At 33.6% G+C, this 128,350-nt stretch overlaps 11 protein-coding genes across 13 annotated transcripts; 8 read left to right on the top strand and 3 right to left on the bottom strand.

Annotated features, from left to right (window-relative positions):
• Positions 1–18,174: 18,174 nt before the first annotated feature.
• Positions 18,175–19,836, top strand: LOC144561612 (uncharacterized). Its single transcript, XM_078310625.1, has 2 exons — positions 18,175–18,916; positions 19,398–19,836. Exons 1-2 carry the CDS (start codon positions 18,329–18,331, stop codon positions 19,644–19,646), a joined length of 837 nt encoding a protein of 278 aa, XP_078166751.1. The 5' UTR covers positions 18,175–18,328; the 3' UTR covers positions 19,647–19,836.
• Positions 19,837–30,641: 10,805 nt separating this feature from the next.
• Positions 30,642–32,687, bottom strand: LOC144561613 (uncharacterized). 2 transcript variants are annotated; one of them, XM_078310627.1, is made up of 3 exons: positions 32,616–32,687; positions 32,164–32,428; positions 30,642–31,409 (listed from the first exon to the last, which is right to left on the bottom strand). In XM_078310627.1, exons 2-3 carry the CDS (start codon positions 32,410–32,412, stop codon positions 30,828–30,830), a joined length of 831 nt encoding a protein of 276 aa, XP_078166753.1. In that variant the 5' UTR covers positions 32,413–32,428; positions 32,616–32,687; the 3' UTR covers positions 30,642–30,827. The 2 variants fall into 2 exon arrangements, with proteins under 2 accessions (XP_078166753.1, XP_078166752.1); XM_078310626.1 differs by lacking the exon at positions 32,616–32,687 and having other exon boundaries at positions 32,164–32,531.
• A 6,065-nt stretch (positions 32,688–38,752) lies between these two features.
• Positions 38,753–45,261, bottom strand: LOC144561499 (serine carboxypeptidase-like 35). Its single transcript, XM_078310463.1, has 8 exons — positions 44,911–45,261; positions 42,176–42,283; positions 41,745–41,933; positions 41,394–41,482; positions 40,541–40,846; positions 39,956–40,104; positions 39,415–39,507; positions 38,753–39,170 (listed from the first exon to the last, which is right to left on the bottom strand). Exons 1-8 carry the CDS (start codon positions 45,134–45,136, stop codon positions 38,882–38,884), a joined length of 1,449 nt encoding a protein of 482 aa, XP_078166589.1. The 5' UTR covers positions 45,137–45,261; the 3' UTR covers positions 38,753–38,881.
• A 3,622-nt stretch (positions 45,262–48,883) lies between these two features.
• Positions 48,884–51,231, top strand: LOC144562291 (C5orf35). The gene is made up of 4 exons (XM_078311490.1): positions 48,884–49,008; positions 49,249–49,343; positions 49,598–49,866; positions 50,371–51,231. The coding sequence occupies exons 1-4, from the start codon at positions 48,979–48,981 to the stop codon at positions 51,189–51,191; spliced, it is 1,215 nt and encodes a 404-aa protein (XP_078167616.1). The 5' UTR covers positions 48,884–48,978; the 3' UTR covers positions 51,192–51,231.
• Positions 51,232–55,956: 4,725 nt separating this feature from the next.
• LOC144562109 (serine carboxypeptidase-like 34) lies at positions 55,957–62,463 on the top strand. Its single transcript, XM_078311271.1, has 10 exons — positions 55,957–56,261; positions 60,008–60,115; positions 60,212–60,307; positions 60,423–60,515; positions 60,603–60,691; positions 61,096–61,389; positions 61,473–61,597; positions 61,686–61,781; positions 61,891–61,996; positions 62,092–62,463. The coding sequence occupies exons 1-10, from the start codon at positions 55,988–55,990 to the stop codon at positions 62,239–62,241; spliced, it is 1,431 nt and encodes a 476-aa protein (XP_078167397.1). The 5' UTR covers positions 55,957–55,987; the 3' UTR covers positions 62,242–62,463.
• Positions 62,464–71,558: 9,095 nt separating this feature from the next.
• Positions 71,559–74,926, top strand: LOC144561498 (proteasome subunit alpha type-2-like). The gene is made up of 11 exons (XM_078310462.1): positions 71,559–71,787; positions 71,922–71,998; positions 72,221–72,285; positions 72,490–72,536; positions 72,915–72,990; positions 73,116–73,183; positions 73,268–73,337; positions 73,494–73,579; positions 74,034–74,096; positions 74,202–74,267; positions 74,696–74,926. The coding sequence occupies exons 1-11, from the start codon at positions 71,747–71,749 to the stop codon at positions 74,742–74,744; spliced, it is 708 nt and encodes a 235-aa protein (XP_078166588.1). The 5' UTR covers positions 71,559–71,746; the 3' UTR covers positions 74,745–74,926.
• Positions 74,927–81,524: 6,598 nt separating this feature from the next.
• LOC144562160 (spliceosome-associated protein 130 A-like) lies at positions 81,525–87,459 on the top strand. The gene is made up of 4 exons (XM_078311323.1): positions 81,525–84,681; positions 85,590–85,832; positions 86,331–86,579; positions 87,085–87,459. The coding sequence occupies exons 1-4, from the start codon at positions 81,667–81,669 to the stop codon at positions 87,220–87,222; spliced, it is 3,645 nt and encodes a 1,214-aa protein (XP_078167449.1). The 5' UTR covers positions 81,525–81,666; the 3' UTR covers positions 87,223–87,459.
• An 838-nt stretch (positions 87,460–88,297) lies between these two features.
• On the bottom strand, positions 88,298–92,056 carry LOC144562159 (bifunctional nitrilase/nitrile hydratase NIT4-like). Its single transcript, XM_078311322.1, has 5 exons — positions 91,579–92,056; positions 91,046–91,225; positions 90,292–90,585; positions 89,414–89,695; positions 88,298–88,682 (listed from the first exon to the last, which is right to left on the bottom strand). The coding sequence occupies exons 1-5, from the start codon at positions 91,718–91,720 to the stop codon at positions 88,531–88,533; spliced, it is 1,050 nt and encodes a 349-aa protein (XP_078167448.1). The 5' UTR covers positions 91,721–92,056; the 3' UTR covers positions 88,298–88,530.
• A 751-nt stretch (positions 92,057–92,807) lies between these two features.
• Positions 92,808–95,523, top strand: LOC144562412 (Tetratricopeptide repeat (TPR)-like superfamily protein). Its single transcript, XM_078311630.1, has one exon. The coding sequence runs from the start codon at positions 92,881–92,883 to the stop codon at positions 95,338–95,340; it is 2,460 nt and encodes an 819-aa protein (XP_078167756.1). The 5' UTR covers positions 92,808–92,880; the 3' UTR covers positions 95,341–95,523.
• A 9,192-nt stretch (positions 95,524–104,715) lies between these two features.
• On the top strand, positions 104,716–112,427 carry LOC144561505 (Major facilitator superfamily protein). 2 transcript variants are annotated; one of them, XM_078310468.1, is made up of 17 exons: positions 104,716–104,732; positions 106,877–107,052; positions 107,520–107,651; positions 107,931–108,032; positions 108,630–108,734; positions 108,813–108,888; positions 109,290–109,364; positions 109,546–109,648; positions 109,749–109,802; positions 109,894–109,948; positions 110,037–110,134; positions 110,226–110,302; positions 110,449–110,562; positions 110,657–110,776; positions 110,964–111,092; positions 111,180–111,258; positions 112,033–112,427. In XM_078310468.1, exons 2-17 carry the CDS (start codon positions 106,967–106,969, stop codon positions 112,143–112,145), a joined length of 1,518 nt encoding a protein of 505 aa, XP_078166594.1. In that variant the 5' UTR covers positions 104,716–104,732; positions 106,877–106,966; the 3' UTR covers positions 112,146–112,427. The 2 variants fall into 2 exon arrangements, with proteins under 2 accessions (XP_078166594.1, XP_078166595.1); XM_078310469.1 differs by lacking the exon at positions 104,716–104,732 and having other exon boundaries at positions 106,540–107,052.
• A 10,049-nt stretch (positions 112,428–122,476) lies between these two features.
• On the top strand, positions 122,477–124,629 carry LOC144562384 (E2F-associated phosphoprotein). The gene is made up of 3 exons (XM_078311604.1): positions 122,477–122,619; positions 122,943–123,108; positions 124,113–124,629. The coding sequence occupies exons 1-3, from the start codon at positions 122,550–122,552 to the stop codon at positions 124,384–124,386; spliced, it is 510 nt and encodes a 169-aa protein (XP_078167730.1). The 5' UTR covers positions 122,477–122,549; the 3' UTR covers positions 124,387–124,629.
• The last annotated feature ends 3,721 nt before the right edge of the window (positions 124,630–128,350 follow it).

Genomic DNA, 128,350 nt, shown 5'->3' with positions numbered 1-128,350 from the left:
ATATATGAAAAAGGTAAAAAAAAAAAATGTGATTAGTGTGTACGTATTGAACCTATAACCTTACTAATACTAAATAGATATGTATACCACCAAATTACAAGTAGACATTTATTATTTTATGAGGAGCTATACTATATAAAAGCTTAAAAAAATTAATTAAATTTTAATATAGATAATTAAAAAATTAAAATTATTGAGGTGGCTTCGCACTTCTGACATACATATAGACCCGCCTCTGAAGTCATTGAAATATAATGTATAAATGAATTTGAAATTCTAAAACTTTGTTCTTAATTAAATATTCTTTTACGTACTTACTTGAAAAGAAAAAAAAATCAATCTGCACAAAATTTTACTTGGAGATGCCTATCGTTGTACATTTTAGTTAGACTATAATTATGTCTTGATTAACACAATTAATATATAGCAACTCTAAAACAACAAGTTAAATTAATTTATTCCAAAAGAAATTTAATAATACACATTTAATTATATTCAACGGATCTTCACCAATCGACAGCTGTAAAACGACCATTATATAATGTACATGTGTACGGTGATTGCTTATATATAATGACTCGAACTAACAAATAATGACTAACAGAAAGCACCCCAGAAATTAAAAAATCAGTTAATCAACGCATGCGTGCAAGAAACTTCCTTGTAATTAATTTATGTTTTTGTTATTAGAAGTAAGACTTTTTATTAAGTAATAAAGTTTTTTTTTTTATATATATCAATTAAGTAATAAAGTTGGTGTACACTAAGTTGACTATCATCGATCGTTTGGTGGCAGATGACTCATTGACTCACATGGCCATTGCTTAGATTAAATTTTAGCAAGTTCATATGAGCAGTACAATAACGGATAGGATCAATCGATGTGGTAAAGTTTAATTTCTCCGCACAGTTTAGAGATAGATTTAATAATGCTTCAATTTATATGATTTAGTTGATAAGAGATCCACTTGCATTGTTTTTTTTTGACACATGATTACACTTTACAGTTTTTAAGTTTTTAAAGTTCAAACAGTCGATCCAAATTGATTAATATGATGGATATATTAAAATATGTCTGCAAATCAAATTTTACTCTTTTTTAAAATTTTTTTTTTACTATTTATTAAATATTTTACAATGAAAATCATTGTTTCAGACAATTAAATTTGTGTACTCATCTTAATAAATAGTAAAAAAATTCAAAAAAATGTAAAATTTGATCTGCAAGCACAGTTTAATATATCCATCATGTTAAACTTTGAAAATATAGAGTATAATCCGGTATCACCAAAAAATAGTATAAATGAATTCCTTCTTTTTTTAAGAATTAGTATTTAATCCAGTTTTTAAAAAGTAAATATTGTTCTTTGTGTGCTGTAGGTTCAAAATTCGACTGAGATTCTTTGTGAATCTTTGCGTGAGAACCGATGGTTGTCATGTGATATTCAAAATTTTAAAATTCATGCAGACTACTTCAAAATTTTGTGTAAATCAAATTTGTGCGAATCTTAAAGCAAATCAAGTGGCTCCGATCAGATATCAAATCAAATCTAGTCCGATACCCATAACACAACTCCTTTTTTAAGGTTTCTTTCTGTTTTTATTTCGAGAGAAAAATAAAAATTGATGTTTTTAAATTTCATTAATAATGACATCATCATCATCAGCCGCAGCCGCAGCAGCAGCAGTATAATTTTTTACGTGGAATTGCTTTGTTTGCTGGCGGCCCTTAAATGGATAATTGATAAAGTCTGTTAAGTGGTGTTAGGCCATTCGCCAATTTCACAAAAAAAATGAAGTTTCACGAGTTACATATGGATCTGTTAATTAGGCACCGATGACAAAAGGCAAAATCAGGTCCATTTTAGTTTTATGATTATTTGACAAAGGGATACCACAGTTCGCTAAAAAATAGTTCTAAAACTACTGTTGATAATTACTTGATAATCGAGAGTTCGATTTTCCTTACAACTTCATAGTCCTGTAAAGATTTAAAAAATAAAGTTTTATGATTATTTGATGAACAAATTAGTGATGAGTCTGGCTAGAATAACATTGGTGTCATATGACACTAACTTCAAAATCAATTAAATAGACTTCAAATTACTAATTTAAACCGTTCAAACCGATTTACTTTATGAGTTATGCGTTTACGTATAATTTTTTTATATTTTCGAGTTATTTTAGTATCAAATCAAGCGGTAAAAATGTTGAAAAAATGAATGTATTAAAATTAACTTAAAAACTCACACATTTTACCGCTTGACTTGATACTAAATAAATTCAAAAAATTATAAATTTTGATGTAAACGCACAACTAATGAAGTAGATTGGTTTGAACGGTTTGGATTCCTCGTTTAAAATCGATTCGATAGGTTTTGAAGTTGGTGTTATATATGCTGAAATAACACTGATGTTATACTAGCCATACTCATTAGTGATTATTGGGAGCATAGTGACAAACAAAAAGTTCGGGTTCGATTCAGCGGATCAAAATTTTGTGATTCGGGTATAATTTAGGAATGATTTGGTACAATAAAAAAAGCAAAAAAAAAAAAACCCAAAAAAAATTTCGCAGTTTTTTTTTTTTTTGAAATAAGGCATATAGCCCGTTTCATATAGAAACAAAGTAACTTACAACCTACTTAAGTGTTCAAAGTACCAAAGGCAACATAACAAAAGGAACTAGCATTCAACAAAACATCAAAAGAGTAAGGCTAAACAAGCCTATCTAAAAGAACTTCAGTAGAGGCCACACATGCCATTAACAAAAGCAAGGGATTTAATAGACACTTTAACTAATAGTCTCTTTCTCACTGTCCAAATCTATAATCTGGCCTCCCATCTCAGGGTCCCACTCCTGCAAGGGTATGTCATCCATTGTTGCTGGTAAGCAAGCAGCTCTCTCTTGTTGCTCAGCCTCTGGTAGGGTACCTGTTCAATAATCCAAGCAAAGTGAACAATATTAGAAACCAAAGATCTAATTGTTGCTATAGGGGTATGTTGAAAACACAGTATTTCTGGCATTCCAAATAATCTAAGCAAAGGCACTGAGAGTGATCAAGAAGTGTTTTTTTGTTGGAGCAAGTAATGCAAAACCAAAATCTAGTATATCCTGGAAAGTATCCCAGTCAGCCAAGAAATTAGTTAGATTACCTAATCAAAATAAAACTTGTCTAGATTTAACAAATTTGAAAAAAAGATGATCTATTGTTCCTCATCAAGGCAAAACTGACATAAAGACTTTAATTTTTGGTGGCACGGGCAGAGACCACCATACACGATAAGAAACTTGTAAAAATAAATGATACAATTAATTCTTAAATAGCAATCGCTAAATTTAAAAGGTACTGTTGAATTTGAATATGTGGAAATTATATAAATAGTAAAATATGCATGCTCTGTCTTGTTGAGAAACTTGTCCTGCTCTCCATACACGATAAGAAATGTTATAGGGTTAAAACTCGAATGGATAAAATTTCTTGTGAATATTAAATAGTTGAATGACTTGATTTTTGACCTTTACTTAAAAAATTATTAGATTAAACTGTTAAATCTATATTGGGAGAGGAGTGAAAAGTAAAATATAATGTATTGTAGTTAAAATTTGAAATTAAATTTAATAATCACAAAGTAAAATTGTAACTATTAAATTATAAGCACCCGTTAAGTATTTTATGAAGAGAATTCAACTATATAAAAACAAAAGAAAAATCAATATATAAAATATTTTTTTTAAAATTATAAAAATAATTAAGTATACCTGATTTGAATGTAGATCTATAAACTCAAAATTAAACTTAGAAAGAGACTCGGCACTTTGACCTAAACCACGCCGTGTAAAACAAAGCATCATTCATTATTCAAATCTCCGAATCCACTATTTGTGAACAAGTGTGAACAGATAGCAAATTTACTGATGTTTGACAATGTCATTAGGTGCATATTGTCACGCATTACAAATAGGCAAGTAATTAATTGGGGCCGAAGTGCCGAACTACCAAGGAGCAGCATAGTTTTGGATTCTAAATATGACTTTTAAGTGGAACCAAATCCTCTGCCCCTCTGGGAGGGCAGAAATTTTCTGATTCCAGAGTCACTGCTTGTGGGTCTAATATGGGTCCTCAATTAAAAAATTAAAAACGACCGGCCCCACACGTAGTGACTGAGGGGGCAGAGGATTTGGAGTCATTTTAAGTGACACAACTACAGTGGAAAAAACAGTACGGTGGAGAGCCGGTTCAATCACGGTTACGGCACGAAATGACACAGTACGCGTGTCGGTTACATGTTATGATTTGTGTGTTCCGTGTTGTAGCTATTTGTGTGTTGTAACTATCTTTTAAAAAATTGACATGGCCCAGTACACCACGTGAAAGATTTGGTTACGGTATGGCACATAGTCACGCGAGTCATGTATAATTAGAATTGTTAGATTTTGATCAAATGATCAAATGGTCACGATGACACGGCACGTTTAAGTACGGTGTGACTCATGTGGTGTGACTATTTACGTGCTGTAATCATCTCTCAATATTGTAATCACAATATAGTACGGTACATGAAAAATTGACTTAATCATAACATAACACGACATATAACTAAAATTACGACATGTTAATCAAAATACTTTTTTTTTTAACTCTAGACAACTATTTAATATTCAGAAGACTTTACACCTGTTATTATATAGATATGGATAATAATGAGTCGGATAGGGTCCGATTTGTGCTAAATTTCTAGACCCGGTTCTTCATCTCAAATTTTTGACACGGTTCGGAAAATCCATGTCACCGGGTCTAAATATTGATATCTTACCAGCTCTTTGGCATTCTCGAGATCAAGTAAGTTCCGACCGGTTCTGTTTGAAGTCATTCAAATATTTACAAATAAATAAAAAGTTACCTTAATAAAATTGAATTGTGAATTTTATAAAAAAAATTGCAAGTTTTTAATATTTAAATTTGCATTTAGCCATTTAATTTGAGCATTAACACATGTTATATTCATAAGTTGTATCATGTATGTAGGGCTGACAAAAAAATTCATAGTTCGTGATTCGATTCGGATTTGATTCGAGTTTAATTCAATTCGAAATGGGTTCGAATTAAAACAAACCAAATCAGGCTCGGTTCGAAATTAATTCAAACCAAACTCAAACCTAGTATAGTTCAAGACTTCCTCCCGAATTTGGTTGACTATTGTACATCCATCTCCTATCAGTGACGCCGAATAGATAATATGCGGAAATGTTGAGAAATAGGATCTAGGATCTCAGATTAATAATCATCATAGATCTAGAAATAGAAGGCTAGGATTAAATCAAGGAAGTAAAGGGGCCTCCTTGCATATATTCAACAAATAGGTATACTGTACATAGGTACAAGGTACAAACGGTAACAAAACAGTAGCTTAGATGTTTGTAATATATATAGGAATGGTAACAGTGTAAAGAAGAAGAATATAATGAAATAATTGTTTTCTCAAAATAATCTCTCCTCAGAAATTGCATAAATTCAACATGGTATCAGAGCATCAGTCTCTGTGACCGAAAAAATCTCTTCCAAATTCTTACCAGCAAAACTGGTATATACACAAGCAAAATCAAAACCCATAAACAGAAGTCTAGCACGTCAAAGAGATGGCTTCAGAGGGGCAGCATTCGAAAGAAGCCACCAATACCTCAAAACTCACAAACTCATTGCTCAACGGCCAAAACTATCTCTCATGGGCAAGTGCCGCAAGATTATCTCTCAGTGGAAGAGAGGTTTTAGAATTCATCACAGGAGAGTCTGTAAAGCCGGTTCCAAAAAAGAAAGATGAGGCAACTGAGGCCGAAAAAAAGGCAAGAAAACAGTGGCAATCTAAGAATGACAGAGTCATGACATGGATCATGCAATCCATGGAGCCGAGTGTTTCAGAAATATTCCTTGGCCATGAAACAGCTTTCTCACTGTGGGAAGGCATAAAAACGATGTATGGCCGACAAAACAACAATTCCCACATTTATCGATTAAAACTAGAAATCCAGCAAGAACAACAAGGGTCAAGGAGTAATATAGAGTACCTGGGTGCTCTTCAAAAGAAATGGCATGAACTTCGAGTTTATCGGCCACCCATACCAGATCCAATAGCCATTCAGAGAGAAGAAGAAGATAAAATCTTCCAATATCTCGCGGGTCTCAATCCAAGCTATGAAGCCGTGAAATCACAACTTCTTTTAACAACTTCCCTTCCCTCCTTTGCTCAAATTACCACCATGGTGGAGCAAGAAGAAAGCCGACGACTTGCTATGAGTGGTCCACAAGTCGGTGGCAGCGAGGGACACGAGACTCATAGCTTTGCCACAAAAAACCCCAATTTCGGAAAAAACCCTAACTTCCCAAATTACTCAAACCGATCAAGTATCAAGGGAGATAGATGCTCTCACTGCAAAAAGGAGGGTCACCAAGCCGAAAAATGCTATTTTCTTCACCCACATCTCAGGCCGAAGTGGTGGGATTCAAAGAGGGGAGGGGGAGACGTGAAAATGGCGGACTGGAATGAAGGGAAGAAGAGAAAGAAAGGGACTGAGTCGCGGACTGAGTCGCGTGGGGGTTTTTCTGCTCAAACTGAACCCAACCGGCCAATAAAAATGATTGGTTCAAGTGAACCAGGGTCTAACCCAGATGGCGCTGGCGGGTCAAGCGGGTCAGATCCGATGCAGCAGTTTTTTGAGCAGTTCTCTGTGTGGTTCTCCAAGAAAAATTCAAACAACACTTGTGGTATTGTCTCTAACTCAAATTATTTAAATTTGTATAATCAAATAATTATAGATAGCGGTGCCACTGACCATATGTTTGGAAATAAAGACCCTCTTACAAATTTAGACATGGCAAAAAATAATCAATTTGTATTTGTGACCAACGGTATGAAAGCACAAATTAATGGTGTAGGAGAAATTGATATTTTTAACAAAAAAGTTCATAATGTTCTATATCTTGATACATTCCCTATAAATCTAATTTCCGTAAAAAAACTAACATATGAGTTTAATTGTGACGTAATTTTCTCATATAAAAATGTTATCTTTCAGGACCGGGAAACCGGGAGGAAGATTGGGGAAGGTTTTCTTGAAAATGGACACTATCTCTTGAATTTACAAGAATTAAACGTTTGTGCTTCCGCTAAATCTATTAACCAAGACATTTGGCATAAGAGGCTTGGGCATCCTTCCAACAAGATTTTAAATAGTGCACTAGATTTTTCATTTTCAAATTGTATCAATTGTGATATATGCAAGTTGGCAAAACAAACAAAGCTTCCTTTTTTCCAATCAAATAGCAAAAGTGAAGCATTGTTTGATTTAGTTCACTCCGATGTATGGGGTCCGGCCCAATTAACTCTTATAATGGATTCAAATATTTTGTTATATTTATTGATGATTTTTCTAGAACTACTTGGTTGTATTTATTAAAATCAAAAGATGAGGTTTTCAATTGCTTTCAAGAATTTCTATGTCTCATAAAAAATCAATTTGATGCAAAACTTAAAATTTTTAGATCGGATAATGGAACGGAATTTGTAAACAAAAATTTCACAACGTTTTTTAAAGAAAAAGGAATCATACATCAAACTACTTGCATTAACACTCCCGAGCAAAATGGAGTGTCGGAAAGAAAAAAATAGACATCTATTGGAAATGACACGTGCATTACTATTTCAAAATAATGTTCCAAAAAAATTTTGGTCGGATGCCATCCTTTGCGCCACTCATTTAATAAATAGATTACCAAGCGTTATTTTACAAAATAAAAGTCCAATGGAAATCCTTTACTAACAAAAAATTAATTTTGATTATCTAAGAGTATTTGGTTGCGTATGATTTGTAAAAATTAAAAGAAAAGATAAATTTGGCTATATGTCAACCAAAACCATTTTTTTGGGATATTCTTCATTTAAAAAGGGATATAAGTGTTATGATCCTATAACAAAAAAATTATTTATGTCTAGAGACGTTATATTTTGTGAAGATAAGCCATATTTCAAAACAATGGAAATGAGTGAGACACCACATGCAAGTGACAAAATAAATTTGGAACCAACGGTACTACCTCATGTAAATGACCAATTAGTTACACAAGATAATGACCAAGAGGTTGAGACAAGTGTTGTTGAAGAAACAATAGAAAATATTGAAACCAATGATAATGAGATAGAAGAAAATCAAGAAGTTAGACGGTCCATAAGAACACCAATACCGTCCACTAGACTTAGAGACTATGAGACCTATACGGTGCAATACCCTATACAAGAATTCATATCATATAAAAATATTTCTTCTTCTTATAATGCATTTCTCACCTCCATTGAGAGAACACTAGAACCAAATAACTACCAAGAAGCCATAATTGATCCGGTATGGTGTGGTGCCATGAAGGAAGAACTAAGAGCTCTTGAAAAAAATGGGACATGGGTAATTGTACAATTACCAAAAAACAAAAAACCCGTTGGTTGCAAATGGGTATACAAAACCAAATATAATAGTGATGGTATCATAGAACGGTACAAGGCTAGATTAGTTGCCAAAGGGTATACTCAAACATATGGAATATATTACAATGAAACCTTTGCCCCGGTAGCTAAAATGAATACCGTTAGAATTTTATTTTCTATTGCGATGAATAACAATTGGAATTTGTACCAAATGGATGTAAAAAACGCCTTTCTTCAAGGAACACTTGAAGAAGAGGTATATATGAACCTACCACCCGGCCATAAATTGGAAAACAATTCTAATTTAGTTTGTAGGTTAAATAAATCGATTTATGGATTGAAGCAATCTCCACGGGCATGGTATGGAAAACTTAGCTCTTATTTAATTTCTTGCAAGTTTAAAATTTGTAGTGCCGATCATTCATTATTTATTAAAAATGATGGAGAAAATATAACCCTTGTACTAGTATATGTAGATGATATTATAGTTACCGAAAATAATGTAGAAGAAATTAAAAGAGTTAAAAGCCAATTAAAGGAAAAATTTGACATCAAAGACCTTGGATATTTAAAATATTTTCTAGGAATAGAGGTAGCACATTCAAAATTGGGACTCTTCATCTCCCAAAGAAAGTATACTTTAGACCTCTTAAAGGAAACCGGTAAATTAGGATGCAAACCAATCTCTACCCCAATTGATAACCGGCATAAATTAAATGATGAGGATGGTGAACCAATTAAAGACATAAACCAATTTCAAAGGCTAGTTGGAAAGCTAATTTATCTAACGGTCACCCGTCCGGATATTTCTTTTTTCGTAAGCCAAATTAGTAGATTCATGCACTCACCAAGAACTCCACACCTAGAGGCAATAAATAGAATTTTAAGGTATTTAAAGAAAAATCCCGGCAAGGGAATTTGGATGAAAAACAATAATTCTAATATCATATGTGGCTATTCCGATGCAGATTGGGCTGGAAGTTTTGATAGAAAATCCACTACCGGCTTTTGCACATTTGTAGGCGGAAATTTAGTCACATGGAAAAGCAAGAAACAAAACGTTGTGGCACGATCTAGCGCGGAGGCGGAATATCGTGCCATGGCGTCAACCGCATGCGAATTAACTTGGATAAAACATCTACTCAAAGAAATAGGCATTGCTTGTGATCAACCAATGAAGATGTATTGTGATAATAACTCCGCAAGACATATCGCATCGAATCCGGTATTCCACGAGCGAACCAAACATATAGAAGTGGATTGTCACTTCATTAGAGAAAAAGTTCAAGCAAAGGAAATAGAAACACCATACGTTAAGAGTGAAGATCAACTAGCGGATATCCTCACCAAAGGCTTGGACCCGAGTTCATTTGAAAAAATTTCAAGCAAGCTAGGATTGTATGATATATACATTCCAAGCTTGAGGGGGAGTGTTGAGAAATAGGATCTAGGATCTCAGATTAATAATCATCATAGATCTAGAAATAGAAGGCTAGGATTAAATCAAGGAAGTAAAGGGGCCTCCTTGCATATATTCAACAAATAGGTATACTGTACATAGGTACAAGGTACAAACGGTAACAAAACAGTAGCTTAGATGTTTGTAATATATATAGGAATGGTAACAGTGTAAAGAAGAAGAACAAAATGAAATAATTGTTTTCTCAAAATAATCTCTCTTCAGAAATTGCATAAATTCAACATGAAAAAAAATATTTGGCCGAATATGCGGCCAAATATTCGAAACCGAATATTGAACTGAATACTCATTTCCTATTCGGTTTCCAACCGAATACGAATATTCGGCCGAATAGACCGAATATTAAAACACTGATATTAAGTATTACAAGTATTTATATCTATGTAAAAAATACTTGAATAATCACCTCGTATACGTTTATCGTGATAAATATTTTTTTTGTATGAATAAATAATTAGTGGGGACCATAGTACAACCTCTAATCTTAGAAGTGGACCCTCTAATTTTAGAAGTGTTTAAATAATTAGTGGAGACCATAGTACAACCTTTAAATAATTATCATCTTCATTATTTAACATGGACTCTAATTTTAGAAGTGTGTAAATACTTAGTGGGGATCATAATACAACCTTCCTAAATTATAGCTGTGGGGATGAATATAATTATTCAATAATTTTAAGACAGACATACAATAACTAATATTAAGCCAAAATTATAAGAACATAATAATACAAACAAAACAGGAGAAGACGTTTCTTTTGAAAGGGTCGCATTTAGGAGCGGACCCAGAATTTTCATCGAGGGGGCAAAAAAATATCAAATCGGATTTAAAACTATTAATTAATTGGGTACTCAATAAAAGAATAATGTTTTAACTTATATTTTCCAATGCTTTAACTTATAATTTCTTATGCTTTAACTTATAATTACCAATCATAATACAAGAAATTTATTTTGATTTTAACATTAAATTTAACCTGAATTACAAATCAAACATTCAGAGGGGGACAAAAAAAATTTCAGGAAGGAACAAAGTCGATCGGTACCAATAGATTACCACTAAAACTCGAAATCCAGTGGAGACAGTTGTCCCCCATTCTACTCTGAGTCCGCCTCTGGTCGCATTTTAGAAAGCAAATTTCTAACAAAAACTCAGGCAGCACAACCTTCTCTCTGTTTTCAATGAAGAAAATAACAGGTATCTAACAAACAAAAAAGTATTTATTTATTTCACATCCCAATTTCATAATCTTTAACAACTTCTACTCTCATATAGTACAGGCTTTATATCTACCGGAGCTCTCACATTTGGTATTGATACATACCAGTATGGTAAATTGGTGATCTTCTTATGTAAATATGAAAAGTTAGAGACATATATAATCAAGTTTAGAAAAGTAGTTAAGTCAGGCTACATATCAGTCAGTGTTTTTTCTGAATTTTTTTATTATTTTTTTATTTAATGAAAACACTGATTTTGAAAAATTCTAAATAAATGTTAAAAATTTTCCAAAAAAAAATATAAAATTTGGTCTCCAAGCACATTTCAATATGAAAAACATGTTGAGAAGTTCGGAATAACTATTTGAACTTTAAAACTAGAGATATGAGCGCAAATTAAAACGCTCACTTTAATTTGCAAAGTATGGTAGCTTTACTCATTTACAAATTATTATAGACATTTTCTCCTCTTATTGCTACTTGCAAGCACCAATTGGGTGGGGCATTACCAGTAAATACAAAAAAATTAATTTATAGCTTACTGTGTTCAAATACAAAACATAATAAAATGGAACAACTGTAAGGAAAAGTATAGACAAGGATATCATAATGCATGACAATTAATTATATCATTAGCATCTATACTTTTGGGCAGCTCGGCATGCTACAGGATTAGGTATATTTGTAATAGTTTTCCCTGTTTTCATCCTCTTTCTTGGACGAAGAAAAATTCTATTAAGAAGAAAAATAGTTTTCAGTGTAGGTCAGTCCAATGAATGTCCTTGAGATTTAAACGAAAAATAATAATTATTTTTAAGATCATTAGAAAATTGTCTTCATTTTTGTAGTCTTAGTGAAAAACACCAAGGTACCCATTGTTTAGCCGAGAACTGGTACAGTTATTATTATTTTTTTCTTTTCTTTGATTCCAAATTGAGAAGAGTTTTCCATTTTTTTTTTTTTAAATCTTCGCAAAAGCTGCAAAGTCGCGAGGGAGAATTGAACTCTCAACTTTTGAGTAAGCAACAATCTTAGAACTTTTCTCCTTTCTCGAGTTTTCCATCTTGTGAATTTGAACTCGAATACAAACTTTGCATAAAAATTAGGGGCTGTTAACTGATCATGTACAATTACAAATATGATACCGTTATTTTTCATATCCAGAGTTCAAACTTCAAACTAGATTTGTTACTGTAGTATATTTTGAACATTCAGCATAGTTATATTATTAAGTTTATTCTATTTTCTTTTTGGAAAATAAGCAGATTTGAAGTTTGCTAGGCTGAGTAATTCTATTTTCTTACTGATATGAGGTCGCTTGATCATGAGGCGAAGGGAAGGAATATTTGAGCTTGAATGTGCCTATTTGAGACGTGTCCGGATCCCCTAAAGTAACTTAAAATTTGAGTTTGGATTCGAACCAAATCAGAACTCTGGCGAACTCGACCCGAGGTGTTATGCACGAGCGGTCATTAATATTCGTGCCAAACCAGATCGGTCTGTCTGGATCCAATCACAAAATTTGAGTTACTTTAGGGGATACTAATTAAGAACCTGCGGCTTGAGTGCGTATCCTCTGAGATATCTCAACTTTTGTGTGACCGACGTGTCCGGTGCCTATTCGGAGGTGATGTAGGAGGTCAGTATTATGTGTGCTTTGAGATTCGTTCGGAGCATATTTAAACGGTTGGGATTTTTCATAAAGTCACGCAAAGTTTGAGATATCTCAGAGGATACGAATTCCTGCGGCTTTACCGCTTTAGCTTAAGTTCACACATTAAATTATAAACCAGTTCTAGTTAAAATCCATCATGAAATATCGCACAGCAAAAGCAGATGGTGTAATCGAATTGAGGGTGTTCGGCAAGTTGAGTAGGATTAAATTTTAAACTTTGTTAAGGAAGAGGTGTTTGGTAACAAAAAGTTAAGAAAGTAAAAGCTTAGTTTTCTTAAGAAGTTTCAAGTGCTTAAACCATATAGAATGACTCCTTAAAAATTTGGGCAAGCTTAAAAATATGGGCAAAAGAAGGCTTAAGAAAGTGGCTTTAAGGAAGCCTAAGCTACCCTTGCCGAACACTACCATTAAGCTTAAAAGGAAGGTTTCACACGTAAATTATCCCAATTCTCAATTAGTCAATTTCAATGAATGCCAATTAGTGTATTAATCTCGGACAGGGCACGGGCGGACCGAGTATACCCGGGCAGGGGCACGGGTAGAGATCGGGCACGGGTAAGGCGGGTATACGGGTATCTCGGACCGGATATCTCGGGTATTTTTTTCAAAAACCGTGCTCTGCCCGTCCTATACCCGTGCCCGTGGTCCGGGTAGGTCAGTTTTTTTTTCTTTTTTTTTCTGTTTTTTCCGTTTTTTCTTTTTTTTTCTGTTTTTTTTCCTGTTTTTTTTTTCTGTTTTTGTTATGTTTTTTTTACTTTAAAACAATAAAATATAAATAAAAAATATAAATAAAAAAACAAAAATTAAAAAACAAAAATTAAAACATAATTTTAAAAACAGAAATTACAAAACAGAAATTAAAAACAGAATTTTAAAAACAGAAATAAAAACAGAAATTCAAAAACAGAAATTCAAAAACAGAAATTAAAAAACAGAAATTAAAACAGAAATTAAAAAACAGAAATAAAAACAGAATTTTAAAAACATAAATTAAAAACATAAATTAAAAACATAAATTAAAAACATAAATTAAATACATAAATTAAAAAACAGAAATTAAAACAGAAATTAAAAAACAGAAATAAAAACTGTCACACCCCCGATCCGGAGGTGCGACAATTCCAGCCGCGCCTATTTACCATTCAATATATATAATACAAGGCACGGATCTTTTTATGCATTGCCAATAGCATCCATTATTTTTGCCACATCCCAATTTAGTTACAAAAATTATCTGACATTTATAGTGGATGATGCTAGAGAAATATTCTCTGCATCCTGTCAGATAAAATAATCCCAAATCTCAATCTTTAGGTGACCCTGCTGTCAATAATAACCCGAAAGCGTTTCTCTGACTTCGCATAATGAACCTGTAACCCACAAGGGGAAACGAGTGAGAAATAATAAATTATTTCTCAGTGCTGATTGCCACTCAGATTATTGGATTCGAAGAAAATCCATATTCAGAATGAAATCACCGCACGAGAAATAAACAGTTCATTTCATAATGACGAATACAAATGCTCAATAATAGAATCCAATTGAATAACAAAAATTACAGAAATAAATCAGAACTCTAAGGATCTTATCAGAATAAATGATTTGGGTCAAAATCTTTTAATCCTTTAAGTCTGGTAACGTTTGGGACCTAATCTTTACGACCACTAAGTCTGGTAACGTTTGATTTCTTAACTTTACAATTTACATTTCTGGTAACACTCATAGATACAATAACATATATCTGTCGTGTCAGGGATTATACCATTCTAACTATTTGTTAACAGTAACAGTACGAAATCAATATAACAATACTGTCATTATCGGAAAGAAAATCAATGATAAGACAGTAACCACAGTTCATTAGTCTCACAGTCACAATTCACAATTTATTCAATATCCCCTATCCAACCGGTACTGGATTCAGTTGGGGCCATTCACCATATGCGCATAAGGGTCCTGGAGTAAAGTCTAGTAGCTAGCTAGACTTTACGTATAATAATCATTTTTCTCCACTATATGGAGGTTCAAGGATTTTAGTATTCAATATTCATTCAATTCAATCACTGTGGTCTCAATCAATCATTTACAATAAGAATCAACCAATCGATAAATCATATCAATATGACAGTCAGACTTACCTGTAATTCAGTTTCAATTACATTGGGCTATGCATATGATGCAACAGATCAATCAATGCAGTCAATCAAATATTCAAAATGCACAGCGAGTTACGATTTAATTCCTAGTTATGAATCTCAGACTAATCCAATAACCTCGCACCTGATATCGTATGGCAACAGGTGAGGTCGCTAGCAGTCAAATCTTCATGAGCATTCCATCTCATCAAACTCTTTTGTATTTATGCCTACTTTAAGTTCCACAGTTCAATAACCTAATAAATCAAGATCCAAGTCTAAGTCCAACAGTCAAGTTCAATTTATTTTCATTCATTTTCGGGCAGAGTCCAGTTTTGACCAACTCAGTTTCTGCTTCCTTTATTTTTAATTTTCTGGATCAGGTCCGAAGGCTTAACTTGAGCCATACTTTATTTTTTTTTCCATTTCAAATTTATGAAACAAGTTCAAAAGAGCTCAAGCCCAATTTTCTATTTAATATACAATCAAGCCCCAAAGGCCCATAATTAAATTCCAAGTTACGTTTATAATTTCCAGCTAGTATATATATACATTTATATATATATGTAATTTTGCAAATTCAACCTTATACTTTATATTTCTTTAACAACAAGCCCTTGGTATTTTAAGTAGGTGTACCAGTAACCACAGTAAACCGGCACCGATATTGGTACCAATGTTCATATTGCATCACCAACCCTTATCCCCATACCAACCATGAATAATTTCAATCACCAAGAAAAATAATACAAATACCTGATATAATATATTTGAGCTTGGTACCGAAAGGTAGAGCTAAAATTGAGTTCTAAACTAAAAATTCAAGTATCCAATCACTATAGCAATTATTGGATTCATATCCAAGTGATGTACTTGTGGGTAACAGAGAAGCCTCAGACAAATCCATCATATATATTATTAATTTAGTTTTCAATAATTCCTCACAACTTTGACTTTTGTACTTTAATTCATTTAAATAAACTTCTCCCAAATCCAAATCATTTAATAAAAAATAAACATATGGAAATCAAGAAAACCACAACCAATAGACAGATTACCTACAATAGCACAGCTATCTGGACAGAGTATCGAGCTATTGATTCAATAACAAAAGTCAAGCCAACTAGAGATATTCATTAGTCTCCCTGTTATTTGCCGAATAGAGAAAACAACCAAAATAGGCAACCTAACCATAGAGAGAAGGAATAGTCGGTGGGGATTGGGAAAGAAGAAAATACAGAGGGATAAGAAGGGACGTGGGTCCCACTATCTTATTTAAATAACTTATTCGTCATTGTTAATCAGTTCAGAAAAAATGATATTTATTCTTTAAATATTACTTACTCACTAAAAATACATTCAGACAGTTCGTATATTATTTTAAGTTATCAATTTCATTATATATATTTTGCCTAGTGTTACAAAAACAGAATTTTAAAAACAGAAATTAAAAAACAGAAATTAAACAACAGAAATAATTAAACACAACATATAGAAGCTACTATAAATCTAACCTATTTAAAAATAAATCTAACATTTACAAAAATAAATCTAACCTATTCAAAATAAATCTAACATTTTTAAAAATAAATCTAATGTAACATTTTTAAAATAAAATCTAATGTAACATATTCACAAAAATAAATCCGAATTTTCAAAAATAAAATCTAACCTATTCAAAACAAATCTAATTACTTCACATATTTTCAAAAATAAATCTAACATCTTTTTTAAACCTATGAAAAATAAATCCGAATTTCAAAAATAAAATCTAACATCAAAACAAATCTAATTACTTTGGCAAAGGCTTCTATGGACATAAGGACCTATTTGTAAAATGAATATATTTTTATTTTCAAAGTTCAAACAGTCGATCCAAACCGTTCATCTTGTTCTCCATATTAATATGTGCTTGGAGACCAAATTTTATATTTTTGTGATTTGTTTTACTATTTATTAAGATGGGTACAAAATTCAATGGTCTAAATTTGATATTTTTTGTACCCATCTTAATAAATAGTAAAAAAATTCACAAAAATATAAAATTTGGTCTCCAAACACATATTAATATGGAGAATAAGATGAACGGTTTGGATCGACTGTTTGAACTTTGAAAATAAAAAGAGTGTTCATTTTACAAATAGGTCCTTATGTCCATAGAAGCATCACTCAATTACTTTACATCTAACAAATCTAACATAAACTAAATAAATCTAACATATTCAATAAATCTAACAAATTTAACAAATCTAACATAAAATAAATCTAATAAAATCTAATTACTTAACATCCAATAAATGTAGCATAAACTAAATTTACTCTACAAAAATAAATTAATCTAACATGAAATAAATGTAACCTTTAAATTTCGCATAAAAATCTTGCGGGAGGTGCCGAACTTCGTAATTCCGTTTGCGTATTTGTAGAAGGAATTAAATTTACAACTATTTTTTTTAAAACAATCAATTTAAAATTTGAGAATAATAAAAATTTAGATTGAGAGAATGAGTATTGAGATGAAGATGTGAAAATGAAAGTTGGAAGAGAGGTATTTAAAGAAATTTGATTGGAGTTGGAGGGATAAAATTTAAAATTTAAAAGAATAATAGAAAAAAAAATATTTATGTCCCATCCGGTCGGTCCGGTTCGGTCCGGGTGGATCCGGTCGGTCCGGGTCGGTCCGGGTGGATCCGGTCGGTCGGGTCCGGATGGGACATGAACCTGTTTTGGGGGGGGGGGGGGGGGGGAATTTGAATTATTGGGTCGGGTATAAGGGTACGGGTATGGGTAAGGGTAGACGGGTACCCGGGTAGGATAAAGTCGGGTACGGGTAAAGTCGGGTACGGGTATGGTCGGGTATTTGCCAAAAAAACAGAGTCCGGTCCGATTTTTTCCTGTATCCGCATACCCGCATACCCGCGTACCCGACCCATACCCGGGCTCGGGCACGGGTACCCCCAGACAGCGGACACGGACGGGCAGGGTAGGGTATACCCGACCCGGGTATTATTAATACACTATTGCCAATCCCCACTCCCCAGCCAAACGGAGCAAACCAGTTAAAGATTTTAACAGAGAAATTTTGGATTCATGCAGGACAAGTACCATACTCAGTACTGTTTTAATTTTGTAGTCCTTGCACTGTATATAGCTAAAATATCTCTGTTAAAATCTCTACGCACCAAACCGAAGTAAAATATCCAGTTTCCCCAACTGGTGAATCGACTTAACACGAAACAGCCTTATCCTCCTCCGCTCTCTTTATACAACTCTTATCTCTCAGTCTTCTCTCAACCAAAGTGCCAATCTTTTGCTCCAAGTCAAGCTCAGAACTCAGCATCTATGGCAGCGGCCTTCACCAACCTAGCCCCCTCCTCCTCTCCAATTGCCGCCTCCTCTCGCAAATCGCCTCATCACTTCCCCTCCCGAACCTCCCTCATTTTACCCAAATCGTCACCCAAAAGATCATCCCTGAGCCTCCGCCGCGCCATCACTTCCATGCTGGTTCCCATGGTCGTAGAACAAACCAACAGAGGTGAACGATCTTATGACATCTTCTCTCGCCTCTTGAAAGAGCGCATCGTCTGCATCAACGGTCCAATCGACGACAACACATCCTCAGTTGTTGTGGCACAGCTTCTATTTCTGGAATCAGAGAACCCAACAAAGCCGATCTACATGTACATTAACTCCCCAGGTGGTGTCGTGACAGCTGGATTGGCCATCTACGATGCGATGCAGCTTGTTAGAGCCCCGGTTACTACTCTCTGCCTCGGTCAGGCTGCTTCCATGGGATCGCTTTTGCTTGCGGCTGGTGCACCAGGTGAGAGACGGTGTTTGCCTAATGCACGGGTTATGATTCACCAGCCATCGGGGGGTGCCCAGGGGCAGGCTTCAGACATCGCCATCCAAGCTAAGGAGATCTTAAAGGTTTGTTAATTTGCTTTGATATACAGTTTTATTGACCTGTAATTAGTAGTTGGTTGTGTGATTGAATCCAATTGTTCCTTCTCTTGTTGGGTTTTTGTAACATCCAATAGAAGAATAAACTATCCTGAGTGCTAATTCAGGCTTAAAATTGCCTGATAAACAGAAATCAAACAAAAACATCTCTTATTGGTTGGTTAATCAGGAGAATTAAATTGCTGGGAGCTAATTCTATAATAGTGATTTTATTCAAAGGATGTCAGGAATGGTGCTCTTATTTCAAAACAGCAAATTAGTAAAATGATTTAAGGAGAATTAAATACAGAATTAGGAACCAAATAGATATTTGTAATTAGAGGGGATTTCTGGCAAGTTGTGGTACCAAAAGGTTGTGATGCTAGATACCATCCCATACATTAATGGATCATATAGTCTCAACTCTAATTGAAGTTCTGGGAACCTGAATTTTTTTAAACTATGGCAGGTAAGGGACAGGCTTAACAAGATCTACCAAAAGCACACAGGACAGCTGCTGGATAGGATTGAACTATGCATGGAGAGGGATTTGTTCATGTCTCCTGAGGAGGCCAAGGAATTCGGCCTCATCGATGATATTATTGAACACCGTCCTGCTTCCATGATCACTGAAGCTACTAAACCGTCAGATGTCAGCGGTCCAGGTAGCGACAACAACAAGGGCACTGAAGGCACTGAAGCGGCTGTTGCTGACTGATATATGCACATGGTTAGGTTGTTGAGGAATAGGTGATAGATGCTTAATCTTGTTTTCGGGAGTGTAATATCTTGGGTGCAATCTTGTGGGTGTATGCTGTTTGTATTCAAACATGATTAAACTGGATATCTGATCATAACAGAGGATCTAAGTTTCCTTTTTTTTAAAGAGAATTCAATTGATTTAAGTACTTCCGGTGTAGCTTGCATGAATGCTTTACCAATTCTGTAGTTCTATTATTTTCCTCAACTGTATTATTTTGGTCTTCCTGTTACTTGCATCCAAATTTGTCTGATAGACCTATTTTATCCCAATTTAAGGAGTTATTCATCCATTTTGGAAAGTTGATCTACAAAATCTCTAGAATGCTGTTGTAATGGTTTAAAAGAAGTTATTCATCCATTTTGGCTGACGGGTTGTATCAGCATTTCTTTGATTGCTAGCATATTCTCTTCCAGTATGTGCATGCAAATTATTTGGACTAGTAGAATGGAGGTTTTTATATCATTGAATTTTGACAACTAGTTAATAGTTGAATGCAACGATCAACAGGTTACTGGTTACTGGTATAAATGATCAATCAGAAACTAAAAGGGGCGCTGTAGGGGCTCTCTGATTGATATTTATATATGGTTAGGTTGTTGAGGATTAGGTGATAGATGCTACAGGCAAACAACATCTCTATTTTATAATTCTTACATAGTTGTATAATTTTCTTAGAATTTTCCATTTCATTCAAAAGTACTTTAATATATAAATTGTTTGATCAACAACAAATATATTTTGTCCACTTTTATTTTATATAAATCATATTTCAAACATTATTTAAACAATAATATTATACATAATGGCTCTATAATAACATGCAAAAGAAAAGAGTGATGTCAAAAAAAAATCTGAGAGTCAAAGGTGCTTAGTTTTAGCGTGGGATGTGTGCTTTCCTCTGCTATCACTCATCAACACTCGAGAGAAAAACGGGGAGGAAACACCCATGTTGAAAAAGAGACCCCAGATCCTATGTATTATCTCACTATTTGAGATTTAGTTCGGACCGTTTGATCTGAATTCAGATCAAAATTCATATAACGGACTGGATTGAAACTCAAAATAATGAAGTACCTTACTTGATATGAATTATGTTGAGAGAGAGTTCGAGAGCAGTGTGGGGTATTTCACATGGTAGATACTGAGGTAGCGTGTTCCATGAGATTATTAGAGTATATTGAGACTTGGGGAAGAATGTACAACTGTCTATTTCAAATTATCAATGACAAAATCCATTTTTCTTTGTTAAATTGGATTTTCTGCATTAAGATTTATACAAATATATTTAGAACTTAATAAATTTAAATAGTTCATGAATTTACAATGTTCACACAAATCAAACAATTTAGACTCAACGTTAAATAAGACTTTGTACAAAGTCCTTTCCACAAAAACCTGCCCTTCTCTTGAAAAAAACAATATATACATTGTTTCTGTTATAAGCACACTCACAATCAGTGTTGTAAATAATGGTATGCGGTTATCGGATGGACAGGGTACTGCCAAACAATTAATCGGAAATAATTTGTCATAATCAGCTAATTAGTCGAGAAAATCCGTGACAATTTAGTCGTCGTCAACGACTAATTGGCCGATTAATCAGCTTGAAAGGATGTTTTTTAAAACATTGCTCACAATATTTTCTCCCACAACTTATTTATAAAAAATAATTTTTTTGCACGCAACAACTAAAAATTAGTACAAGGATTTATGTTTCCTATATTTCTCCACAATTCAACAAATCCTACAAGTATCATCTAATAACTACTAAAAGGATCGTTTTAACAAAAGGATTGTTCTAATAATTGTCCGAGAAAATTTAATTATATTCTGAACTCGTCACTGATCATATTTCTCCGTGTCAGTTCACTTCAAAAGTATAAATTATATTTCTACATGCATTCCAAATAATATCTGCATTTGCATTATTTGCATGAACATTTCTTTTACAAATAATTAATTGTTATTGAAACTCTACTGCGCGTAAGGACAGCCACGTGATGTAGTGGATCACCACATATTTTCCTATATATTTTGTTCCGGTTTTTTATTTTTCTATTAAAAATAAATTCAGGCAGACTATCGACCAATCAAGAGTTACTGCAAAATCAAACAACCCTAATTTTATCCAGCTTAATCGTCTACTGAAAATATCACAATCAGACACAAGCGGACTCAGAATTTTCATCAGAAAGGCAAAAAAATATTAAATCATATTTAAATTCATTAACTAGTTAGGAACTTGATAAAAAATAATGTTTTAACTTATACTTTTCAATACTATGACTTGTAATTTCTTATTCTCTAACTTATAATTCTAATTACCAATTATAATTCAAAAAATTTATTTTAATTTTAACTCTAAATTTAATCCGAATTAAAAATCAAACATCGAGAGAAGTGCAAAAACAAAAATTTATAAGGAGAGAAACAAAGTCGATCGGAACATCCGAATCTCCACTAAAACTCAAAATCCAAAGAGAGCAGTTGTTCCCTTCTGGAACCATGTGGATCCGACCCTGTAATCAGATCCCGACATTGGCAACCTACTATTCTTAAATTTTTACTGATACAAAAATTGAAATGTCAAATGTATAATATGTGACCGTTAGAATTCAAACTCAAATATTGACGGTAAGCTCTAACAAATGAGCTGCAACCACAGATTTAGCATTTTGTAAGGGAGGTTGAACCGTATATATACTGGTAAAAATTATCGTTGGTTGAGTGGACGTCCGAGCAACACAGGAGTGCACACAAAGGCATAGTGCAAAGCATTTGTACGGCCAGAGACTGCCAATGCAACTATTATTAATACAATTATCAAAATACTACGCCGCCACACTCCGATGAGATCAGTGAAGCCGCATCGGTTTGATCTCCAACATGAACTGGATCTGGTACATGCATTTCTCCTACACCTATCAGTTCTTATTGGACAGGGTTGAGCTGATTCTTGCTGTGGTCGAAGTTTTGTGCCAGAATAGTGGGTTCTGATACTGTTCTGATATCTAGACAGTTTGTTGTATGTTTCTTGGGTCTTTCGGCCTTTCCCAAAATATTGGGCTTTTCTCTTTAAGGCCTACATAAACACAAAATTGTTACAAACTACATTAGATGGTTACTTTGAAACAAAATATGCTTAAGCCGCGTTCAGAAATTTCTGAAAGAATTAATAGATATTTTGGGAAAAAAAAACATTCAAGAATAAATCCAATAGAAAGAATTTTAGCTGTCTAAGTTTTCATGAAGTATTGAATCACTTATTTGAACCTCCTTAAATGCATTTGCCCAGATAATTTTTTTCTTTTGAAAAAAAGGCATAAAATATTAAAATGCCCATTTCAGTGATCATGAAACAAGTTAATTACATAAAATATTCCAACTATCAACTTCTAAATCCTATTGGTTTATAACCCAAGGGAAAATCAGATGGTCTCAGGCTCTCAGCACACACACCAGCCCGCTTCATAGTCAACATACTGACAACAACTGTACCAGAATACTGGTACAGCAGCTTAAAAGTCCCATTCTTGGTATACACTCTCTACTAAAAATTAAACATATAGTACCTCTCTTAGCTTTTTGAACATGATTCTGAGAAATGAATCTTTAGAAGAAACGGTTTTGCCTTCGCACTTAAACCGAGAGCAAACACTAGATCGTGGGGGGATACCATTCCGAGATAATAGATCTGATTCCTCCAAATCTCTCTGTTGTGTCCCGCAAAGGTGAGAAAGGCATTTCCAAAATCTTTCTCCATTTCTTCTTCTTCTATTTCCAGCTGCTCTTTTCTTAACAGAATACATTTTTTAAGTTGCAAGAGAAACAGCTACCAAGCAACGGGATTGGGGTCTATGTTATATAATGCGGGACCTGAGAACCGGGTAAAATATTGACAAAGCTATTTTGGCTTCACGCAGCGCACAACCAATATAAACAAAATGAACAAGTATATAAGCCAAGATATATATATATTTTTTAAATATATATATATATATATCCTGAGAAACAGTTGCCTTTTCTTTTTACCTGACAAAACAAATTTCTTTACCGTAAACCCAGGAATGAGGATTAGTTAATTACGGGCCATGCTTTAGTCAAGTATAATACCAATTTTGGTAACGGTTTTTGACTTAGTTTGTTCTTTCTATCTTTGGTGCATGAATACTAAACTCATGAGCTGTATTTGTATTCCCCTTCAATGAAGAACAGTTAAATTATAATAAGTTTAAGATATATTTTTCTTCTTTTTCCATCATCAACATCAAACATTATACTTTTGCACATGAAAATAAAGTTTCATAGACAATAAAATATCACAACGAGCTAACTAATTTATTATTTGTAGGAAAGAAAATGAACAACAAAACAGATCAATAATAGAAACAAGCAAAGGCTTTGCTAAATTTTCATTAACAAATAACAAATTGACAACTATACAAGCATCACAAAAGGAACTGTACAGAAGAAAAAGTAGACAAACCTATAATTAATTGAAAAGGAAAGAGCAAAGTTTCTTCAAAAGACAAGAAAAAAAAGGAGACTTTCAATTTACTTTCATTCTTTGTGCCCAAAAAAAGACCTTCAACATTTGCATTTTTTTTTTTGACAGCCACTGTCAAGGTTTCAAAAAAAAAAAAAACATTTGCATTTTTTTTTAATATATTCATAGATGCCAGTCTTTAACTAAAATTTCAATTGGGATCTCCAGCTTCTGATATTTTGTTAACTGATAAATTTAATTGATATATATATACTAATGCACATACATTGTTGGCCAATTTCATTGCCAAATACATTGCACCGATATGCAATAATAAAACAATTAATGACATAATTAACCAGTGCAATTCATCTTGATGGTCCAGTAACTTGCCTTGTTTTTGTAAAGAATAGAGATAGACACAAGCAAGCGTACTGCACGGCATTGGTACAACCGTAGAACATCAACACAACTATTGATGAAATGAAGATGAAGAGACCTTGGACCGGCCCCACCTGTCTGTTTTGAAGCCGATTGAGGTCAGGCTGATTTGCACGCCTTTGGGGACCTAGTCTGATCAATTCATTTCTCAGGCCATCAGATCTGTTTGATTCATTTCCGGAACCATGTCTGCTTGATCCACCTCTGCTGCTCCGAGCTCTGACAAACTGGCTTGGAGGAACTTGAACTTGAACTGAGCCTTGCTGTTGCGCATGGCACCGCGACATAACGACAAAATTGTTGTTGAACTTTTTGCTTGAAAACTGCATATCAAAAGAAATGACATAACAACTGAAACATAACCTGTAAATTGTTGCTTGGTGCAATAGAATTAAAAGTTTCATGTTTTTCTGCGCTATGTGAAATATATACCCTACATCAAATTTTTTTAAACTTGTTGATGCCAGAAACTTTTTCTGCAAGTACTTGCTTTGTCTGTACAATTCCAGATGCAGTGTAATAAAAAAAAGGTTCAAAATATACCATCATACTGATCTTAGTTTTGTGAAGAACCTCTTAATTTTTCGAAGGTAAGTGAATAATCTACACGAAGGATTTGAAGAAGGACCAGTCGACTGGTTGGTGATCGCATCATGGCATAGCAGATCCAATCTATCTGAATCATTTTTACCAGATAAAATGCAACAAGAAAGACAAACACATGATTTTGATTTTCTCTTCCTTGTGATTCTCGAACCGGTGGTGGTTCTGGTATCAGAGTTGATTTCATTCGAATACATCTCAGCACAATTCAGGATGAACATCTAAATTATTCTATTTTTTATATATGATTTGTAATCCTTATTGACAAGGATGTGAGAGAAGAATATATTACTCTTCATCACGTTTCTCCACAAAAAAAAAAAAAAAGTAGAAGAAGATATATTTATTTATTTTTTCCTTGAGAAGGCAAGCAATATTTGAGTCTAGAAAGTAGAAAGTAGAAACGATTGGATCTCACATTTTCTATGAACAATTGTTGCAGACACCCCTCAAATTTTTAATTACAATACTCAACTCTTCGCTTTTTTTTGTTGTCTTAAGCAACAAAAAAAAAAAAATCTAAATAACCTACTTCTACAATTGCATTGTTTAACCTATTAGCTTATATAGCTTGTTTCTTATATTTTTCGACTTGAAATGAGGGCAGATCAACGTTAATGGTAGTGTGCTTAGACACTCTCATAATTTTCCAAAAAAAATTTAGTTAGCATTCCAATAATTCGAAATTAAACAAACACTATTAAAAACTCCAAATTTCAAATTTACCACTCACGCTTTCTCAGGATGCGTGCCAAATTGATTTTCTTTTTTTTTTTTTTTTTTGGTGCGCACCCTTAGGAAATGCACCAATTTTTTTTTTAGTTATGTTTTGAATTGTTTGAAACTTTTGGACAAAATTTTTTTTCTATTCTGCGTATAATTTGTAGCAATTTGCGCACCAACTTAGTACAAAACGCTGCTTAGATTGTGCGTATAATTTGTTGTAGTAATTTTTAGGTCAAATTTAGTCCAAAATTTTATTTGTTAAACAAGTGTATTTTATTTTCTATTCAATTTCATCATCAAATTTTATGTGTACATATAATTCTAAATATCACTTAACAAAATAGAATAGAACAAAAAAAAAATTAGTCCAAATATTTCAAACAATCCAGAACAGAACTAAAAAAATATATATTTGGTGCACTTCCTGAGGGTGCGCACAAAAAAATAAAAAACAAAAAAAAAATCAATTTGGTGTGCGTCCTCAGGAAGTGTGGGTGGTAAAAATTGAAATTTGAAGGGATGAGTATTGTTTGTTTAATTTTGATTAATTGAGGTGCTAACTAAAAAAATTTCGGCATAATTTTGAACTGTTGCGAAATTATGTACAAGTTAAAGGAGGCTAGCTAGGCCACCTGTATGAATTGATTTTTTTTATTTTTGTCCTTCACAAATTTTAATTTTTACAAAAAATTATCACAGTTTTCATAAAATGAAATTACGTGACATCTATTCATCTAGTCCGGGCTATCTCAATTTTCTAGTTCCGCTTCTGATTTTCAAAGTTTAAATTTATGTATATTGATTTGTTTTTAAATTTATATGGTTTAGGCTCTCCCATCAAATCTCATCTATCATACATTATGTATTTTATATTTCGACCCTCTAATCTAAATTTTCTCCTTTGAACAATTATTTTCCTGCTGATTTCTTTTCAAGTAATTACGGTCAGGGGAATTCCCTTTTCCATCAGTAAAATTATATACCAAAGGGGCATAGATTTTTCACTGATAGTTGAAGAATAAACTCTCAAATATATATATGGGGCACGGCTAAATTGTTGCCGGCAGCATTTCAGCGGAGGTGCTGCCGGGGCAATATCGTAATTTGTGATGTTCAAACAACAAATTCAATCCGTTAGATGTTTAATCTATATTATAATCTACTTGGAGACCAAATTTTACATTTTTTGGAATTTTTTTACTATTTATTAAGCTGGTTTGAAAACTGCTGATTTTAATGCTGCAGAAATTTACTGAAATCAGCGGTTTTCAAACTAGCTTAATAAATAGTAAAAAAATTCCAAAAAATGTAAAATTTGGTCTCCAAGTAGATTATAATATAGATTAAACATCTAACGGTTTGGATTTGTTGTTTGGACATCAGAAAATAAAAAAAATGGGCAGCAGCACCTCCGGCTAAAATGTTGCCGACAGCAAATTAGCCGGACCCTATATATATATATATTCTATTTTCAACTATTGGCAAAAACTTTTCTACCTTACAAGAATCAATGACTATTATTCATAATGTAAATTAATATATTTGAAGTACAATTGAGACATACTTTAGAATTATTCTTTTTAAGTTGTCTATTTTAATATCATTATTTGTAAATATTGGACTCATGTTATTTATTTATTTATTTATTATTTTGCATGGTATTGGATGATAAAGTTGTAAGCTTGGACAATAAGTATCAAAACCAAAAACTTTGTTTTCTTCTATTGTTTTTTTTCCTTTGTCAAATAGTAGGTAAGCAAGGTTGTCCCACAATTACTTTTTTTTTTTTAAACATCAATTTATTAATTTATTATATATGAATGAACACTCACATAAGCCATAGCTATCTAAACATAAATAATTAGATATCTCTTTGACCTAAGAATATTGGAGAAAAAGGTTTTATTAAGAAGAAAACCATGATTCTGTAATTGAGAAAATCACACAAAAAAAATATTATTTGTATTGTTTATGGTCGTTTGGAATCTGTGCAGATCTCCAACTTATAAACAGAACCTAATTATCAATAATAATTTGCTCAAAGTCATTATCATTCTTGAACCTCTTTTATTCATACATAAGATTGAGATTACTTAAATAATTTACTCATGCACCACATTATTTATTTGAAACACTGAAATTTGTTTAGTAAGTTAATTTTTGTCCATATTCTTTATTTATTTATTTTTAGTAAAGGTTGGAGATCAACCTATTCAACTATTTAATATCCATAAAAAAATTGTTTTTTTTTAGATTTCGAACATGCGATCTCTCACACAGAGAGCATTGTTTTTGTCACTAGACCACAGACTGGTTCTCATGAATTGAAAGTTTAATTTATAAATATACACTAAGGCATTTTTTAACCACATTTATTATGTTCAAGGTTCTAAATAGCGATTATAGCGCTATAGCTTTTAAAATTCGAAAAAACTATAGCGCAACCAAGCTAGCTATTTAGAATCATTATAAAAAAAAAATTGTTAATAACGTTATAATTTTTTAGGTCCGAAAAAGCTATAATGCAACTATTGCATATTTATATCTAGCTATTTAGAATCCTGATTATGTTTGATAATGAGAAGGGGGGAGAATTAATTAGCAGCAGTTATCATAGGTACGTACTGTTTTGTAAATCTATCAAATATTTTTATAAAAATGAAGGGACAACAAATTGCCTACAAATAACAGGTCTATGTACAGTGGTCGAGTATATCTCACACAATAACACAACCAATAAAATATATTTGAGACGTTCTCTTTAAAATTAACAAACAAAACACAAATTGGAAATACTATATTTGATACGTAAAATTCAAAAGTGAAACTTAACAAAAATACGCTCATCTTTTATTCTTTTTCCCTTCTCGCGAAATTTGTATATTTTTCCAACCTATATTGCTTCTTTTCTTTCTAACAGCTATATATATACCTTGTGTATCCATTATATATGGATCTTATATGTATTATAAATTTATAATATATGAGTATAATAATCAATAATATTTCTTCTTCAAATTCCATCTCAAAATCTAATAGTTTTTGTCATTTTCCTCCAAATACAATAGGCTGGGGATTTTCTCTGTAGTCTTAAATATTTTCTATGATGCATATAAGCCCCTGAAAATTTAAAATAAACATTCCAGTATACATTTAAAAAACCTTGATAACATCTAACTTTTTGTGACATGATTGGAATAAGAGCATTTGCCTTGGAAATTCATTTTTATTTCTAAATGTACTATAATACTTCCTATTCTATTTTTTAGGATGTAGCGTAATTTCTAATTGTGGTTATTTTTTTTTAAAAAAATCGCTTTGTAAATGTTTCTATTGGCTTTTGTTCTCACCACTCTCTTCCGTTAGTAATAGGTAATGGCTCACGTGGCCGTCAAAGGCAATTAAAAGTCAATTGCACAAGAATAGAGATTTAAAAATTAAAATTAAAGTAATTTCTGTTTGGTGTTGATGCTGTAAAATCTATCTACCAATTCGGCAACTCCTCCTTAAAATTCCTTAGATTTTTTTAGACTACTTAGAAGCTTAATCCGTCCGAACAACCTCTCCTTAGTAAGGATTAAATTTTACTTTTTTTATTCAAATTCTTTAGCTTAAGCCTCTCTTGCTTCAATTCTTAAGGCATCATTTCTCTTGAATTAAGTCTCCTTAGCACCTTTTTCATAATCTTATTCTACTGAATGAGTACTCTTTTAACTCCACTTAAAATTTAATTCCTCCAATGGTGCCCGAATACCACTTAAAAATTTGTGGTGTTGTCGTAAAAGTTCCTACACATACAATATTCAAGCTTAGGCTAGGAATGCGTATCAAAAGTTCAGCTTTAAGGAATCAAGGATGTCATGGCACAGGTCATTTTAATTTTGTCTTATTCTTTAATTGCATCCTGTTTGCAAATCAGACGACATTGTACAACGGGTTTATGGGGATTCCCTTACAAGCGGTACCTATTAATTGTTTCACATTTTTGAATAATTAAATGATACAATTTGCTTTTATTTAACCAAGAAATGGAGCCAAGTTCATTCTTTTATTAATGTGGATTACGACTGGTATTAATTACTCTTCTCAGTCAAGACCAAGTCTCCCTGGATCTAAAGATAATTTAACGGCTGTGATTAATCTACAAATTTGCAAGAAAATGATGAAGAAACATACATTAAGAAGATAGAGAATGTCCAGAACATTACAAAAAAAAAGGTGACCAATATCTCATCATATCTTATACTTTATATCTTCATTTTCAAAATTCAAACTGTCGATCCAAACCACTCAACATGATATTCATATTAAAATATGCTTGGAGATAAAATTTTATAATTTTTAGATATTTTGTACTATTTTTTAGGATAGATACAAAATCATTGTTCCTAGACTATTAAAAAACAGTGATTTTCTACCCATTTGGAAAAAAAAAAGTAAAAAGTTTTCAAAAATTATAAAATTTCATCTCCAAATATATTTTAGTATAGATATCATGTTGAACGGTTCAGATCGATAATTCGAATTTTAAAAATAAAGATATAAATTATCAAGTATAATGAGGTATGAAAAGTACGAGGTATTGGAACCCTCCTTATAGTACAGATGTGCGTTTTATTGTATATTAATATTAATTAGAAATGAAAGCAGTTCAAAATTTTGAATAAAGACAAATTTTGAATTGAATTTTCCTCCTTTACTTATTAGCATGATACAATTGTCAGTTTCTACCACTTATCAGCATTGCTGAGAAAGCAATCAGTGTACATTAATTTTAATGTACCTAAGTTGTAATAACATAAAACAAGCAAATCACTCTAAGAGTCACAATACTGCTACCTAATATCCACATAATCCTTAATTATTCATATCATCTTCATTTATCTAGAAGGAGATCCCAAGTTACTAGCGGGTTTTTTCTTGTCCCGTTCGAGGAATCCACGTAGCACCACCATCTTTTTATGCATTTCTGAATTCAAATCAATCTCTTTACTTCCCTTCTTCATTTGATCCATCTTCTCTGTCTCCGACTTGAATCTTGAAACTATGTAAAAGTAAATGCACATGCAGAATACGGCAAAACCCCGACCGAACAGTAGCAGCAAGATAATTGCAACAGAAATTATAGGTACAATTTTAGACATGTCGGTTTTTCCTTTTCCTGTTTGTTCTCTGTCTGTATCCTCCTTTTCTCTTGGAGAAAATTCTGGCATGGAATGACGACTTAACTCAGGTGAGTTTTGGTTACTGGTAGAGAGCTGTGTTTGGATCTGAACTGGGTTGAGGGTCCTGCATAGAGGAGCCGATTTGGAAATGAAATTACTCCTTGAGGCAATGTGCTGTACTGGTAATTCTGCAGTGTCACTCATGGTGTTCTCTGCTGAGATTGATTTTTGTGGCTTTTGCTTTTTATTTTGGTCAGGGCATTCTGCAGGTTTGATCTGGCCTTTGCAGTTATTCTCCTGTTAAAAAAAAAAATGTAAATTTGGGTTATTCAAGGGATAAAATGTAAAATATTCTTGCTCATTTGAAAAATGATTCAAAAATAATTTTCTTGACAAACTTGAAAGAAATAGAAACTAAATAGAAAATTTTTCTTATTTAAAACCTGCCTTGATCTTACATAACTTTGAATTAATTTACAAAAACTAAGTAGATAAGATAGCCATGTACAAAATTAATGATATTATACCCTACACAATTAATATTGCTCTACTACATTTTTTTATGTACCACCTACAGGATTTCAACGACACAAAAATAAATTTCTGTTTATACAGTAACAAACTGAAAACCATAGTTATACTGGTAAGCCAACAAAGGGCATATATTTTATTTCACAAATTAGATAACAGAGAATTAAGACTCCTGATAATAATTATATTTCACAAATTAGATACAGAGAATTAAGACTCAATTATTGCGTGATTATGTATGGAAAATAAATGAATTAAGTAAATTCCCGCTGTCATGTATATAAATTAAAATACTGTTACCACTTACCAGAAAACACATTGCTATGCAAAACAAAAAAAAAAAGAACCAGAAACACCCTTTCCTCCCTCCAAAAACTCCAAATAATTACCTCGAAAAATTAGATTGGACCAGATCTATCTTGTATTTGTGTTTTGTCAATTAAACAATATAAGAACATTGATGATACATTAATTCACAATAAAGGCAATACAAAACAGTAAAGAAAAACAAACAACTAACCTTTTTTCTATCAGAATTGCGCCTTTTCATCTCACAGTCCATTGCATTTCCTGCAATCTCGATTGGTACTGTTTTCTTCTTCCTTGCAAATCTTGACCAAGCCCTCTTCCGTACCGGTTTCCTTTCGAATTCCTTATTAGCAACATCCAATTGATCATACACAGTTGAATCACCAAAGCATGAAAAAACACCTCCCCAACATAACTTCGTCTTCTTCTTCTTCCCATTATCCTTTTCAAGCACAGTCATATTTTCGTTGTCACCCCTTTTGGAGATTAATATGGATGGAAAGAGACGGAGACAAAGAAGGTCGTTTTTATAACAGTTAACGATGGAATAAATAAAAGAAGAAGAAAAAGTCGTCGGAAGAAGTTCAATTGGCAACATGCATGAAAGCAAAAGAAAAATCAAAAGAAAAGAAAATAGAGAGATTGGAGAAGTCAAAGAAGTACCTTCGGTGAAATTTCTCACGTGAGTATGTAATGGAGAGGTGCTAGTGAGCGTGATTGCAACACACTGGCGGTTAAAGCGACGTGGTAGTTATTTCGATATTATTTCCTTTTTTAGTTCATTTATTGTGAAATGTGAAGCGAGAGGATGGCGCGAGTTCTCTCCAATTATACGGATTCGATCCAGGCAGATCACAGCCGTTAAAACTTGGGATCAGATGGATCTGTGCTAATCGAGAGATCAGAAAGAATACAATCGTACGGTTAGAGATTGATGATCTAAATTTGGCACGACAGAATTGGAGAAGACCCGACGCCGTAGTTAATAAAACAGTCGCGTCTTCTGAGAGCGCGCATCCCCTGAGATATCTCTTATTTTGCGTGACCTACGTGTCCGGTGCCTATTCGGGGATAGGGCAGGGGCCAGTATTGTTTTAGCTTTGAGATTCGTGCGGAACGTTTTTGAACAGTTGAGATTTTCCAAGAAGTCACGCAAAATATGAGATATCTCAGAGAATGCGAATTCGTCTTGTGAAAGATAGCGATTTTTAAGGAGCTGAGATTCTCTGCTCTCTATTCAATGTAAAAAATAATGTAACAAGTCACTGAAACCACTGCCATGGTGGAAGTAATGTAACAGGTGTGGACAGTGGCGTAGCCGGGATTTTCATTAGAGGTAGGCAAAATAAATTATTATTATATTAATTATTATTATTTTATTTTATTTAAATTATTAAATTATAAAATATTATTAAATAATTTTTATTGGAAGCGAAATCGGTAATTAACCATGAATTAAAACCGAGAAAATCGGTAGAAATCGACCGAATTAGATCGAAAACTCGATTTTTTTTAAAGTTTACTTTGAAGCATAGTTCACAATACTCTTCTATTAAAATTTAGCTCATTTTGAATAGTTAAACATAATAAAAATAATTTAATGCATTACATTAAATTTCAGTATATTACTTTATAAAACATTTTAGTCTATTCCTTTCACAAAAAAATAACAAATTTATTGTAGTCCCACTATCATACCATTCTTATTAATTTTCTTCTTGTCGGAATATTTCAAAATAGATAGATGAAAAACTACCAAAATTGTAACGACTCGGCCAATTTCACTGATTGAGAACTTTGACTCAATCAGGAATAAACAAAACTCAAATCCAAACTAACTATATACAAATTTGATACCGTATTTCAAAATCTAGGGATAGGCGCCTACCCCCTGGATATAGGTGGCTCCGCCACTGCCGTGTGGATAGATATGAAGACTTGTTACAAGTCAATTTCCGAAATGGTGTCATCTCCTTCGTTCATTGGTCATTAGTCAGAGTTGAATCATGAATGGCGTATTTATGTTTACTGGCTTAGATAGTTAGTTGGATATCTCCGATAATTTTCTTCTCATTGCATCCATAATAATTGTGCAATTTATAGAACGGTCCTTTTATCAGTGGAAAGATCCGTTCTGGAATTTTTTTAGAAACCATAAATAAAAAATAAAAATTTATCAAATTAACTTGATTGTTTCAGTTTTTACAAAAATCATAAGAACTGAGATGTCATTTCGGTCTGATATTTTTTTTTCGGTCTGAGCCATTTTCACATATTTCAATAAAAAATAATGATAAAACTTAAGAAAACATCTCAAATCGAAATGGCACTTTGGTCCCGAAAAAACCAAAACAATCAAGTTGATTTGATAAAATCTATTTTTTTATTTATGGTTTCTGAAAAAAAATTCCAGGTGCTAGCTGCCCCCAGCGGCAAGAAAGATTTTATCATATTTTATTTAAATGGACTGGACTAAAAGTCCAGTAAAGATTGCATGATATTAACAAAAAAAATATTGATGACTTGCGACGCAAGCTAATATTTCTTGCTAGTCCAAACTGAGGAAAATTATTTAATAATCCAACATGCACGAGACTTATGTAGCAAGCAAGGTAATTGTAAATTACAAATATTTCATTGGATGATCTAATCTCATACTCTCGACTTAACCTTAATGAAAAATAAACTTTTCTTGACGTAATGCACTTGAATCTATTTTAATTTTGGACATCAATTACCAATTACATGGACAAATGGATTGCAATAATGTATTTTTTTTATAATAATATTCATTATTCAATGCGTCTAACAAATTGAAATTAGAATGAAATGCACATATCAAAATGATATAAAATTGATTGAAAGATAATTATTATAGGTGTTGTTGACTTCAAAGAAAAAGAATGTTTTTTGTAATTGTAAAACAATGACGGAATAAAAAAATATATCTGTAGTTTCAATTAAGAAAAACTTAAAAAAAAAAATTTAAGAAAATACCAAAATTTCAATAATTTTAAGAGTACTTTTAAAGGGAAATTTTTATTTATAGAAATTATTATTAAATAATAATGATAACAGAAAGGGCACCTTTATATTTTTTTATTATATAAATGGATCTGGAAAAAAAAATTTGGATCCAAAGTTTGAATCCGAAATTTTTTTTAGATCCTTATATGGCATCAGAAAATGAAGTACTCTTTATTTTATTTTTTATTTATGATTTAATAAAAAAATTCTATAAATAAAAAATTCTCACTTTTAAAAGTCCTGTACAGTAAATTAATTTATTGGGCTTCATTCGGCTTCGCCACTCCTTGACAGGTGCTACATCTTTACCTAAAGTCAAGCAATAATTGATGAAAGGACTAAAGTGAAAAAAGTGCTATAGTGAATCACAATGGCATTTGAGAACATAATTGAATTAAGTGCAAATTGAGCGGAAATATCTCAATTTAGATTATGATTCAATTAGACAACTAGCCCCTCTTTTTAAGTAAGCCGGTTTATTTGATGATATAAAGAACCCAAAAGCCATACACCTACAATTAATTGTTTAATCAGAAAGCTGGAAGCATTGCTTTTTTTTATCAATTTTAAATTAAGAACACTAAAATAATCTAAAAAAATGTAATATATGATGTCCAATTACACTTTGATATGAAAAAAATTATGTTTAATAGTTCGGATTAGTTGTTTGAATTTTAAAATAGAGATATAAATCCATATTACGCATTGATCTGTCATATGTATCAGTGTTGTAAAAAAGTCCGTTTATGCGGATTAATCGTTCGATTAGTCATTGGCGGTGATCAAAATCGTCATGGACTTTTCCGAATAATCGGTCGATTATTTCCGATTATGTCCGATTATTCTTAATTGTTCTCAAATAATTACTTGGCGATACTCTATTCGTCCGACAAACACATACAGTTATTTACAACAGTGAGATGTATGCTTGACTCCAATTAAATAATCTAAAAATATAAAGTAAAAGTAATGTGTTCCCTGATCTCTAGGCAACCAATGCTCCATTTCCCACTCGGCTCCATCCACTATGTCCATGATTACTCGTTAATCATTACAGGCTATTCTAAGCATTTCACTTTCGGATAATTTTAGAAGAATTCTGCTAATAGCTATTTTTACCGAGAAGGTTTCAATGCTTCATATCTTTCATGCATTATCATACCTCATATTTTATATTTTCGTTTTTAAAATCTAAATTGTTGATTTGAACCGTTCAATATAATATTCATACTAAAATATAGTTGAAGATAAAATTTTATAATTTTTTAAAAAAAAAAAATTACTATTTCTTAATATGGGTAGAAAATTATTATTTTTTGAACAGTCCAAAAACAGTAATTTTGTATCTATCTTAAAAAATAAAAATAAAAATTTCAAAAATTATAAAATTTCATCATCAAGCATATTTTAGTATAAATATTAAGTTGAACAGTTCAGATCAACAGTTTGGACTTTGAAAATTAAGATATAAAATATAAGGTATGATGAGATATGAAAAGTATGAAGTATTGGAACCCTTCTCATTTTTATCATGTAGCTAAATTTGTTAATTTAGAAATTTATATGACTTGATCTTCAACTTACTTCTCAAAAAAATATAAAAAATAAAGACATTTCCACCAGAAAATAAATATATGTTAATTAGAATCCAAGTCTGTGCTTTGCTGCGGACGTTGCTCTTTGTTGCTCACATCTGTGAGTAAAACTAAAAAAATTGAAAATTTTGAAAAAGATAAAAATTAATATCTTAATTCCTGGTTAAAATCATAATTTTTTTAAATAAATAATTAGATAAAAACTCATGGACATTAATTATTGTGAGTAGCAAGATGCATGTGTCTAATCATTTGTTTTCTTACCATGCTTCACTAATACTAATTGACTAATATTCTTTAAAATTATTTTAGGATTTACGAACAAAGGAATAAAGATAAGCCTGAAATTGTTCTCGAAATATAAGATCAAAATCACATTGCCAAGTATTTTCTTTCTTTCCTTATTTATCCTTTTAGTTCTTATTTTATTTTTGTTCTTTTAATTGTTTCTGATCATCAATCTATTTGTAAATTAAAATATTCATTGTATCTATTAAAAGATATGAATCAATAAAATCTGAATCTTGTAGAAGGAAACTACCAAGAGACAAACCAGTAGAAAAATCTTCTTTAATTCTTCTAATTGTATTAACTTATCTTTTACATCTATACCAAACGCTCTCATGTGACTTATATGACCATTTAATTATAATTTAAATTAGTTTATTTAACATTCATTATTTGATCAATATCTAATGGTCCTCACTACATATGACTCGTGTGACCTCGTGGTGTGATGTGTTGTGCCATGCCAAAGTTTTAAAATATGGTCACAGCACGTAAATGGTTATGGCCAGGAACACGCGAGATACAGCACGTAACTGACACAGGTGTTGGACTGTTTCGTACCGTAATCGTACTGTTACATAACGGAGTCGGCTATGCCGTACCATTTTTTTCCACTCTTTGTATGACAGGTTAAGTAATTGCAGTGGATAAAATATTGACAGAGATAATTTGTCTTTATGCAGCGCAACAATTATATTTTTTTTTTCTTCATTTTATCTCTATTGATTATGTGTTGCATTATGTCAAACTAACACTGACGATATCTTTATACATCCACTGAACTCTTATACGGAGAATAGTCACGGCCTGATGCCATGAGACTTTTTCACAAAATTCAAAATTTATCTGTATTAATTTTGCTATTAGTAAAGACATGATCTCTATCTCCCAATCAAAACGAAATGTTAAATAAATAAAATAGGTTGAAGTAATCAACACGCCATCTTCAATTCATTTGAATATATTGATAAAATTTTGTTTGAAAAAATGGAACTTCTATGTCTACTTCCATCTTGCCCACAAATTTGCACAATTATTATACAACATCAGTCACTCAAGAGAATGCTATAAAATAAGAAGAAGATTATGAATTAAAAAATAAATCTCTGTCTGGAAAATGAGGTAACCGTATAGATCATCAAGTTAGGTCAGGTGTGGCCATGGGCCGTGTAATTACAGCCCCTCAACCATAGTAACAATATACACAAATTATTCATGAATAATTCGCATTGAATTTGTTTTTTCTTTTTATGTTTCCGAATATAACTCCTAATAAAAGGCAAAATAACATATAATACGTTTTATTCGCGAATAAAATACAAGTAACGAATTATTCACAAAAAAAAGCCAAAAAAAATCCCTTTATTTTTTAGAATATTTTTTGGGGAGTTTTTTTTTTTTTATTTTTTTATTGTACCAAATTATATCCAAATTATAACTGAATTACAAATTTTTGACCCCGCTAAACCAAACCTGAATTATTCGTTTGTCACTATGCCCCCAACTGCCGGATTCTTATGGGCAAAGCCAGTAGTCCCTACTCTGGTCTACAAAAAAATTCAAAATATTTTTTTTTTCTGAAATTTTTTTTACCAAAATGTACTTGTATTTAAAATAATTACACAATTATACCCTATCTTGAAAATTTTGTGCCACTTTCTCCTATTTTAGTGAGAGACTAATAGAAATCAAATAACCTTTTTGAAATACACTGAGCCTCAGTTAGGTATATACTGTAAAACAAATTCAAATGATTTCAAGTATAGATTCTTAGCTCTTCCAGTAAGCATCCCATGAAGAAATAGAGAAAAATGAAATAGAGAGGCTAGTTAGGTGAGGTGAGAAATGCTGCACCGTGGCACTGAGTTCATACACTGTGGTACCGAGTTCATATTCAAGTAAGTTTTCATTACATAATTGACTCGGAAACAAGCAACTTTTTTCTTTTTGCAATTCTAATGTCTCCCAAAAGAAAAAGTCAAAATTTGAGTTAATGTTAATAAATAACATTATAAGGCTTCAACTGGACCGGCCAGACGGTAAAGGCTGGCCAGCGAGGAAATGTAAAACCAAGGACAGAGATCGATCAGGCGCAAATACCGGCACCTGGTGGCCGGCCCCACGAACAGTTACCAGTGTCAATCCTTCCTCATACTCCACAACCCATCCTGCCACTTGTTCCTTGTAATACCATGCTCTCCACCCGCCCCAGTCTCTAGCTTTCCCTCTCTTCTCTCTCGGTTTCAGTTTCATGGCATTGATGCTGTATCTAGTAGAGGTTACAGGCACACGACCATCTGTGTCCCCGCTACATTTTAAAAAATATTAATTTGTCAGAATTTAGCTGTGAATATGAAGCATTTGGACATTTGGTGTTCAATTTTCTAGGGGCAAGAATTGTTTTGGCCACTTGTTGGGCATCATGTCCAGTTATTTTTACAGTCTACCAAAATCTGTATTTTTTGGAAAAATTGTATGAATGTATAATTAAAAATTAAAGAATGTAATACTAAGAACCTCCTTTTTGTCATACCGAAAATGCAGGAGTTTACCTGTAGACCCAGATGCGTAAACCGGCATTCATGAGTTTCTTTAGTATTGGAAGTACACTCGGAGGGGAATCATTCCACTTGTGTATCACCTCACTGTACACAAAAAAAAAAATCTTTAGTTAAAATATTATTCTTCATAAGAATTCAGAAAACTTTTGTGAGAACAAATAATGCAACCATGTCTTCTTCTTTTTCTAAAAAAATTAATGCTAGCTAGTTGATGATATAGGTGCCTTCATGCTGATATTAATGTTTTGTGAGACAGCACTTCAGCAAAATTTGCATGTGGTAAATGATGACTTGTATTCAATTTCTAGCATGTTGATAGCAGACTAAGTTGCACAAAAAACAGAGTAAAATACAGAAGGGCACATTGCTGAACTTCATAACTCCACATAACACCAAGAGCATCTAACACAAATACATTTATGTCAAGGCAGATGGCCAGTGAAGAATAACCATCAGTGACAGGTGACAGAAATGGGTAACAGAAATTTACTGTATCAGAAAATTAAAGACTCATTTAATGCAAGAGAGGGACCTGCAGAGGGAATAAGGGTATGAGATGTGGGTCCCGTTTGCATGCAATGCTCGTTGCACATCAGGTCGGTTGAAGTAAATCGTAGCATATTCCTCTGTGCATGGGTCATATCCAGCAGGTTGACTCCGCATCTTCTGGTGCCAGAATCCCTGTTTCACAAAAAATATATACTTATTTATTGATTTTTGCTCAATTAAGTTAACTGTTTCTATGTAGTACAATCAATGTTTCAAAATTCTAATATTTCTAACAGGTACTTGGAGTATTTGAATGATCGGGTTTACAGGTTCTTACTTCTTAGGTAGCAGCAACACTGCACAAGTATAACTATTTGGAATATGGAGTTTTAACAACATTAATTACTGTCCAATATTTTACTCTTTTTATTGGTTTAATTAAACGGATAAAGTAGGGTTTAACCTACTTAGTACTTTCTAAAAAAATATATATATATCGTCTAATATCTTATCCTCTTTAACAACTGAGCAAAATTGTTTTAGCATGTTCCATTTTTAAAAAGAGAAAACAAACAAAGAAATCAAACCGTAAATATATGCATGAAGAAAATATGTTCAGTTTACATACATGCTGTGATAGCAACTGAGGAGCCCTGACAAGATGAGAAGAGCGATGGGACCCACGAGAAGAGAGAGAGGAGAGGCAGACGGGAGTATAGATGCTGTAGATGTCGATATCGTCGAAGGCTGAGAGAAATGCCTTGACAGCAGGGGAACATCCCTTGCTTGCCTTACCCCCTTCTTCTTGCTCCTTAAAGGAATCACATTCCTTTCGCACTGCCGAGTAAAGCTCATCAGAGATGATTGCGTGGCTCCATGCGTATTCAAGCATCCCCAGCTGGTCAGTCTGATCATTTAGTACTGCATTTCCTATCTACATAAATATGGATGTTTATGTAAAAAGGTGTTAATTTGTTGCACACTTATCCTTATATGAAAGGAAATTAGTAATATAAGAAACATATAAATAACTAGAAAGTTCTTTATGTATTTTTATGTAGGATGGTCTAAGCATGCATGCTTCTGTGTTGTTATACGAACACAATTGGTGACATGAGATGCCATGTTAGCAAGGACCAATTTTGTCTCACTAAAGAATTCATCTGCATCATTGGTACTAATAAAAGCAAAATTAGTTGGTTAAAGCAATAAATAGGTAAAGAATAAAAGGACACAAGGAATAATTAAAAGCGTACATTATCTCTGACACTCAACCATAATACCTCTGGAATCTTTTATCCAGTGCCTCCGTTAATTTATTTTTTTCCTTTTCCTTTCTGCGTTTTATCTCTCTACTTTCCATAATATGTAAAAAGCTTCAATTACCGTTAACAATGCAAGGTGCACCATGCATATGTCACAACAGGTTTCACATGATAGGTACTTAAAAGTAAATTAATAATTAGATTATGATAACATACCATGAAACCTTTGAAATTAATGTATGTCTCTTTGGTTGATCCCTTGTTTCTTTCATAGATAAGCTCTGAAAGCTGGGGCACATAGTGACCTATTATATTACATTTCAGAAAGTTGTTGTCAGTGCAAGTGCCTTCATACAATCATTAAAACATTTAATTATAATATATTTGTGGGCTATGGCGATCACATGATCTAGCAAAGAACATGTGGTCCTTCATTGAACAAAAAGAGAGAGAAAGAAAGGAATAAATAGAAACGAGATCTGGTCCACAAAAGAAATTATTCAAACCAAAGAAAAAGAGGAGAAAAGAAAAAGGAAGGCTTAAAAAGAAGGATGTAAGGGTCTGTACCAGCATAGCTTTCTCCTGTTATATAGAAGTCATGTGACTTGAACTGTGGGAATTTAGTAAACCAGTTTAGGAGAAAATTGTACGAATCATGCGCAGTTTGTTTGTCTCCGAGCTCGCTCAAATCATTTGTTTGGTTTGTATAAGAAAATCCCACTCCTACTGGAGCTTCCAGGAATAGCAGATTTGCCACTACAGTTGATCACAAAAATAATTAAGAGACTTTTAAGTATCAATCTTTCTTTGTGTGTGTGATTCTTGCGCACTTGATCCGCATGAATCTTAAAGTTATCAGTATGAATCGTGAAGTGTATCTGACGGCTCCGATCGGCCATCAGACCACCCCGATTCCTTCTTTATTTTTCTTAGTTTAAGTTTGTTTACACTTTACAGAATAATTAAGAATGTAAGAGAAAAAAAAAAAAAAAGCTTGCCTTTATTCCATGAGTAGGCGTTGTGTGAGAGATTGGGCCCACTACTCCGAACCAAAAATGGGCCCAACTCCTGAGCAGCCCCATAACCAATAGAAGAGCATCCTGGCCCTGAAAATATCATTAATTCCACCAAATTATGATTCCAATCTCAGCAAAACATGAACATGTAGGAAAATTTTAACAAAAATTCAACCATTTTTTTTAATTTTATCAAACTGCTGATATTACTGGCCCATCATTAGATCATAACACTCACAGTGCTGAATAATAAACATCCTCTCTCATAAATTAAGTTTTACATAGCAAATCACAATGGATGTTACTGTGTCTGTGGCATGGGCCCCAATCTGAATAATAAAAAGAACAAAATCTCGGTCGTCTGATTTTTAAATGAAGCCAATCCAACTATAACCTATAATTCAAAGACTCTTTAATATTAATGTGGATCTAGTACGCACGAATTTTAAAGCAGATCGGATGGTTAAGATGCATTAACTCAAAAAATTCTTTTTTGAGTTAATGCAGAGGATACGAATTCCAAATTCATTGCCTGGTTTCAGTAAACAAAGTGCGCCTTGTCATTTTTACTTAGTAGCCTACTAATAAACAAATAGTATACCCCAACATAGTGCAATGAGCCAATGATCCATAGGACAAAAGCATAAGACCTATGCAGGAATTAAAAATGTGCTTAGGTGCGCATTTCCAAATGATTAGATAAGAGATAAGCATTTTACGTCAACCTCATTGCCACAAATGACCCAAGGCCACGTGACAACTATAAAACAACAAAAAAGATGATCCAAGGCAGTGTGAACACGTACTGTGTCACGCTCTGCTGTCGGTAAGTTTTTAATATTTTGTAATTTTTCTTTTATAAATCCCTGAGTAGGATTTGGAGTCTATTAACTTGTCTGGAACAGAAACTGATTGGAATTCGTGCCCAAATCTTTTCCCTTCTATTATTTTCAATTTTAAATTTCTTATGTATGCTTTGCTGTTCTTAGATTCTACCTAGGTTATTTTAAAAATTCGCTAGGTATTTGGCTATGCCCCCTTAATTCAGGGGAGAATTTGGCATTACATACTTTTTTAATATGATGCTTTAATAGTATTATCCACTAATTATGAAAATAACTTTAAAATATATTGAACTGATTTTAAACAACAAATTAAATTATTAAAATAAATCTACTTTCCACTACCAGGTTCATAAAAAAAATTATATTTCACAATTAATATATTTGAATGCAAAATTTATAAATTTTCAAATTCATTTAATATATAACTGCTTTGACTATTAGTATCCTGAAATTACAAGTGTTTTTACACTAAAATCATAGTAACAATAATCCTACTCGCTCTATTGGAATATTAAATTAAGAGTGAGGCTATGGTATATTGCAATGTGCGAATCAGTCTGTATATTAAATTTGTAACTCTATTTTAAAGTCTAAATAATTAATCTGAACCGTTCAACATTGTTATTATATAAAAATATACTTGGAAATCAAATTTTATATTTTTGGAACTTTTTTACTATTATTTATGTAGGTAGAAAATACTACTCTCGAATGGTCTAGAATTTTTAGATCAAGTGATTTTCTAATTATCTAAAGAAATAATAAAAATATTTCAAAAAATATATAATTTGATTTCTAAATATATTTTCATATGATAATAATGTTGAAACGTTCGAACTGATTATTTAAATTTTAAAAACAGAGATATAAATTTAATGCACAGAGCAATTTGCGCATTGCAATGTAACATGACTTCACTCTTAAATTAATGCATGTCAAGCAAATTAGAAGTACAAATGCACGAGAATAATGACAAAAGAGTGATCATGTTACATAATACACGTAACAAAACCGTCGATTTCAGCTTACATCGTAACTTAAGGATGCATGTTTGAAATCACAAAAATTTTGAATCAGTACTATCATATATGTGTAATCAAAATTATATTGACTGATAGACTTGACTCCATGAAACACACGTGGTGGGGTTTTAACACTTTTGGAAGCAGAAGCTTCAAAATAGTGTTCCTGTCAGAACTCTCTGCTTTTTTTGTGACCTGCAACGTGGGATGTTACATCAATTTATTCAATTATATTTGTTTTCAAGTACACCAAGGACCTTCATATGTAATTTTGTAAAAAGATTTCACAAGAGGGTGAAGAATGTACAATGCGTATAAAATCGTAGTATCATATATACTGTTTGATAATTAATCTGGAAGATGCGCATTAAATATTCGCCAACAATGTATAGATTTTTTTTATATAAAACAATTATTACCAATGTATACTGTATAGATGTTTTTTCTTTGTTGAAATTCCTTTCCAAGTATATTCAAAAGTCAAAAGTCAGTAGCTTGGTTGTCTTGAACAGTGTGAGAAGCAAAAATAAAATAAATAAATAAATAAAAAGTTTGAAAAAGGAAAGAATTGTACAATTTAAAATTTGTATTTCAAAAATATATGTACTTGATAACTATGCATGACTCAAATGGCAAGTAACAACTCACTTAGTTTTAGCATAAAACAAAATTTGTTCCCTGTAGCTTCTGATCTTTTTGAAGCAATAATGGGGCATAATGACCTTCTCTCTCTCTCTCAGTGGTCCAAACAGATCCAGATTTTACCACATTTCTAAACTACATCAATTTCTCCTAATCATTGACAGATTTTAACTAGAAATTAACAATATGTAATTAATTATTCACTGACCTCCATTGAGCCAGAGCACCAGGGGCTTCTTCTCCGGTTCTCTCTCCGCCTCAAAGAACCAATAGAATAGCGCTCTCTGACTTGTGGGACCCACACTCACGTACCCGGCGTAATGCTTGAAACTGACATCTGGTTGCCCGGGCAGCCCTTTCACAAGATCCGCCACGGATCCTTCATGGACCCTCACCATGGCCAGGAGCACCATACACCAGAGCAATGGCGCCATTTCTGATCGCCTCCTGCTCTCTCTCTCTATCTCTCTCTCTGTCTCTGTGAACTTGTAGTTAGTATGAGTTGCCCTGTTTTATAAAAGAGGGGATGGGAACAGTCGAACAGAAAGAACGGATGCGAAAAGGGTTCCGGATACCCTACAGTAACTCAAAGTTCTAGTTTGGATCCGGACCAATCCGGTCCGAGGAAGAATTCATAGGATTACTTTAATATTCGTGCAGATTCTGATCGAACGGTTCTGACTTAAATTCAAAGTTTGAGTTACTTTAGGGATCCGAGTCTGGAAGAAGGGGGAGGGGTAATTATTTGAGAGGAGTGGCGGTTAAAGCTGGTTGCCTGGTTGGGTTTTTGATGGCGCGTGCGGGAGGAATGATCACGTGCTTGGTAAAAATGCCTTTTGACTGCGGGGAGTTTATCCCTGGTGAAGGCAAACTGCGCAACCTTTTGCCGGGATGCAAAAGGAACGAATCCAAATCTGTTATATTATTCGTAGTAATTATAAAAAGATATGTACAGAAACAGAGAGAATATCTTATTTTTAACTAATATAGTAAGATGATCAGCACCAATCATGTTAATATAGTAAGATAATCAGTTATTATAAAAAAGATATGTACAGAAACAGAGAGAATATCTTATTTTTAACTAACTAGGGTTTCAAATACCTTAATATTTTGTCTTTATCATGTTTTTATTTTTTAATAATAGAAATTTATATATCGAAATAAAATTATTTAATGTGATCTATATTATTTTCTCTATATATTTATAAAAAAATTATTATTTTATTATTTTGATTTTATATAAATTAAGAAGTCGAAAAATCAACATCCATAATGTATTCATATTTGTGTATTTTTGCAAGCTCTTGATATTAATAAAAACAAAATCAAAATATCGTGATCTTTTATATATATATAAAGAAAATAAATAAATATATATATATATATATATATAATATAATAATTTTATTTTGACATTTAAGTTTTAAATTTTAAGTTATTTTTGCTCTAAAAAATAAAGGCATGATAAAGAAAAAAAAAATTTATTTGAACCTTTCTAATCAGAATTAGGAGCGGCTTAATAGACATCAATGTCAAATCAGAATCGTCCGATCTATATTAAGATTCACACAAGTAATTTTTAGATCTGAACAGATGAATTGAGTACGAGTTTTGATTGCGGTATTTGAAAGTCCAATTGGCAGTCTTGATGCGGCTCTTCGCACTCTTGCACTGTTGTACACGTATCCGCTCGTGTCGGACACCGAATCCAAGAGTCAAAATAATATAAATTTATTGGATTAGCCATTAGCCATTAGCCATTAGCCACCTGCCGGCTGCCGTATCTCATACGTATCACATACGAATCATCGCTGAATTGCACTGAATACATCTCATACGTATCACAGTATCGGATGTGGATACGAAACCTTTGAAGATGTATCAGTGCAATTCCGTACGTATATTTACTCTTAGGTATTGCGGTATTGCAGAGGATTACCCTCACTTTACGGTTTGAGATTCGAATCACTATAAGGGCAATATTTTTGACTCTGAGATTCGTGCCAAGTAAAAAAGAACGGTCCAGATCTAATAATTGTAAAAGATTCCCTTATCAGGTATCGGAGAGGATGTGAATTCTTCTTTGGAGCCGCGTCATTGCAATATAGCAAAAGGTGTGTTGGTGATCATTGATCAACAATTGAATAATTCGGAAATAATTTAGGAATGATTGGGAATTATTTAGATTAGAGATCTTAGTTCCACGAATGAGCAAAAATAAATAAATAAAATATATATTATGGGAAAATTTTGGAAAAAGTTTAGGAATAATTTGTATTATTCAGAAAAAATCGTAAAATTCGTGTATTATTCGCGAATAATTTAGTCAAAGTTCGGTCAATCTAATAATTTAGCGTTCGGTTCGTTATCACCGAAAGAAAACAAATTTCGCGAATCTTGTGACTATGTCAGTGATGAGGATATCCACCTTTTAGGTTTAGTTCACTCATAAAGCTCATTGTTTCCGAATCCTGATGTGTTACTATTGATAAGAAATGAGATTAAAGGCATTTGGTGCTTCGGTTAATATAATATATCTATCTTCATGGATTTTTGTTGACATAATATTATATATTTTTTATTTTATTTTAAAGAACTGTCATTCAAATTTTGTGGATGTTAATCATGCTAATATCAGTGTGATGACATATTGTAATGTGTTTTATGAGAATCGAACAATCGATTTATTACTATCTTTTTAGTTGTTGAATTCTAGCAAGGGAAGTTTATTAGCGTAATGTGCCACTGGTTATAAACTAATTGAAAGAGTTATTTTAACTGTCAAGGCACTGTTTATTTGTTTTGATTTTGGCTTGAATACTTTGTGGTACCTTTTTAACTTCTACTGGTATCAGTCTACAAAAAAAAAAAAAAAATCCAACCCCCCCCTCTCCGCTGCTCTTTCCCCCAAGCCCTTTTAATATTAAATTTATAATAGCAAATAAATTGAGCGAAAAAAATACATAATTTTTATGTGAGAGATTATAAGATCGAAATGTTACAACAGAAGTTTTAAATATTTATTTGAAGTGACATTTCACATTTCCCAAGTTGCTTGTATCACATGTTAAACATTGGCGTGATCATTTTTTTCATGTGAACATTATAAATGTTAGATGAATATTTTTTTTTTGTTACGATAACAAAGATATTAAATAGTTGAATAACTTCTAACTTTTACTCAAAAAAATAGCAAAGCAATTGAACTGTGCTAGTAGAATATGTAAATATGTTATTAAAAGCATTTTAATTATCTACATTTTATAATTATTAAGAGTATTTTTAATAGTAAAATATTTTATTAAAAGGAATTGAACTGTGCTAGCTAGGAACCGGGAGTGTTACCCAGTGTTTTAACAATCAGTTCTTATGCGGTATTCAAAAAGTCACCTAGCTAGGAACCGGGAGTGTACCCAGTGTTTTAATAATCAGTTCTTATGCGGTATTCAAAAAGTCACCTAGCTAGGAACCGGGAGTGTACCCAGTGTTTTAATAATCAGTTCTTATGCAGTATTCAAAAAGTCACCGCATATCGCATATACAGTATGCGGCCGCATATACGAATTTTTATTCGAGATTTATATATGCGGATTTTAAAATAAAAATTAGTATTAATTTGTATACAAACAAAGTATTTATAATTGACTGTACATGTTAAACAGGTGACGAAATGTTAAAATATCGATCCTCATCTTATACTAAATGAAATACTGAAATATTTATATATTGATCTCAATTCGGCCGAATATGCGGCCGAATATTCAAAACCGTATATTGGACCGAATACTCATTTTCTATTCGTATTCCAACCGAATACGAATATTCGGCCTAATAGACCGATTTTTAAAACACTGAGTGTACCAATGACAATGAACATCGACATAGCCATTTGATTGCATTAATATTCGTGCTGACAATATATATTGAAGTGAATCTAAATAGCAAGTACAAATTTTGATGCAGATCAAACGGCTGAAACGCCTCTTTTCTCGTGAGAACTAACCCTAATATGATAAAATTGTTTTTAGGCTTGACTGCAGTACAATTGTTTTCCCTGGCTGGGAAGTTGGGCCCTATGTACCATTCAAATTAATATATAATTATGGCCCGTTAAAAAGCCCAATGAATAATGGGTCAGAATTGAGCGCAGGCTGCGCAGCCCACTTTTACTACGATCTCTCTTCCACTGAGTAGATCAAGCACTCGCCATTTTCGCCACCAAAGTAAAACCCTCGTTCATCCAAGGGGCAAGGGGAGCTAAGATTGCGCCACCATGGCTTTCCTCGTCCGGAAATTCCAGCAGGTATTTTTTGTTCTCTTTGTGTCTTGATTTTTGATTAAGCATTTGATCCGTTCTCAGATTATTGAATTATTTTTTTCAACTTATTGTTAATTGTAAGATAATTGATCGTGTGTGCATATTTCCATTAATTTATATCTAGTAAAAGTATATTTAACAGCTCTTTTTTTAAGCTTTGCTAATGAAATTCTAGATCAACAAGAAAAATATTTTAAAGCTGCATTTTTTGTTGAATTGTAATAGGCTTTCAAAGCAGTTGCAAAAAGTCCAATGCTTGGTAGAGATCCAAGAAGTCTTCAATTTGAGACTGATATCAATCGCCTATTTCTTTATACTAGGTTTGTTCCGCTTTACAATTGGATAAATTCCATTTCAGCATGGTTTTTACATCTTTTCTAAGCATGGAGCTTTAGAACAAGAGACATTTAGATTACATTATGCTGGTAATTGGTGGTGCATTGCAGTAATACTTGATCATTATCAGTAAGCTAGGTACACACAAAAAAAAAAAAATGTTTGTTACATTTATCCTCCATTTCATTTATAGAATTTTGGCCAAATATATTCAACATGCTTGTTATTTTGTATTCAGCTATAATAGGTTGGGAGAAAATGCAGAAGAGAAAGATGCAGAGGAATTAATAGACATGGCAACCAGAGCTTCTGTTTCAGATCAACGGAAACAGGTACATGAAAACGTGCATTTTCAAATCAAAAACATTTGCGAGGCAATGGATGAAGCGCTGCTTCCTGATGTGGGTCCCAATCAACCTGTTCCTGCTACAGGTATCCCAACACGTCCCCAGGGTAGTGGCCTCAGTTTTGTAGTTGGAAAAGGAACTGCATCTACTAATATTCCTGGTAAATAATTTGGTTTTCTTTTCTGTTTTTGAATTTTTTTAGTAGTAAACGGTTTGCGAGTATGGTCTCTATTTCAAAAAAAATTTAGATGCCAACTTAAATATATGCATTTTCCAAGTGACTAGAGTAATATTTCATTAATTGAAATGAAACACTTCAATTATCAGGGGAAAATATATGTCTTGTCATATTTTAGATGTCCTCAATTCGCCCCTACTACTGATGTGCATGTTTGTACTTGGCAAAATTAATCTGCACATAATTCCAAAAACTGATGTTATCATTATGAGTTTGTACAAATCTATATGTGATCCATAAATAATTTTAGCCCCATCTTTTATTTTCTTTTGGGACTTGACTCAACCTTGATTTTAATGGTTGGGATTTACGTTCAAATAGTGTTAGTTGTAAATTTAACAAAATTATTTTGTGTGAATCAAAATGTTGCAAATGTTGGGTATATTAACTGCAAAATAATTCTTGCACATTTGTGCTACAGTGCAGCTATTCCTGCTACTCGACCTTTGAACCGCTATGAATTGTCCCAAGCTCTAAAAGACCGAATTGGGTACACGCTTGATATTAAACCATCCCAAATTTCTCACAAGGATGCTGGTCACGGCTTATTTGTGTCGGGTCAGGCCCAAATTGGTTCTGTTCTTGCCTTCTATCCTGGTGTGATTTATTCCCCAGCTTATTATCGCTACATCCCTGGGTACCCTAGAATCGATGCCTCCAATTCCTACCTGATAACCCGATATGATGGCAATCTCATCAATGCACAGCCCTGGGGCATTGGTGGGTTTACCAGGGAGTATTGGGATGGTACAGATTGCGTCGATATCCGTGCAAGCAATGTATCTGAATCACCCCAAAGTGGTTCTGATCGTGTGTGGAGATTGTTGAATAATCCTTTGGATAGTACTAACAAAAAGTTTGGAGACCTGATTGAAAGAAGAAATCCTCTGGCATTTGCACATTTTGCAAATCATCCTCCAAAAGATACTGTGCCAAATGCAATGGTGTGTGCTTATGATTTTCCCTTGAGCGAGAAGGACATGAGGGTTCACATACCAAATGTCGTATTTGGGGGCAGTGAGACGGCAAATATGAAGAGATTTGGTTCATTTTGGTTCAAGTCATGGAGTGGGTCCCGTAAAACTGAGGAAAGTGAGAGTGCAGTTCTTAGAGCTCTAGTGTTGGTTGCAACTAGGATTGTATGTGATGAGGAGATTTATTTAAACTACAGGTTGAGTAATGCTAAGAGGTGGCCTGAATGGTATGTACCAGTGGATTCAGACGAGGATAAAAGGAGATGGGGTTAGTTTTACTTTGTTTTTCTGACAGTTTTCATTTTTGAAGGTCTGTTATTTCTTTATTTTATTTTTATTTTTTAACTTCCATCACATTTAAATTGAATTTGGGATGAGAAACCAGTAAGGAATGACCTGACCATGTTTACTTTGATGCTTCTATGTCAAAAGCATAGTTGTAATAAGGTTACTATTACCCTTAAACAATTTTTGCAAATTAAACCATATTTCTTGATTACAAGTTAGGCCTTAACTAGTGCCCGTTGCAGTTAATTGGATATATTTATTTCCATAAATTTAGTTGTGCCTTTTTCTCATGGAACATTAAATTATTATTTTTTGTAGAATAATTCTAGTTTACAATTTGGATTATTTGATTATTTTCTCATAAAAGAAACTTATCACGTGTATGGAGTCATTATCTGATCTTGATTGTTTTGACCAAAGAACATTCTTTTGTATTATTTGATTGTTTTATTCTTTTTTTAAAGAAGCACAAAAAACATTCAGCTGCTCATTGTGACATACAAAATAAGTAGAGGAAATGATGCAATCAAGCAACCTAATTTTGTGGATATAATAAAATGTGATTTGGAATTGCTGTGAATTGTGATAAGGTCGGTGACTGGATAACTATTTTTATTGGATTTGAGATCGGATGCTTAGAAGGAGAGCTTCATCAGAGGTTTTATAAATCTCTGATGAGATGCATGCGGAATTTTTTATTTTTAGAAATTATATAAAAAGAATATAGGGAATTAGATGGATTGCCCCATTTCGTTCTCATAGAAGAAACCATTTTTTTTCTGTTCCTTCTATGGGTTTCAAGTATGGATGCAATTCATCTAATATCTTATATTATTTTTATTTTATATAATTTCTATCAATAAAAATTATCAGATGCGTGTGTATCATAATAGGGGAAGGTTCAAATGCCTTCATTTTTAAGAATTTTAATAATTTAAAATTTAAAACTTAAAAAGTCAAAATAAAACCGTTAAATATGATCTACATCATTTGAACCCTCATCATAATATCATGGTACTCAATTATTCTGGAGATGGAAATAACAAGAAGTTGAAATCGTCATAAAGAAGATGGCATATACATTAAACAAGAAAATATTTATCGTCAAGGCATTAATAAATAGAAGAAACAATGCAGATAATATACAAAAGAAGGAAAATTTGAGTAAAAAAAAAATGAATTTAATCTTGGGTTTGAGATCAGAGGCAGATCTAAAAGCTTTATATTTTATAATTGTTATAAGTACTTAAACTTTTAGACCTCTTATAAAATAAAAGAGGAGGGATCCACTTACAACATCTTACAATAATTTGATTTTGTGATTTTCAAAATTTAAACAGTTGATTCAAACCGTTCAACATGATATCTATATTAAAATGTGCTTGGAGATTAACTTTTTACATTTTTTTTGATTTTTTTTTACTATTTTTTTGGAGATTAACTTCTTCCTATATACGACTCTGTAAGAGGAGTAGTAATTCCACTACTAACTACACTGGCACCTCCCTCTCGTATCCATATATTAAACAAATCCAGGTACCTTAAAGTGATACTACTGGAAGAAGTGTTATATGAGGACTTTGAGATCAAATAGAGAATCTTTCAGTGGTCCAAAATTGTCCAAAAACAACAATTTTATAAAATATTTAATAAAAAATAAAAAATTCAAATAAATATAAAATTTGATCTTAAAGCACATTTTAATATAGAGATCATGTTTAACGGTTTGGATCGACTATTTGAATGAGATGAACCGACAACAAAATAACCTTCCTCACTAGTCTTATCTCAGTTATTTGTACCAGTATTTCTAGTGGCTGTTGTTTGTCCTACTTTCCGGACATTTTTGTATGTACGCTGTAATAAATCCAATTTAAGTGCAATTGAAACTTTTGTAACCATTAATCAATTGTTATTTACATAACAAATTTTAAAATAAAAGGCATGATTGCTTAGACTGTGCTCCAGAACGCAGAAGGAAATTCCTTATTAAAAGGAAGAGAAGGAAAGGAACGGACGACGGAGGTAGCCAACCCTCCGCACATTGTTTTTACACCCTAAATCGAGGGGTACAGATTTGGCCAAAACAATGCACGACAGTCTCCTCTCTTCCTCTCCGCACAATACCGTGTATCCTCCGCTACCTCTTCAATTCTCTCCTTCTGGAGCAAGGGAGGACCATCGGTCAGATACAGTCTGACAATCTCTTTCCCTCTGCACAGTGTTTTCCTCCTCCCTTCTCTCCGCGTACCTTCAATTCAATTGGACCACGCCCTTACAGTATAGAAAGGGATTAATAAGCTAACTGACAAGCAGTTTCTTGGATTTGCTCTATTTCATACTTAAGTTTTGAGTTTAAAATTAATCTAAGAAAAGACAGGGACATATTCAATTCATTTTAGAAAGGACCCTTTCCTTCTTCTTTTTTCTTTCTGTTTTTTTTTTATTGGATTGAGATTTAGACAAAAAAAAAATATTTTAATTCAACCCATGTAATCAAAGGATTGAAAATAGTTTATCACATTATATATTTGGAGTTTTTTTTTATTTGAAAGTTTGGTAGCAACATATATATTTGGAGGTTCAACTACCAATGATGGAACCAAGATAATTGACAATTAATTTCCATTTATAAGATTCATAAAGATTTAGACATTTAGTATAACAATTCATTTGTTGGACCTCATGTATCCAGGTCACTTTTTTTTTTTTGAAAAAAGGAGAATTTCATGTATATCCCTCAAAAATCCTGAAATTACATGGAGAATTTCATATATACCACTCAAAAACTATGAAATTACATATTTATCATCCAAATTTCTATAATTACATATTTACACTAGTTCAAATTTTGAGGAGGGATCCATTTACACTATTTTTTTGTGATACCGGATTACACCTTACATTTTCGAAGTCCAAACAGTTGATCCAAACCGTTCAATATGATGGATATATTAAAATGTGCTTGCAGATCAAATTTTACATTTTTTTTGAATTTATTTACTATTTATTAAGATGGATACAAAAATTCAAGGTTTAAAAACAACAATTTTGTAAAATACTTAATAAACAGTAAAATATTTCAAAAAATGTAAAATTTGATCTATAAGCACGTTTTAATATATCCATCATGTTTTAATATATCCATCATGTTGAACGATTGAAAATGTAAGATGTAATCGTATATCACAAAAAACGGTGTAAGTGATCCCTCCACTTAGTTATATATTTATATTGGGTCAAACTATAAGATCCAATTGTTTGACATCTCAAATTTAAAAATCCCATGATAGCTGTTACTGTGACGAAGCGAATAGCTACCCAAAATTAGAATAAAGCAGAGGACATTTTTTTGTAATTTTTTTTTTTAAATTTCCAATTAGATTCTTCGAATTCGTATCCTCTGTATTAACTCAAATTTCCAATTAGATTCTTCAAATTCGTGCCTCCCATGCTGGGCAAAACCTTGTATTTTTAATTAATTTCCTTTTTTTAAAAGTAATTAAAAATTGACCCTTTTGTTTAGGCAAAGATATATTAAAGATCAATATTAATAATTCATTTCATCGTATAAGTAGCAATTAAAATCCCGTACAATGTTTTAGATAAATTAAGATATATTAAAATTCTTATTGATGAAGGAAATCTGTTTAAATTAGTCATGAAACAAAGATACTAATATAAATTAGTCAAGAAAATCTGTTTAAAATCCGGTCCAATTTCTTTCATACTTTATTATACCTCATTTTTTATATCTTTATTTTCAAAATTCAAACTATCGATCTGAACTGCACAACATGATATTAATAATGCTTGGAGATAAAATTTTATAATTTTGAAATTTTTTTTACTATTCTTTTACATATGTTGAAAATCAATGTTATCGAACGGTCCAAAAATAGTGATTTTGTACCTATCTTAAAAATATTAAAAAAAATTCAAAAATTATAAAATTTCATTTTTTTAGTATGGATATCAACGTAAATATATAGCACCTACTTTACAATCCTTTTTATTTTATTTTTTCTAACTTATGTTATCCCAACTAATTTGGCTCCCTCCTATATATATGAGTATGACTAAATTGCTACTGGTAGCACTTCGACTTAAGTGCTTACGGGGTCATATCTTAGTATTTGATGTTCAAACAACAAATCCAAACAGTTAGATGTTTAATCTATATTAAAATGTAATTGGAAACCAAATTTTACATTTCTTAGATTTTTTTACTATTTATTAAGATGGTTTGAAAATCGCTGTTTTTATTAAAATTCTGCACCATTAAAAAACGGCGATTTCAAACCATCTTAATAAATAGTAAAAAAATTCCAAAAAATGTAAAATTTGGTCTCCAAGCACATTTTAATATAGATTGAATATCTAACAGTTTGGATCTATTGTTTGAACATCAAATACAAAGATATGACCCCGTAAGCACTTAGGTCGAAGTGCTACCGGTAGTAATTTAGCCATACTCATATATATATTATCCTAACTTCTAGCTTAATATGACCCAACAAATATAAAATTGCTGTTTCTATTTTCAAATGATATAATTTAAAATCAAAGTAATTAATTTTGGCACAAAATTTATTTTAGCTGTGATAATTTTTTTATTATTTTAAATAGTATCAACATTTTCTATTTTTTTTAAAAAAATCAAAAAAAGCACCAATAAAATGCAATAATATTTGGCTGCGTAATTAAGATACATATTCTCTTATAAATAACAACAACACATACACATACACCAACAAGCAAACAGCATCCAATAACCAAAAATGGCAACCTTCTCCTATTCCATTCTCTCATTGTCTCTCTTCCTTCTCTTTAGCAACTTGGCATTAGCATTCTCCTCTGAGTTGCCCATTGAAATTCAGAAGCTACAAGATGCCGACCGAGTTGGGCAGCTGCCCGGCCAGCCACCGGTGGATTTCAAGCAATACGCTGGGTACGTAACGGTGAATGAAACGCATGGTCGCGCACTCTTCTATTGGTTCTTTGAGGCCATGAAAAACCCTGAGAAGAAACCAGTCTTGCTATGGCTTAATGGAGGTAACATATATATATATATATATATATATATATATTCCAACTATAATCTAGCAAAATTCAATTCCATTTAACTTCGTGTATATATATGCTGTTTTTTGTTTCTCTTTTTTTGAAGCAAAAAATATGTTCTTACTTTACACTATTAAAAGTTTGTTCTTACTATATATACACTATTTTTTATTATTATTACTATTATTATGATTATTATTGAGAGAGAAATTTAGAGTAGAGCTGAGCTCTATTTGAATTATTTTCAAGGAGAGAGAAATTAGACTACTGTTCCATCCCATTATTGGTTCTTTATATCCAAAAAAAGTGATAAATATATTGATAAAGCTATTTTGACATCAGGCATCGCATCGGTAATATACACTTAAGTAGAGTAAAGTCGTGCTTTACTCTATATATATATATATATAAATTTACTTTATCTTTATTGGTCGTGCGCTACGTAAACTCAAAATAATTCTGACAATATATGTAACCCTGGAAAACACCTAAAACAACTGCAAATGTAAAAGTTCATCTGGTAGCTAGTATCACCTAATTTCTCCATTTTAGTTGGAATGGATATATATATATATATATCCCTTCTTAATTACAATATCTTGCAAGTTATTTCTCCAATCCGTTGTAATTACTAATTGCTGAAAATGAAAGGCCACCTGATTGAGTGTATAAGGACAGTAAATTCCCCACGCTTTGTCTTCTTCAACAGAAAACGGAAAACTATAATTAATTATATAGAGACAAAATCATAATATCATAATACTGTAATCAATTAATTAATTAATATAATATGGTCTTGCTTGAATACAATTTCTTAAGATAGATAGGGCATCCTTGTGACGTCATCATATAATTATTGGCCAATTTTGGGTTTCTAATTTCTAATAGACATATATCATAATTATATTAGTTGAGAACCATGTAATTAATTTCAAACTTAGACATACATGTCTTTTATCAAATGTTCTTTTCATAACAGACAAACTGAAATTGATCACTTGAGATTTTTATATCAAGCATTCATATGATAAAGACAATTGACCATTCCATTACCATTAATTGTGCATCATTATGAATTATTGATTCTACCATAGAGGCATATCACTGTAAGAATAGGACAGTACCCGCAAGGATAAAGAAAATACTATTGCCGATGGTACACCGACAGAAACGTATTATTTTTAAGCGTATCAATATTACCGACAATGGTCCTATTCTTATAGTGCATGCATGTGAATATGTGATATGATAAAGACAACCATATATATATAGAGTTTATATGTATGTATGTGTGTATGTATGTATTATATCCAATTTAATGAAATAAAAGAAAAGCTTTTACTTTTTTTATTATTTATAAGTTGGTTTTGTTTCTTACAGTTGCACTTTGATTAAGGAGTAATAAAATATTAATTTTAAATCATTATAAATTAACAAAATAATTTTATTGACCTTATCCTTCTATCAAGTATCTAACCTAAAAAGATAGTTTATCAAATAATCACGACTCATTATGTCACCAAGGTGCTAGAATATATATCTAACTAAAGCACACCATGTTTCACACATATTTATTTATAAATTTTAATTGTAGATAAAAATATGGTTGCTGTTAAAAAATATATATTTTATAAAAAAAAAGTTGGTAAAATTAAGCACCTCGTATAAAGCACCTAAATATTTTTTTAGGTGGAATAAATTAAGATCGATACAATATTTTTATTTTTATTTTTATAAGAAATAGAAATTGCAGTCAACATTCTCTCATGCCCAGCATGAAAGCTCTGGAAAGAATAAAAGAAAAAGAAAAATGTATAAAACTAAGCCAAATAAGTAAGTTAAATAAAAAACAGTACATGAAAAAATAGATAGAATTTATTATTTAACACTACCTTAAATATCAATTATCCACTTTGACCTAATTTTGTGTTACCGGGTCAACAAAAATCTCTTGTTTCAAGGAAACTAAATTATTATTATATTTTGTTCCACCTAGGAAAAGATTCTTTCAATATGTACTTTGACAAAGTGATAATTTAATTCCTTTTTCAACCCTCAAAATCCTCTCCGGGATCTACAATTTTTAGTAACATCTCAAGCAAAGAAGAATGAACTTTTGGACCTTGACTCCCCTTGAAACAAAGCAACTATTGCTGTTATTTTTCTAGTTATTTAACTTTTTTTTGGTAATTATATTGTGTGTGTGCTGCACGAAGCCATAATTACGCTGTAAATATCTTTATCTCTATTTTTGTATGAAAAAAAATTGTCAATTAAACCTGCATGTCTGATGAGTGACCAGCCCATAAAATGACATAAATATTTATATATGTAAAGTCAAATATCACATACTGATACAAATTTGCTAATAAGTTTCATACTGATGTAATTGCCACTATAATTAGTAGAGGTTAAAATGACATAAATATTTATATATGTAAAGTCAAATGTCACATACTGATACAAATTTTGCTAATAAGCTTTCATGCTGATGTAATGGCCACTATAATTGGTAGGGGTGAAAACTATCGGTAATATCTGATCCGTATTCGAAAATTTAAATGCGGATATCTGAATATATGTGTGAATAAAGATACTGATATAGTTTTACGTTTCAATTATCCATAGCCGAATAGTAGATATATATCATATATTTGAATATATATTATGAAAATTTTATGTTATTTACCATTATAATTAGATAAATATTACCAACTTTAACATTTTATATATTATTTTCATAAATATCTGATCTAATCCGAATCCGTATCCGTCTTATATCCGCTCAAAAAAGACATGGATATGGTTTTACCACTAGCCGCTTCGTTTTCACCCCGATAATAATTGGTCAACCAGAAAAAAAGTTTTGATCTCATTAATTGATCATCAATTAATGAAATAAAAAGACAAGATACTTTTACTCCTTTACCAGATGACATCAGTAAAATATACAAAAGCCTAAATATTGCTTTCAAGCATTTAAATTCATTCTGGGACCATACAGATATTATATTTTTATAATAGTGAGCCCCCCCCCCCTCTCCCTCCTTTTGTTTGGTGATAAATTGCTCTTTTAATCCGTACTTAATTTTAAGCACTGAGATCATGTGGCAGCTAAAGAACGTACAGCAAATCAGGTTTTTTAGTTTTGTTTTTGTTCTGTAGTGTATGATCCAAGTCTAGTGGTATGAGTCAATACCATAGAAGTCACTCAAATGTCCTTTCTTTGAGCTTGCATGCATATCATGAGATGAGAAATGAGAAGCAAATAATTCTTTGACTTGTAATGGTAGTTGGATAAGGACTCGAGCAGTATACCTAACAAAATGGGCCTAATAATAATTCATGAGGAGACAATTTGGTTGCCTTTTATTTTATTATTTTGATATATTAAGAACATTTTCTTTACAAATAGGTCATGTAACCCATAACCTAATTAATGGTCCGCATCCCAACCTAACAGTGACCATATTTTATTTAAAAATTCTTTAACTATATTGGTTGTCATTTGTGGAAAAAATTCCACCACATGTTGAGAAATAATGAGATACAAGTCAAATTTTGAAATCTCTTAATTTTCTGTCACATGAACTGTTACCAGATATTATTATGAGGTCGTTTTCAAGTTGGTTGAATTAATTCCTCCTGTTGAGATATATATTTTTGTCCAGAAGTTTTAAACAATAGAATACTAAGTTTTGAGAAATATCCAAAATAAATTTGCAATTTGATTTCAGGACCTGGATGTTCATCAGTTGGTTATGGAGCAGTGGAGGAATTGGGGCCTTTTCTGATGCAAAAGGGGGTGCCACAGCTCAAATTCAACAAATATGCCTGGAATAAAGGCACTAAATATTATCTCTTCTTTACATAATTGCAGCATAACAAAAAGGAAATAATTGGTTGAGAAATTATCCTAACATTTTTTTTTAAATTTACAGAGGCCAACGTAATATTCGTTGAATCCCCTGTTGGTGTTGGCTTTTCTTATACCAATACCAGTTCTGATTTGAAAATGTTGGGTGACAAATTCACTGGTAATTTTGCATAAAAGAAGAGTTTATATCTTCTTCTTTTTAAAAAAAAAACATAATATATATTCTGTATCAATTCTTCACATTTAATGTTTTTTCGTTGGTCAATGCTATACAGCTAAGGATTCATATGTATTCCTAGTGAATTGGTTCAAGAAATTTCCACAGTTCAAATCCCATGACTTCTACATCGCTGGAGAAAGTTATGCTGGTAAAAACTATTCTTTTGTACTGTTCTTAGTGAAGATGCTCAAGATTTTTAGTTGTTTTATTAATGTATTGTTTTATTAATTTCCAGGACATTATGTGCCACAACTCTCGGAACAAATATTTGACAAAAACAAAGATTGTCCCAAGGATAATTACATTAATTTCAAGGGTTTCATGGTAATATCTTCTTCTTTATTACATGCTATTTGCAAAACTATAAAATTATTTTTACTGTTACTGCAAAAAACTGACCGAATCACATAATTTCCCAATGTTTTTAAAAAATAATAGCAAATATATTGCAAATAATAGCAAAAAACAAAGATTGTCCCAAGGATAATTACATTGATTTCAAGGGTTTCATGGTAATATCTTCTTCTTTATTACATGCTATTTGTAAAACCATAATATTATTTTTACTGTTACTGCAAAAACCCAATCGAATCACATAATTTCCCAATGTTTTAAAAAAATAACAGCAAATATATTGCAAACATGTTATCTTTAATGATTCAAATGATTGATATGTTTATTGTTTTGTTAACATCCAAACTAAACTGAACTCTCTAAAAATGTTCCAGATAGGAAATGCATGGATGGATGATGAAACAGATACAACAGGCATGATAGACTATGCATGGGACCATGCAGTGATTTCTGATGAACTCTATCATGCAATCAAAATCAACTGTAACTTTAGTCAAGTGAATATCAGTAAAACTTGCAACAAGTTGATGGATGATTACTATGCTGTTTACAATATCATTGACATGTATAGCTTATATGTACCAACTTGTGTTGAGAACACTACCAACGGAAGATTACTGAGGTCGCACTGGATCAAAGGAGCAGGTCCCAAGATAAATTCCAAATTTGTGAGTATAATTGCATGCGCTACGTAAATTAACTAATGATAAAGTCTCAGCGGATATATATACTGATTTTTGATATTTTGCAGAGAAAACTGAGCGGTTATGATCCGTGTGTATCGGACTACACAGAGGTGTATTTCAACCGAAAGGATGTGCAAAAAGCTTTACATGCCAACACTACAAATATTGGATACAACTGGACTCATTGCAGGTAGTCTAATTAAAGCATAATCAATTCAAAATTAATTCAATTATATAAGATCAATATAAATTTTACACTTATTGTTTCATTACTGCAGTGATGCAATTAATGAGCACTGGCAGGACTCAGTTTTTTCTGTTGTACCGACCTTAAGGAAGCTAGTAGAAGGCGGCCTCCGGGTTTGGGTTTTCAGGTGAATATCTCATCTGTTTCTTACAAAAAGTGTACATCAATATATTCTAAGTTACTTAAATTACAAGTATTAAATGTAACTAATATGATTAATTTTTATTCAATTCCAGTGGTGACACTGATGGCAGAGTTCCGGTGACATCGACAAGGTATACTTTGCACAAACTTGGCCTAAAAACTGTCCAAGAATGGAAACCTTGGTACGCTGGACAACAGGTACATACAAAATTAAAGCTTTACAACCTTATTTTCTGACATAAAAGTATCTTAACAGGAGCTTTAATTGTTATGTTTAATCATGTTTGGTTAAGGTCGGAGGATGGACAGTAATGTATGACGGGTTAACATTCGTTACTATTCGCGGGGCTGGGCATGAAGTGCCGGAATTCAAACCAAAACAAGCTCTAGAACTTGCCAAGTTTTTCTTGGCAAATGAGCAGCTTCCTTCTAAACCATTTTAGGAGTCTTTTTTTTTAATTATTTTTATTGTTAGTTTGGTGTGTTATAGTTTTTCATACATAACAAGGGATTAATAGGAACAAGATTACAGCAAAAATAGTAATACTTTAACTATGGTTGATTTATTTTATTGAATAAGTGTTAGAGAAGATGTTCTTGTGTAACCATTAAAGATAGCTTTAATAATAATGAAGCAAACTTCAGATCCTATCTCTGTTCTCCTTCCTCTCTCTGTTTTTTTTTATTATTATTATTATTATTATTATTATTATTATTATTATTATTATTATTCTTTAGTTTAAGCAAAATCATTATCTTTGAATGGTGCAGAATTTTTAGATGAGTGATTTTTTATCTATCTGAAAAAATAATAAAAAAAATAGATTTCTTTTAATATCCAAGTGCATTTTCATATTAAAATCATGTTGAGCCGTTTGAATTGACTGTTTGGACTTCAAAAACAAAGATATAAATGTGTATCATCATATTCTCACTATTATTATAGAGGAGGGTTCAAATGCCTCCATTTTTTGTGTCTCCATCATGCTTCTATTCTTTTAAAATGTTAATAAATCAAAATATAAATCATAAACATCAAAATAAAACTGTTAGATGTGATCTATGTTTATTTCCTCTATGTGTTCATAAAAGAGATATCACATTTCAATTTTGTTTCATGTGAAACAATCATTTAAAAAATCAATGTCTAGAAATTATCCACATTAGTATGTTTTACAAGCTTTTGATGACAACTAAAATAAAGTTGAAATGTCACAATTTTTTACACATGCATAGATAAAATGATGTAGATCAATCATATTCTACGGTTTTAGTTTGACTTTTAAGTTTTAAATTTTAAGTTATTAAATTTTTTAAAAATAGAGTAATCCAACACAAAAAAATGGAGGCATTTGGGCTCATTATTATAATATTTATTCACGTAATGGGATTAATTAGTTTATTCATGGCAGTCAAATAAAAATTAAAAAGGAAAGTCCACAAGTAAGCATTCAACGGGGCTAACCTCTCTTTTTTTTTTTTTTTTTTTTTTTTTTGCTAACATCTCTTTCAATATCGTAATCCTGAAATAACAAATCAGGAAATTAGAATCACAGTCAAAAGAAAAAAAAAAATACCAACTGTCACTTTTAAGTCGCCATCAAAATACTTCACCACAACTTAGTTAATTATTAAATATCAAAAGGTAAAATTTTGATAGCAACCTTAAAAATTTTCTATCTATCTAAAAAAATAATAAAAAATTTCTAATATTTTTTTAATATCCAAGTACATTTTAGTATTAAAATTATGTTGAACAGTTTGAATTGACTGTTTGGACTTCAAAAACAAAAAATGTATATCGTCATATTCTCACTATTATTATAATATTTATTCACATAATGGGATTAATTAGTTTAAGCAAAAATCATTATCTTTAAATGGTGCAGAATTTTTCGATCAAGTGATTTTCTATCTATTTGGAAAAATAATAAAAATTTATTAATTTTATTTTTAATATTTAAGTTCATTTTCATATTAAAATCATGTTGAGCGGTTTGAATTGACTGTTTAGACTTCAAAAACAAAGATATAAATGTATATCATCATATTCTCACTATTATTATAATATTTATTCACATAATGGGATTAATTAGTTTAAGCAAAATTATTATCTTTGAATGGTGCATAATTTTTAGATAAAGTGATTCTCTATTTATCTGGAAAAATAATAAAAAGTTTCTAATTTTATTTTTAATATTCAAGTTCATATTCATATTAAAATTATGTTGAGCAGTTTGAATTAATTGTCTAGACTTCAAAAATAAAGATATAAACGTATACCATCATATTCTCACTATTATTATAGGGTAATTATAATTTTTTCCACCTATCATTTCTCTATTTCATCTCCCAATTAACTAACTTTCTATTTTAACTATAACTACAAATTCTAACTACCTTTATTTCTTTTCTCTTTCTTTTTTTCTATTCCACCTCCATCTCCCACTCCATCTCCCATTCCCTCTTTCACCTCCGCCTCTGTTTTTCTATTGATAAGCTCCCTCCCTCTCCCATCTCCCACCATCTCCCACCTCGAAATGGTAAATACAGTAAGTTTCCTCCCTCTCTCACCTCTGCCTCTGTCTCTATTTTTTCCGTCTATGCTACTGCTCCCGCTGTAGCGGACGTTCTACCGGAGCTCATTTTTCACTCCATCCCAATCAAGCTGACATTCTGCCGGGAATGAATACTTCAACGTGTATAAATGAATATTTGAGCACGTCTCTGCTGGATCAGATCCATCATTGTTGACCTTGTCAAAATGAGTGCTAAATGGTTCAAGTTCAACTAAATTTGTCTCTATGGATGCAATTAATCTCTTTCATGTCTATGTTCTCCTTCCTCATGAAGTAGCGAGTTATTTGCAAAGAACAAATCTTTATTAATGGTGAATTAGGCCACTGTGTACTAAGTAAATGATATAAAAACAAATTTTGAAAAAAAAATAGAGGTATATGAATGAATGCTTGATGTCTTTAGGTATGAATACTTGCGTAACAAGATATGAATATTTGCGTAACAAGATATGAATACTTGTGCAACGGACAACTCGAAAGTATGTCATCATGGATCTCATTTGAAAAATAAAATTGTGTAGAAAACGTTCGTGGTTTTAGATTTGCAAAATTCCTCACAGATCGTCAAAAATATTGATTAGATTGAACCGAAAAAAAATCACCTCTAAAAACATGTAAAAGATAGATAAGTGATGTGTCCAAGTTTTTTATTTACATTTGCACGACGAGGATGAATACTTTCTCGATGAAGTATGAATACTTGTGTGATAATATATGAATACTTGTGCAACGGACAACTCGAAAGTATGTCATCATAGATCTCATTTGAAAGAGAAAATTGTGTAGAAGACGCTCGTGGTTTTAGATTTACAAAATTTCTCGCAGATCATCAGAAATATTAGTTATATTGAAAGGAGAAAAAAAATCACATTTAAAAACATATAAAAGATGGATGAGTGATGTGTCCAGCTTTTTTATTTACACTTGCATGATGCGGATGAATACTTTCTCGATGGTTTATGAATACTTTCTCGATGATGTATGAATACTTGTATGATGAGATATGAATATTTGTGCAACGGACAACTCGACAATATGTCATCATGGATCTCATTTGAAAGAGAAAATTGTGCAGAAAACATTCGTAATTTTATATTTGCAAAATTTCTCACATATTGTTAGAAATATTGGTTTAATAATTGGGGATGAAATGAGAGAAGGTTACGGAGGGATAACTAGGTGCTCCCATTATTATAATTTTATTCACATAATGGGATTAATATTCATGGCAGTCAAATAAAAATGAGAAAGGAAAGCCCACAAGTAAACATTCAACGGGGCTAACATCTCTTTCAATATCGTAATCCTGAAAAATCAAATCAGGAAGTTAGAATCACTGTCAAAAGGAAAAATACCAAATGTCACTTTTAAGTCCCCATCAAAACACTTCACCACAACTTAGTTAATTATTAAATATAAAAAGGTAAAATTTTGATAGCAAAAAAAAACTTCCCTATGCGCGCAACTAGGGGTGGCAACGAACCGAACCGAACCGAACTTACCTTAGGTTTGAGTTTGGTTTGAATTAATTTCGAACCGAACCTGGTTTGATTTGTTTCGAACCGAACCCATTTCGAATCGAATTAATTGCGAACTACACATTTTTCGAATCGAACCGAATCGAACCACGAACTAAATTATTTTTTAACAGTCCTAGTTATACCGGTAGTTTATACATTAATTTTTTCTCGCGGGACAATTCACATAGCTTCCTTTTACCGGTATGAACTATGAAATTAGTGTTTTTAAGTTGAAAAATTGTTTATGAAAAAATACATCAGAGACGGCTTTCCTAGTATAAACTATGAGAGACGATCGAAGAGAGAGAAGAGACGGTCATCTAGGCCGGAGAGAGGAGTGACAGCCGGAGAGACAGCCAGTCGCCGAGAGCGTCGGCTAGATTTTAGAGCTAGAGGGAGAGTGAGTTAGGGAGAGGTGGAGAGAGAACTAGGTTATTGAGATTTGAGAGCGAGAGAGTGTCAGCTAAGTTAAATTATGACTCTCTATCTTGGATTTTAATTTCATCAGGTAAATGGACGGCCGATGTTATTATGAGATTCGAACCATAAAAATGATCGAACCCATTTCGATCGAACCAGACTAGGTTTGGGTTTGGTTTGAATTAATTCCGAACCGAACCTGGTTTGGTTTGTTTCAATTCGAACCCATTTCGAATCGAATTAAACTCGAATCAAACCCGAATCAAACCCGAATCGAATCACGAACCTCGAATTTTTTTGCCAGCCCTACGCGCAACACTAAACCCCTTGTACTTTTGGCACATAACTTGACACTTCTCGTCTTTTTTTTATCTTTTAATTTTTTTTTTCTGAAGAAAAATGAGGATTCAAGTCCTCATTTGTTATATCGGGAATGCATTTGATCAAAAGAGAATCAGTCTTTAATTTAGTAATAAACTGTAACATCTTTTATATATATAAAAAGTAACGAATTTAAAATCCGAATAAAAATTCTATATAAACATTAAATTCGAAAGATTTAAGCCTTCATCTTTCTCTAAAAAAATTAGCCAAAACACCAATTAGAAAGCCCAAGAAATGCAACTAAAGCACTCAATATAAAGATGCGAATCATGTGGAAGAAAGGAGAACAATTATTATAAGTGGATGTTGCCATCAATGATTTTAACATCTCATGACTTGATTTGTATTCTCTAGCATTTATATAAGGTGCTGATGACAATATACTAACTGGTAAAAAATAATTTTCAAACTATCATCGTCACAACCGCCTTTTTGGACTTCAAATAATGGTATGAGTTACATTATCCTCGATGCATGTAGTAAAAAATGTATTCATGGACAAAATTAAATAATTCAAATCAGGGTTTGAAATATAAAATAAATAGAATTCTGATAATTGTTTCCGCACTTCTATTTCTCAATTATCTTCCTACTTAACTTTCATAACTATCTGTTGGATTTCGGGGTAACCAAAACTGATTTAGACTTAAGCTGCGGAAAGACCGTAAAACAAAAAATTTACTTCTAACTCAAGCCCAGGATTAAACGGGATATGTCAAGAAACTTTTCAAGGCGGTCCACCTTCAGTATTCCTTTGGCATCAAAATCCAATTTAATCTCTTTACAAATCTACTCCATGATTAATTTCTAAAACTTTAATCTACTTATCAATTAAATAGATTAATATAACATTTATACCTTGTTTCCAAATTCGGATTGGAATACAGACCGAGCAAGAAGAGTGACTCCGGGAATGACTCGTCTTGGAGCATCAAACGTCTGATGCCTCTATCAGTTATCCACCAGGACTAACCGGAGAGCAGTTTATTTTTTTTGCCAGAAATACTATAAACCGCGGGATTCTGCAAAAATACTATTAACCAATAAAAGACGAAAATACATAAACATGAATTTGCAGTTATTCAGATTCACTAATAAGCAAAACTAAAATACCGCAAAATTTGAGAAAACACTATTCACCAATCCCGCAAAATTTGGGAAAACACTATTCACCAATCCCGCAAATATACTTCTTAACAACACCCAAGATTATACGTCAATTATGAATAACTTTCTTTTCTCAATAGAAACACTATTTGAGAGAGAAACCGAGAAAGAGAGAAAATAGAAACTCGAATTGATCTGACACAATCCGATATGAAGTGAATTAGTAGTATTTCTCTCTACCCCTCCACCCCTATTTATAGGGTTATATGGCAACCCCCTCGGGTGGATAAGGATGATGACATGTCACGATGAAGTGTCATGTGGATAAGAACGATGACGTGTTATGTGGATAAGAACGATGACGTGTCATGTGGATAAGAATGATAACATGTCATGTGGATAAGGATGACATGTGAAAAGACTAAAATGCCCTTGGCCCAAATTCAATTAATATCCATATAATTATTCTGAACAATTATATTTCTTGCGGTTGTTGTTTCGGTAACTTTTATATAATGTGTTGTGCACGTTTATAAATTAACCGTTATTTTTGTTTGTCATCTTATATGGCATTTATAATTTAATTATATGACGTATAGTTAATTATAACCATCTTATTATTAATCATAATCAATTTATAATTAATCAATAAGATTCTCCGAGTAGCTCCTATATGGTATGACCCAATAGGATCTGTGTTATGTTGGTAAATAGAATCAGAACTGTTCTAACTTCTATAATCATAGGAGGCTTCTGACATCTGCACTATGACGATCCAATTACACAGATGATGATGTACTGTACAATATCACGATCCAGTAAATTATTTTACTCGTGTTAATTCTTTGTCTCATAGTTATCAGATCAGTTTCAAGGTAGGTATGTGTCATCCTTGCAAACTTCATCTTTTCTTGATGTTGAACAGATTACCAAATATAATTACTCTTGTAATTATACCGCATGCAGATAATCTTATTCTATCAAGGGGCCCAGTGATACTATAACTCGTATAGAGATACGAGGGACAATAGTACTTTTGGTAAACCATCACTTTCTCAGCTAAGCTATGTATACCGAAGAGATATCGTTATAGCTACTTTTTACAGATAACGTTAGATAACAATCACACATACACATATCTTAGTAGAAACGATGAATACCTTATACTGTAGAACTTTAACACTGAATGAAAACATTAATGACATGAACACAATTTCATTTAATATTTTATTTGGGGTCTGTCAAATACCATGTTCCTGAAACATGTATCTATATGATTAAAATGACATCTCTTATCAAATAGTTTGTAAAACTTAACCATCTTTTAATTCACATAATAACCTTGTAACGGTTAATTAGTGTTCCTACTAATTACCTCGATTAGAGACTTTTGAGAACATATATCATCTATATTATGAAGTTTCACAATTTCAGTTATTGACTCTAGTCAGTAAAAGAAATAATTCATAAATGCAATAATATTCAAGGCAACAAAATGACAGTTTATTAATCACTCAATTCATGAACAAAATATATATGATAAAATTATCGTATTATTGACTTCGAGATTATTACAAACTAACACTATCATGAGATGACCACTAATACATTAATAAAAAGATGACTATTTAACATGAAGCATGAAAGTATTTAACTTGAACAATTTAAGTATTAATTTCTATTAAAGGAACTATATTTACGTACATAAATAATGTCAATTAGACATTCTCGTGCAAATTTCATTTTATTCTCTGTATCATCCCTGTACTTATCTATACACGGGAATATTTATATTTATGAGCGAAAATATTTATACCTATAAAGTGAACAATTTTGAGTAGATCTATGGTGTTCTTAAGTTCATCAAGTCCTTTGGTGAACTCAAGTCTAAAACTCGTCAAATCGACTTTAAATAATGAATCCGAACCGTTGAAATTCGCTTACCTTGTGAGTGACACGTTTACATGTGAAAATTTTAAACATTTGAATTAATTTAGTATAAAGTGGTCAAAAAAACGTTCAAAAAATAAATGCATTAAAATTAATTTATTAACCTTCTAATTTTGACCCATTGACTTTATACTAAATTAATTCAAATGTTTAAAATTATCACATGTAGACGCATCACTCGTAAAGTAGGTGGGTTTCAATGGTTCGAATTCCTTATTTGAAATCGATTTGATGTGCTTCAGACTTGAGTTCACCAAGGACTTGGTGAACTTAGGAACACCCTAACTCTACTTAACAATTTTAATTGAAATAATTGTCTCTCCAACTATATGAAGGGACCACTCAAACTACATGGGGGTATCATACACATTTTTAGAGATGATTTTTTTTTTCGTTCAATCTCGTTCACATTTCTGATGATCTATGATGAATTTTGTAAATCTAAAATCACGAATTTTCTTATTATCTTTCAAATGAGATCCATGATAATATATATTCAAGCTCGTTGTCGCACAAGTGTTTATAACTTGTCATACAAGTATTTACACTTATACTTGCAAGTATTTTTTTACATATAAAATTGGCTGACAGCTGAAAGTATTAATATCAATAATTACAAGTATTTATACCTATGCACTGCAGTATTTACACATATGTAGTCAAATTTTTTTGATAGAGAAAAATTGACAATTGGGGAAGGTTGATGCAGGGATGTGGGGTCCCCACTACATTAGAGGAAGGTTGATATGAAGACCATTGAGGGGCTGGAAAAAGAAATGGTTATATGAAGTTACGCATGCAAGTATTAATATTTTAGTTTGCAAGTATTAGTTTCTTATCTTTAAAGTATTTATACATATGAATGTTGACATAGGATTAGCGTGGGGACTAAAATGATGGATCATATAATTAGTGAAGAGTATAGTACAATATTCCTTTATTGTAGCTACAAAAATTGAGGAAAACAAGAATGTAGGGATAAATATAATTATTCAAATAAATAATATGCGATTTGAACTCAAATTTTTACGATCACAAATGTAAATTAAGAATTGAGAGGAACTACTGATTCTCAACTTAATTGGTTTGCGAGAACATGTTTGAGTTCCCATTTTTTTGTAGTTTGGTTGTTTTCTGTATAATATTATTATGGTATTGAGCTAAATTAGAAATTTCGGAAAAGTTTTATTTCAGTTTTGAAATAAAAATCCATCTATACATACCACCTACCATCTGAAGATTTTTTTTTATTTCAAATTTTTACAACTCGGTAGGAACACACATCTAGAGACTGCAACAAAACATTGCATTATCGAGTGCTGCAATACAAAACACTTCCTAATTAAAAAAAAAAGAAATAATACTTCAACCGAATAATTCCAGAGCCCTCTTGACTGCCTCTTTCAAACTTATAAAGCAGGGTTCTAAATAGCGCGTTATAGCGGCGCTATAGCGTTTTCGGACCATAAAAGCTATGGCGCTATCGGCACTATATTGCGCTATTCCGCGCTATAGTGGCGCTATTTGGAAATAACGCTGTTTTTTCAACCAACAAAATGCGATAAACGCTATTTAAGCCTTTGTTATAAAGAAAATAAATAATAATTCCGGAGCCTATTTAGAATATGGGTCCATTTCGAGATTCGTGCTATTTTTGGTTCTTACACGACAGCCCACATACAAATTAAAGGCTTAACCATTTTAGATTTCCATTTCTATTGTAGCATTTGACATCGATCCATCAACCCAAAAGCCCATAAAGCAAGGATTCCGATCATATACGGTTTTGACTAAAAGCCCATAATAGCCCAGTAATAAGCAACTAATATCAGATTGATTCATTTTGCTCGGTACATCAACAACAGCTCCTCCGCTCTTTCTAAAACCTTTCTTGTGCTAAAGGAAAGGGGCTCTCTTTTGCTGCTTCTCTCCCCTACTCTGATTGATCAAACTGTAGCCTCGCACCAAAAGTATCGAGGCATTGAGCAATGGGCGATAGTCAGTACTCATTCTCTCTCACTACTTTCAGGTTCAATCTCTCTCTCTCTCTATCTCTATCTCTATCTCTATCTTACGGGGTTGATTGCTTCGATCCTTGCGTGGTATATAATTGAACCCCGCAGTTGTAATTTTTTTCAATTTTCTGATGCTTTTTTGAAACAGTCCCTCGGGAAAACTTGTTCAGATCGAGCATGCGCTTATGGCCGTCGGATCTGGCCAGACATCTCTTGGGATTAAAGGTACTTGCTTACTTTTCTTATTAACATTATTTTGGTTGAAATTAAGCCAATGAGATATTGTTTGTCATTAGTTCTGATTTCTCTTAATTGAATGTTGGTTTAACCCAATGTGATTGAGACAATGTCCAACTTGTTTGATCACGGGATAAATATGTCTCTTGGAAATTTTAACATTTGGGGTTGCTGTTTGTGTAAATTGACATTTGCTATCTTATTATACAGCTGCTAATGGTGTAGTAGTTGCCACTGAGAAGAAATTACCATCTATTTTGGTGGATGAAACCTCAGTAAGTAACTAAGTATCTTGGACTTAAACCATGTACTTCGGAATTTTTTTTTTGATAAAAGTGGTATAAAGTATCACCTCTTTCAAAATTTATTTGAAATACCCTATACCGAAAACACATATTCTGATTATTCGTTGTTGTATTTGAGGATAATTTTTATGGGCCTGTATAAATTTCATATGTTTTGTGTCTATTTTATTGCAGGTTCAAAAGATTCAGTCAGTGACTCCTAATATTGGAGTTGTATACAGGTCCTTCTTCTACTTGAATCTTTCTTTGCTTTTAATTTTTCTGTACAAATATGGTTTTATGAGTTTCATTCTGATGTATTATAGTTTGAAATATTTCTGCCTACTCTTTAGAGGGCCTCTGTTGTACATGTTGTAGTGCCTATATTGGCTATTAATTGTAAAATTGGTAAACATTTCTGCAAATGTTACTCGTTACAGCTCTAATTCTTATTAAAAACTTTGTACTATGAAACATTACATAACCTTTATTAATCTTGTTGTTGCCAAAACACATTATAGCTCTATTCCTAATTTAATTTATATATGTGCTTATACAACATATCCTATATTAATTTTTTTTGTCCAACTAAAAATGACCCTGATGCCCTTGTGTAACAGTGGCATGGGTCCTGACTCCCGTGTTTTAGTGAGAAAATGTAGAAAACAAGCTCAACAGTATTTCCGTCTCTATAAGGTACGAGTTGGAACTTTCAGCACTTACTCTTGAGCGCTTAATTTCTTGTATTTTGTTCATGCTGACTTGTATAGTTTATTTTTTTAATAGCATGGTAGATGTTCATATATGATTTTCTTATGTAGGAACCTATCCCGGTTACACAACTTGTTAGAGAAACAGCTGCTGTGATGCAAGAATTCACCCAATCTGGGTACCTCTCTCTCTCTCTCTCTCTTCTCTTCAAACATTTCCTATTTATGTAAAATTATCAATGGTATATTTTATTTTTTTTCAGTGGTGTTAGGCCTTTTGGTGTATCATTGCTGATAGCTGGGTATGACGACAATGGTCCGCAGTTATATCAGGTAATAATTCTTTCTCATTATTTGGTCTCTTTTCCTTTTTTTTTTTTTTTAAGATGATCTTAATAACCAAATTACATTAAATATAATCACAGAATTATACTATGCATAGAAGCTTAGAGACAGATTTTATACTTGTCACTTCAAATTTTGTAATAGGTTGATCCTTCAGGGTCGTACTTCTCGTGGAAGGCATCTGCTATGGGGAAAAATGTTTCTAATGCCAAAACTTTCCTTGAGAAAAGGTAGGCTAATTTTGAGTGCTTGAATTGGCATTTTGCAGCACAATACCCAGACTTGTTACTGGTTCCAAATCTGCTACTGATAAGCACTACTAGACCAACACCTTGAATTTTGTTATTATATTGATTATTTTTTAAATTTTTTATGTTTACATTTCGAGGTCCAAATAATCATTCTGAATAAGTGATTTTACCTATCTAAAAAATAGTAAAAAAATTCTAAGAAATGTAAAATTTAGTCTGTAAGTACAAGTACATTTTCATATGGAAATCATGTTGAGCGGTTCAGACAGACTATTTGGACTTTCAAAATTTATATTGATACATAGTTGAGACCAATCTGCACTATGCATAGTACCATAGCCTCACTCTGGGTACAATCTATTGATTGGTCAAAATAGATGTTTCTCTTGTAATGTTCTTTTGTTTCGAATTGATCAATCTATTTGACTTCTAGGTATACTGAGGATATGGAGCTTGAAGATGCCATCCACACAGCTATTCTAACTCTGAAAGAAGGGTAACATTTGTTATTACCTAACTTATAGAAGTTGCTACATATCTATATAGTGATTAGCAGCCTGCTGATACTGATGTCTGCAATGTCTTTTCTTTATGATTGCAGATTTGAGGGTCAAATTTCTGGGAAAAACATTGAAATTGGAATAATTAATGCTGACTGTAAATTCAGGCATGTACATACATTAATTATGTTTATTACTGCCAATAGCTTAGTACTTTATATTTTGTACAACTTGAAAGGAGTGTTATGGCATGGGTCTCAACAAATGAGATGATCCTGAGTTTATATATTGTACTGGCACCATAGTATAGTTTGATGCTCTTTCTGCGTTCATTTTAATGCTTTTGGTTGGTTCTGGGGCAATGAAGTGAAGCATAATCATCAAAGTATGTTTAAAGGATCACTCTAATTTGATTTTGGTGCCAGTATAAACTGTTGGAAGTTTCATTATAAGCACACTAGCTCCGATGGAACTATGAGTCCCTGTCCTTCTCCTTAGAATTTATTATGTTAAAAAATAGTGTGGGTTACTGTCACTGTAATATATTTCTTCCAAATGATTATCATCAACACTCACAATTATTGTGCAAACACAGGGTACTGAGCTCTTCAGAAATTGATGATTATTTGGCTGAAGTGGAATAAATTCCTTTGGTTGGTTGCCTTAAAACAAAGGGATCTTCTTTAAAGCAGCATTTTCCTATTTCATCGATGGGTAGAAAGCTTTGCCTTATCAGGGTTTGTACTTTATTGTTTAGATTAATATTAATCAGTCTTTTGCAAACTGGATGTTGTAAGATGCAATTTATTCAGAAGTTACTTCTGAAATTGTTTCTTGGTTTTGTTCTTCTAATATATATTCATATTGAGGGTTCAAATGCCATTATTATTACTGCATCCGTCCTTTTTTTGTTAATTTAAATTAATTTGTTAACTCGTATTACAAAATGAAGCTGAAATAATTTATAAATCTTCATATTTTTTCCTGCTTCAATATATTATATGATTTTCAAAAAAATTAAAATTGTTATGTAAATGCATTAGTCATAAATTAAAGACTAAACATAACATAGAATGTCTTTTACAAGGTCTGATATATGATATATCATGTGACGTGAACTTATATTTTTAGCAAATTTTCCTGTGATCTAGGCGTACCACTTTACGTACGGGTGTCTTATATTTCCAGACAACCTTAGTGCAACATTGATATTGATTGATATTGAGATATTGTATCTCTTGTATTCAATTGAACCAGACTCAAGTTTTCTCAATCAGCAATTATTTATTTAGAAAGAATAATTTGGGCCAAAATGACCTATCAAAAGGTCAAGCTGGGTAATGAAACAGACCCACCATTAGACTACCAGCCTAATCTATCATAGATCTAATTTTTGATCCCGAATCTACTGTTCATATACAGTAAAATGAATATTGGAACAGACAAATGGATCCCACTGTCAGCCTATCGTCATCTCTTCGCTTCCGTTTATTATTAAGTTAAAAAAATAAAAAGGACCAACAAAAAACTGGAGACTTATCCTTCATTCTTACAATCTCTAAACACAAAAACAACTCTCCGATCACCATCTCGAGCACTCTCCACTCTCAATCTCGCACGACTGACCACACTGTTCTCTAACTCAATTTCCACTTTCCAGCACGCTATCAGCCCTCTACACCAACATTTTCGTTCACTGCCAAGTCCAGGTAACATTTCAAATTGATTTTTTTGATTTTTTTCGTTACTTTAGAATTTTTTCTTTGGTAATGTTGCTAAAAATTGATTGATTTAGGGTTTAGGGTTGTCAATCTGCTCTCTTTTAGTTTTTCGATTCATGTATTTGAGTTAAATTGTTTGGATAGGTAATTATTTCAAGTTTTAAGCATTGAGATTTCACTGATTGACAATAAATGACCAATAGAAGCATCTACAATTAAAACATGAGCATACTACCCTTAATCTTCACTCTATCTTTCTTCACGGATAAGAAACAACAAATGGCACTTTTGATATTTTCAAACATAATTTGTGAGAAAAAATCGACATTGACAATTTCCAATGTTCCTTGGTCGATTTTTTTTCTGGTACAAGATTATCCCATTTTCATCTAATCCACTGAAAGAGCAAAAATGTCTAAAGCTAATAATTGTGTTTGGTTTCTTTCCGTTGTCCAGTAATTCTGATAGGCAGCATCTTTCCTGATATTCCTTCTGGTTTCAAGATACTTGATAAGTAAATCTTCTACTCTTTCAAGATACAAGATACAAGATACATCAAGCCTGGTTAAAGTTGAGGAATGCCAATTTTCTGCTTTTAATCCTATATTTTAAATGCACTATGCAGGGCATCATTTCTCTTTGAAATTGGTGCTTTATAGTGTACAATATTTCTAATTAATTTTAAATTTTTTAATAAATTAAAGGACAAGAAGTTGAGAAAATTGTTTTGAGTCCCAACAACTATAACCGTACCTTGCCTGTTAACATATCGATATTTTTTGTGTGTATATAACTCATGCAGACGAGCATGGCATGACATTATATTGTAAGTCTCCTTAAATAAAAATTATTAAACTTCATTATTGCTGATAAGTATTGGTAAACTTAAATAAATAAATAAAAAATTAGTTTGGAATGTTAACAGTAATGGTATTGGTATGTACAAACTCAAATATTATTTTTCCTACTAATGGAATTATAGGTATTGTTGGTTCATACTATAATGAAATTCTGGATCATCATTCATCTAACAAAGTATTATATGGTTTCTACACGGTCGTTTGTAATATTACAGTTGTTGTAAAATATATCATCTTGTGGGTTAATTCATTTTACGCGTAATTTAATTAATTTATGTTTTGAATTTGTTTTGGGTCAGAAGATTCTGTCGGCATCATTTTGCAGGTGAAGTTCTAATTTGTTTTTTAATTACTCTTTACTGCTTTTAGCAGACTGTGATTAGAAGGCAACAATTCTCATAATTACATTTTTTTTAAAGTAATAATAACTTTCTTTCTATTTTCTGTTTCAACAGAAAATATAATAATAGACAATTAAGGGTTTATGATTTTCAATATCCAAAAGCCAAATCAAAAGTAAAATAAATAAATAAATATTTAAACAAATGTTAATCACACCTTAAATTATAATTTATTTTTCTAAAAAAACACAATATAATATGTAGAGTTATCCAATAATTTAAAAAAAAAATGAAAATTGGATAAAATAAAGAAGATCGCAGCTCCATTTGTATAATTTTTTTCAAAATCACAACAAATGTTTTTTTTAATAGGAATAAAAGAAAGAATATAGAATTTATATGAAGATATTAAATATGAAGATATTTTTATGAAAAAGGTTCTGTTGATACGCTTGAAGTTTTCTTACTAAAGTTGTATATTTGAAATTTGTGGTTGGTAGGTTAAATATACTTTTGTAATTGACTGAATGCTTTGGTGCTACTAGTGATATGGATTCAAATCAGCTGAAATCCCAGATGCATGAACAGTAACTCTGAAATTACTGAAATTCCGAATCCAACCGTTGAACTGTTTTGAGATGCGAGCACAGAAAAACCAGTTGTTCCGAGATGCGTGCACAGAAAAAGTTGAACAGTTGGATTTGAAATTCCATAAATTTCAGCAGTACTGTTCATGCATTTGGATTTCAGCTGATTTGAATCCCTAGTGATATGCATGTCGTGTCAGGTTTGGGCCAACATGTTCCAGTCTAGCAATCAAATTTCACCCCTACCTAAGTCAGAATTAGAACTTAGAAGAGATGAGAATTTCTCCTTACAATTGGGCCCTACCAGGACAGTGCCAGATGTGGAGATTATGACATTACTGCCTCTAGAGACAATAGTCTCTGGCGAAGGTTCCTCGCCTAAGCCAGAGAAGATGTAATCAGGAGGAGCAGGACAACAGAACTGATTTAATGAAAGAAACAAAATAGCCTCCTTCCAATGCAATATTTGTCATTGAAGCTTGCCATGTTTCTCTTGCATCAGCCTAGATATATGTAGGACTGCTCATGAACCGAGTGAGGACAATTTGAATTCAACTCGTGAATTCATGAGCAAAATTAGAGTTCAAATTGCTAATTGAGTTTCGAGTCAGAAACTGTAACTTATATTCAACTCGCGAACAACTCGAGTCAACTCGTGACTCATAAATAGTACATAGTTTATCAAATTAAAAATTAATAAAACAAAGTATAACAAAATAAATAATACATAGTTTATCAAAATAGTACACAATTTAAAACTTTACATAATGAAACAGTGGTAAATACATAATTAAATAGTACAAAGCTTATCAAATTACTAAATAGTACGAAGTCCAACAAAATATTACATGGTTTACCAAGTCAATGAGTCAACCGAGTTGATTCCGAACCGAGTTAGAGACAACTTAGATTCAACTCGTGAGACAACTGAGTCAATGAACTGAATCAGTTTCAACTCGAATTATTGATGAGCTAAATCCGAATTGATTCCAAATGAGTTATGAGTCATGAGTTTTTTTTTTTTTTTTGCAGCTCTAGATATATCATATATCTCAACTCCTGACAGAATACACAAAAAATGAATATTTCAAGATAGAAAAAGGAATTTCCTGTACTATCCACTTAGTGTTTTACCATTAGTGGTGAAAATACAAAATAAAAAAGGAGCTTTATTTTATTGGTTGAAAATAATATCAAGCATTGCAGCGCTCTGGAAACTTACGGCAATGTAATGTTAATAGTAATGAAATGAAAGGGTAAAGATATACTCTGAAATTGTATTTAGAAAAGAGAGAATTTATTAATGCAAGAATTTTATTGATTTCTTGATTACCTTTTACAATTACAGAGATCCCTTTTTATAGGGAGCATGAAATTTTATTTAGAAAAGAGAGAATTTATGAATGCAAAAATTTTATTAATTTTTTTATTACCTTTTACAATTAGAGAGATCCCTTTTTCTAGGGGATAAGAGATCCTAGTTACATCAACTAACCATAGTTAGGCTCTACTAATTATAGTTCTAACAACTAGGGCTGGCAACGAGCCGGCTCAGTCCGAGCTAGATCAAGCTCATGACTCACTCGTTTTAGCAACGAGCGAGTCATGAGCGAGCCAACAATCGGATCCGAGATAAAAAAGTGGCTCATGGCTCGCTTGTTTTGGTAACGAGTGAGTTGAGCTAGCTCGTGAAAGCTCGTGGGTCAAAATCCAAATGTATTAGATAATGTATTATAAAATCAACTACCATAAATTAAGTTTGTAACTAAACTCATACATACTAAAATACTAAATTTTTAAATTCATACAACTATAGTTCACAAAATAAATTCACACAAATTCATACTTGAACCGAGTTGGCCCGCCAGCTCGCGAGCGTGCTAGATCCTAGCTCAGACTTATTAATTTTGGATCGAAGTAGTGATAAGCTGGCTCGTTAACAGCTTGGTCCACTAACAAACAAGTTGTTAACGAGCGAGCCAGATGCAAATCACGATCGATTCACGAGCTACGAGTTTTTTTGCCACCCTACTAACAACCATATCAATCATAGCAATTGTTTGTTAAAGTAACTGACTATCTAACAACATTTGCTAAGTCTCTACTTCTTACGTTGTTGCTTTGGTCTTCTGTATTTGGCTCGGACTGGATACCTCCAGTGTTACTTTTTTTTTTTTGAAAACTTGGTAGTAGCTACCAAGGTTTATGAGGGGGAATCGAACTCTCGACTTTTGGGTATAACAACTCTAGGACATTTTCCTAGCCAATTGTGCTACCTCCCCTTTCTCACCTCCAGTGTTACTTTATTATACATTTATACTCGGTTCATCTCTATGCTGACAAATTTGCTTCCACCTTAAATAAACAATTTTCTCATGTTCAAATTTAGCTGACAGTTGATGCCAGGAATTGGATGGAAGGGTTATAGGTGTCAAGAATTGAATGGAAGGGTTTATTTTTCTATTGACCTCTGCTTTACGGACAACGGGTATGTTCGGCACCCTTCCTTCTTAAGGGTAAAGGATTAAATTTTTAATCTTTGTTAAGGAATATATGTTCGGTAAAAAGATAATAAGATTAAGAAAAAGGCTTAATGTAAATAAAATATACATTTTAGTATACAAAAACCAATTTGTCCCTTATCTCTTCCTCTTCCTCTGATTTTTTACCTCTAATCTTTTCATCTAAAGAGATGATATTAATACCAAGTACATTTCCATTAAATTTCATATAATCCCGAGTAAAGAACTATTAAATCCATTATATCTCTTGCTCCTTCTCTGAACTTCTATAATTAAATAGCTATTTAATTGAAAATTTCCATTAAATTTTACAAAAAAAAAAACCCAACATAATCCCAAGTAAGTAATTTTTTCGTTAAATCCATGCACTGGTACTGTGACCCCTGTAATACAGTTGAGGTACCATTGGTACCACTGTTACAGGCATCTTAAGAAAACTGTAGAAATTTGAAACTCAAAACACGCATGCAATTTTCAATTTAGTAAATTACATTATGAAATTAAATCGTCCTAAATTTTGTTAATAAACCATTCACCATCCAATTCGCTCAGGATTCTGAATTGAGAGAGTGGGTTCAAAAATAAATCCGATTGCTCAAACCAAGCCAAGTTATCTAAAAGAAGAATGAAAATTCAAACTAGCGAACTAAAACTTTGAGATTTGGTAGAAAAGAACTCAATTGATTGAATTTTAGAAGAAAACTAAAATTGTTTGATATTACATAATAATCTTCGAAGTGGGTCTCAATAGAGAGCTCATCTCAAGAGAAATATGTCTGTAGCGTTAGATTTACGATTTGATTACTGGAGAACCGTCAATCAATGATGGAAGGAGGGCACAGTTTTTTCTCCCATGCCAAGAGACATGGGTTGGCTGTAGATGAAGAAAGGAATAAAAATATTATAAATGACAAAAGTGTTCTAAGGAGGTCACCTTTATGAGGATATTATGGTCCGTAAAAATCAGCTAAGGAGCTCCTTTAGAGGCCAATTTGCTAAGGAGTGGTCAGATTCGCCTTAAGAATTTTATCTAAGGAGGTGCTTTAATCCAGTATAAGAAATTATTGTTCGGCTGGATTAAGAGGAATTAAAGCTAAAGGAGCTCTAAGGAGATGTCACCGAACATGTACAACAGGTTGTAGCTGGCATGAAATTAGCCCAGAAATGGTGATACTTGAAATCCCCAAATTACGCCTCTCCACTCGAGTAGGAATTAGCTTGCGGTGCTTTCCTACGAACAGCCCCTGAAAAAAAAGAAAAGAAAAAAAAAGAGTACCCACTACCCAGATCTCCTTGTGGGATAGCCCGAGAAAAAAACAGAGGCCCAAACAAGAAGCCCAAATTTTTTCTTGAATTCGGAGTAAACAGATCTCCTTCCCCAATCCACCCCGTCGGTCCTTTCTTCTCTCCTATTTCTTGTTTCAAAACCCTCGCAAACCCTTCCAAGTTCCAGCCGAGAGCTGAGAACGGAGAACCCTCTTAACTATAAACTACATCACTCTCACCCTCTTGGTTAGGGTTAGGTTTTCACAAAAATGTTTCTCTACAGCCTGACGCTCCACCGCGCAACCGGCGTGGTGTGCGCCGCAATCGGGAGCTTCATCGGCGGTAAATCACAGGAAATCGTGGTGGCAACTGGCAAATCCCTGGAGCTCCTCCGTCCCGACGACTCTGGAAAGGTGGTCACTCTCCACTCCGTCGAGGTCTTCGGCGCCATCCGCTCCCTCGTCCCCTTCCGCCTCACTGGATCCCAGAAGGACTACCTCGCCGTCGGCTCCGACTCCGGCCGCCTTGTCATCCTCGAGTACAGCAAGGAGCGCAACTGCTTCGACAAGGTCCACCAGGAGACCTTCGGCAAGTCTGGTTGTCGCCGCATTGTCCCCGGCCAATTCCTCGCTGTTGACCCCAAGGGCCGTGCTCTCATGATTGCAGCTTGCGAGAAGCAGAAACTTGTGTACGTCCTTAACCGTGACACTGTGGCCAGGCTGACAATTTCTTCTCCTTTGGAGGCACACAAGTCGTACACCATCACTTATTCCATTACTGGGGTGGATTGTGGGTTTGATAACCCGGTTTTCGCTGCGATTGAACTGGATTACTCCGAGGCTGACAGGGATCCAACTGGTCAGGCTGCTGCTGAGGCCCAGAAACACCTCACTTTTTATGAGCTTGATCTTGGGCTGAACCACGTTTCACGCAAGTGGTCGGAGCCAATTGATAATGGTGCGAATATGCTCGTCTCTGTGCCGGGTGGTGGGGATGGCCCGAGCGGTGTCCTTGTCTGTGCAGAAAATTTTATTATATACCGTAACCAGGATCATCCTGAGGTGCGTGCTGTCATACCGCGTCGTACCGACCTCCCTGAGGAGCGGGGTGTGCTCATAATCTCAGCTGCAACCCACCGGCAGAAGAACATGTTCTTTTTCCTCCTCCAGACTGAGTACGGCGATGTGTTCAAGGTCACACTTGAGCATGAAGGAGACCGTGTCTCTGAGCTCAAGATCAAATACTTTGACACCTTCCCGGTCACCTCTGCCATGTGTGTTCTCAAGGCAGGCTACCTCTTTTCTGCCTCAGAGTTCGGCAACCATGCGCTCTACCAGTTTCGTGCTATTGGGGACGGAGATGATGTGGAGTCATCGTCAGCTAGCCTGATGGAAACTGATGAGGGTTTTCAGCCAGTGTTCTTTCAGCCGCGTGGGCTGAGGAATTTGGCTCTCATTGACCAGATAGAGAGCATGATGCCAATCATGGACATGCGGGTTGTGAATTTGTTTGAGGAAGAGACCCCACAGATATTCACTCTTTGCGGAAGGGGACCCCGCTCGACAGTTCGGATCCTGAGGCCTGGGTTGGCAATTAATGAAATGGCAGTCTCACAGCTCCCTGGTGCTGCGAGTGCAGTGTGGACTGTAAAGAAGAATGTCAACGATGAGTTTGATGCCTACATGGTTGTCTCCTTCCCGAATGCTACTCTAGTGCTCTCCATTGGAGAGACCGTAGAGGAAGTTAGTGACAGCAAGTTTCTCGACACAACACCTTCGTTGGCTGTTGCTTTGCTTGGGGAGGACTCCCTCATGCAGGTGCATCCTAATGGTATCCGTCATATCAGAGAAGACGGTCGTGTGAACGAGTGGAGGACACCTGGCAAGAAGACTATCGTCAAGGTTGGATCAAACCAACTTCAGGTTGTAATTGCTCTTAGTGGTGGTGAGCTTATATACTTTGACATGGACATGATGGGTCAGTTAATGGAAGCTGACAAGCACGAAATGCCAGGTGATGTCGCTTGCTTAGCTATTGCTCCTGTTCCTGAGGGCAGGCGGCGGTCTCGGTTCCTTGCCGTTGGTTCTTACGACAACACCATCCGCATCCTCTCACTGGATCCAGATGAAGGCATGCAAGTTTTGAGCGTGCAAAGTGTGTCATCCCCTCCCGAATCACTCCTGTTTCTGGAAGTAAAAGCCTCGACTGGAGGGGAGGACGGTGCTGATCACCCAGCAAGCCTCTTCCTCAATGCTGGTTTGCAGAATGGAGTGCTTTTTCGGACTGTGGTTGATATGCTCACAGGCCAATTGTCTGATACCAGATCGCGGTTCCTGGGTCTCCGGGCCCCGAAGCTTTTCTCGTGTATGGTCAGGGGACGGCAGGCTATGCTTTGTCTTTCCAGTCGGCCCTGGCTTGGCTACATACACCAGGGGCACTTTTTGCTCACCCCTCTATCTTACGAGACTCTTGAGTACGCCGCCTCATTCTCCTCTGACCAGTGTGCGGAAGGCATTGTTGCTGTGGCAAAAGACCAATTGAGGGTTTTTACAATCGAACGCCTGGGAGAGACATTTAATGAGTCCGCCATTCCTCTGAGGTACACACCCAGGAGGTTTGTTTTCCTGCCAAAGCGCAAGCATCTTGCTATAATTGAAAGTGATAAGGGGGCATTTACGGCTGAGGAGAGGGAGGCTCTTAGAAAGGAGTGCATGGAAGCTGCTGGTGTGGGTGAAAATGGGAACACTGGTGCGATGGAGAATGGTGGAGAAGATGGAGAGGAAAGGGATGAACCAATGACTGATGAGCAGTTCGGCTATCCAAAAGCCGAGTCAGACAAATGGGTTTCATGTATCAGGATCCTTGACCCTAGGTCGAGAGAGACAACATGTCTCTTGGAGTTGCAAGACAATGAAGCTGCATTCAGTATATGCACTGTTAACTTCCATGACAAGGACAATCACGGTACACTCCTGGCCGTGGGCACTGGGAAGGGGTTGAATTTCATTCCCAAGAGGACTGTTGAGGCCGGGTTCATTCACATCTATAAATTTGTCGATGAGGGGAGGTCACTTGAGCTGTTGCATAAGACGCAGGTTGATGATGTACCTCTTGCATTGTGTCAGTTTCAGGGACGATTGTTAGCAGGAATTGGGTCTGTACTGAGGTTGTATGATCTGGGGAAGAGGAAGCTGCTGAGGAAATGCGAGAATAAGCTGTTTCCAAGGACAATTGTGTCAATTCACACTTACAGGGATCGGATATATGTTGGGGATGTCCAAGAGGTATGTTTTATTTTGTGTCTTTACAAGTATTGGTTTCCTGATTAAATTAAAAGCTCGATTCTTTACTATTTTGAATATGTAGTATTTTGGTTTATTTATTTCTTGGCTGCTAATTGATGTTGGGATCTTATAGCGCTATAGTTCTTACACCCTTGTGGCTTGTTGTCATTATTAAAGTAACAATTGGAAGTTTCCTTCAGTTTTAAGGGTTGAGAAATGGAAAAGGATCACTTTACTCTTGATGGTGCAAGGTCGGTCTGTGCATCCGTCAATGCAGCATGCTAGAAATTAAGTTGATGTATTACAGTTTGGTGATACCATACTGGGTAATATTGATTTGTAGATGAAATCCTATATGCAATGAATATGTAGATTCACCATCCCTGTTGAAAATCTAGATCCTACAGCTTGGCTAAATCATGGAGAGATAATGTTACCATGGGTACCACTGCTACTGGCAAATTAACACAATTAAGGGGGATGACACAGTTGTGAGGACTGGAAAACCTCTCATGCCCCAAACTTTTTCTGTGTTTTCAATAGTGGATGTAAATAAAGGATGGTGAGTCTTGTGTTGAGCTATGGGCTGGTACAAGTTGTGTACCAGTCGTAAATTTGAGTCTTTGTTAATACATAGATGGGTTTGACTCTCAGTTTTTCTTGAGGGGGAATTCTGTTAGGTATAGCAGATAGTATGAGGATGTGAAATGTGTAGATGTGGCATATCAATATAGTGTTAGGAGTAGTTAATCGTGCGGTGTTCTTGGTTGTTTTTAATTTTCCAGTAAATGAAAATGGGCATCTTGCCTCTTCTTCTTAAAAAAAAATTTAACTGAGATTTTTATTTTAAACCTTTTAAGCCTTGTTATAATATCTCACTCTCCAATTACATCATTTCTTGTAAACAGTCATTCCTCTACTGCAAGTACAGGCGGGACGAGAACCAGCTGTTCATATTTGCGGATGACACAGTGCCTCGCTGGCTGACAGCGGCACACCACATTGACTTTGACACGATGGCCGGCGCTGACAAGTTTGGCAACATCTACTTTGCAAGGCTTCCCCAGGACACGTCAGACGAGATTGAGGAGGACCCAACTGGTGGGAAGATAAAGTGGGAGCAGGGGAAGCTGAATGGCGCCCCTAACAAGGTAATGGATATATATGAAGTATTGCTATTTTACATGGTCTTTTTGGTCTAGTTTAACCTTTGTTTTTATGCAGTTATAGTGTTTTGATCTACTTGTTTAGTACAGCTAGTACTACTGGATTTAGATTTAGAGACTCAACTAATGGCAGGAGTTTTCCAGATGTTTGTACCTTTGGTGAAAATAGTATAGAAGGGCCTGGTTTTCAGTGATGTCCTATAAATGATTTGAGGAATTATAAAGGACTGCTTTGCCATTAATGATTTTTTAACACCATTAGAACTATGCCTCAAGGGCTTTATTGCTCATAATTTCAATAATGTATGAAAAAAAATATAATTACCTTTTTAGGATTACACAGTGCGTGACTAGAAATAGACATTATGACATGGAAAATTATTTTTTGCATTTCATTTTTTGTCCTTGTTTAAAAATGTAACCACAGTTTTTACAGTATAATGCCATTTTATATAATTTCCCTTTATATTACTCTCTGAATAGGTGGAAGAAATTGTACAGTTCCATGTTGGAGATGTTGTGAGTTGTCTGCAGAAGGCATCTCTGATACCAGGAGGCGGTGATAGTATTATTTTTGGGACAGTGATGGGGAGTTTAGGGGCATTGTTGGCATTTACTTCCAGGGAGGATGTCGACTTTTTCTCGCATTTGGAGATGCACATGCGGCAAGAGTTCCCACCTCTCTGTGGCAGAGATCACATGGCGTTTCGCTCAGCCTACTTCCCTGTCAAGGTAAATAAATATCATTTAAAATTGTAATTTTTTTTTGTTCAATAGCTTTTCTTTTTGGGTTTTTTATTATCTGAGTTATCCCAGAGGCTGGGAATGCCCAACATTTATTATCTTAGCATTTTTGCCTTGGTCAAATCTCCTTTAGTACTCAAAACTTTGAAGCCAACATGCCGTGATTGTAGTTTGGGCTTTATGAAAAAGCAGGAGCTGATTGGATTGAGGCAGAACTATTGAAATATTTAATGGTAGACATACTTTGAGTATACTTATAAATTGTAGTATCCTAACATTTTAGTGTATCTACACTTAATGTTTGGTTTAATTTGCACATGTGGTATAATAGTGGGGTAATTACCACAACATATATTATATTGATCTCAACAGTAGAAAAGAACCGATGGGGATTTTTCCCTTGTGATACACCATAAATGAGGGTTTCTTTTCAAATTATTTTTCCTTTTTAGAAAAGGTAGAATGTAAACTAACGCACTGTCTGAGTTTGCAGGATGTGATAGATGGTGATTTATGCGAGCAGTTCCCAACACTTCCACTTGATATGCAGAGAAAGATAGCCGATGAACTTGATAGAACCCCTGGTGAAATCTTGAAGAAGCTTGAGGACATCAGAAATAAGATTATCTAAGAAATTTTCGGTTATCCTTTTGTGTAGTCTAGCGGTTTTTAAATAGTAGGATCACTTGTAGCATTTACGATTGAAATAACCTAGTTTTGTCGGCGTTGTAGCTATTTATTTGTTATTGTGCTGAATTGATAGTTTTTTTTTTTTTTTCTTTGTGATCTTCTTGTAACATGAGATATCCAATTCCTTATACTTGGGATTTTCTTTGACAGAAAAGCATGTGTTAATTTGTCAGTGTCAGGGAGATATGGCTATTTGTTTTGAGAAAGACATTTTGAGACCATCATAGTATCTGGAGGTTTCTTCTTCTTAAGCACCTCAATTTGCACTGATTCAAGGAAATTGTCACCAAACATTTTCTAGCACGAAGTCCATATTTTAGATTGTACTTGGTTGCCATCGTACCGTCAGAAGACTATGTTAGTTTAGAGAGGACCCATCCATCAACTCAAGATAATCAAAGCTTCAAAACAAAATGGCCCAAATTGATTGAAAACGAAGAGAATTGTAGTACAAACACTTCGGGCTGTTGATTTCTTTAATCTACGACCATCATAGGAGAATTGATTATTATTGTTCTAATAACATCTTTTTGTTAACAATACTTTGTGAGGAGGATTCAAATGCCTCTATTTTTTGTGCTTCCATCATATCTTCATTTTTAAAAACTTTAATAACTTAAAATTTAAATCTTAAAATTCAAAATAAAACCATTGAATATGAATTACATCATTTTATTTATGCGGCATTTCAATTTTGTTTTGGTTATCATCTTGAGCTTGTAAAAATATATATTAATGTGGATAATTTCTAGACATTGATTTTTTAACTTATTTATTCACATAAAAACAAAATCAAAATGTGATATTTTTTTATGAACACAGAGAGAATAATATAGATCACATCTAACGGTTTTATTTTAACATTTAAGTTTTAAATTTTGAGTTATTTAAGTTTTTAAAAATGGAGACATGATAAAAGGCACAAAAAATAGAGACATTTGAACTCTCCTCACACTTTGTTTGATTGTTTTGATCTTGTAGCCTTTATTTAAAAAAAAAACCAAACAAAATAACAATGAAACGAAATATTGTCATATTTCATTAATAGCAGACAATGCTATATATATAATGATCGTCACGCATTACATGGAAATCAAGATCCTGCTACCCAAATAATGCTTGCCATGAATTACTTAGACGCAGTTGATGGCACTGGTACTTTACCTAAGCTTACAGCAACATAACATGAACAACATTAGACTACCAACTTGATGTTTGATTGAATTACAAGGAGTCGTACAACACATAATCAAGGATCCTCCGAATTCTCAGTCTTGCAAGCAGAGGTAAACAATACAGGTTTTTGTGCGTTATCTTTGACAGTTAAACTCAAAACTTCAGGCCGAGAGTAGTGCCCCACCACGTCAAAATCAAATTTGGCTCTCACTATTTCTCCCAGATCTGCAAATGTTTCAAACAAATGGATCATTAACTACTTCCAAGACCTTGTCAGCAACTATTTTGTTAGAATGAATAATTTGGGCAAACCTCACCTATCAGTGGGTCAAAAGAAACTCCACACATAACATTGTTAACAATTCAGATTGTTCAATCATCTAATTAAAATAACTTAATTTTTTGATACTGCCTATTTGTTAGAATGTATTGCTAAACCAGGTCGTCAAAGTTAGTGACACGGTGACTAGATTAACATCAGCCACCAGCCGATAGGGATGTAAAAAGTCACGCTGTGACCGGACCTGTCATGGCATGCCATGTGTGCCAGTCACGTGCAGTGGCCTAACATGTGACATAACCATCCTTCAAAAAATTGGCACGACACAGCATGTGGTCACACGCAATCAGGCATGTTAGATCTAGATTTAATGGTGAATTTTGAATAAAGTAACTTAAATTACGAAAAAAATAAAACATAACCAAACGTGATCGGTCAGGATGTGTCTTGGTCACATCATGACTAACGTCCCGTGACCATCCATCCCAATTTGGTCACGGCACATAAAAATCTGACGTAGTCACGACACATCACCACACAGCACATATTTACATCCCTACCAGCCGAGTAATGATTTAGATCCATTAAATTGCATAATAGATATACAGAACAGCCGGGTGAACCTTTCAGGTCTGGGTCAACATGTTCCATCCCAGTCAATCAAATTTCATCGTACCTAAGTCACAAGTAATGAGGGCTTCTCCTTCATAGTTGGGCCCACCAAGGACAGTGCCAGATGGTGAAATTATGACACTACCACCTTTACAGACTATAGTCTCTGGTGAAGGTTCCTCGCCTAAGCCAGAGAAGGTATAATCAGGAGCGGCAGGATAATCCTTCCGCCTACAAAACTGATTTGCCGAAATAACATAACAGCCTCCTTCCAAAGCAATATGTGTCATTGAAGCAAGCCACGTTTCTCTTGCATCAGCAGTAGGTGCACAGTATATCTCAACTCCTGACAGAATACACAAAAGATGAATATTTCAAGATAGAAAAAGAAAATGGTTGTGCTATCCACATAGTACTGTACCATCACTAGTGTAAAAATAGTTAAAAAAAGAACTTATTTTAATCGTTGCAAATAATATCAAGCATTACAGAGCTCTGGAAACTTCCAGAAAACAACCAAATTTTTAATAATGAAAGAGTAAAGATATACTCAGTTCTATGCTGACAAATTTGTGCCCACCTTAAATAAAAAAAAATTATCAGTTTCAAATTGAGCGGATAGTAGTGCCAGGAAAGTAGATGCTCCCGTGGGGAGATTGTAAATAACTTTTTTTTATCAATATATTGACAGCTGGCAACTTGCCAACTGCCCTTAAAAAAAATGAAGTCTTAAGTAGATGCTGTAATCATTTATAACTTGGATTAAACTGGTTATGTCATAAGTTTGTTGAGTTAGTGTCGGGAATTTAAGGGCAGTGTTTCTTTTTTCTATTGACCTCACCTTTAAAGCATGTTGTAATTGGCATAAAGTTGCTGGGTCCAGTTACATAGCAACATTATAGTACAATTCATAAAAATAAAAAAAAAAAAAAAAAAATCAACCTTTAGCATACATAGCAGTTCTTAAAAGGGGCATTCTGTTCTCCCAGCAAATCAGAGCTCCAATCTTTCCAACCGGCGTGTCATAAACCGGGATTGTTGACCCATCTCCAAATCCCCAAATTATCCTTTCCAGTGCAGTAGGCATTACCTTGCGGTGCTTTCCTAGGTACAACCCCTGAGGGTCAAAAAAGAGAACAGTGCAATAAAGAGTGTACCCAGCTCTTTCGATCACACCCATTACTAAAAACACCTTGTATTTTCCAGCCAGTGCTGCCAATCTGTCCACTTCTGGACCTGAATTATTTAAAATTTTCATATCAGATTATTGCACTTTTAAACAAATCAATAGGAGAGCATAGTTTTGCACTAAAATGTAAGAAATATAAAAAAGGAAAATAAGGGATAACACTATACATTTACCCCGTGTTAGGTTGAGGCCTAAACCATGGAATAAGAGGTCTAGGCCTCGATTAAGTTGCTAAACGTGAATTAGATAGGCCAGCCTAACATGGCCTAAGTCTAATTTTAGCCTTTTTAGGCCAACAAATATAAACCACCTAGATAGGATGTTTAAGTCATGAATCATCTTTAGGTCTCAACCAAACATTAATAATTTAGGCTAGCCTAAGTTGGAATAACTAAAGTTTTTTTTCAACTAAGGGCCAAAATCAGGAGCACAAAATAAACCAACAAAAGGAAAGTGGCATAAAAAACAAAAGCAGTATAACAAAAGTCACTAATTTGTCGTCATTACCAGGGACATCAATGGCAGAGGCATAATACTTCCTGAACTCTTCCTTTCCCTTTGCCGAGCGACTACCAATTGTAACCCCAAAAGTAGATCCTCTTGGATACCCCCCGATAAACGCTTCTGGAAAAACCACCAATTGGGACCCATAAGAAGCAGCCTCTGCTATTAACCTCTCAGCCTTTTCTGAAATTACACAAATTGCATGTTCAAAGTAATGAGCAATTTAAAAGTAATAAAATCAATGATACACTAGAACTTCAACCTAACAAGTAACAACGACAATTGAGCAATATTTATCACTGCTCTAAAAATTCCCAATCTGTGTAGTGTATATGAACAATCAATATTTTGACTAACAAAAAAAAACCTGATTGTTATTATAACAGCAATTTATCAAATAATATTACAAATGACGAGCTCTATTTTCTGCAAGAGCATAAAAATTGGAGATTTGGCTTAAGCTGATCCAATAAAATTGGATCTTTTAGCAATAAATATACACATTACAAGTATTGATTCTGACCATGAGAGAATACCTAGAGTGGCGGGAGTATCATAAAAGACAGTAGAAGCTTGCACAACTGTGGCTCTCACAGTAGTTGACCCCAAATCAGAGCCATTCATCTCGACCTCGGCTATGATCGGAGGATCAACAGAACTCGAAGCAACCATGGCCATAGAAACAAGGTTATCAGTACCAGGCTTGAAAAAAGTAAGAGCTATTTTTTAAATTCTATGCCGTATTTTTTGCTGAGGTGGTCGCGCAATAACTGGTCGCGAGCAAGTGTGCGGGCCCTCAGAGGCTCGATGTGGACGTATGACAGGTGGGCCCCCCACGAGAATATCACCACGCCGCTGGTGAAGAGGACAAAGGTTGACAGGAACTGCCTTGGAGTGGATGGCGAGCACCAACCCATAAAATTAAATCCAAGCTCTCACACTCCAGAAGTTTCTCGACCAGTTTCTTTTATCTACGCTATTTCGTTTTGTTGAATGTTATTGAGTGCGTATCCTCTGAGATATCTCAACTTTTGCGTGACCGACGTGTCCGGTGCCTATTGGGGGGTAATGCAGGGGGTCACTACTACGTGTGCTTTGAGATTCGTGCAGAGCGTATTTCAACGGTTAGGATTTTCCATAAAGTCACGCAAAGTTTGAGATATCTCAGAGGATACGAATTCATGTTATTTTCAGTTTATAATCGGGGTGGTATGATGGGAATTGGACCAAATTTTGTCCAATTCCTTTATATCCGTACGATCTTTATTAAGATAACTTTAAGATCTGTACGGATCAAGTGTGAACAAATTTTAATGCTAATCAAACGGCTATGAATTTAATCTTGACAGCATACGGATTCGCCTGGCAAAAGGCTTTTCAGATTGGTAAGTCCACAGGAATTCACACCTCACTGGTACCGTAATAAGAAATCTTTTAGAATTAGTTGATCTTGTCCGTTTATTTTAACTTGGCGCGAATCATAAAGTTCAATAACACTGCCCTCTGCGTTAGCCCGAAACTCAAAGCTCATAAGGGTTAATCTAAAACCGTAAAGTGAGGGGAATCTTTTACGGTACCTGGGAGCTGGGATGATACTTTTCCAAGTCCACAGACTACTGGGCCGAAATTTAAGTTGCTCTTTTGGTCTTGGTCTGGTCCAGGCCCGTTTTATACACAAATCTTCATCGCACTCCAGTAGAATGTGAGAAAATCGGCTCAACCCAACCGAACAATTTCATTTTGATTTCATGATAGTTGGAGGGTTCTAATGATTTGTGAGAAATTAGGGGGATCATCATTGCTATTTGCTAGTCCACAATCCTTGCCGATCTAAGGCCATGATTCAACGCTCTCTGAAATCAATTACCACGCGGTCAAAACACAATCTCCACACTTTGACCACACTCGGTGACCATGCCCACCAGCTGCTCGACGAATTCTCCCAACCAAAAGACCGTCGCGACCAAAACAAACTCCACCACCTTGGCCTCCTCCTTACTCCTAGTACTGTAGAATCCGTCTTGAAATGTCTAAGACAATGGAAAACAGCACTTGAATTCTTCAGTTGGGCCAAATGCCAACCCCCATACAAGCACAATTGTTACACTTACAATACATTTGCATCGATTCTTGCACAAGCCAAGAGGAATACTCAACTGAGAACACTGGCCAATGATTTGGTGACAAGTGGCTGTACCATGACCCCTGGTGCATTGGGCTTCTTCATACGCTGCCTGGGTAATCTTGGTTTGGTTGAAGAGGTACAGTTTGTATTTGACCGTGCGAGCAATTTGAGTTGTGTGCCAAATGTTTACACCTATAACTGTTTGCTCGAGGTCTTTGCTAAAGCCGGCCATATTGACTTGCTGGAAATGAGGTTGCAGGAAATGGCATCACGACCTGGTTTAGAACCTGACAAGTTTACACTCACATCTCTCTTGCGGTGCTACTGTAATGTTGGTAAGTTAGACAATGCAGTGGAGATTCTCGATAGAATGGAATCTAATTGTTGGGTTGATCTGCATGTCTTAACTATACTTATAGTTGCATTTTGCAAATGGGGAAAGATCGAGAAGGCCTGTGAGTTAATTGGGAGAATGGAGGCTTATGGTATGCAGCCCGATGAGAAAACATTCATAATTTTGATTCATGGTTTTGTGAAACAAGGGAGAGTAGATAAGGCGCAAGAGATGTTTGACAAAATGACAGGTGCAGGCTTTGTTGGTGATTTGCCTCTCTATAGCACCTTAATTGAGGGATTGTGTGAGAAAAATGAAGTTCCAGTGGCGCTAAAATTATTTGAGGAGATGAAATCAAATGGAATTTCGCCGGATACCAGACTTGTAAGAAAATTAGTATCCATCTTTTGTAAAGAAGGAGAGCTAAAATCTGTATGCAAACTGTTTGCTGAATGTGCCAAGGATTTGAAATCAGGCAGTATTGTATCTATCTGTAATTCCTTTCTTGAAGGTTTTGTTAATTCTGACCAGATAACTCGAGCTTATTGTTTATTAAAGGTTATGATTAGGTCAGGAGAATTAGATGAATGTAAGAAAGGTTTAGATCCACAACTGGTTCATTTAGTTGAAGGTGTAAAACCTAATGATGATTCTTTTAACACTGTGATATGTGGTTTGTGCAAGGACAAAAGGCTTGACGATGCTTTGAATCTCATAAATGACATGGCTGTATTTGGTTGCAAGGGAAAGCTTTTGATGTACAATAATTTAATTGATGAGCTGTGCAAAGTAGATAGATTGGAGGAAAGTTACAAAGTTTTTGAGAGAATGAAAGAGTTAAATATTTTTCCGACTGAATTTTCCTACAACTCATTATTCTACGGCCATAGTAGGAGAAAAGATATTTCAGGGGCATTAGCATTGATCAGAGAGATGCGTGTCCATGGATATATTCCGTGGAGAAAGCACTGCACCATGCTGGTACAAGAGCTATGCCTGAATGGTAGAACAGGAGAGGCTTACATGTTTTTAGGTGAAATGCTCAAATTAGGTTTTCTACCTGACATGATACCTTACTCTGCAGTTATTGATGGTTTGTTTAAGTCTGGTTGTGCAGACAAAGCAACGGAGCTTTTTCAGGATTTATGTAACAAGTCTTACTTACCTGATGTGGTTGCTCATAATATATTAATCAATGGATTCCTAAAATCAGGTAATTGGAATAAAGCGGAAGGTGTTCTAGAAGAAATGCTAGATAAAGGACTTTCTCCTTCTGTTGTGACATATAATCTCATGATCAATGGCTTGTTTAAGGCTAACAACGCAGAAAAGGCCTTATTCTATTTTAATAAAATGGATAGTGAAGAAATATTGCCTAATGTAAGAACATATACAAGTTTGATTGATGGGTTATTAAATGCCGGCAAACCTGAGGCAGTAATGGATATATGGGATCAGATGAAACGGAATGGGGTCGTTCCTAACAAAGTAGCTTACACAGCTTTGGTACATGGTTTATGCAAGTGTGGTATGGCACAATGTGCACTTGATTATTACCATGAGATGAAGGAGAAGGGATTTGAAATCGATGTCTATGGTCGGTTTTTGCTTGTGAATTCTTTAAGTTTGAAAAGAATGCCGGTTGAGGCCTTTGAGTTGTTAAATGAGTTCTTCCATAAAAGAGTTCCATTCTCTGCTAATAGTAAAACAATCGAGCTTATAGAGAGAGCGGTTTGCAAATTATACCGAGATCATAGTACTTCTGATCGAATCAGGAATCTTATAGATGAAGGTTTAATTCCAACAATTTATGTTCAAGAAATCGATAACAGGCCGTGATTTTTGTTATTTTTTTGCTTGAAATAATTGTATGATTGTTAAAGAATGTTTCTGGAAGCCTATTTCTTTCCTTCACAAACCAAGAGATGCAATACCGGCCACTGTATATGCTGGTACCAACCCAGTTTGGGACATCTTTCCTTCACAAAAAAAGATAACTATTAAGGAATGAATTATGTTTAACCCTTGCTTATGTTTACCCATTCTCAAGGGTAAGGCTAAGGTGCTATGTGAAGTTTTCTGAATTGTGGTTATAATTAAAACTCCAATATATGCCATTTTAGCCCCTAATTATACTTTAAAATTAGTGCAATTTTTTTTTCCAGCATATATTTTTAATTTTTTTACTTATACATAGTTTTCTATATAATATAGAGTAAAATATTACGGATACTGTAAAATTGATTCTCATTCACAACATAAAAATTGTATATAATTGATCACATTCATGATTGACTTTTATAGTCAGAAAATCTGACTCCAATCCTGACACCCATCATTAGCAAAGAAAATTTTAACATCACGTGTGTAATTCAACATGAACTCCTAATTCTATATCTTCGCCTGATGTATATACAAAATCTCATAAAAATTTGGTATAAGTTATAATATTAAAATTACTGTATTTTAATGTTTGGTATGAATCCATACACTTTCTGACACAAAAATCAAAGTTATTAATTAAAAGCAATTTAAAATTACATTATAATTGTTGCCCCATCTGCAGGTAGACTAGGGATGGCAATGGACCGAGTCCAAAGATATTTTGGTAAGCTCATGCTTGGTTTTTCTATTAAAAATTAACGGCTCATCTGTCTGGCCCAATCCGATAGACGACAGTCAGGGTAGTTTTCACTTATAATTCTTAATCAGGTATAAATTAAGATTGTTAATAATTGCATTATAATTAAATTGAAACTAATTATATGAAATATAAATAACACAATATTTCAAGAATTGAAAGGTTAATAAGATAAATTTAAATCTTCAGAGACAAAAATAATGTATACTATTTTTTAAGGATAAAATAAAGAAATTATCCCTAAATTAAAACTCAATATAAACCGACCAAGAATGATGTAGGAACAAACAATAATCCAACATCAATCGGATCCACACCCTAATTGCTACAACTAATTAAATTAAAATACTAAAAAAACTATAAATGTGAGATACTTTTTTAATAGTGTCCAGGTTGTTATAAAGGAACTGGATTTTGTCGGACAGAATCTCATTCAAAGTCGAATCTTACCGTTTGATTTCCTTCAAGATTCATGCCAATATATTTAAAACTTAATAACTCTAAATGGCTCTGTAAATCTAAACTATCCATGTAAATTTTAACACATATCGGACGGTTTACAATTAACTTTGGATGACATTTTGTCCAAAGCCCTTTGGACAAAATTCAATTCCCTATTGCATTGTCAAATTTAGATGTGAGGAAGTCAAACGAGATATAAAAAGAAATCAAACTAAAAGTGGAAAATGTGACCCATTATCGACCAATGAACTTTGCCATAAATAATTAATTTATTAATAGCATGATTATTAAGTGTTAACAGATTGAACCGACTTGAATTACCCCTTGTCTCTCTCCCCTGCTCTCTCTGTTTTATATAACAAGCCCCCTTCAAGAGAATAGACTGAGGCTCTTAGGCTCGTTCAAGATTATTACTGAAAGTGAAGAAACAATCTCCTCTGATTTCTTTAATCTTCTTCTACTTCTTTTAAGGTTCTGTAGGTATTTTTTACTAGTCATCTTTGTTCAGAATTTTTTTTATTACATTCTTTTTTTTGTAAATTTTGTGTTGCCGGTGAATATTTTTTTGTTTTTTCATCTTCTTTTAGATAAGAATATAAATATGTTTGATCTATGATGTGAGAGATCGTGAATTTGAAATTGAGATAGAAAAAATCTTTTGTTATAATCAGTGGCGGATCCAAGATTCTCGTTAAGGGGGGGCAAAAAAATATCGAATCGGGTTTAAATAGCTAATTGGGTTTAAATCCAATAACTAATTGGGTACTTGATAAAAAATAATATTTTTGACTTATATTTTCTAATAATCTGACTTGTAATTTTTGATCATCTAACTTATAATTCTAATTACCAATCATAATTTAAAAAAATTATTTTAATTTTAACCCTATATTTAACCCGAATTAGAAATTAAACATCCAGAGAGGGGCAAAAAAAAATTCAGGGAGAGGCAGAGTCGATCGAAATAGACAAATCACCACTAAAACTCAAAATCCAGAAGGGAGCTCCTGCCCCCCTCTGGTTCCACATGGGTCCGCCCCTGGTTATAATAACAACGTATGGAATTTGGAGACTTGAACTTCAGCTTTGTTTTGAAAACAAAAAGAAGAATATAAAATTATCAAAAGTGAGAATTGAACCCACGCCCTCTCAAGGGATCATAACTCAAACAAAAGTTGTTCTTCCATACAAGATTTTTAACATTGTTTAATTTAATGATTATATTGTATTATTTTAAAGTAGAAACTCCATCGTTAAATTGAATTTCAATTTTAGATTACTAAAAATATTAATCTAATTTTGAAAACTATTTCTTGTTGTTTCCGTACGTCTATTTCTTTAAGTTTAATTAAGGAGTTCTTCGTTATTCTTAATAACAGACAACTATATATAATTTGTATTCGCTTAATCTAAATTCAATTCTTTGTTCTTGAGCAGGAATCCGTGCAATCTTTGACAAATGAAGTATTATGTATTTGAAATTCTACGATCGTCTGCTAAAGCAGAGGAGTTTTCCCTCCCACCTCACTTTTATATACCGGGCGAAGATCAACCTCCTACCTCAAGCAAAGATCCCAAACAAGAATCTAATGGTACGTTTCGATATCTCAAAAATAGAAACCATTTTAGAACAGAAACTATTCGGAATAGCAATATGTATTCAAACAACATTTTTGCTATTCGGAATAGCTACTATTCCTTGTAAATGATGAAATAGCTACTATTCGAAAGTGTGAAGAGAGAAAAAAAATATTTCTTTTTTGAATTTTTGTCAACACAGTTTCGAAATGACGAAACTAACATTAATTTATCTTATCTTCACGTTGTGATAATTCGTTTAAGACCCTACTTGTTTATATTTTCTCTTAATTAACACCTTGTTAACACTATTATTTATCGGTTATATCTATTCACTATTCCAAACGTACAATCTAAGCAACATTTCTACTAATCCAAATAGCACAATTTTCACACTAATCTAAAAATCATTATTTTTTCTTTATTCTCATGTACTATTATCAAATTTCTCTATTTCAGCCATTCTAACTCCCATCCAAACATATCCCAATTGCACCTATTGTGGCAAGGGATTCGAGACGGACCAAGCCAAGTTGGATCACATGAGAATCCACCCGAACAGAGACTTGAAGGGTACTCCCAAAAGGCCAGCTACTGATGTTGAATCCAATACTAATTTCTTTCTCCCTAATAGCTGGGCCGCAACTCGAAAATACGTCTGGAAACCAGTGACAGACAAGAACAGCCCGGACGCAATCACGGCCGCTCTTACTCTGGTGGAAATGTCACGCTCAAAATCACATTGGTCGTATCAAAACAAGAATATGACCATGGAATTCGATCCATTGGATGAGAAGAAGCATGTCTCTGAAAACTGTAACAAGAGCTTCCCTTCGGACCAGGCTTTAGTTGAGCATGGCTTCAGTCACAAAACGGAGAGGAAGAATGAAGCAATTCTGGAACCGACGAGTCGGAAGAGGAAGAGGAAGGTGAAAAGCGAAAGTGGGTCCCATGTGTGTGAGATTTGCAATAAGAGTTATGCTAGAGGGCAGCAGCTAGGCGGGCATAAGCGGGCTCATTACCCAAAGCCGAAGAACCCGACTCCGATCAATGAGGTGCCAAATTGGTTGTATCAGAACAACAATATGACCATGGAATCTGATCCATTGGATGAGAAGAAGCATGTCTCTGAAAACTGTAACAAGAGCTTCCCTTCGGACCAGGCTTTAGTCGAGCATGGCTCCAGTCACAAAAAGGAGAGGAAGAATGAAGCAATTCTGGAACCGACGAGTCGGAAGAGGAAGAGGAAGATGAAAAGCGAAAGCGGGTCTCATGTGTGTGAGATTTGCAATAAGAGTTATGCTACGGGGCAGCAGCTAGGCGGGCATAAGTGGGCTCATCATTATCCAAAGCCGAAGAACCCGACTCCGATCAGTGAGGTGACAAATGGTCAAGCTGCTCTTGATATTAGCTTATAGTTAGGTCAAGTTGCTCTTGAGTCATTTTGATTTGGCTGACATGGCACATAATGTGTTAATGAATGGCTCTAGACTCAAGGCATAAAGCTTTTCATATTAGCTTATAATTGGGTAGTAATATATGTAGAGGAGGGATCAAGTTACAACACTTGAAAGTTACAACAAAGTTACAACATCATTTTTTTTCATTTTCAAAGTCCAAATCGTCGATCCAAACCGTTAGATATTCAATCTATATTAAAATGTGCTTGCAGACCAAATTTTACATTTTTTGAAATTTTTTTTGCTATTTATTAAGATGGGTACAAAATCGCTGTTTTTATTAAAATTCTGCACCATTAAAAACAGCAATTTTGTACCCATCTTAATAAATAGCAAAAAAAAATTCAAAAAATGTAAAATTTGGTCTGTAAGCACATTTTAATATAGATTGAATATCTAACAGTTTGGATCGACGATTTGGACTTTGAAAATGAAAAAAAAATGATGTTGTAACTTTGTTGTAACTTTCAAGTGTTACTTGATCCCTCCTCATATATGTAATGTAGTCTGTTGTGGTTTTTTATTTTTTCTTTGGAAATTAAGGTGAATGATTTTATTCCAATGGATTTTTTTTTTTTTTTTTTTGAAAGAGTTTGCACTTTGCTATTAATTATAATTTATAAGTGCATGTTTTTGTAACTTTAATTAAACTTTTTTGGTACGTAGTTTTTATTTGTTTATTAATAAATAATAATAATGTGTTAATCTTAATCCGGGTCCACATAATGTATTGATGTATGGATGTTTAATTAGAGAGGGTGATATATACATCACCGAGCCATTAGTTGAAGATATTTTACTTTTAGTTAGTTGTTATATTTTTTGAGACTGTTATTTAGTTGTTAATTGTTATGCTTGTTGAAAGTGTTATTTAGCTGTTATGTTGTGATTAGGGCTGTACACGAATCAAATCGAATTGAACTTAATACAGTTTGAGTTTGAACCAATTTTGAAACGAACTGGTTTGATTCGAATTTGGATTTCGAACTGAAAAGAAGAGTTTAAGTTTGATTCGAACCGAAATGGTTCGAAATTAAACGGGATTTAGAACTAAGAAGAAGAATTTTGAATCGAACTTAACACAATTTGAACTCGAACTAATTTCGAACCGAACTGATTTGATTCGTTTCAAAACGAACTAATTTCGAACCGAATTAATTACAAACTTTTTCCGAATCGAACTCAAATCGAATCACGAACTACGAACTTTTTGTGCAGCCCTAGTTGTGACAAACTTTTATTTCATATGTTTAACTTTTAGTTATTATTTGTTGGATAATTAACGAGCCTAATCAGATGTGGCCCACTAAATTATCCAACAGGCCTGGTATAATTATTTGGATTTTTTTCTAAAAATTGATGTATGTTTTGAATTTTTTTTATGTTACAGATAAAAATTTCGGTGGATTAGAATTGCATCACATGAAAATTAAATTAGAGTAAAATATAATTCTTCTCAATAATTAGAAAGAATTTCGAAGCACCTTCAAAAAATCATGCATTATAATTTTTCTTCAAAAAATCGTGCAATTTTCCATATCAAATATTTCCATAAATTCTAAATCCTAAATCCTATCAAATATTTTTTTTGAAAGAAAGATGAAAGTCAAACTTTCAAATTTCATACCCTTGTTATTACAACAAATGACTTTTTTTATTCAGATTTCAAACTCATGACTTTTCATATAGAAACCATCTGTTTTTACCACTAAATCAAAACTTATCAAATATTAGCTACGACTATTTTAAATATTAAGAAGAAAATGATAAATGTGAGATAATATATTACGATAATATTCATGAACGGAACTTTTAATGGTGTCAAGTTTTTATAAATAGATATTGCGTTATCTAGTATTATTATATATGAAAAGGAAATCAAACCAAATATAAAACAGAGTTTTGCAATATGAGCCTGCCACCGCGGGAAATTAACTTTGGCAATATCGTTGCTTAAATTGATGCTTTTCAAATTTGAACTGTTCATATGCGCAACGGGTTTGGAGAACGAGGAGAGATTTGTTTTACTTTCGATTAATGCGAACAGGAGATTAATTCCATGCAACAGATATGAGACAACTCGATGAAGGGGTCAGCTGTATATATATATCTCAAAGGCAAGGCTAAAAAAGAGTGGATCGATGTGTGATTCCTTTGCACGATGTGGATGTTATGGCGTCAGAGAAACGAGAAAATTTTCAGAGGGAATGATTTTTTGGTACGTCATAATAACAAAATAGATGCTTTTTGCAAGAGAAAAATCGCATTTATGACGACACTCAGTCGCAAAAAATCATTTTTTATCCTCGCGAAAAGTGTCAGTTTTTTGTAGTGCGTAAAGCTACTCTATACAAGGATCAAGGAGGAGGGAGACCTGTGTCTGTGTATGAGGAATTGATTGAAATCAATTGACTACAACTTGACAGTATCTATCAAGAATTAAAAAAAAAAAAAAAAAACTATGGAAGCATGCAGCATGTTATAAATGCATTTCTATAGTACATATTTGCACAATAATTTGATGAATCATGTAGAATTACACAGCTAAATTAATTCAACAAATAATTATCACTTAGAGAACTACTGTCTTATATTTCGAGGTTGAATTTCGGTGGTTTTTGATATCAAGAGTTGTCACAATTTTTCATCACATTGGGTTATAAAAATTAAAATCTAAATGTCAAAACCATATTGTCGGACCTGTTTTTTCTATTCCAAGAGGGGCACACCGTGTAAAAAAATTGTGATATTTTTCGTATAATTTGCACAAAATTATATGACAACAAAAATTAACAAACAGATATTCATATATTATAGATAATATTATTATTTCGTATTGGAGACTCTTTAATTTGTTCAGACAAACTTCAAAAAAAGTATGAAGTTTAAAAAAATAGTGGCATAGAAACCTTTATTTTGTGTTCGTTCTTTTAAATAATTCTAGGTACTTTTGTTTCCTTACTAATTATTCACATAGTTTGAATTAATTTTAATTTCTAAGCAATGTGGTCTGTTCATTTTGAATGTTTTATAATTCTACTCTTAGATATGTTGCGTGTTTATGCATGCCTTCATGAGACCTATCTATCTTCTAATATTTATATATTAGAAATTCAAACTATGAATCTCAAAGAGGGATGTTTATCTCTAATATTTATATATTTTTAAGTTCATTTAAAAAAGATTAAATCATTAAAACAAATTAATTTAGTTATGATAAATTAATATTTTCGTTCTTTTTTTTAACTGTGTTATCTTGTACAAGGCGAGACATGTAATGCATTATTTGTGAAAATAAGCAAGATAAATTTTGACATCTGTATGCTGTTTGAATCTAAATGATTATGAGTAGGGACAAAGTCAGACTTTCAAGTTATGGGGATCAAATGCGAATGAAAGTTAATCATATAAAATTTCTTGTTGCAAATAGGGGAGGGGGTTATTTTACACTAATTATAACATTTTATTATAAATTATATCGAAAATAAGCTGTAAATAAAAAATTTTGAAAAAAAATGAAGTCAATTGACTCCATTCCTACACTATATATCCGCCCCTAATTATGAGAAACGTGAAAGCAAAAAAAAATGAAAATGCAAACTACAATAATATAAATAGTTGGCGTCAATTCATTAGTTGGCGCCAATTCATAAAAAGAGAATGAGAGTGATATCGTGGGAATAGAAAAAAATATATATTTTTATCATGAGCGATACAATAATCATCAACTATGAAATCGCAATTACAAAATAATCACACGTTACTATATTCATTCCTTTACTATTTTCGTAAAATAAAGTAATGAAGAAAAATGACTCTAGAATGACATAGAATTGCCTTCCAATAGAACAAACCTAATATAGTTAGGGGTGTTCAAATAGTTTGATTTGTTCGGTTTTGAACTGAATTAATAAATTTCAGTTTAAATGATTCGATTTTTTGGTTTAAATTGATCGTTTCGATTGAATTTTTAAATTATTTTAGTTTAAATGGATCATTTTAAAATCGACTAAATCGAACCGACCGAACTATATTGGTTCAAGTATGGTTTACATTTTGTTTGTTTCAATTATTGCTTCATTTCTTTCATTTTAGTTTAAATAATTTAAAACATCTGCATATTTTGTATGGAATTAAACAACTTGTATATGAACATGTGTGATTTTCGTTAATAATAACACCAATAGGTTTACTTTGGTTTGAACCGAACAAACCGAAATTTACTTCAGTTTGTTTGGTTCAGTTCTTAATTGGTTTATAAGTTTAATCGGTTCAGTTCAGTTCAATTTTTGAAAACCGAAAAAAAAATGATTTAGTTATTTTAGTTCGGTTTCAACCGAACTGACCATTTAAACACCCCCTGAATATAGTTGCTGTTGCTGCAAAATAAAAAATAAAAACTGAAATTTGTCATTTTTACTTGAGTATACTCTAAACTAGCAATTAACTTTGTCATCTAAAAAAAATATTGTTCAGCCTCCACTCAAATTAGCTACTTTCCTGGTTATCTACAGAAAATTTATTTATAGAAATTATTTAAAAATAACATAGAAATTCGATCAATTGTACAAAAATTTCTATATATTAGAAAGAAGGCATCTAATCATTGATTGGTTTCTTCATGTATTTCTTTAAGGAAACAAATAATTGATTTGATTCTTTAGCTACTCGGACTTTTAATAGCAGTGATTTATAAGTGTTCGTGAAATTAAAGTGTTTCAGAATTCAGAGTCAAATGTGTTGTGTGGATCCTACAGCGGGGTGTAGCAACCATTCTTTGTATGAAAAAGACACCTCCATACAATTTATCTATTTTTGTTTATCATTTTTATACAATTTCTATAAATAAAAATATTTTAATTATATATCTAGATAGAAAAAAGGTGCTAAAGGAACACAACTAAAGCGAAAGAATATCCGCTGTTCATTCATTTCCACACCCACGCTCTCGCGTGCTCTAAAAGAGAGAACACATTGACATCAACAAGCAAGCATCCGTTTCCGTGCAAACTGCGCCTGCTGGCTGCTGCCTGTTGCCTGTTGGCGTTATCCACACCAGATAATTTTCCATGGACCCGGTCTCCTCTTCGGTGAGTACCTCTTCCATTTCACTGAGAGTGGGCCTCCCCGTTTTGTATGTATCCGGATCTCCTTGACATTAAGTAACCTAAATTTGATTTTGTATTTCGACCGTCCGATCAGAATTGAGACTGATTCGGCCGAAATAGTGGATGGAAACCTTTTTAATATTGGGGTCAAAATAGATCCGACGGTCCAAATCCAAATCCAAATGCAAACTCAAAATTTAGGTTACCTTACGATAATCCGAATTCATCTTGTCGAATTTTTTTAGTTACCTTCCTAATAAATCAAAATTAAATGATTACCACCCACTTAGCCAGAATTTCATTTCTACCACCCTTGCAGACTGGGTCCGCGCACGGATCTCAATCGGTTCGCAGACCCAGTCTGCACACGGATTTTTTTTTTTCTATTTTGTAATAAATTCAGTAATTTGAATTGTAAAATGGAAAAAAAAAATTCGTGCGCAAACTGGGACTGCGAACCGACTGAGATCTGTGCACGGATCAGATCGTCCCAACATAAATGATTACTGCATTGTTTATAATGACTACCGTTGGGACGGTCTGGTTGAAAAATGAAAATGCAAATTGCAATAATAGAAATAGTTAGCGCCGATTCGGAGAAAGAGAATGAGAGTGATTGACTGAGAATAGAAAAAAAAAATCTATTTTTATTATGAACAATACAGTAATCATTAATTATAAAATCGTAATTACAAATTTATCACACATTATTATATTCATTCCTTTACTATTTTGGTAAAATAAAATAATGAAGAAAAATGACTCTGTTTTGATAATGACAACATTAATGACTACTGTTGGGATGGTTTGGTTCGGTTTGATGTTTTTAGTTTTTTTGAGAATTGAGCCCCTGCTCTCCTGTGGGAGAGCCAATGCCTTAATCGGCTGTACTAAACAGCGTTGGCGTTCGGTTTGATGTCCCAACCAGCATCAAAATCTGTGTGTATTTGATTTGCCGTATAAATCTTGATAGAGATTAAACGACAACTGAATTTGGTAAATTCATATCACCTAAAGTAACACAAATATTAAATGAACACTGTGTATTTTATTTCAGACAAAATTGATTTGGATTTTAATCAGATGGTCCAAATTTAAACTCAAAATTTGAGTTACTTCAAAAAAATTTAGACTTAAAATTTATCTGATACTCATAAGGGTGTAAACGGAGCGGATAATGCTAATATCATATCCGTATCTGACTTTTAATGAGCGGATACGGATACAGATAGTAAATGGATATCAAAATTTAAAACCAAATCCGCCTTAAACGAATACAAATACGGAGCGAATAATCTACGAATACGGATTCAAATATAGATACTAAATGATAAATTGTCGGATAATTGAGTTCTACAATTTAAAATACAAAAGAGTGCCTTGTTGTCTTGAAACAATAGCTAAAACTAATTTAACATAAACTAAAAGAATGAAGAGTGAAGAAATGGAGGTAAAAATAAAATAATGCTATTGTAGTACCATCACCAGCGAAAAAAGATTAAATTAGAAACTAGATCGTATTATTATTTATCTCACAACTAAGACTGAAATGAATATGAGATAATTATATAACAACTTCTATCTGGAGCAGTAAAGTCAGAGCCGATTGGAGCAATTTCGGATCCAGATGATTGCAGATACGGATATCGATATTCACCTTCATAACATTATCTGTATTCTTATCCACCGTTATTTCACTACATACAAAAAAATATCCGTATCTGTCCGCAAATCCACAATTATTCATATCCGTTTAATACAGATTCGAATATTGATACTCATCTTACCGTCCACTGCAATTGTAGTTTAAAAAAATGTAAAGAATTGTCAAAAGTAGGTGAGCCGCAATACCTAATACGCAAGGTCTACGTAGTAAATTCTCCTCAATTCCCCTCTCGTCACATCCACCTCTCAGCCTCTCTCCAATCTCCATCCACCTCTCAAGCGTAGTAGCGCACATGCTAACTTGCGCATGTAACCCTCCATTATCCGGAAATGTCATAAAAATATTAAAAAAAAAAAAAATTTACCCCGGCGACTTTTTTTTTTTTTGGATTTTTTGACTGGTAGATATTTGCCCAATAATAATAATAGTAATTTAATTTTCTCGTTTTATGGGAGAAAAGAATAGTGGTGAATTGGAGTCGTCCAAGCCGGACTCTGACCTATCGCCTCCAGTTCTTCCTCCTCCTTCAGCTGCTCCTGATTCAACCCAAATGGCGATCTCGTTACCTCACGATCCTGAAGTAGATGGTAACCCTAGCGATTCGGATGCTCACCCGTCTTGGTTTACTCCTAAGAGGTGAGTAATGCTATACTGTATTTAAGAGATATTGTTACGATTTTGCTTTCTCTTTCTTCTCTTCTCTTCTTTTATGATGGTGAATTGTTTGGTTGTAGAGTATGAATTTATTTTGTTTCGTTTGAGCCCCATTCCTTCCTTTAGTAGAGCTACTTTCTTGGTATCTTGTATTTCTAGCTGGAGATATGATTGTGGGATTAAACGTTGGCAATCCAGTTTACACAATAAATTACGTGGAATTACAAAAACTGCAACTAAAGTTAATAAGACATCTTTGATTAGTTTTGCACCTTGGAACAACAACTGTAATTCCCTGTTTTATCACAATTTTGGGGAATACCTCTATTTACTAAGATTTAAATTTCAAGACCTCGAACCAAATAGTTTAAAATTTGAAGTCATATAACCTGTTTGAAATTCCTGGATATAACATTATTAATTTGCTAATTTCTTACTTTCCCAACCAGGTTACTTGTGATATTTTGTATAATTAATATGCTAAACTATCTTGATCGAGGAGCAATTGCAAGTAATGGTGTGAATGGGAGTCGCAAAAGCTGCACAGCTAGTGGCACTTGCACATCTGGATCTGGGATTCAGTGAGTTATTTTATTTTGTTAATAATATCTGAAGATTACATCTGAAAGGAGAGTGCATCTGAATTCTTCGGTTAAACTTCCTAAAGCATTACATTCCATGAAAAGGAAAACAAGGTCCTGTGGTTACTTTTGTTACAAACTTAAAGTGGCGATGTTGTCCTTCTATTCCATGCTGGCATTTCATATATGGACATATGTTTGCTTTCTAAGGCACTCATCACTTTTTGGTAATTGTGTTTCATTACATCCTTGCTTATATTGTTAATTATTTAATTACAGGGGGGACTTCAACCTGAGTAACTTTGAAGATGGAGTCTTGTCGTCTGCCTTCATGGTTGGGTTGCTAATTGCTTCCCCAATATTTGCATCCTTGTCAAAGATGTTAGCAATTTTTCGTCTTGTTTGCATTTTTAAAGAAATTTCACTTTTACAGATATGGGGTTCATTTTGTGAAAAAGTAGTACCAAATAATTTATCATTAATGTATAGCCTTTTCTCTACTTAAACCTTCTCACTCTGATGTCAACTTTACTAAAATCATGATTTGTGCCCCCATACTTGAGTTCCATTAGAATGGTTTTTAACTCATTTTTTGTCCTTCAATTTAATGGAATTAAATTGTATAATATTGATGTCACTGCATACAGAGGCAAAACTAGAAAATCTTGATTTTGGGGGGGGGGGGGGGGGGGGGGGGGGGGGGGTTGGGTGTGAACTTTAAAATGTACAATATGTGGTTGGTGGGAATTGAACCCAAGTCTTCACCATCACAAAAATAGAGCTCTAACCACTAGACTACAAGTAAACATTTGATATTTTTATGATGGGGGTTGGACTATAAAAGAAAATAAAAAAAAATTAAAATTCAATATACATAATTGAAATTTAAAATCATAGGGGTGGCTTAGCCACCCTTGGCTAAGCTTTAGATCTGCCCCTGATTGTATATTAATACAATTTTTTTGTTTCCCATTTCAGTCATAATCCTTTCAGGCTTATTGGAGTCGGGTTATTAGTATGGACCATTGCCACGGCTGGTTGTGGTTGTGCATTCGACTTCTGGTCGATTACAATTTGCCGCATGTAAGTGCTATTATATGGCAACTATTTATCATGTATTTTGATCAGTTGGTCCTTATATTCAATCTTTTATGAATTTAGGTTGGTTGGTGTTGGTGAAGCTTCATTCATTAGTCTTGCTGCTCCCTTTATTGATGATAATGCTCCCCCTGCTCAGGTTTGTACCTTTCTCACCAATTCCATGGTTACTTTTGTAATTAATAAAGAGAAACACCAAAACAACTTTTCTTAGAAAAGGTATGTAGTTTTTTTCTTAATCACCTTCCATCTATTTGTATATTCATTATTGCATTTATGATGATCCCTCAACCTCCCATGTTTGGTCTAGAATTTACTGTTGTGAAATTTTTGGGGTTATATAAGAGATATTGAACCAAAAAGGAAAAAAAAAAATGGAATTGTGCATGCACAAGAAAATACCATAAACACAGAAATCAGGTCCTTTCAGGCATACTAACTTGTCAAGTATGACAATGTTAATTATTTCAATATATCCAATATATACGGTGGTTGTTTGTCTGTTACAGAAATTAAATGTTCCCCAAATCTGTTTCTCAGAAAACAGCTTGGCTTGCAGTCTTCTACATGTGCATTCCAACAGGCATAGCAGTAGGTTATGTTTATGGCGGTCTGGTAAGCTCTTTTGTGATATATTTTATTCTCCCTTTCTCTTTCCTTTTTGGCTTTTGTCTGATATGATATATTTTACTATACCTACAATGCAAAAACTGCTGATTTCAGTTACATAATTATGTTTGTATTGTCTAAAAGCAAAATTAGTTGATAATTTTTGTCAAAAAAATGTAAATATCAGGTAGGTGACCATCTTCACTGGCGAGCAGCATTCTGGGGAGAATCAGTTTTGATGCTCCCATTTGCTATTTTGGGATTTATTATCAAGCCACTGCAGCTGAAAGGTTAGCCCTTTTTCTTTTCTTTTTTTAATTCAATTCTTGTGGATTAGTTTCAACTTAAACTGATACAGAAAGCCTAATATCACTGGTCTAATTTCTCTAGGGTTTGGTTTATCTTCTTCACCAACTGCAAGTGACAATGTAGAAGCTGTTGATGGTACAGTTTTAGAAAATTCTGTTATAGAACTGTTGATAGTGAATTTCTTGACAGCCATAATTAAATCTATAATGTTAATTTTTTTTTTCAGATTGCAATGAGGAGATATTAGAGAAACAGTCAGCAAAATCAAAGGGGTCTTCACTGTATGGTTATCTATATGTTTAGAACGTGATGTACTCCTTTCTGTTTTCTTGCCTAGTATTAATCTATTGGTAACATCTTAACTGTCAGGTCGGGTTATACCAAGAGTTTTGGTGCCCAGGCAGCACAATTTGGAACGGACTTGAAAGCTCTTTTGTCTGAAAAGGTTTATGTTGTCAATGTTTTAGGTACATTTTTCTCCCCTTTGTTTATATGATTCTAATCACACAACCAATAGCTTGGTCATTTGTTCTTTCAAACTATTCATCCTTGTTCTAGGTTACATTGCATACAACTTTGTCATTGGAGCTTATTCCTACTGGGGTCCGAAGGCTGGTTATGATATTTATCATATGGTAACTCTCTCCTTTTGACTAAAATATCAATATGACATTTATTGATATGTATTCTTGGTGCAAAATTGAAAGAACAGTTAACAGAGTTCATCAAATTTATCTTTATACAAGTTGTAATATTTTTAGAAGTGCTTATTCTTTGTCAGAGCAATGCTGATCTCATGTTTGGTGGGATAACAATAATCTGTGGAATTGTTGGCACACTGGCTGGTGGACTTCTGCTTGATAAAATGGAATCTACAATTTCAAATGCTTTTAAGGTAAATTTGTATATTAGTATATTGATAATGAAGCTGCACGCTCAATTCAATTACATATTTTTTATGTATTTTATTCTTTGTTTTACATTTTTAGCTTCTGTCTGGTGCTACTTTTTTCGGGGCTATATTTTGTTTCAGCGCATTTTGCTTCAAAAGTCTTTATGGGTTTATTCCTTTCTTTTCCATTGGAGAGCTGCTGGTCTTTGCTACACAGGTATAACAATATGTTGATAATGTATCACTAGTTCTTCATTCTGTAAACAGAAAAATAAGAAAGAAGCTTCTTGCTTACATCTGGAATCAACAATATATCATATAGACTACAGAATGTGTGACATATTACCAATATATCCCCCAATTTTGCACCTGCATTTTCTGCTAAGATCTATGAACTTTTGTAGGGCCCAGTGAATTACATATGCCTACATTCTGTAAAACCAAGCATGAGACCTCTATCAATGGCAATGTCAACTGTTTCAATCCACATATTTGGTGATGTGCCATCTTCACCTCTAGTTGGATTTCTTCAGGTTTGTAACAAGGCTTTAGATTGATCTTACAAGTATTTCATCTTGGCTGGATATTATTTTTGAATGATCTGATGTTTTCTAATTTAGGATTCTATCAACAACTGGAGGGTGACCGCTCTTATATTGACTTCTATTCTCTTCATTGCTGCTATTATATGGTTTATAGGTAACTCTTCTCTACATTGTTATATTTTAGTACATGCAACACTTATCATGAAAAAGCACCCTACATAAAACCCCTACGCACACTGGACCCTATCATTTGTAAATAGTACTGACGATAAGGCCCTGATCCATTATATCTGAAGGATCCTATATTAATTGTTGTGCTTCAGTGCCATCCAATTGGGAAAATAGACGGTATGTGCGTGGAATTTTTATCAATCTCTTTCTTGGCAAGGGTTCTATATAAAGTGTGGTATATGGACCCACCCTAACTGGTAGCACTTGTATGCAAATCTTATACAGTTTTCTGTATTGTAAGATGTTTACAGTCTGATGTGATGTCCTTGAGCTATTTTCCGAAAGAGAGATCTTATTTTGAAAATTTAATCAGAATAAATGGTTCCTGAATTGTCAGTGCTTGCTATTTTTGTCACCAAAATTTAAAGCTTTCCAGTTGAGTCCTTCAATTCATTTCTTCAAAAGAATCAAATCTTATATTTCATTAGAGTAGGTGAAATTAAGTGTGTAAAAGAAATAATTCCATGTTAGTTGTACAACATAGATTCTGTCTCAATTACTGCAAAAGAACTAATTCGATACTGGTTTTTAATATGGGTTCGGTCTCAATATCAGAGGATTGGGACAAAATATTCTAAATTGCAATTTTTCCTTGTGGGGACTTTTATATCCTTCTCATTACCAAATTTAGAAATGCATGACACTTGCTCCATTCAGATATTAGAAACCTGAGCACTAATTTCACTTTTGTTCTTAGGTATATTTTTTCACAGTGTGGATCATTTTAATGACGATAGCGAGCACGATGTGCCTGTGGTTGAGAGATCAAATCTCAGGCCATTACTCAATGGAAACCCAGAGGCACCATAATAACAACTTGTGTGATATTTCAAGTTTTCATTTTAATATCCGACAGTTGTTGTGGAAATGTACTGATGTAGGCTAGATTAGGAGTTGTACGTTTCTTTTCAATGGTGTTTAAGAAAAATCTTCTCCAAAAGAAAAAAAAAAAATGTAAATTTTCTTATGTTCCTTATCAACATCAATATTTCTTGCACTTGACGAGTCTTGTACAGAGAAATTTGCTAATTTACCGAGTGTTGTCATGTTTGTAAATTATAAAAATGAAAAGAAAACTGTGGCTGATGACTGGTTTTTTCTTCTAGTATTTGCCCATACATTGCACAAAACAACAGAATTTTGAAAAAAATTCTTTACAGGTAATCAAACAGTCTTTCGTAAAGAATTGGTATCTTTGATTTGGTCCTACAAGTCACTATATTAATCTGTTCCAATAAGATGATTCTATTTACATAAAATGATAGGTGCGTTTTGCACATGTTTTCTTGAAATATATATTTTTTGCTAATATAGGAGGTACATTTTGGATTAAGCGTTTTTCTTTGGAAATTGACTCTAGCAATTTGTTAGTTTTGTATGAAAATTAATATGATGATTCGGAATAAATTGAATTTTAGTGACCAATTTAGAACAAAACAAATTTTAGTAATTAAAGTTCGCTATGGCGTTTAATACATAAAATGGAAGTGCCACAAAATGAAATCAAAAGTGTTATAGGTGTTTTAAATTTGAAACGTCAAATCTCTTAACACCTTTTATATATTTAATATATTTAATATATTTGCTAATATTATACCTTTGACATCTTTTTATAATATACTTTGTACACCTTTATATTTTTATTATACTACACTTACATGTACTAAATTTAGTACGTGAGACAACATGAAATATTTTAATTCAATACTATTTCGTCTACAATCAAACCGATGCTTCAAAGTATTACGGCCATTTTTATTAATATCCCTAAAAAAATTCAAAATTTTACAAATGCCCTTGTCCTCAATTTTTTTTAAAATATGCCCTGACCGCCTGGGCTTCGGGCGGCCCATAACACAAATGAGGCGCCACCCCCTGGGGCGCCCCATGGTATTTTTTTTTTTTTTGAGATGTTAGTATTTTGATTTGAATAATTTTGTGAAATTTTTTTTTTCTTATTTAGAGTGTGTCAAAAAATAAAATATTTGATATATTTACGAAGTGATGTCGTAAATTTTTATAACTTTAATTTTTTTAGTGAAATTTGATTTTATTTGTCAGTTGGATATCACAAGTCTAAATATAACACTAATAAGGACTTGGCCTTTATTATGGTTTTTATAATATATGTATAATATACACATATACACATATACATATACATATACATAATATGTGTATGCCAAAAAAAAAAATATTTGATATATTTACAGAGTGATGTCGTAAATTTTTATAACTTTGATTTTTTATATTTTTATTTTTTTTGGTGAACTATATGTATAATATACACACATGCACATACACATACACATACACATACACATATACACATACATATATACACATACACATACACATACATATATACACATACACATACAAAAAAACTCACATACACATACACATACACATACACATACACATACATACACACATACACACATACACACATACACACACACACACACACACACACACACACACACACACACACACACACACACACACACACACACACACACACACACACACACATACACATACACGAGTAGAACTAGGGTGTTCTTAAGCTCACCAAAGTTTTGGTGAGCTTAACTCTAAAACTCATCAAATCGATTTCAAATGACGAATTCGAACCGTTGAAACCCGCCTACCTTATGTGTGATGCATCTACATACAAAATTTTTAAACATTCGAATTAATTTAGTATAAAGTCAAGCGGTCAAAAAACGTTCAAAAAATGAATGCACTAAAATTAATTTATTAACCTTCTAATTTTGACCGCTTGACTTTATACTAAATTAATTCGAATATTAAAAAATTTCACATGTAGATGCATCACACGTAAGGTATGCGGGTTTCAATGGTTCGGATTCGTCATTTGAAATCGATTTGATAAGTTTTAGAGTTAAGCTCACCAAAACTTTGGTGAGCTTAAGAGCACCCTAGTTTTACTCCACATACACATATACCAAATAAATCAATTCGCATAAGCAAAATAGCAAGTTTATCTGCCACCACGTCTGAATAAACCTAACAAACGACTAGTTCTTCTGGTACCAGTGGCAGGTGCGGCATTACTTGTAGAGGCTTGGCTACTAGATGATTGGCTTACAGGAGGAGGGGGTTGTGTTCTACCGGTTGCTTCAGCAACAACTCTGGCATTTTCTCTTTCGTTGTGTTCGTTTATTGCATCTAAATGTAACAATGCAATTCAGTTAGTAATATAATTAAAGCATAAATAAATTTTGTACAATTCTACGTACCTGCCCTGCGCCTGCCGGAAACAGAACGGCGAGCCCGATTTCCCGACGGTCGCCTACCACCCATCTCGTCCATGGTCATTACAATACGGTTGTGTCTCCTCCTTCCCTTTCTTATCCATCCTTCTGAAGGTAATATTCTATCTCCGACATATGCAGGCCACTCATGCTGATCAGGATAAGAATGGAAAGATCCACCCCAAGTGGAAGCAAGGTAATTGGTACGGTACATGTCAGCAACATAGTGATCCTCACAGTAGTTCCTCACTCAGCATACCGCCATCACGTGACTGCAGGGTATGTGACTTAGCTGGGGTCCTTGGCATGTACAGGTTACCGCCCTGGCATCTCTGAATTTAACCACGTACTTGCAAGCCCTCTTGACAAACGCCATAGTGCCGTCTGGTTTACGGCTGGTAGGAACGTACTCATTTGGATTTTGCACTTCGAATTCTGTTCCATCATTACCCATCGGGATCACGATCATAGTTGCACCTTTGTCTCTGTGTCGTCTTAGTTTCTCCTCCACCCTTGTTGAAAATGATTGGTTCATCCTTATTAATTCTGCGGCCTTAGCACGCCGTTCCTGAAACCAAGCATTTAACTTGTAGAATGTGTCCTCTACAACTGCAGCCACAGGCAACATTCGGCTCTGCTTGAATACTGCATTCAGCGACTCGGATCCGTTGGTGGTCATAATTCCCCAACGCCAACCTCCATCCCGGGATTGATATATTTTCTCATATGCTGGATCTTCGTTGACATCTCGGGGATTATTTTTGCCCACCTTCATTAAGTAGAGATTTGCCTTTGGCATGTACTACATAGAAAATAAGGAAATAGAATAATGTAAGTAAACAATTGTAGTAAAAAAAAATTGTTTTCTTAAAGTACAATAATATATGTAAACAATTGAAATACATGTACCTTTGCAAAACTGCTAGTCATCTCTACCACCCTTCTCGGCTTTTTCTTTCTGCAATTTCATCTAAATGTATCAGTAACCCACATGTCGCCCCCGGTTGCCTTGGAAAGGTTCTCCGCAACGTGTTGCATACACAACCTGTGCACACACTGGCCAGTACGTGTTGACCAACCGTACTCTTCACGATCAAAAACATATTTTATTCCTTTGTGCTGGTCTGATATCACACAGAAAAACTTCCCTTTCCCAATCACCCGTCTTCTTAAAAACTGCATAAAGAATCCCCAGTTCTCGCCGTCCTCTTTATGAACAATTGCAAACGCCAAAGGCAACAGCTGGTTCTCAGCATCATATGCGCATGCTATGAGTAGCCTCCCCTCGTAACGGCCAGACATGAAGCATGCATCAATGTTGATAACAGGTCTGATGTATGGCACAACTTGGATACAAGCACCAAAAGCCCATGCTATGCCCTTGAATTGTTTAGCTCCCTCTATTAGTACACCGTCTTTATCAAAAAAGGGCCATGCCATCGCTCATATACGGTGCCGACATTTGTACTTGCCATGGCCTGGAGCAATGGTGCCAGATAGCCATATGAGTCCTTCCAACTACCGAATATCCTGCAAACCGCAAGTTCACAACCTCTCCACAGCCTGTTGTATTTTGGGATTACATATTTGTATTTGTGTCTGACGGTCATAGCCACCGCCTTGATGCTCATCGATGGATCCAACTTAATGTCCTCCTCAATTGCATCGGCAATTAATGATGCCGTCAGTTGCGCATGGTCTGTCCTTGTGGACGCAGACTTGCATGTATGAGGTGGTTCACACTTCTTAATCATCCATGCTTCCCCTGAACCCGCAGGGGTTGCAAAAAGGCGGAACTCGCAGCGCGGGTGAGTTGTACAAAGCACAACTAACCTTGTTCGGTCCCTTTTGTGTATTATACATTCCCAGTTGCTGTGAACATGAGTCTCATTTATTTTCTTTACAAGTTCGTCTATGTTGGTATAAACTTGCCCTGCGGCAAGTTCTTTGTTGTATTCAACACGAGGACCAAAGAAACTAATGTCTGCCTCTTCGAAAGCTGTGGTGTCGTTGAATGTGGCAACCGGATGCTTATTCCCCCGACCTCTAATCGGGAATTTTTCTGCCCTGGACAACCCTGGTACATTTGCATCACCATCTGATAAGTCATCAGCTTCCCAAACCCCTTGGTATTCATCCCCCGTTTCCATTTCCCTTTCTGGTACGGCATCAATAGCATCAACATCAATATCAATATCATTTCGATTAACGGGTACCGGTCCTGACTCTGGCATAGTTGGAAATCTAGGGATTATGGGTGTCTATCTGGGTGGTAGTGGTAACTCTTCAGTATTTTCTGGGGAGTTGTGGTACCCCTGGTTGTCATAACCGGGGCTGTGATACCTCTGGCTGTCATAAGGGGAGTGCTGGTGATATCCCTGGTTGTCATAAGGGGATTGCTAGTGGTACTCCTGGTGGTCATAAGGGGAGTGCTGATGGTACCCCTGGTTATCATAACCCGAATTGTCATAACCTGAAGGTCCAGCCCCAACCGAACTTGAAGGTCCAGCCCTCGTTCGGGGAACCCTCTTCGAATATATGTCCATTACCGGGACCCCACAAGCTACAAATTGAGTATACATAACTCTCCACAAATTGGCATCTGTTATTGGAAACTTAACAAAGTAAGGTCTACCCCCCCCACGTGAGTTGTCAATCCGTGTAGCCAATTCTATTTCATACCTGTTGGGGTTTACAGATGTCTTTTCGTATATTAACTGCTTCAGTTCCTCAAATGTGGTATTTTCATTAATCTCGAAGCCAAATGCGACTTCTTTTGTGTAATGCACGCCATCTTCATCCCTTTCTAGCTTGCCGCCGACATACAGTGCAACTAACATCTCTTCTTTAACAAACTACATTTAAAAAAAAAATTACGGTACGCTACAGTGAATGTACAGTACGCTACAGTGCTTGCAACAGTAAATTTCTACATTAAATGTACGGTACGCTACAGTGCGTGCAACAGTAAATGTACGGTACGCTACAGTGCGTGCAACAGTAAATGTACAGTACGCTACAGTACTTGCAACAGTAAATTTGCAACAGTAATGACTAATTATTATAATTAAAAAAATACTTATTCATTCAGCTTCTCTCCTCGAGGGAAGTTCTCAAATCGAGAAGTGACAGAGGCAGAAAACGAATGGGTTTAAATCATACTACATATGGGGCGCCTGGGGGGGTGGTGTTGGGGTTTTACGGTGCTAACCAAAAACCCGTTTAGGCTTAAGTTGCGGAATGACCGTAGAACAAAAATTCTACGGCCAACTTAAGCTCAGGATTAAACGGGATATGTCAGGAAACTTTTCAAGGCGGTCCACCTTCAGTATTCCTTTGGCATCAAAACCCAATTTAATCCTTTTTACAGATCTACTCCATGATTGATTTCTAAAACTTTAATCTACTTACCAATTAAATAGATTAATATAGCATATTTATACCTTGTTTCCAAATCACAGTTGGAATGCAGACCGAGCGAGTAGAGCCTCACCAGGGAAGGAATCGACTCGGAGTATCACACGTGTGATACTCTATCGGTTATCCACCAGGACTAACCGGAGAGCGATTTATTTCTTCTGCCAAAAATATCGTAAACCGCGGAATTATGCAAAAATACTATTCACGAGAAAAAGACGAAAACCCGTAAACACAAATTTTCGGTTGCTCAATTTCATCAATATGCAAAACTGACATACCGCGAAATTCGGTAAAACACTATTTATCGATCCCGTAAATATACTTCACAACAACTCGCAAGATTATACGTCAACTACGTATAACTTTCTTTTCTCAACCGAAACACTATTTGGGAGAGAAACCGAGAAAGAGAGAAAATACCGATCCGTTTCGACACGAAACGGTATGAGTGAATTAGTAAATTTCTCTCTACCCCTCCACCCCTATTTATAGGGTTTAGGGTCGGTTGCCAAAAGACCAAAATGCCCTCCAAGTTCGGCCTATTTACAAGATATGTCATTGAATGGATAAGGATGACATGTCATGTGGATAAGATCGATGACGTGTCATCTGGATAGGATCGATGACATGTCATGCGGATAAGCACGAATCTGAAAAGACCCGAATGCCCTCGGCCCGAATACAAATAATATTCGTATAATTATTCTGAACAATTATATATATTTTTCTTCGGTTGTTCGTTTCGGTATCGATGACGTGTCATCTGGCTAGGATCGATGACATGTCATGCGGATAAGAACGAATCTGAAAAGACCCGAATGCCCTCGGCCCGAATACAAATAATATTCGTATAATTATTATGAACAATTATATATATTTTTCTTGCGGTTGTTGTTTCGGTAATTTATACAATGTGTCCTGCACATTTATAAATTAACCGGTTAACTTTTATACAACGTGTCACACACGTTTATAAATTAACCAATGTTTTTGCTTGTTATTTTTACATAACATTTATAATTTAATTATAACACGTATAATTAATTATAACCATCTTACTATTGATCATAACCAATTTATAATCAATCACAATAAGATTCTCCGATTAACTCCTATATGGTGTGACCCAATAGGATCTGTGTTATGTTGGTAAACAGAGTTAAAACTGTTTTAACTTCTATAATCATGAGCGGCATCTGGCAACACATCATGACCATCCAATTACACAGATGATGTTGTACAGTACAATATCACGATCCAGTAAACAATTTACTTGTGTCTGTTCTTCTGTCTCATAGCTATCAGATTAGTTTCAAGGTAGATGTGTATCATCCTTGCTAACTGAATCTTTTTTTGATCTTGAGCAGATTATCAAATATAATTACTCTTGTAATTATATCGCTAGCAGATAATCTTACTCTATCAAGGGGCCCAGTGATGCTATAGCTCGTATAGAGATACGAGGGACAAATAGTATTCTTGGTAAACCATCACTACCTCAGCTAAGCCATGTATACCGAAGAGCTACCGTTATAACTGCATTTTACCGACAGCGTTTGATAACAATCACACATATACATTTCTTAGTAGGAAAGATGAATACCTCATACTGTAGAATTTGACACTGAATGAAAACATAAATGACACGAACACAATTCTATTTAATGTTTCATTCGGGGTCTGTCAAATACCATGTTCCTAGAACATGTATCTATGTGATTAAAATGACATCTCATGTCAGGTGGTTTGTAAAACTTAACCATCTTTTAATCCACATACTAACCTTATCGCGGTAATTAGTGTTCCTGCTAATTACCTTGGTCAGTGACTTTTTAAGAGTATATATTATCTATATTATGGAGTTTCACAATTTCAGTCATGAACTCGAAATGATCCATAAATTCAATAATACTCAAGGCAACAAAATGATATTAATCATCCAATTCATGAACAAAGCTTTATGATAAATTATCGTATTATTGACTTCTAGATTATTACACTAATAGGTGGCGCCTCACAGGCCTAATGGGGCGCCCTAGGGGGTAGCACCTCACTTGTGGTATGGGCCGCCCGGCCCTGTGGCGCCTCACATGATATTTGGGCCGCCCGAAGCCCAGGTGGTCAGGGCATATTTAAAAAAAAATTGGAGACAGGGGCATTTGTAAAATTTTGAATTTTTTTAGGGATATTAATAAAAATGGCCGAAAGTATTATAATGTCTATTTAACTTGCCAAAATGCCAATTATTATAAGAAAAAAAAACTAAACAGAAATATTTTTGAAGAGACGCATTTTTAAATTAGTAACACGTAGAAGTAATTTTTAAATTAAATTAAAAGAGTTGCAGAAATTAAATATGAAACCATATGCACGCTCCTGTCTTAGAAATTGAATCACTTAATAAATTACAAAAAAAATATATTATATTTTTAGGGATAACTAATGTCATACTCATAAAAAATTCTAAATATTCAAAATTTTAATTAAAATTTAAAACCTGCTTATTTTCTCACTAAAATAAATATCTTTTATCATTTCTCCTTTCTTTAATCCAATTTTAAACTGTTTATTTGATTATTAAAATAACCTTGTTTTTAAATTTTAAATTTTACCTTTAAAACTTTTATTTAATTTTAACTTTTAAACTGCTTATCCAATTTTTTCAACAGCACAAATTAGCTAAAATTACACATTAGCATTCAATATTTGATTTATTATAATGCAAAATAATATTGATTGTAGTTGACAGTAATAATGTGTTCCCTTGATTTAAATTATCCTTGATGCATGATCAAGTACTGCTAAAATTGCATGATTTAATTGCCAGACTTTGTGCATTTCACTAATTCACTTATACCTTGTTTGGATGGAGAGTAGAGGAAGAGAGGAGAGGTGAAGAATAAAAGGAAATGAAATGTAATAAAAAGATAGATTAACATATTTAACTTCTTCGTGTTTGAATAATTAACGAGGAAAAATAAATTTAACTTTTATTCATGTCTTTTTTTTTGGTTAATTAAAATTTAAAAGGTTAATTAGAAAATTGGTGGCTACTGTAGGTTTGTGACAAACAAATTCTAATGATAATTATATAGGTATGATATAGGGTTGGATATTTGTATTATTTTCTTTGAAAATATTTGTAATAATTTTTTCCTATCCGTTACACCTCAAATCAAAAGGGAAATCGATAATATTGATTACAAGCATGCCATGTTAAAACTTTTTTCCTCCTGTATCCTTTACCTCCAACATAATTTTATTAACTAAACAAGATTCGAGAGAAATTTGTCTTTTCTTTCCGTTCCATCCCTTCCTCTACACTCCATCCAAACAAGGTGAATCATTAAGGTATCTCACACAGGCTTGGACTCTGATCTGGATTCAAATTTAAACGGTGAAGTAATGCAAAGAAGCCGGTCCTTTTCTAATCAAACGGTCTGGATTCAAATTTAAATGGTGAGGTAACGACATAATGCAGAGGATCCGGACTCCCTCCAATTAGGGGTGGACCCACATGGTCCCAAAGAGGCCGCTGCTCCCTCTGGATTTTAAATTTTAGTAAAGATCGGAATATTCCGATTGACTTTGTCCCCCCCCCTCCCCTGAAAAATTCCCCCCCCCCCCTCCTCTAGATACTTGATATGTAATTAGGGTTAAATTTATGGTTAAAATTAAAATAAATTTCTTGAATTATGATTGGTAATTAGAATTATAGGTTAGAAAATCATAAATTACAAGTTAGGATATTAGAAAATGAGGAGGGTTCCAATGCCACGTGCCTTTCATACCTCATCATACCTCATATTTTATATCTTCGTTTTCAAAGTATAAATTGTCGATCCGAACAGTTCAACATGATATCCATACTAAAATATGATTGGGGATGAAATTTTATAATTTTTAGAATTTTTTTACTATTTTTTAAGATGGGTAGAAAATCATTATTTTTTGAATGGTCAAAAAACAATGATTTCGTACCTATCTTAAAAAATAGGAAATTTTTTTCAAAAATTATAAAATTTCATTATCAGGTATATTTTAGTATAAATATCATGTTGAACGGTTCGGATTAACAGTTTGAACTTTGAAAAACGAAGATATAAAATATGAGGTACGATGAGATATGAAAAATATGAGGTATTGAAACTCTCTTCTTGGAAAATACAAATTAAAGGATTGTTTTTTGTTGAGTACCTAATTAATCAATGAATTTAATCAAATTAGCTATTTAAATCCGATTCGATATTTTTTTGCCCTCCTACCCCTCACAAAAATCCTGAGTCCACCCTCCAAATCAAATAGAAAAAAAAGCTAACAATTTGGAAAAAGAAAGAAAGAAAGAAAAAAAAAAGAATTTATAGCAATGAAAAGGAATAATGTATTCGCATATTGGGCCAGATCTCTCACTGGTCGGCCCAACTGGGGACCTTCCAGGCGAAAAAGATAGCGAGAGAGATATTGTAAAGGAATTCGACCATCCCAGGGGTAAAAGAAAGAAATCGGCGAAATTATGGAAGGCGGAAAACCAGAGAAACAACCGATGGATTTTGAAACCGGACCTGTAAATCCCCATGACTTAGGTAAAGCTTTGATTTTTTTCTTTGACAGTTAAGAGTCTGGTATTTAGTTTTATTAGCTGGTTGATTAAGCATATCTCAAATTCTTTTGTGGAATGAAATTGGTCTTGTTTACTGGTACATTATTTTGTTTGTTGAAGTTGGCAGGTGATTGCCTGCTTATAGTTACACACTTAACACTACTGTATTTTAGCATCACTTTATTTTTAAATGAATTTAAGGAGGAAATAGTATTCAACATTCCTGAGAAACATAATATTCTATATTGCTTTTTAGGTTTAAAATATTTCTTTCCTGACTTGTTACTTTCTCTGGGTTCTTTGCAGTTTCTAGTGATGATGAAATAGATTACTCAGTTGAGCCTGAATTTTACGATCCAAAACTTGATGACGTGGATGAGTTATGGGTTAATAAACAAAGAAAGAGTCGAAGTTCAGATGCTGTTCTAAGTTGCCCCGCATGTTTCACCACCCTTTGCTTGGATAGTCAGAGGTAATTAGTCAGATTATTGTTCTATGGGTAGTTGTTTCTTGACTTGTACTTCTCTTATGTATAGGGGTGCAAACGGACCGGATATCATCCGACCGCATCCGGATCTATATCCGAAAACTAGATATGGATATCCGATATCCGAATATCCATGCGGATACGGATATGGATATGGTTTTAAATATTAATTATCCGTATCCGAATAGTACATGTGTATCATATGGTTTAATATATATTATGAAAAAATTGATATAATTCACTATTATAAAAAGCGGATATTTGTATCCGTTTAATATCCGATCTGTATCTGCATCCGTTTAATATCCGATCTGTATCTGCATCCGTCTAATATCCGATCCGTATCCGTATCTGGGAAATAAAAACGGATATGGATATGGTTTTACCACTATCCGATCCGTTTGCATCCCTACTTATGTACATCAAATTAGTAATTCACATTGGAAAGTATAATGAGATTGCCTGACAAATTAAAATTTATCAATTTTAGTATTGAATAAAAGCTCTACTATAATTTCTGATTTAAAAAATAGTCCCCACTTTTATGTGCTTTCGGCGTAGTTAGAGCTACACATTAAGGAAAAGGACTGAGATTAATTTATTGGCATCTTACATAATTTTACGTGGATTTCCGTCCATTCTGTAATATTACTGAGAAATCTAGATTAAACTTGGATGTTTTGTCCAAATGGTATTTCTGGTGATGTGGTCATAATTTAAGTACATCAAATTTTATACCAATCACTTTTATTGTAAGCTGTAGGATCATTTAGATTTTTCTGTCAGTGACCAATTTTGCGAAAACTAGAAAGAGGGGTTGTGGCTGCAATGTTTGATATTGTAGGGTTTAGGAACAACTGTTGTCATAATTAAACTGACATTTTGATCAAGTTACAATCCTGAATAGAGTTTGTATTTTTATAGAAGTCATAAATTACAACATTTTCTCCTTTTTTGTTCAATTTTTATTTTTATTTTTCATGCAATAGGCATGAGAAGTATGTGACACAGTACAGGGCCATGTTTGTACGCAACTGCACAGTGAGAACTGATCAGATACTAAGAGAAGGGAAACAAGAGAAAAAATCGAAGAGAAAGAGAAAAACCAATGCAGGCCCTGATTTAGGTTCATCAGAACCCAAAGATGATGCTCAAGGCCTGATTTACCGGCCCGTGTGCTGCTCGGTTTGCTCAACTGAGGTTGGAGTGCTAGATGAAGAAGAGGTTTACCATTTCTTCAATGTTATTCCTAGTAATTCCTGATGTATTTTTAGTTAACATAGACTACCTGTTGTTGTAACTTGTACTAGGATATAATATTGCGTCATATGGATGTATGATATATGTTATTATGTTTAGAGTACCTCACCTAATCACCTTTTCCCATTGACTTATGAAGCTCCGAAAATCTCTGATTTGGGAGCCTAAATTCGCTATTAGCCTCATTTGGACCCTTTGTCAGGTTTTAAAGTTAGGAATGAAAAAGTAAATCATTATTGTGGTCAATGAGGTAGAAGCCACCTTTCTTGAAAGGTATCAGGGCATCAATCAAATGATTAATTCCATACGAGTGGGTCGGGACCAGGTGGTATAAATATGAGTGTTTTGGACCTTAAATGGGGAATTTAAAGTGACCAATGAGTCATCCGTGTTATTTTGTCGATAATTTGTTCAATATTACACTCCTTACTTGAGATTCTATTTCTGAAAAAAATGCTGCTTTTATTTGAAAGCATGATAACTTTTTACCAGTAAGGACTACCGCGATAGCCGATGATACTATCAGTTAAGGTCTGTACCAGTACAGTGAAACCCAGCTGGTACTGGGACCATTTATATTGTTTTCAATTTTGTTGGCTAATTTGAGACTTAAAACCATCACTCAGCTGGTACGGTACATGATGATATGAACAGTACAGTAACCCTTCTTTGACAATGATACAGATGTATCAGAAGCCGTGAAGAAATATTATACATCATCATATTAGAAGCATGAAGCAAATTGTAAACACCAAGGTGGACAGGAAATCTTATAAAAAGGTAAGGCCATTTTCAAATTAACTGTAGCCTGAAAATGATGTAATCGGAATCAAGTTACATCAGACCACAGCAAGAATATATTACCAATTAGTTACCATGCAATTCTGCTCGTGGAGAGAAAGCTGCAGTGCAGTACAGATTATTATTGTGAGGTAAATCTGTTATCTGTACTGGTAAGCATGTGTGAAAAATGATATCACTGCACAACAATGCTTAAGGCTTTTGTCAAAAGTGGTCCTGAAACGGAGACAACAACTCAGAAAAGCACTGTTGGTTGGTTGCTTGATGCATTGGATTTTTGCTTGAGACCCCTTGACTCTTCTCTCTCTATCTCTGTAGCAATGATAAAGCGACCTTAACAGAACCCAATGAGAAAACATTGAAAGCGATTTATAGGATAAACCTTAGCTAGCTTAAACTAGTCACTAGTCTCCAGAGTGTCATCTTACAATTCTCTCTGGTGCTATACTTTCTCCCACTAGCCTCATCTCCTACAGTACCCTCTCTCTCTCTCTCTATCCCACCAGATCCCATCTTTTCCTTTTTTTCTTGTTTATTTCTTTAAAAGATCCATCACTAAATATTCCCTGTTTAATCTTTTTAGTCACAAGGTTGATTGGTTTTTGTACAACATTTAATTTGACAAAATACCAGATTGTCTTGCTTTTGAATAAATGGTTTAATAAGAGAGAAAATAAAAGAAAAGAAAATTATTTAGCAAGAAACCAAACAATAGGACAAAAAGACCAGTCACCTCACGAGCTCGCTTCCTATTTCATTCTATGAATCACATAAGCAACCTCTCTTTTCATTATCTTCCTGATTTTTTTCAATTAAAAATTGTTACATAATAACAACATACAGTTTTACGTACTGATTTCATGTAGAGTGGAAAAAACGTGTCGTACTAATTAATATGCCGTGATTTTGGTCTCGTGCCTTGTCGTGTTGTGATCAAGTTAATTTTTTATGTATTATGTCGTGATTTGATCAAAATGTCAAGGGGTGATCACGGCGTGCGAATAATCACGCCGTAGTCAAACGTGACTTGCGCGACTATTTTATTATAATTTAAATTAGTTTATTTAAAATTCACCATTTGATTAAGATCTAACAGTTCTAATTATACGTGGCTTGTGTGACCACGTGCTGTGCCGTGACTAATGTTTCACGTGCCGTGTCAAATTTTAAAAAAAATTATCACGGCACACAAATGGTCATGGCACAGAACACGCGAGTCACGATACAAAACCACGCAAGTCACGACACAAAACTGATAAACATACCGTATCGTATCTGTATCTGTGACTGAGCCAGTTCTGCTGTGCCATTTTTTCCACTCTAATTTCATGTACCATTTCCGATACTATGATTTATACCTTATTTTTTTGTAGTTATCTCTATTGCCGTGTAAAAAGGGTAATCTCCATAATTAATTAACAGGCAATGATCTCAGTGGGACCAACTCGATGTCAAATATTTTGGTTTTTTTTGTCAAGATCAATAGATCATATCCGCGTTAAGTAATCTCTTAATATTATTATATATTGCCCCCCCTGATTGTGCTTCTTTCTGTTATCCACAGGGAGCTCCATTCCCTTTCTCTCTGTTACTTTTTATGTATTTTATAATACTACAGCTGACAAGTTCATTTTTTCCCCTCTTTTTGCGGAAACCACCTGGTCCTTTCAATTATATTATATTTATTGATCACATCAAAACTTTACTATTCTGAATTTTAATCTGCTCCGATTTAATTGTTGTGATTTTCTTTACTAACAAAGTCAATACATTCCATCTCCAAATTATGGCTAAATTTCGCCCGAGGTCACTAAAATTTGTTAATTGTCATGAATTAGTCACTCAAGTTTGATTTGTTTCTTTTTAGTTACTCAACTTTGTTATTTGTCTCAATCAAATCCTTCTATACTTTTCCATTCAAAATTTTAACAGAATATTTTCATTCCATTTAAAATATTAACGAAATATACTTATTCCATCTAAAATATTAATATAATGAGCATATTCCATCCAAAATACTAACGGAATAGGCATATTCCGTTAAGATTTTGGATGGAAAAGTATAGAGGAACTTGATTGGGACAAATAACAAAGTTGAGTGACTAAAAATGGACAAATCAAACTTGAGTAACCAATTCGTGACAAATAACAAAGTTTAGTGACCTATGACGAAATTTACCCCCAAATTATCTATAAAAGTGCTGACACCGTTAGAGTGGGAAAGCATGGCGAACCGGCTCCCTCACGGAACGACGGGTTATGAGTGTCGGCTATGTGTTGTGATTCGCGTGTCCGTACTATGAACATTTGTGTGTTGTGATCATCTTTAGAAAAGTTGGCACGGCACACCACGGGAAAAATCTAGTCACGGCACTGGTCACTCGAGTCACGTGTAATTAGAACCGTTAGATCTTGGCCAAATGATAAATCTTGAATAAACTAACAAAAATTATAATCAAATGGTCACGTGAGAGTCACATGAGTCACATTTGGTCACGACGTGACTCATGTGGCGTGACCATTCGTGTGCTATGATCATCCCTTGATATTTTAGTCACGACACGGTCAATATGGTATGTGAAAAATTAAATTTGTCGCAGCACAACATAACACGAAACCAAAGTCATAGCGTATTAGTCACCATCCGGTATGGCACGACACAACATTAGAAAAAAAAATATTTGTGAAAAAAAAAGGAATGTTCAAATGAGTAAGGTGTTTGGTCAGATCAATTCACACGCATAAGCTGAAAGAACTATTTATATTTATATTCCTTTAATCTTTTTTTTTTTTTGTCTTCTAAATAGCAAATTGATAAGAATGATGTAATTGCAGTAATTAAATATTTTAATAAAAATAAAACAAAATTGAATTTAACATAGCAGTTTTGATTTCATACAGTGCACAAACTAATTAATCACATATGATTTTTACACTGCATGAAGGCAAAATGATTGTGTTAAATTCTTTACCCCATAAATTGCCGTACATGCAGTAAAAAGCCATCAACAATTTTACAATAAAGAAAACGAAAAAGCTGAAGGAAGTTCAGAACTTACCAGAATTGACTGAGCAGCGTAAACTAAAACCTTGCCCATAAAAAATCATAATTTACCTCCTTGAGAAAAGCCTGTCACCAAACTATTACTTAGGCGGCTATATTATA

This window comes from Carex rostrata, chromosome 11, assembly GCF_964058835.1.
Source record: "Carex rostrata chromosome 11, lpCarRost1.2, whole genome shotgun sequence".
Taxonomy (NCBI): Eukaryota; Viridiplantae; Streptophyta; class Magnoliopsida; order Poales; family Cyperaceae; genus Carex; species Carex rostrata.
The sequence above is the reverse complement of the archived record's forward strand: the minus strand, read 5'-3'. Positions and strand labels throughout refer to the sequence as shown.

Excerpts from the sequence above, each read along its gene's own strand:
- LOC144561612 (XM_078310625.1), top strand. The coding sequence starts at position 18,329 with ATGGCAGCGGCCTTCACCAACCTAGCCCCCTCCTCCTCTCCAATTGCC. Across the intron at positions 18,917-19,397 it reads AAGCTAAGGAGATCTTAAAG|GTAAGGGACAGGCTTAACAA; the intron begins GTTTGTTAATTT and ends AAACTATGGCAG.
- LOC144561613 (XM_078310627.1), bottom strand. The coding sequence starts at position 32,412 with ATGACTGTGCTTGAAAAGGATAATGGGAAGAAGAAGAAGACGAAGTTA. Across the intron at positions 31,410-32,163 it reads GCAATTCTGATAGAAAAAAG|GAGAATAACTGCAAAGGCCA; the intron begins GTTAGTTGTTTG and ends TTTTTTTAACAG.
- LOC144561499 (XM_078310463.1), bottom strand. The coding sequence starts at position 45,136 with ATGGCGCCATTGCTCTGGTGTATGGTGCTCCTGGCCATGGTGAGGGTC. Across the intron at positions 40,847-41,393 it reads TTAATTTCAAAGGTTTCATG|ATAGGAAATGCAGTACTAAA; the intron begins GTATGTTATCAT and ends ATATTTATGTAG. Across the intron at positions 40,105-40,540 it reads CTCAGTTGCTATCACAGCAT|GGATTCTGGCACCAGAAGAT; the intron begins GTATGTAAACTG and ends TTTGTGAAACAG.
- LOC144562291 (XM_078311490.1), top strand. The coding sequence starts at position 48,979 with ATGGCTTTCCTCGTCCGGAAATTCCAGCAG. Across the intron at positions 49,344-49,597 it reads CGCCTATTTCTTTATACTAG|CTATAATAGGTTGGGAGAAA; the intron begins GTTTGTTCCGCT and ends TTTTGTATTCAG. Across the intron at positions 49,867-50,370 it reads TGCATCTACTAATATTCCTG|CTATTCCTGCTACTCGACCT; the intron begins GTAAATAATTTG and ends GCTACAGTGCAG.
- LOC144562109 (XM_078311271.1), top strand. The coding sequence starts at position 55,988 with ATGGCAACCTTCTCCTATTCCATTCTCTCATTGTCTCTCTTCCTTCTC. Across the intron at positions 60,308-60,422 it reads GTTGGGTGACAAATTCACTG|CTAAGGATTCATATGTATTC; the intron begins GTAATTTTGCAT and ends AATGCTATACAG. Across the intron at positions 61,782-61,890 it reads CTCCGGGTTTGGGTTTTCAG|TGGTGACACTGATGGCAGAG; the intron begins GTGAATATCTCA and ends ATTCAATTCCAG.
- LOC144561498 (XM_078310462.1), top strand. The coding sequence starts at position 71,747 with ATGGGCGATAGTCAGTACTCATTCTCTCTCACTACTTTCAG. Across the intron at positions 71,999-72,220 it reads GACATCTCTTGGGATTAAAG|CTGCTAATGGTGTAGTAGTT; the intron begins GTACTTGCTTAC and ends CTTATTATACAG. Across the intron at positions 73,338-73,493 it reads ATGGTCCGCAGTTATATCAG|GTTGATCCTTCAGGGTCGTA; the intron begins GTAATAATTCTT and ends ATTTTGTAATAG.
- LOC144562160 (XM_078311323.1), top strand. The coding sequence starts at position 81,667 with ATGTTTCTCTACAGCCTGACGCTCCACCGCGCAACCGGCGTGGTGTGC. Across the intron at positions 85,833-86,330 it reads TGAATGGCGCCCCTAACAAG|GTGGAAGAAATTGTACAGTT; the intron begins GTAATGGATATA and ends CTCTCTGAATAG. Across the intron at positions 86,580-87,084 it reads CAGCCTACTTCCCTGTCAAG|GATGTGATAGATGGTGATTT; the intron begins GTAAATAAATAT and ends CTGAGTTTGCAG.
- LOC144562159 (XM_078311322.1), bottom strand. The coding sequence starts at position 91,720 with ATGGCCATGGTTGCTTCGAGTTCTGTTGATCCTCCGATCATAGCCGAG. Across the intron at positions 90,586-91,045 it reads CTCTGCCATTGATGTCCCTG|GTCCAGAAGTGGACAGATTG; the intron begins GTAATGACGACA and ends TAAATAATTCAG. Across the intron at positions 89,696-90,291 it reads AACTGCTATGTATGCTAAAG|GAGTTGAGATATACTGTGCA; the intron begins GTTGATTTTTTT and ends GTATTCTGTCAG.
- LOC144562412 (XM_078311630.1), top strand. The coding sequence starts at position 92,881 with ATGATTCAACGCTCTCTGAAATCAATTACCACGCGGTCAAAACACAAT.
- LOC144561505 (XM_078310469.1), top strand. The coding sequence starts at position 106,865 with ATGGGAGAAAAGAATAGTGGTGAATTGGAGTCGTCCAAGCCGGACTCT. Across the intron at positions 110,303-110,448 it reads GTTATGATATTTATCATATG|AGCAATGCTGATCTCATGTT; the intron begins GTAACTCTCTCC and ends ATTCTTTGTCAG. Across the intron at positions 110,777-110,963 it reads TGCTGGTCTTTGCTACACAG|GGCCCAGTGAATTACATATG; the intron begins GTATAACAATAT and ends GAACTTTTGTAG.
- LOC144562384 (XM_078311604.1), top strand. The coding sequence starts at position 122,550 with ATGGAAGGCGGAAAACCAGAGAAACAACCGATGGATTTTGAAACCGGA. Across the intron at positions 122,620-122,942 it reads TGTAAATCCCCATGACTTAG|TTTCTAGTGATGATGAAATA; the intron begins GTAAAGCTTTGA and ends GGTTCTTTGCAG. Across the intron at positions 123,109-124,112 it reads CTTTGCTTGGATAGTCAGAG|GCATGAGAAGTATGTGACAC; the intron begins GTAATTAGTCAG and ends TTCATGCAATAG.